The sequence below is a fragment of the Theropithecus gelada genome, chromosome 14, assembly GCF_003255815.1.
Source record: "Theropithecus gelada isolate Dixy chromosome 14, Tgel_1.0, whole genome shotgun sequence".
In the NCBI taxonomy this organism is placed as follows: domain Eukaryota; kingdom Metazoa; phylum Chordata; class Mammalia; order Primates; family Cercopithecidae; genus Theropithecus; species Theropithecus gelada.
The window spans coordinates 86,063,883-86,168,996 of NC_037682.1; the positions used below are offsets into that span (position 1 = coordinate 86,063,883).

The following is a 105,114-nucleotide window of genomic DNA, read 5'->3' on the forward strand; positions in this document are numbered from 1 at the left end:
TGATCCACCCGTCTCGGCCTCCCAAAGTGCTGGGATTACAGGCTTTAACCACCGCGCCCGGCTGATACTCCTGTCTTGAAGAAACTTACAACTTTGTGGGGGAAATAATACATGTCCACACTTGTAACTGTAATAGAGCTCTGAATCTGGTGAATTCTGTAGGAGTGGCAGACTAACTAAAGTACTATAGAAGGTTTTGGAAGCAGAGTCTAGGAAGAAAGAGCATTATGAGCACAGCTGAAAATAGGGAAGTAGAGGGAGTGTTTGGGACATGTTGAGAGTCCCATTTGGCTATCATAAGGGGTCCAGTAGTAAATCAAGAGGTAGCCTAAGCCAGACAAGTTCATTAGGGGAGCACATGGAGGGCTCACGGACCTGCAAGGATTTATATTTAATTCTGCAGGCCATGGAAAATCACTGAAGACTTCTAGATACGAGAGTATAAAGATTACTGTGATGGTGTTCAACAGGATGGTCTGGAGGTGGGGTGAATCACAGCCGAGAGAGGAATCAATTTCTAGTCCAGGGTGAGGTATTATGACCCTATACTAGAATGGTGGCAGGTGGAATGAAATATTATTAAATTACTTAATGGCTCTTTTAACTCGGTTTATTTTTCTTCCAGGATACGTATAGTGGTTTGATGGGTCCTCTGATTACATGCCGAAAAGGAGTATTGAATGAAAAGGGAAGAAGAAGTGACATTGATTATGAATTTGCTCTCTTGTTTTTGGTATTTAATGAGAATGAATCCTGGTATCTGGATGACAATATTAAGAAGTATCTCAACAAAGATCCACGAGATTTTAAGCGCACTGATGATTTTGAGGAAAGCAACAGAATGCATGGTATATCCAAAGTTTAAAGAGAAGAAGCCTATGTTGAGATAAGCTTATAGGATTTCTGTAAATGTAGGAGGCTCCCAGCATCCTTCTCTGAGCCTTTCCCCCTTCCCAGGGGCACCTGAACTGAAGAAAGTCCTCTAATGCTTTCGTTCAGACTGAACCAGCCTAGCCACTGATTGGCTGGCAGTGAAGTCATTGAGGCTTTGAACCAACTTGTAGGGACATGTATTTTTGAATGCTGGAATCTCTAAGCTCTAAGACTGTGAAGTAATCCTTTAAAAACAAATAATGGCTTATTGTCATATTTTTATAAGAATATACCATAACTTCCATTTGATTAAATTTAAGGGCCAGGTTTGTCTCTGGGATATGAAACACTATCATCAAATTTCTGTTTTAATGTATCTGTGTTACTTAATTCTGTATTATGTAAGGTAGTTTGTTGGTGGGAATAATGTGTTTGAATTGACACATCCAGTTTCTCACCAACAGCTATTTTTGACCAAAGTGCACAAAAAGATAGGCCTTGCCCAAGGTCACAAAGCTAGTATTAATATAGATTAGAATATAGTAGCCTGATTCCCATTCAGCTACTTTTTCCCCTACCAGTTTTGCTTTCTTCTCCTAAAGATTTTTTAGTATGGTCTCCATTTTTAATGAATGCAGGTCATTTGGTTGTGCCACAATGCACAGAATCAAAAGTCAGTAGACAGCGGAGGAGTGGAAGTCACCATCATGTAAACTCACTTTGCTTTGGTCATTGTTTGGTCACGAGCTCAGCCTGGGTGGAGTTCTCTTTTATTTTCGGAGATTCAACCAGGCTTAAACGATTCTCAACAAGTGAAGTATTAAGAAAATAGCTTCTAAGTCACTCAATTTTGATTTATATAAACTTGTTTATGCCTCAGTTTATTCTCTGTAGAGTGGTATAAATCTGGCTACCTCTCCAATGAGCCTGTAATTTCCTTCATAAAGAGATTATGCTGAAAAAACAAAACACTGCCACCAAGATATGGCTTTAAAACTGCTATTTCTTTGTTCTCGCTCTCTTTGTAGAAGGATTTCTCAGTAATCTGAATTTTGGGTCTAGAATGGTGGGACACTGCTAGGGGTGAGTGAGATTGTTACATGTTTACTAGACAGATGAAAATATCAGTGACCTAAAGATCTTCTGGAAACATTTAAAAAATCAGCTTATATTTTAATTAACCAAAGGTTATTTTCTTATCACCCTTTTAAAGCTATTAATGGAAAGATTTTTGGGAATCTCCATGGCCTCATAATGAACGAAGATACAATGACAAACTGGTATTTGTTAGGGTTAGGAAGTGAAGTGGACATACATACCATCCATTATCATGCTGAGAGCTTTCTCTTCAAAGTAAGTATAAGGAAAGTGCTTTGGGAAAGACTTTTTTGAACTAACAAATTCAATGTATTTCCAGTGGAAAATAAGAGTTACTTGGCAATAATGCTTGTGAGAGGAGGTGAAAATGGAACAGAATAATGTGATTGTACCCTTTTCTTGGTGTATATTTCCTTTTTTTTTTTTTTGAGACGGAGTCTCGCTCTGTCGCCCAGGCTGGAATGCAGTGGCGCNCAATAATGCTTGTGAGAGGAGGTGAAAATGGAACAGAATAATGTGATTGTACCCTTTCCCTGGTGTATATTTCCTTTTTTTTTTTGAGACGGAGTCTCGCTCTGTCGCCCAGGCTGGAATGCAGTGGCGCAATCTCCGCTCACTGCACCGCCTCCTGGGTTCATGCCATTCTCCTGCCTCAGCCTCCCAAGTAGCTGGGCCTACAGGTGCCTGCCACCACGCCAGCTAATTTTTTTGGTATTTTTTTAGTAGAGACGGGGTTTCACTGTGTTAGCCCAGGATGGTCTCGATCTCCTGACCTCGTGATCTGCCCGCCTTGGCCTCCCAAAGTGCTGGGATTACAGGTGTGAGCCACCCCGCCTGGCCTGGATATTTCTTAATATGTGTATGTATATTATTGTGCTTATAAATATCTCTCCAAGCCTCAGGTGAGAGTTTTTTCATTAGTGATCTGGGGATAACTCTGACCACCCTGGAATATACTGTTAATATTGTATATGAAAGTACTGACACTGACAGCATTTGTCTCTTTTCCTCACCCTTCTTTTTTTCTTTCCCTTTCCTTCTCCCTACCCTTTTCTTTTTCTGTGTGATTAGCTAACAGAATAGCTCTATCTAGTAAAGGAGCTGTTTTGAGCTCTGGCCTGAGCTCTCAAACTTTATCTTGACTTTTGCCCTAGTGAGCTGGGCTGGACGATGTGTGACCTTCTACCCTCTAGCATCAAGCTATACCATTTGGGTGGCGCTCCCTGTATGGCAGAACCATCTGGGGAACCATGTAAAAACCCTATTGCCAGGCCTTGCCCCAGACCTGCTGAATCAGAATCTCCATGGATAAGGTCCAAATAGTCTGTCATCTGAAGTTCTCAGTGCTGTCTACAAGGAGGTGGAATAGACAAGAACAATCACATCCAATGTGTGGAGAAAACTGGAATTGGTCTTTCCTAGTTAGACAGGAATAAATGGTAACTTTAATAAAACATTTAATATCCTTTCTCCTCTGTATATTTCAACATTGTTTATGACACCAAGTATTAGCCTGCTATCATTAGAGTTTCACATATTAAATGGCTATGCTGCATTTCAGAATTTGGCTTTTTTAAAGTTACATTTAAAAAATTATATTAAAAATTTATAAAATTCAATAACATATATAAAATGATAAAAGTTTACATATATGCTTTAAAAATGAGATATAATTTACATTGAATACAATTCACCCAATTTAGTGTGTAGTTCTCTTTTGATAAGCACATACAGTAGTGCAACCAACAGCAATCAAAATACAGAATACTTTTATTTCTCTGGCAAATTTCCCCATTGTAACCTCTAGTGTCGACTACTTCCCCATACTTAACACCTGGCAACCACCGTCTCTATAGATTTGCCTTTTTTGAAAGGTTATGTGGAAATCATAGTTTGCAGCATTTTGAATCTGGCTTGTTTGATTTAGCATAGGCATTCAAATTGCATCCATCTTGTTATGTGTATCAGTGGTTTATTTCTTGTGATTGTTGAGTAGTATTCCATTGTATGGATATAATGCAGTCTGTTCATCCATTCTCCTGTTGCGGAACATTTGAGTTATTTCCAAGGTTGTTTATTACAAATCAAGTCATTACAAACATTTGTGCACATGTTTCTGTGTGAACATATGTTTTCATTTTCCTTGAGAAAATACCTAGAAGTAGGATTGCTAAGCCATGTGATGTGTATGTTTGATTTCAATAAGAAACTGCCAAACTGTTTTCCAAAGAGACAGTATCATTTTGCATTTCCAAAGAAATATATGAGAGCTCCCTATGTTGCATATCCACATATGCAGTTGGTATTTTTAGTTTTTGTTTCCTTTTTTTCCCTTAGACATTCCCTCGTTGGGGAGGGGATATAGTGGTATCTCATTGCTTTTCATTTGCATTTTCCCAGTGGCTAATGATATTGAGCATTTTCAGTTTGCTTACCATCTGTCATCTGTAAATCTTTGGTGAAGTGTCCAAATTGCAAGGCCATTTAAAAAAATTGGGTTATTTGTTTCCTTATTGTAGAGTTTGAGGGCTTTACATATTCTGGATACAAATCCTTTTTCAGCGATGTGACTCACAAATATTTGCTTCCAGTTTGTGGTTTATCTTTTCGTTCTCTTCACAGTTTTCAAATAGAAGTTCTCAATTTTTGATGAAGTACAATGAAGTACAATTTTTCTTTTTTTTCTTTATAGATCATACTTTTGGTGTCATGTATAAAATTTTGGCCTTACTGAATGAAGGTCACAAAAAAGGTCTTTGTTTTCTTTTAGAAGTGTTATAGTTTTGGATTTTATATTTAGGGCTCTGATACATTTTAATTTTCTTACGTGGTTCAAGATATGAAATAGGGTTCATTTTTTTTCATATGTATGTCCAAATGTTCCATCACCACTCATTGAAAAGATTTTCTTTTTTTCCCACAGAATTGACTCTTCACTTTTGTCAAAATCATATTGAACACATATATGTGGGTCTATGTCTGGGCTGTCTCTTCCATTACACTGGTTTATAGTCTGCCCTTTCTTGAATGTCACAATGTTTTGACTACTTTAGTGTTACAGTAAGTCTCAAAATCAGATGGTGATTGTTTTAGCTATTCTAGATGTTTGCCTTCCCAGATAAATTTTAGAAATAACTTGTTGATTTTGATTTTTAAAATCCTGTTGGGATTTTGATTGGTATTGCACTAACTCTATACAATGGGTTGGACAGAACTGACATAACAACATTGAGGCTTCCAATCCATGAACATGGTATATCTATCATTTACCTCTTCTTTAATTTGTTTCATCAGCATTTTGTAGTTTTAAGTATAGAGATCTTGCATATATTTTCTTATATTTATTTATAACTAAGTATATAAAAGGCTTTGGTAATAGTGTAAATGATAGTGTTTTTATTTCAATTTATAGTTGTTTATTGCCAATATTTAGAAATATAATTGATTTTTGCATATTGACCTTGTATCCTGCATCTTTGCTAAACTCACTTTAGTTCCAATAGTTTTCTGGTAGATTTTAGGGGGATTTTCCAAGCTGACAATCATGTTGTCTGTGAATAGACATGGCTTCATTTATTTTCAATCTGTATGTCTCTCATTTCTTTTGTCTTATTGCACTGGCTAGGGCCTGTAGTGCAATTTTGAATATGAGTGATGAAAGTGGACATCCTCACTTTGTTCTTAATCTTACAAGGGGAGCATTTAGTCATTCACCTTTGAATACAAAGTTAGCTGCCGCTTTTTTGTGGATCCCATTAGCAGGTTGAGGAAGTTTCCTTCTAAATTTGCTCAGAGTTTTGATCATCAACAAAAGTTAAATTCTATCAAATGGTTTTTCTGCATCTATTGAGATGATCAGATGCTTTTTCTTTAATCCATTGCTGAATTAGATTTATTGATTTTGGAGTTTTAAAACACTTTTTCATTCCCAGGATAAACCTTGGTCATGATGTATTATTCTTTTTTGTGGAATTGATTTGCTAGTATTTTGTTATGAATGATGGTATCTATGTTCATGAGGAGTATTGATTGTAGCTTTTTTCCCTTGCAAAGCATTTGTTTAGTTTTGGTATCACAGTAATGCTGGCCTCATAAAATGAGTTGGAAATGTTCTTTCCTCTTCTATTTTCTAGAACAGTTTTTTTACAATTGGTATTATTTATCCTTTAAATGTTTGGTAGAATTTGCCAATAAAGCCATCTGGAGTTTAATTTGTTGGAATATTTTGAAGCAATTGTTTCCTTAATAAATATAGTGCTATTCAGGTTATCAATTTATTCTTGAGTAATCTTCAGGAGTTTGTGTCTTTTAAGGAATTTGTTCATACCATCTAAGTTGTAGAATTTATGGATAAGAGGTGTTTATCCAGTATTTCCTTTTTAATGTGTGTAAGATATTAATGATGTCCTCACTTTCATTCTTGGTATTTCTAATGTGTCTTTTCCCCTTTTCCCTTGGTTAGTCTGTCCAGAGATTTGTATTAGTTATCTATTGCTGCATAACAAATTACTCTAAACTTAGAGTAATTCTTGCATCAGGAATCTGGGAGCAGTTTAGCTAGTTGGTTGATTCAGAATCTTTCATGAGGAGGCAATCAAGATGTTGACTGGAGCTGCAGTTTTCAAAGGTTTGACTGGAGCTGGAGGATCTACTTCCAAACTTACTGATATGGTTGTTGACTAGAGGCTTCAACTCCTGATCATGTGGATAAGACATGAAAACTGGCTTCCTCCAGTGAGTTATCCAAGAGAAGAGGGCGAGAGAATATGTAAGACAGAAGTAATGATAACCTAATCTTGGAATTGGAATGCCAGCACTTCTTCCACATGCTATTGATTGCACATACCAACCCTTATACAATGTAGGTAGGAACTACAAAGGTTATGAATACCAGGAGGTGGGGATCATTGTGGGCCATCATGGAAGCTGGCTACTACAGAGTTTATTGATTTTATCGATCTGTTCAAAGAATCAGTTTTAGATTTCTTTGACTTTATTGTACTTCTATTCTTGATTCCTGCTCTTTCTTAGTCCTTCCTTTTGCTTACTGTGGGTTTTATTTGTTTTTGCTCTTCTTTCTCTTCTTGCTGTTCTGAGCAAAGAAGGCTACTAGCTGTTGTTTTTTAAAACGTTTTTGCAGATAGATAAATCTTACCGAGAAGATGTGTATGATCTCTTTCCTGGGACATTCCAAACCATTGAACTGTTTGCAGATCACCCAGGGACATGGCTGCTACACTGTCATGTGTCTGACCACATCCATGCTGGCATGGAGACAACCTACACGGTCCTTCGTAACATAGGTACTGTTATCTGTCAATGATGCCAGATGATGGCACCAAGCTTCCTGTAGACCCTGAAAACAGGAGGCATGATAAAAACCCAGATATAGCCCTCAACAAGCTCAGAGTCAAGTAAGAGAGACATATATGTAAATATGTAACTATAATCAAGTATGCTATGTGCCGTAGCAGAATGCAGAGTACAGGGCTTACTGGCAGCAGTAGGAGGGAATGGGTAACAGTTGGAGGATATGAGCCAAAGTTTCACAGAGGCCATGATGCTCCAGATAGACTCAGTGGGTGAGCAGAAGTGGGAAAGACAGACGGGGCAGGAAAGCATGTACATGGGAATGAAGTAGCACAGTAAGAATCCATAAATGATTGGCAGATGCTGACGGAATAAGTCCTCGCCGGTGAAATGAAATGACTCATGTCATGGAAAGAACCCCCTTCTGTTGTTAATAAAACAATCAACTTATTCTCTTTGTGCAGACAACAGGATTCCTTACTCCACCACATCTCCTGGAGGGGCATCTCACCCAGCCACGGTGCCATCTAACGGTAATGATACCCTCTCCCCATGTAAATGAGTCAACATTTCACTCCTCAAGAATGGCAGGGGCCTGACAACTTTATCTTTTTCACAGAACGACCTGGCAAGGAGCAGCTCTATTTCTTTGGCAAGAATCTGGGTCCAACGGGAGCTAAGGCAGCCTTGGTCATCCTTTTCATCATTGGACTCCTCCTTCTAATCGCCACGGTGATTCTCTCCCTTAGACTCCGCTCTGCAATTAAGCAGACAGATTACCAGCAAGTCCAGTCCTGTGCTCTCCCCACAGATGCTCTGTGAACCATCTGGTCTCCCTCAACAGGAAAGGGTGATGTCCCACAGCTGGCCAGATGGCAGCCAACAGGGAAACTGGACCAAGGCATCACTCACCAAGGAAGGTTGACACTGTATCCTGGATCAGCCTTCTGATCCTCTGAAACATCATCCAAAGCAATTTGCTTTTATTTATTTATTTTTAAATGGGCTGTGAATAATCCTCAGGTATAAAACACAGAAAAAGGAGAATGGGCATGGCTGAGAATGTCAACTCTTAGTCTGTTCTCTGGATGGATTCACTGAATGGGAGACCCTCAGAAAGATATCTTTATATTCCATCTTTTATAATTCCTAGATTAAACAGTGCTTTCTTAGCTAACCACCAGTTTCTAGATGAACAGCTTCTAGAAAAAGTTAGAGTGCCTCAGACATTTAACTTTTTCAACATTGTTGCATAACATGCATCCCTTTGTTGTTCTATGGAAAATATCTTTCTTAGGAGTTCTTGGAAATGTCTAAGTCAGTGTCTGCTGAGAATTAGACCAAATAAATTTTTTGGAGGCTTTAACCAGCTCTCCTGGCCTTTTCCTCTTTGATATAAATAGCCTGTGCACTGCTTGTTATAAAAAGCAAAGTTATAAGCTTTTTTTTTTTTTAATTGCTGCTGTTTTTATTCAAACCTGTAGAAATACTTGAATATCTACATGTTTTTACAATATGTTTTTATGGCAATGTTTGTACTTTCAAAAATCAAGTAGAGAAATTGTATTTCTACTTCAGACTGTGGGAGGGCTGAAAGTTGTAAATCAACATGTTAGGCTCTCCCTTTATGAAGCAGGGACTCCCTGAGAGTTTAGAGCAAGTTCTCTATAAGGGAGGGAAGCTTTGCAGGAGGCAAGTCCGGGCTCGAATTTGGAGTTTGATTTTTTCAATCAGTTAGAGGAAATCTTTACAAGTCTCCATCTTCTATGAAATAATAACATTCTCATTGTATGAGAAACATCAGGAGGAATTTATCAATGTAGGTGACTGGATAGGAGAAGGGACCTCTGAAGATCCTACATTCTGTGCTTTTTAAAGATATACCTCTTTATGGAAGGAGAAAAAAAGGAAAAGGAAAGGTGAGAAAAAGATAATCTTGGTGGCAGATTCTCTTAAACCATTAAACCAGCTTTGAAAATTAATAAATAATTTCCAAGGTTTGAATGCAAAAAAAATTATTGAACAACAAAACTCAACCCATTATGAGCAATCTACACGGTCCTATACTTAGACATTAGGTGTAAGATTGATAAAAGCAACATTGTTTATTACAAGACTGAGAAATTGCTTTTAGCTCTGGGTGAGATGCCCTGAGATGCCAATGCCAATGCTAGATGAGTGATACTGGTATGCCTGCCTTAGCAGTGGGTCATTTGAATGTCAAAGTGAATGACAAGGAGCTAAGAAATATTCTGGTGGAGGGGCCTTTCATACTGTCTCATCTTCATCTTGATGAGGGGAAATGGGTAATTGGATAGAAGCTATAGTCTTAACATAAAAGGATACAAATGCTAATAGTTCTGTTCATAGTTTGCTTGAATGTCATATTAAACACCATACACAAAAGCTTTTGAATTTCAGTCTGCTAACCGTGGACAATGTGATTTCATAGTACATGTTCTACAGTTTTCATACATGTGTAGGCTGCAATTTCATAATAATTATGGTAAATGCCTTATTTATTACCCACCTTAGTAAGACAAGTTGTTGTGTTTTTTTTCTTTTCAGTTTATTTTTTTAATGAAAACAAAACCACAAAGTAGTTTGATTGCATCATTTCTCGTTTTAATAAAGTTTCCTATAACGTGGCTATTTGCATGGTTATTTTCACTTAAAATTTTCTATCACTGAACTAGGGGAGGTGGTTAAAGGGGAATTAATTTTTAGATATTTAGGAGCTATGACTATGCCAATGATACTTGTTAGAGGAAAAGAAACAAAATAATGTATCTCCACAAATAATATGACTTCTCAAACATTGTTTCCTCAAACATAACTACACTCCTTGTTCTCAGCCTTACTCTTGAGAAAATCAATTTGGCCTTCACGCCTTCACTTACACACACCCTTCCCTCCTGTTAAAATACAAGTGTCCCTGCTCCTAGCAGGGCAGTCTCTTCATTTGACTTTGGGCCTCACTGCTTCTTGCTTCTTACCTTGGGTGTCCATTTTTCCTCCTCCTGCATCTTTCTATGAAATCATCAGCAATGTCCGCCACTAAAAACAGAAAACAATGAGCTGTCTTCTTTAACTCTATAACCCCCTCCGACCCAGTTTCTCTCTTTGATAGCAGAACATGGAGGTATTCACACTCGGTCCCTGTACCACCTCACCCCATGAATTCCTCAGCGCATTCTGATGACTTTCAATCCAGCGTGCCCAGCCCCCACGCCCCAATCTGCTGTGGTAGAGATCACCAACCATGATGCCATTTCCAGTGGCTTCTTCTCCATGTTTATCTTACTCAACCTCTCAGCAACAAGAAACAGCTCCTTCCTCCTGAACACTCAAGAGTCTCTAGTCCCTTGGCTCTGCAACATGACTCTCTGCCAGGCTTCCTTCTTCCTCAATGACTATTCCTTCTCAATCTGTTTTGCTAGTTCCTTCTCCTCTGTCTGACCTAAATGTTAGCATGCCTCAGAACTTGACACTGGGTTCTCTTTTCTCTTTTTTCCCTCTGTGGTAGGCTGAATAATGCCCCGAAGATGTCATGTCCTAATCCCTGAATCTGTGAATGTCACCTTATGTGGTAAAAGGGACTTTGCAGGTATGATTGCTTTAAGGACCTTGAAGATAGGAAATTTATACTGGATTATCCATATTGACCCTATATGTAATTACAAGTGTCCTTATAAAGACAGGCAGTGGGAGATTTGACTACAGAAGAAGAAGGCAATGTGACAACTGAGGCAAGATGCTATGCTGCTTAGAGATGGAGGAAGGGGTCATGGGCCAGGGAATGCAAGGAATGCAGCTCCAGAAGCTGGGAAAGGTAAGGGAATGGATTTTCCTGTAGAGCCTCCAGAGGGAGGTTGGCCTTGCAGATATCTTGAAACTGATTTTGGACTTCAGAGGTCCAGAACTGTAAGAGAAGAAATGTGTGCCACCAAGTTTGTGGTAATGTGTCACCAGCTACTCCATAGTTTATTTTATCCATCCTTATGATTGGAAAACCATTTTTCTGTGAATAAATTCAAAATGTGTTTCTCTAACCCTGACCTTGGGCTGCAGATTCACACAAATCTTGCTTGAGTAGGGTCATTGCAGTGGTCCCCAAACCAGCCTCTCCATCATCACTACTGCTCCTTTCAACCACTGTCCACACATTGCCTCGTGTTTTTCCAAATTTCATCCCTTCTCTGGTCGCTACCCTTTACTGTCTTCCCATTGCACTTTTAATAACATCCAAACTCTTTACCTTGGTCTTTAAGACCCAGCTTGACTTGGCCCATGCCCACTCCTCCAACTTCTTCAACTCTGCTCAAGCTTTCATCTGCTCCTATACCCTGCTAGTTCTTTCTTGCCTCAGGGTCTTTGCACATGCTGCTTTCTATGCCTGGAATGCTCTCTCTCTCTAGCTTCCTCATTCCCTCTCTGTATTAGTCAGGGTTCTACTAGAGGGACAGAATATATATATGTGTAAGAGGATAATAATATGGGTCTTGTGCTTTTAGATGCTTAATCTGCCAGTCATGTGTAGAATGGATGCAGGAATGGGGTACATGGGAACTCTCTGGGGGGTGTGTGTGTGTGTGCCTGTAGAAATAGAGTCTGGCTCTGTCACCCAAGCTGGATATATATCATCATATATATAATGATATATAATATATATTATATAAATATATATAAAACATATAAAAAATATATAATGATATATAAACTCATATATGTGTGTGTATGTATATATATAAGTTCATTAAGTATTAACTTACATGATCACAGGGTCCCACAATAGACTGTCTGCAAGCTGAGGAAAAAGGAGAGCCAGTCCAAGTCCCAAATCTGAAGAACTTGGAATTTGACTTTCAAGGGCAGGGAGTATCCAGCATGGGAGAAAGATGTAGGCTGAGAGGCTAGGCCCATCTCTCCTTTTCACATTTTTCTGCCTGCTTTATATTTGCTGGCAGCTGATTAAACTGTGGCCAATGGATTACGGGTGGATCTGCCTTCCTCGGTCCACTGACTCAAACGTTAATCTCTTTCGGCAACACCCACACAGACACACCCAAGATTAATACTTTGTATCCCTCAATCCAATCAAGTTGACACTCAGTATTCAATATCATACTCTCCTAGCTTTTCTAGTTCACATGTGCGTTCCCCTGACTTCCCTCTCTAAAGTGGGTCCTTCCCCCTGTTATTTACTATCTTCACTGTTTTCCTTTGCAGCACTTATTACAGGACATAATCATTTTATGTCTGTTGGCTTAAGTTTTGTCTGCCTCTTTGGCTGGAATGTAGCTCTGTGGAAGCAAGGACCCCTGACCTGTTTAGCTCACTGTTGCATCCCCAGCAGAGATCATAGTACAAATACACAATAGTTTATTAGCAAATATTTATTGAATGAATGAATGAATATATAAAGAGATTAGGCAGTCTACTGAACTTCACTATTTTGACTTAGACTGTTTTGGTTGCAAAAGCTCTCATATTCAAATGTCAAGGGTCTCCAACAAGTAAAACAGAGTTCTAAGAGACTGGCTATGAGGTTCACAACCTACCTTGGCTTCTTTTTTGTTTGTTTGGTTAAGACAGAGTCTTGCTCTGTTGCCCAGGCTGGAGTATAATGGTGCAATCTTGGCTCACTGCCATCTCCACCTCCTGGTTTCAAGCGATTCTCTTGCCTCAGCCTCCTGAGTAGCTGGGATTACAGGCATGTGCCACCATGCCTGGCTAACGCCCGGCTAGCTTTTGTATTTTTAGTAGAGACATGGTCAGCCAGGCTGGTCGTGTTGGCCAGGCTGGTCTCGAACTCGTGGCCTCAAGTCATCCACTGGCCTCGGCCTCTCAAAGTTTTGGAATTACAGGCGTGAGTTACCGCACCTGGCCTCCACCTTGGCTTCCTTCTAACAAATGATACTGGGACAAGGGGAGAGGCAGGGTGGACATGGGAGGAGGATGCGTGATTTAATCCCTAAGTGTATGTTCTAATTATAAAAAAGTGATTTCATCAAAAACAAAGCATGAGAAACAGCCAGGAGGAGCTAAGAAGACATGCTGATGAAAGAACCATACTATGGTATTCTAGATGGGCTCCTGGAACAAAGGATATTAGGGGGAACTAAGGAAATCTGAATAAACTATGGACTTTAATTAATGTATCGATATCTCATTTCTTGTAAGAAATATACCATGCTAATGTAAGACAACAATAATAGAGGTCTTGTGCTTTAAGATGATTAATCTGCCAGTCATGTGTAGAATGGATGCAGGAATGGGGTATATGGGAACTCTCTGGGGGGATTGTGTGTGTGTATGTGCGCGCACATACGCACGCGTGTGCAGAGAGAGAGTCTGGCTCTGTCACTCAAGCTGGAGTACAGTGGTACAATCATAGCTCACTGTGGCCTCAAACTCCTAGGCTCAAGCAATCTTCCTGCCTTATCCTCCAGATTAGCTAGGACTACAGGCACACACCACCACACCTGGCTATTTTTTAAATAAAACTTTTTGTAGAGATGGAGTCTTTCTATGTTGCCCACGCTTGTCTTGAACTTCTGGCCTCAAGTGATAAGTCTATGTTTTAAAAAAACAATGTTATCTACACTCTCATTTGACATGTTAAAGTCCTGTGGCTGGTAATAACAGCTATCAAATGCTAAATGCCACCAATGTGGCAGGTACTGTTACATATATTATCACATTTAATCCTTAGAACAACTCAAGAGGTAGGAAGCATTATCCCTATTTGGAGAATAGGGAAATTGAGGCTTACAGATTTCCAGGGACACAGCCGTAGTCACATATCAAGTAAGTGACAAACCCAGGAGTTGAACTCAGGGTCTTACCTTCTCATTACTCCCAAAGAATGGTGGCACATGTCAGATTGTCTGATTTGATTTTTACAGTAGGAAAAATGGCTCCCTTAGCTACCACACCCTTCTGTGCTACTCATTTCTATCCTCCAGACCACAGCACCAGTTTGGGCCCTTGTTACTTCTCCTTTGCAAAACTTTGACAGCCTCTTACCCAGCCTCTCCATCTCCACTCTCTGCATTACAGTCCATTGTACACATGGCTGGCAGATTAATCATCTTAAAGCACAACATCCTTTATATTCCTCCCCTCCAGAAACCCCCTAATGCCTACTGAAAAAAATCCGAACTACTTCCTCTGACCCAAGTTTTCATATTTGACTTGGCCCTACACCAGCGTCCGGTGGCTCCACATCCTATTTCCCAACAAGTTCTCCATCTGGCTTCTATTTTAAATTCATTGAAAGTAGAATGGCATCATACTGAAAGTAAAAAATTGCCAAAACTGAGGGCAATTTATGCAACTGCTGAGATTCAGCCCAGATCCTCAGAGGAAATTGATATGTAATGAAAAAAGAGATACGCAATCCACCATCCCATCACAGAAGGCAGAATGAACTAACTGCTAAGCCAGAGGATGAGAGCAACAAGGGAGGGAAGGATTCATTACAACTGGAGGATCCTGGAAGGCTTCCTAAAAAGGGGTCATTTGAGCCTATGGGATGAGTAGATTTTGGCAAGGAGAGAAGGGAAATGGCACTCATGATTTCCTCACTCCCAGAAATCCCCTGTTCCAGCTCTGAATGTCCCAACTGACACATTCTCCCAGGCCCTACTTATTCTCTGCACCTCCCTTGGTATACCCCACTTTTCACAATAATCACTCTTTCTACCTTGCATTATAGTTAATTGTGTACATGCCTTATTTCACTAAGCCATAAGTCTTTGAGGAAATGGAATGTATTCATTTCATTTCTGCTTCCCCATCCACTCAGCGTAGAACTGGCCCATCACCAGCCTCTAATATATGCCTGGAATGTATGGATAAGTGAGTGTGAATTGGGCCAGCTTTAAAAAGTGTTCAGATGCCTTCAGACATTTATTTAATACTATGAATTAAAACATCAACTTTGTGTGAGGCATTTGTGCTAAGTGTTGAGGATAAAAGTGCTACACATGGGCATGGACCTACCCTCAAGAAGTCGATCATATAAAGGCGTGGCAAACACTAAATAAATGAATAAATATTTGTTGAGTTGTAATTGTGACTATTTTTTAAGAAGGAAAAATAGAGAGCAACAATGACAGATGATATGTACCTAGATTCACAAGTTGCCAGGCACTGGCACTTGTTAACTCATTTGGTCATTACCACAGTCCTAAGAGGTACAACCTTTTTAAAGATGAGAAAACTGAGACACAGGAGAGTCAAAGAACTCCCCAAGACTCACAGCTAGTAATTAGTGTTGCTAGTAGTATGGGAGACTTTCACAAAGGGACCTAATCTAGTCTGTCTACTTAGGGAAGGTAAGTGACATCGAGCTGAGGCCAGGAGGGTGAATAAAGGTGGGCTAGGCAAAGAGGCCACTGTGGGGAGTGTTTTGGGTGGGAAAGCCTGGAGGAGGCCAGGGGCTTAGCTAACTTGAAGAACTGAAAGGAAAGCAGTGAAGCTGGTGGTGAGGTAGGCAGAGGCCATGCTAAGAAATTTGTATTTTATGCTAAAAACAATGTACACTTTAAGTAGAAAAGACGATCCGACTGGAGCTTTGAAAAGCTCATCCTGGCAGCTGTAGAGGAGAATGGATGGGGACCCTGTCGCACATATTTCCTATATGTGGTTAGGAGACAGGATGGTGAGTTGAATTGGGTATTGGGAGTGCAGGTGGAGGGGTGTCAGATTTGCTGTATTTAGGAGAGAGAAGTAAGAGAATTTGACACTTGGTTATGGCAGCTGTGAGAGATGGAGTGTTGAAGATGGACTCCAGGATTCCAACTTGGGTGCACGGGTGGCTGGCGGTACATTTAATAAGATGGGGAAGATGGAGTTCAGATTTAAGGGGAAGATGAAGACTGAAGTCCTGGTCATTGAGTTTGAAGCCCTATGAGCGATCTCTTGGATGTGTGTTCAGCGGCCAGGCTGGGGTGGAGAGGTACACGTGGAAGTTGAGGCTTGTATCTGTGGACCCACAGAGAAGAGAGCCAAGCCCTGCCCCAAGGTGCCCTCGTGCTTGCAGGTCCTGCCTGCTTCAGATGTTGCTGTTGATAACCTACATGCCACATTTGACAGGGCTTCCAAACTAAGCCATCTGAGAAAGGTCTTATGATTCATGGCTTAGATCCTGTCCCTGAGTAAAAAATCTGTGAGTCCTTGAAATCTTTTTGTCAGTTCCTCGAACTGTTGATGTACTGATTAATATGTAAAAACTGACATTGAAAAGAACACTTGTTTCTGAATCATATAAACTTTGATATTCTTGTGCACAAAACATTTTAGACTGTATGTTGTCACCCGAAGCCAGTGACTGTAACGTGTGTACCGCACCCTCCAGTGAAAAAAAACCCAACTCCGACATGAGGGGTCCTCCTCCCTTTTCCTAAACTTTCTTCTAAAACCCTTCCAACGTGTAACACATTTTGAAACATGCCCAACTTTGCTGGTAAGTCTTCTTGGGTGGATCCTCACATTTAGCTTCCGATAAATCGAATTATTTCTACCTCAACAGCCTTAATTTCCGTGGACACTTGTCAGAGTATTTCCTCCTGCCTTTCTATCATCCACTTCCTGTGAGCTGTTCAGAAGCAGCTCTCTGCAGCCTCAACACCCACCTACCTGCAGGCCGCCCCTCTGCTGGCTCCCAGAACAAGGCTCTGATTGGGATGGCAGAGGAAAGAGAAACGGGACCAGCAGCGCTACTCAGGCCTCAGACGGGTCATACTCCACACTCACCAGCGTTTCCACGCCACCATCTCACGCGGAGCTCCTGGAAGGGTCCAGCGCTCCCTCTGCAAGGGACCGTCTGTCTACACCGCTCGATTGGCCTTTTACGGCACTGACTCTTCTTTGAAGTTTTTACAGCTCCTTCTAACCCATTTCACTGTGTTGGAAATGTTGGGGGTGGGGCGTAAAGGAGGCCATCCCGTCCACAGAAAGAGTTGCTTGCAGAAATGATTTTAAAATTCCCGGGTGCCAGGACGTGAGGAGAATGCGGCCGGGAGGGACGGGAGAATTTTCAAGGTGCCGCTCGGTGGGAAAATCCCTTTGTCGGAGAGAGGGCCCGAGGGGCGCGGGATGCAGCCGCGCCCACCCCGCCTCGCGTCACCGCGTCTCCGGAAGCTCCACGCCCCTGGGTACTCGGTTTCCCCGGATGGTTCCGGAAGAGCGCGGCGCGGCTGGCTGAGAGCGCAGGGCAGGCCCGGAGGCCTCTTCGGCAGCCGGGGCGACGCGTAGGCGCAGGGCCAGAGGGAAGCGCTTTGTCTCGCGCGTGGTTCCCGCGCCTGCGGGCGCGCGGGAGAGGCGCGAATCCGAGTGCCGCGCGCGCCCCGGGGACTTACACCGGCTGAGCGCGCGAGGTGGGACCGCAGGAACCGGAGCGCCCGGGTCCCCGCCCCGCCCCGCCCCGCCGGCGGCGGAGGCAGCAAGCGCGAGAGCCCGGCGGGGTCGCTGGGAGCCGGAGGCACCGAGACACAAAGGCAGGCGGGATGCGGGAGCATCTGGGGAGCAGGCAAAGGGAAAGCGAAAGCCGCACGCCCGGCCAGTGACAGGGTGAAGGAGCCGCGCAGCTCTCCCGACGCCGGCAGTACCAAGTCCTGCCTGGCCGAGCCTGGTGCGCCGCAGCCATGGCCATCGCCCACCTGGCCACGGAGTACGTGTTCTCGGATTTCTTGCTGAAGGAGCCCACCGAGCCTAAGTTCAAGGGGCTGCGACTGGAGCTGGCCGTGGACAAGATGGTTACGTGCATTGCCGTGGGGCTGCCGCTGCTGCTCATCTCGCTGGCCTTCGCGCAGGAGATCTCGATTGGTAAGCCTCGCCCAGGACGGAGGGGAGTGGCCGCCCCGGTCTGGCCCGGTGAGCTGCGATTTTAGGGCTCACAGGCCCGAGCCTGGGCACGCCCAGCTGTGATGGTAGTGAGCGTCAGGAAGGACAGTGGTCCCGGTTTTATGGTCCAAAGCGTTCTTTGCCCAGGTGTTTGTTTCATTGGTACCCTGGTCTACTCTGCTCGCATCCCTACTCCTCAGTTCTTTTGTTCCTTATGCCCCACTGATCAGATTTTGGCTTACAGTTTATGTTCCACCCTTAGAATGGGCACCTTGCCACCAGATTTGCCAAAAATAGCAGTGTCCCTGTTTTTCACCCCTGTCTCCTACGTACTTGTGCAACCGCTTAAAATTTTGCACCAGAGAAGTTCCTGAGTGGCTACATGGAGAATGTGAAGACCGGTGCTCCATGAGAAGTGTGTTCTTTCACTATCTTACATATAATTGGTGTTTGCTGAGATCTTAGCTCTCTAGGGTTGTGCATGATGGGAAATATCTGCACTTGGCAGGCATTAGAGGGATCCTCCACTTGGACGGTCTTACGAATGTGAGATGAACAAGTCCCCTTCCTGTAAATTCTCATTTGAGCTTCATAACTGTTGTGTGAGATTGGAAAGTCTGGTGGTTTGGGCAGGATCATGTGGCTATGTGGCTTATCTTCCTCATCAGCTGTTCTGACTTTCCACACAGGAGAGAGTGTTTATGAACCAACAGGAAGGTAGTGCAGGAAGGTTAAATACAGTTCTGTGGCAGGGGGAAGAGAGAGGACCCATTGCGACTGGACTTTGGGAAAACTTTTGTCAGAGGGTGGGTGGGATTTGGATAAGCAGGAGTAAGACCTTTGTTAAAGTTTTGAGATGGCGGAGAATGTTATATGTTCCTGGAAAGAGAGACACAGTGACCGTCCTAGCCAAGGCAGGAAGATAAGTCAGAGTTCCTGGAGTCTGAGAGTGAATATGGTCCTGGGTCAGCCTGGAACAGATGAGTGTAGGCTGATGGTTTCAGAACTGTGAAGTTATTGTTTGAGCAGAGGACAGACCGGTTGAAAACAGCACTAAGTAAATACTAGCCTGATGGTGGCATTTAGGGTCTGGGAAGAAGGTGAGAGGATGGGGCCTGGAGGGCTGGGTGCCAGAGAGCAAGGCATCAGTTGAAGTCTTGTGCACAGGTGTGAAGAGTGGAAGAAAACAGGTGGGTGATTGCTGTGAGATCAAGGAGTAAATAAGCAGCACTTGAGTACCTAGGTTTTCATAGGCCATGAAGGGCAGTACTGGTTGAACGCGCTGTGGAGGTTGTATGTCTGGCTGATTGGAGTGTGGTGTTGGAGGGAATTGTGAAGTTGAGGGAAGAGTTGATTAGGAAAGAGTGACGGTGAGTGTGATTTTGCAGTCTGCAGCATTAAGTTGTTCAGTTTCGCAGGAAGTTGCCAAATTCATGGTGGAAAATAAGTTTTTCGTTTTCCTGCATTTGCATAGGCATAGTCATCGGGATTTTCTTTAACTTTCCATTTGACAGTGAATTGAGGCTTCCAGCTGAAAGGAAACCACCAAGTAGCATGAGTCATGGAGATAATCTCTCCCTTCAGTCAATTCCTCCTTCAGTACTGGCTGTGTGCTGTGTGCTGTGTGCTGAACTCGGTGCTGACCTCCAAGCACCCGGGAGTAAAAGAGGCATGGTCCCTGTCTTGGAGGTGCAAGTCTTGGGTACCTGGTTGGGACAGAAAGGCAGGAGGGAGGAGTTAGTCACCCTCTATGACTAATCTCCACCTCTAGCGCATGTACTAGAGGGACTCTAAGGCACCTGCACCTGTAATGCCTTAGATACATCTAAATTGGTGGGCTGAGAGGTATTTTGGGGGTATTGGGAGCGGTTTTACCTAGCAAGAGTCTGAGGTCGTGCTGTGTGCATAGCACTGTGTGCTGAGGGAGGTGGGAAAGGATTTTGAGACCTTGTTCTTGCCCTGCCTTCTCCCTGCCCTGTGGCAATTTACTATGCAGTTGGGCACTAACATATCTGTTAGCAGGTAACACCATTCAGCTGTGTGTAAGTCAGCACCCAGACAGTTGTTGAGCTATGAGCTCCAGGCTGGTGAAGGTTGGCAGGCACTTGGGTGAGGAGCTATCGAGCAGACTCCCATGTTTTCTAAAGTGTTTTCAGGAGTTCCAGGGGAGGACGGACATGTAGGATGAAGCTAACAGGACCAGGGAAGACCTATTAGATCAGGTATACATTTAGATAAAACCAGAAGAAGGGCTTTTGAGAAGAGGGGAGAGGTACATAGACTAATACATGGAGTTGGTACAGTGAGAGGGATCATGTTATGCAGCATTTAATTTTGTGTAGTTAGTAGTATGCACTCAGCCAAAAGAGATGAGAACAATAAAGGGAGAGTGAAGTAATTGAAATGGAGCTGGCACTTTGCCCACCGTATTGGTCAATGAACACAAGCCCCAGGAAGACACTGAGATAAGGCCTGCAGACTTAAAACATGGCTTCATCCTCCCTCTGCTGATAATTACTCCTTCCCTCTCTGGTGCTTGGAATACTGTTTTGTGGAACTTAATACAGAGCTTTATAACCTGTCTATGCATGTTTTGCATGGAGATTGAAACTACTCTATAAACATTTGTTGAGTGAATGAAAGGTGATAGCTTTTGGCATCATCAGACGTTGTTGATTGATTCTGGTGTGCATGATGCTGTACCTTGGCAACGGGGTGTCAGACACACGTAGGACTTAAGAATCTTTTCTCTGGAAGCACAGTCTAGTGGAGAAGTTGAACGCATAACCCTCCTAATACAGGATTCATGAAACCTGGGCAGTGTCCGAAGTGTATACTAAAGCCTAATGCTGTGGGAAGGCAGAAGTAAGGGTTTTTTTCTGACTCAGGAACGGTAAGAGTTTCAGGGCAGAGTTGGCCCCTGAGGCAGGATTCCAAGTGTATGGAGCAGTGTTGGCTGAAGCTGAGATGTGCGAGACAACATGTGGCCGCTGGAGCTTTAGCGGCATAGTCACATGGAGAGGTGGAAGCCAAAGTAAGGGTCCAGGGGCCCCACGTGAAAGAGGGCACAGCAAATCCCATTGTTTTCCTGTTTGTGTTGGGCTGTGTGTGTATATATATAAAATTAGAAACGAGAAAATCAACCGTAATTACATGTTTTTCCTTTTTCCACCTGTATGATAAACTGGTATATATAAGAATTCATCTCTGGTGATATAAAATCCCCTCAAGCGTAAAATAAATTATATTTTCCAGTGACTTCCCCAAAATTAAATTCTCTGTCAACTGGTGTTTGGTAAAATAGGATTCAGGTTGAAACTTTGTGGTGATTTTTCCTTTAAATAAATGATTTTTTACTTTAAAGGTAATCCATTAAATCAAAACTGTGCATGGATTGTGTTTTAGATTGAAGAGCAGGTCCTCTGTGGGGGTGGGAGTGTTGCAGGTTAGAGAGAGGGAATGTCCTCATATGATAAAATACTTGGCTTCATATTAAAGGCTTCCCTTTAGTCTTTGGCCCGTTCTCTTAGTAGTTCAGCCCACTGGGCTCCTCTCAGAAAAGAGGGACAGAGACCCATGGGCATGGCAGCGAGCTGACGTTTATCAAGCCCTGCCGGGTGGCAGCATGGTGGCTGCAGGTGAAGCGTCCACTCCTCGGAGGTTCTGGCCCCTCCCCTCCCACAGCAGTTCACACGGGTCCCACGTGATAGGCACTGGTGTGGGGCTGCCTGGGCTGGTGGGGACTGTGTTGGGGACAGAGAGCAGAAGGGACTCTGTCTTGCTCATTCACCAGATCTTGGTCTGTCTGCCCACAATCACAGGTTGAGGGTCACTGCAGAAGTAATGTGGTCTGGCGGGGGCATAGCAAGGTTGATGCCATGGTCAAGGTGGAGGGCAACTTCGGTAGTCTTTGCGGCAGCGTGTGGTCCGCAGCCACTCATTGGTCCAGATCTGCCCTGTGATAGTGAGAATTACAAGCAGAAACACTCCTGAGGGAGTGGCAAGGAGACTCTTCTGAGTTGTGCCTGGGAGCATTTTGAAGGCTTTTAGACAGTGAGATACTAAGGACTGAATGTAGGAACTAAAACGTGCACCTGTCTGGTTAGGCCTGATACTTCTACTCAGCCTTTCTAAAATACCGCAGGCCTGCTTCCCCTGAGATTCAGTTGGGTAGGGGGAAAATAAGTGATGCACAGCGAAAGACAGTTTAAATTTAATTGTGACTTTGGGCTAGAAAAGCTGTGTGGTGGGAGCCAGAGAAGGGAGAATCAGTGGTTTCACCAGCCCTCATTTTTCCTTCCTCTTGCCTTCCATCACGTCTTGCCCTCAACAAGTGCTCCATAGAAATTTAGTGAAGAAAGTGCCAGAGCACACTAGGGAACTCTCCCAGAGTGGCTGTGCTGAGGGAATGGACGGGGTGTTCTGGATAAGGGTCCCAGTTGCTTGGAAGTGCACCCTCTGAGTGCCATTTAATGATACAAGTGCTGCTCTGGGTCAGGCCTGTCCTGGCCACCTCCCAGACACCTGCCTCTGATGATAGCAGTCAAGGATGCATGTCACCATGATAGGTAAGTTGTCCCACTTGATTTATAAGCTCAGATTATATTGCATGTGCCTCAGATTCCTTTTTGTGTTATTTTTGTGATGAGGAAGAATCTGTGTTCAGAGTGCAGAATGGCTGTACTGTGGAAGAAGGATGAGTGTGATCTATGTGGCTTGGGTACCCTGTGGGTGTTGCCTTTTGCAAGCTGCTAGGAGGCTGTGCCTCGAGGCCCTTCATTTCTAATACATCTGCTCTCAGGAGCCTCTAGAGGTGCAGCACGTTTCATTGAGGGGGAGAGGTTTAGGAAATGACTGGGCGACACCTTGTGTAGAATATAAGCATGATTGCATGACGTGACCTTCAAGCCCTGAAATTCTAGAAGTATTTCTCTCAAGTTAATGAATTCCGTTAGTGTGCTGCAGTTGTGGACTGAATGTTTGTGTCTCCCAACCCCAAAATTCATATGTCAAAGCCCTGATCCCCAGTGTGATGCTAATTGGAGATCCCTTTGGGAGGTAATTAGGTTTGGATAAGGTCATGGGAGTGGGACCTTCATGATGGGATGCCCTTAGAGAAAGAGGAAATCCCTCTTTCTCTCTCCCCTCCCCCTTCCTCTCTCTCTCCCTCTTTCTCTCTCTCTCCCACTATTCCCCTTCCTCTCTTCTTCCCTCTTCCTCTCTCCACAAGTGTGGCCACAAGGAAAGGTGTATGAGCACACGGGAAGAAGGGGGCCATCTGCAAACCAGGAAAAGAGCTCTCATCAGACACCGAATCTGCTGGCACCTTGATCTTGAACTTCCCAGACTGTGAGAAAATAACTGTTGTTTAAGCCACCCAGTCTGTGGGGTTTTCTTACAGCAGCCTAGATTAAGACAAAACTGTCAACGACCAGACTCTAAATGGGATTCATGTTCAAGGGGTCTTTTGACAGGGCCTCCTGTGCCCTGTGCTTAGAGCTGTACAAGGCCCGAGGCCTCAGGGGCTGCTTTGATTCCCTGGTGCCTCACGTGGCACATATCCCCTGGGAAGGAGAGCCCCTGTCTCCTGCCAGCATGTTTCTTGCCCTGAGTCTGGCTGGCTGGACCAGGTGGGGAGCTGGGGCAGCCAGTAGTCTACTAGGGAAAGGGTGTCTGGTCAACCGGGGACCCTGCCTCCCTCCCCGACTGACCTCCCAGTGGGCAACCACCGTTCTGGGCAGAGAAGGACTTGGTCTTTCTGAGTAAGCGCTGCTCTTTTGCTATCATTACAGGGCAGGTGTTGGACCAGCCCCAGTGAGCCAAAGGACAGATATAACTGCAGCTGCTTCCAATATGGTTTACTTGGAGTTCCCCTTTCACTTCCTGCAACTGAGTCAGCAACTGGGTGGCTTAAGTTATCTACTCTGTTGTGGCTGAATTTAGACCTGTCTTTGGGAATATCTTCAGGCTGCTTTTTAGCATGTACCAGCTGGCAAAGCAGATCGATTCTTTTCAGGGTTGTCTATCAGAGTGGGCCAATATTTAGGGTCTCATGGCATAGGTCCTATAATAGAACATCTTCAACTCACACTTAACCAAAGAGCCAAGAGAGACTCCTAACCCCTCCAGAAGGATGCGTGCTGTCCAGAGACTCTACTGTTGGATACATGTTTTACTTTGTTAATGCTTTTCTTGTACAAGTAGTACCTAAATACATTATCATGGTAAAGGATTCATAAATCTCTTTCACCATGTGCTGAAGGTAGGTGGACACTTTGTGCAGCCTTATTGCTGTACTTTGTCTGTATTAACATAAAGTGTACAGCTTATTTTGTTTTTCTCACTTAGTATGTTTGGAGAGCGTTCCGAGCCAGTACGTAGGTGTCACCTCACTGTTTTATAATAGAAGAGTATTCCATAGCTTAGAATATACTTATAATTCATATAAGCAGTCCACTAATGATGGACATTTACATTCTCTCAAAAGTTCTACTCACACATAAAGCTTGTTTGCATGAAAATCTTCGTAAATATTTATCTCCTGCCAACATTAAAAGGAAAGGAGACTGCAGCACTATCAGTTTCCAGAAGGACGAAATCATTTTCCAGAATAGTTTTGCATTCCTGCGTTCCTATTTGAAATAAGTGGAAAAACAAAACAAAACAAAACAAAACACTGCCCTGTACACTATCCAGCTCTAACTCCCGCAAAATGTGACTGCATTAGAAGTTTGGAAGAAGCATTTTGATGTGCCCTTGGTTTTAAGAAAGAAAGGGCCTCCTTCAGGGGGTAGAATTGCAACTTTAAGTTGAACTTCATGATGCATGTTCTCATAACACTCTTAAGTTTCCTTTCTAACATTTACCACAACTTGAATTTAGGTAATTACTTGCATATTATTTGTTGAATACTGTAAGTTCATTTAGGGCAGGGACCATGTGTCCTTAAAACTTGATACATAGAAGTATTAGGTGGCTCCCACGTTGCTATGAAGAATACCAGAGACTGGGTTATTTATAAAGAAAGGTGTATGTGGCTCATGGTTTTGCAGGCTGTACAGGAAACCTAGTGGCTTCTGCCTGGCTTCTGGGGAGGCCTCAGAAAACAGTCATGGTGGAAGGCAAACAGGGAGCAGGCACGTCTTCTTATATGGCAAAAGCAGGAGCAAGAAAGAGTGAGGGGAGGTGTTACACATTTCTAGTGGCTCACACCTGTAATCCCAGTACTTTGGGAGGCTGAGGTGGGTGGATCATGAGGTCAAGAGATCAAGACAATCCTGGCCAACATGGTGAAACCGCGTCTCTACGAAAAATACAAAAAAATTAGCCGGGCATGGTGGCGCGTGCCTGTAGTCCCAGCTACTCGGGAGGCTGAGGCAGGAGAATCACTTGAACCCGGGAAGTGGAGGTTGCAGTGAGCTGAGATCGTGCCACTGCACTCCAGCCTGGCGACAGAGCGAGGCTCCGTCTCAAAAAATATAATAATAATAATAATAATAATAGACAAATAGATAAAACCTGAAAATAGGTCTTAGGACCTTCATGGACTCTAGGTTTGGATTAGCAACATCTCTTTAAAAAACCATGCAAACACCTTTTTTTTTTGCAGTGGTTGCTTCCTTGGATTGCATCCTTGTCAAACCCCTAACTGAGGCAGTGAGGGCTTGATCCGAAGTAGAGAAGGGGAGGCAGTTTGGGGGCATTTGCCCTGGCTGAGCTAGGATCTCTGGGTGAGGCAGGCCCAGCTTCATGCCATGGGGTTTCTGAGAGCAGCAGGGAGACATTAGTTGCTTGGGGAGAAGGGGGCCTAAAGAGAATCTGCCATCTGCTTGGTACCAGGTGCACCTGTAGGGGATGAAAAGGGTGGTGGGGAGGGGACTCTGTTTTTTTTTTTTTTTTTAATAAATTCTCTATATAGCTCACACTCCTTTTTAAAATATAAATATTTATATATGTATATTATATGATTATAAAGATAAAACTTACTCTAGAAAATACAGAAGAGAAAATAGCGGTAAATCTGTAATACCACCTGGGATAGCCACTATTCTATCTTGGTCTATTTTCCCCCAGGAATATATGTACAGGAGATATATATATATATATATATCTCCAGTAACTTTTAAAAAGTTTAAAAAAAAACAGACACCTAAGTCAAAGCCATGTTACCATGTTCTTAAATTGTCGTACACTTGATTTTTTTGTTGGCAGTCATGTAGAATGTTGTGCAAATGTGTCAAAATTTAACTGTTTCACAATTTTTGTAATATAAATAGCATTGTGAATAACACTCCTGTATATAATAAACCACCTCTCTAAAGATCTCAGTATTTCAATAGATTGTATAATTCTTATTTTTTTTTTTTTTTTTTTTTTGAGACAGAGTCTCGCTCTGTGGCCCAGGCTGGAGTGCAGTGGCGCGATCTCGGCTCACTGCAAGCTCCGCCTCCCGGGTTCACGCCATTCTCCTGCCTCAACCTCCCGAGTAGCTGGGACTACAGGCGCCCACAACCGCGCCCGGCTAATTTTTTGTATTTTTAGTAGAGACGGGGTTTCACCGTGGTCTCGATCTCCTGACCTTGTGATCCGCCCGCCTCGGCCTCCCAAAGTGCTGGGATTACAGGCGTGAGCCACCGCGCCCGGCCTAGATTGTATAATTCTAATTACAAGGTCAAAGTATACGCAGACATTTTTAAGACTTGGCCGGTGTGGTTGAGTTGCCCTCTGGATAGACCCCCAATGGACACTTCTCCCCGCAGCTGAGGGAGTGGCTTTCCTCACAGCTGGCAAAAGTTAGTGGATTATCGTCCACAGTTTAATAGGTGAACAAAGATGTGCCATTGTTTTAAGTCACATTTATTCAGTTACAGCACTGAATGTTTTTTCATATGTATTTTTTCCATTTATATGATTCTGTGAATTGTCTGTTCTTATCTTTTGCTTATTTTTCCAAGGGGATGTTGGTTTCTCAATGGGTTTTATTAACTGTTTCTATGTTTCAAATATTTTCTAGCTAGCCTTTATTGTATTTTCTTTTCCAGTTGTCAATCGCCTTTGAATTCTGTTTATGTTAAGCATTTTCGTTTTTTAATTTTTAATTTTCATGGGTATGTAAAGGTATATATTCATGGGGTATGGAGATATTTTGACACAGGCATACAATGTGTAGTCATCACATCAGGAGAAATTGGATATCATCACCTCAAGTATTTATCCTTTGTTACAAACAATCCAGTTATACTCTTTTAGTTATCTTAAAATGTAAAATTAAGTTATTATTGACTACAGTCACCCTGTTGTGCTATCAAATACTGGATCTTATTCATTCTTTCTATTTTTATGCCCATTAACCATCCCCATTTCCCCGATGCCATCCCTCAGTAACCTTTACAGTATAAGTTTTGATAAGCAGAAATTATTTTAAGTCATTAAAACTACCCATCTTTTAATCATTTCTTCAGTTCCATTATGATTAGACTGTCATAGCCCATCCTTAGATCTATCAACTTTTTAAAATGATCTTTAATGATTTTATATGAAATTACCTCTACAGTCTGTTTTGTTCTTTTGGTGCTATAAGTCAAGACTCTAGCTGATCATCCCCTCATTGTCATTTATTGAGGAACCTGTTCTTTATTCATTGATCTGTGGTGATTTCCCAATCATATAGTCAACTCAAGTAAGTGAGCCTATTTTTGGGCTTTTTATGTTGTTCCACTGGTCTGTTAATTTTCATGAAAATACCAGACCATCCATTTTGTCACTGCTTTCATACTGGCTTGTTTTTATATGTGAGTAGATACCTAGGTAAATTACAGTTATAAAATATTAGAACCATGAGCAGGGAAACTGAAGCTCAGCAATCTAAGTGAGTGACTTGCTTGACACCAATTGTCACATCTCCTTAGATTAATTTGTCATAATATATTAAATATTTAAAAGGCTCTTGAATTAATGGAAGAGCATCATTATCAGCAGGATCCTTACTGGAAACTTGTCAGGCTATCTAACTATTGGACTTTTTAAAATATTATAGTTATGAGGAACACTATTTTGATATATCATAAATATTTATTTGGTCTTTGGTTTCCCAGCACTCTGCTGATGAGGTCACTGATGGCAGTGGTCTCCTGGGTAGCCTTGTGAACCAGGCTTGTTGCCAAGGGAACCAACCATGTGATTAGAGGGTTGAGACTCTCAGCCCCAACCCCTGACCTCACGGGAGGGGAGAGGGGCTGAAGCTTGAGTTGATCACTGGTGGCTCATGATCTACAACCATGCCTCCATAGAAACCCAGGGAGAGGGTTCAGAGGGCATCCAGGTTACATCCACGCTGGGAGGGTTGTGCATCCCAACTCCATGGGGACAGAAGCTCCTTCACTCAGGACCCTTCTGAACCTCGCTCTGTGTATCTCTTCACCTGTCTGTTCATTTGTATCCTTTAAAAGATCCTTTTTCGTAAATTGACAGTAGTAAGTAAAGGGTTTGCCTTAGTTTGTGAGTCACTCTAGCAGAATGAACCCTAGGAAGCGATTGTGGGACTCCTCAATTTATAGCTGGTTGGTCAGAAGTTCTATTACTGCTGTTCTTATAATTTTGGGAAGCTGTAATAGATAATGGATGGGCTAAATAGAGTAGAAATGCTTTGAAAAAGATTACAACTTTGAGATCGGTTCAGAAGGTGGTGAATATTTTAGTATGAAGGATAAATAGGCTATACATGGACTCGGCGCTTCAGCTAATGAGACAGACCCATTCATGGGCACCCCATGGCTGTCCTGGGGTGCTCACTGCATCGGTCCCAGCAGGTCCCCCCACCTTACTGCTGGTATGGCAGTGGAGGGAATTTTCCAGATTAATTTTAATTTGCCAAATGTCTATATATGTCAAAGTTCAGACATTAAGAGGAAAAATTAAAGCCCTACCCTTTTTTGTGGACACACCTCAATCTCAGTTTCTTCCCCAGAGGTAACTACTGTTCCTGTTCAGTGCATATTCTTTTACAGTGCTCATTTTTTTGCAATTTGCTCATTTATCTTTAGTATGTCCCAGAGATATCTTCATGTTAGTGCATGCAGATCTGCCTCATATTTTTAAATGTGCCACAATTTTCCATCATGTGACTATACCTCAGTTCATTTAACCATCTGTGTATGGGCTAGTATGTTCCTTCCACTTTTTCCTACTACAAACAGTGGTTCAGTGAACATCCTTGCATGTACTTCTTCGTGCAGAATGTGTTTCTCTAGAGCCGTGGTTCTCAAACATTTTGGTGTTAGGACCCCTTTACACCCTTAAAATTTCCTGAGGATTCCAAAGAGCTTTTGTTGTCTATTGGTATTTATCATATTAGAAATTAAAACTGATAGATTTTAAAATATTTATTGATTGATTTGAAGTAAACCCATTACATGTTCAGGTGTAACATATTTTTATGAAAAATAATTATAAAACAAAAACTTAGCAGTAAGAGTAGCGTTGTTTTCTATCTTTGAAAATCTACTTAATGTTTCATTTCATAGTAGATGACTGGATTCTGGGTTCTCGTTCATTATGTTGTGATAACCCACCTCAATAGCCTCTAAAACTGCACTGCGTACAGTCATGAGAGAACGAGAGTAGAAAGGCAAGTAACATCGCAGTATCGTGAACGTAGGTTTAATGTCATGAACCTCCTGGAAAGGTCTCAGGTTCCAGGGTTTCCAGACCACATTTTGAGAACCATTGCTCTAGTGGAATTTGAAGTCAGAGGGACAAAAGTTGTGCACATTTTAAATTGAAAAGGCACTTTCAACTGCCTTCCAGAATACCAGTTTACACTCCCATAACCAACACGGGCCAGACCCTCCGCCCCGCTTCTTTACCAATGCTTAATAGTTTCAGAGTTTTAAATTTGCCGTTCTTAATGGTTAAAATGACATCTCATTGTTTTAGCTTGTAGTTCCGTATTTACACCAGAATTTCATGAGCCACACATTTCTGGGCTCGCTGTGACACCTGGCGATGTCTAGTGACTGCCGCCTCCCTCCCCAGTGCCCACTCTTTGGCCTGGGACGTTTGATCCTAGAGAGACTGACAGGTCTCAACTTATTTTCTTTGGCTTATGAAATACCCCTTCCTTCTGAAATCCATCTTAACTATTTTTTAATCAATTTTTTTAAGCTAAAGGGTTTTTTTTTAAAAAAAAAAAAAACAAAAAACCTTAGTTGTTTCACTTCTGAGCTCTCTGTTTCTTGTTTAGTCAACTAGCAAATATTATTTATTAGGAAATGTGAAATTGTCTGCCAGAAAAATCTTTCTTTTAAATGTTAACATCTGCTCTACATTTCATGATTTAATGTAAGGGTTCTTAAGTTTTTAAAAAGCATAGCCACTGCCGTGTGGGAAAGTTATTTTTTGGAGAGAGACATTCTTATTTGGCTGTACCCTTGGTTGGTGAGATTTACATTTCTTCCCTGACAACACCAGATGGGTCATTTGCAGAAACCCTTTTAATAAGATAATATGTAGAAAGAAGCCTGACACGTACTTGGTATTCAATAAATGTTGGTTGATGCTGAACTAGTGTAAATTAACCTTCTACAACATGAAGGTACTTTGCAAAATTGTGAGCCTCCAACAAAGCTGAGACAGAGGCCTCATGCTTCTCTCCAGCTGCCACTCAGATTCAGGTGCCATTTAGCGGGCTCTGGAGGCTCCGCTGGGATGACATTGGCTGATGCTAACTAGGACTTGCTGTCCCCAGTGTCCTTAGATAAGAGAGAGTCCAGAGGCCGATGATCTTGACATTCTTCTTAATAAGGCCTCATTCCTTTTCAATAAACATTCTAAGCCTTTATGTTCTCAGCGGATTTTCTTTGTTGCACACATTGACATGAATAATGGAACAGAAAAATGATGCCCTTTTAAGAACTGAAGGCACATTCTTAGGATACTTACTGCTTAACAGCAAGGAAGAGCTGCAAGGAGCATGTGTGGCCAGAAGGCAACTCGCCTTGGGATCAGTGTCCCCTGTAGCATTGGAGGGCATCGTTATCAGATGCACTCCAGTGCACTTCTGATGTGGGCACTAGAGCTCATGCCTGCCTGATGGTAATGATTCTTTTTCGTTTGTTGTCTACGTTCATTCATGTTCTCCTTCATCAGAAATACGTGCATTGAGCATTCTGCTGTACGCTAGGGTCCCATCGTGAAGAAGGCAGACTTGGTCCTGGGAGCTCGTGGCCTCGTGGGGGAGACAGCTCCTCAGTCATTTCGGAACTCTGGCTGTGATCAGAGCTTTGGAACAATTGCCATGGCGAGGAAGCCTCACCCAGATGGGGCCTTGGGGGTGGCTTGCTGAGGAAGCAGCACTCCAGCTGTGTCATCCCTAGCATTGTGAAGCCTCTTGGGGAAAAATGAAAATGCCTTCTTGGAGAATCTGAAAGAGAATCAGTGTTTCTGGAACCTCCTGAGTAGGGGGAAGAGTGAGTGGTATAAAGCGATTAGAGAGACGGTCAGGGGTCTGATCAAGGAGGGCTTTGTGGGATTTGGATTTTAGAGTTATCCAGCGAGCAGCTCTAGGGCTTCTAACTGTGAGTGACATGATCAAATACACATTTTAAAAATCTCACCCCAGATACTTCATGGAAGATGGATTAGACAGAACCAGAAGCGGATGTGGAAGATGAAAGAGGAGCTATTTCAGTAAGTTTGGGCTTACTGACTTGTGTGAGCTTGGAGGATCGGCACTGTCTTACACAGTCATGCATCTGTGATGGTTAATACTGAAAAAAGATTAACATTTGAATCAGTGGGCTGGGAAAGGCAGACCCACCCTTAATCTGGGTGGGTACAATCTAATCAACTACCAGCAAGGCTAGAATATAGGCAGGCAGAAAAATGTGAAGAGAGACTGGCCAACCCTCCCAGCCTACATCTTTCTCCTGTGCTGGCTGCTTCCTGCCCTCAAACATCAGACTCCAAGTTCTTCAGTTCTGGAACTCAGACTGACTCTTTCCTCCTCAGCCTGCAGGCAGCCTATTGTGGGACCTTGTGATCCTGTGAGTTAATAAACTTCCCTTTATACATGTATATCTATTCCATTAGTTCCGTCCCTTTAGAGATCCTTGACTAATAGAGCATTCTTTAACAATGGGATACATTCTGAGAAATGAGTCATCTCGCAATTTCATTGTTGTACAAACACCAGAGCAAACACACAAACCTAGATGGCATAGTTTTGTTTTTAGACTGCAGACTTGTGAATACTGTAGGCAGTTGTAACACAATGGTAAGTATTTGTGTATCTGAACATACCTAAACACAGAAAATATTTTTACTCTAGTAAAAATATGGCATTACAATCTTACAGGACCACCATTTTATACACAGTCCCTCATTGACTGAAACACTGTTGTATGGTGCATGACTTGGTATCTTGGAATCCATCGTGGTACTTTGTTTCCTAAAAATTTATCAGGAGCCTTTACTAGGAGCTCCATAGGCATGCCCGGTTCCTCCCTCCTGTCCCAGGGATGCTGGAGCTGATTTGGGAGGGACCTGAGTTGGTCACATCAGCGAGTCTGCTCTGAGGCTTCATGACAGCTTTCCAAGCCAGGTCAGCCCAGTGTACGGTAAGGAGGAGGGCTGTGCCTGGCAGCCGTGGGTCAGGTCTGGTGTGGGTGCCTAGTCCTGGATGGGTCCTAGCAGTTGGCTTTCAGTACCTGGCAGAACAGGAAGTCCTGTCTGCTGAGGGCCTGTGAGAAGTCCCTAGGGGCCTGGCCAGAGCCCTGGAGGTAGACAGCCAAAGCAGTAGGTGTCCCAAGGGGGAACACTACTGAGGCCCCACCGCACTCAGGCATTCACTCTTGGTGCCTTCCCCTGCTGTCCTTAGGACCAGCATTAACTAACAGCCACCGTATATTAGCCCCAGTCAATGAATGACCTTGTGGTGAGGTCCTTTAAGCATGATGTTTTTCCCAGCACCAATCCTTCAAAATCGATTTTCATTTTTGAGAGACTGTGTGGAATAGTGATTAAGGCATGAGTTATAAAGCCAGACTTCCTGGGTTCCAGTTCTGGCACAGCACACATTCACTGTGAGACCTTGGACAAATTCTGGAATTTCTCAGTGCCTAGCCTCCTTGTCAGTAAATGGGGCAGTGATAGAATTCTCACCTGTGTCACAGGGTGAGAATTAAATAAATTAGCACGTGAAGCACTGGAACGGTGTCTGGTACAGAGGAAGCACTCAGCTCAGGTTAGCTGCTAAACATCCCCTAATCCTGTTTTGACCCTTTGGCAGGTGAGGACCTGGGGCTGCTGGGGTTGGGGAAGGTGTCTGGGGCACACAGAGTGGGGCTGGAGTACATTGTTCTTTCCAGAGCCTGGGTTCTCAGGCACTGCTGTGTGCTCTCTGCCCCTTCCTGTCGTATATCTGAGGGAAACAGGACTGCATGGGGCAAGCTCACAGCCCAGCTCAGAAGCTGCTGGTTTGTCCTGGGTCTCCGGCTCTGCCGCCCTGGGATTATCTTCCCCATCCCTTGGATTCCTGCTGGGGAGGGTGCCTAGTCTGTTAAGCGCCACCACCAACCTCACCCTTGGTTCAGCATCGCAGCCTCAGCTGGTCATTAGGAACATGGGCGTATGGATTATAGCACCACTGGGGACTTGAAAACGTAAAACACGGCTCCCCACCCGCACCTGCCAAACCCTCCTTGCCTTTACTCTTAAATTTAAGTCTGGACTTACCAGCCTGCCACCCCAGGATGTCCTTTATCTGACCCCAGCTTGACTGTGTGCTCTGGGCACAGTGGTCTGCTTCCTGTCCTAAATGGGCTGTCAGCTTTAAAGACTCAGTATTTGCTTGTGCTGTTTTCCTAGCCTGGGTTCCCTCCTCTCCTCCTTTGAATATGAGCATTTGTCATGGTTCAACCATTACCCTTATGTGAGTTGTTTTCATCTACAATAATTGGTGGTTTATATCCTTGACTGCCTCCACCGGACTGGGACCATGTCTTCTTTATCTTTGAATCCCTTGCGTTGCATGTGGTATCATGTTCATAGTAGGTCCCCAGTGAATGCTTTTTGGGTTAAGCTCCACACTGTTGAGCTGAGTGCCTTGAGGAGAATACCTGTGCTCTGTTGCCCCATGTATAAATGGGAAGAATGGAGCCCTGGGGAAGGCGTGCTGCTGGCACGAAGGCCGTGTGGCATTAAATACCCAGCTCTGATGAAAAAGTGTGGGTGTCCCTTTTCTTTTTTGAGGTTCCTTGAAAAAGCATTTGCCATTCTAGCATCTGCATCTGTCATGTGTTTTTGTCATTTAGAATGCCCTTGTTTGCAAAGAGGTCTCATGACCAGTTGTCTACATAATACTAACAGTCATTGTAAGTCCTTTTCATGTTGCCAGAGTCACTAATCTTTGATTCAGTACTGAATTTAAACACTCAAGGCCTTGTCCTACACAAAAGGATTTCTTTGTTGCAAGAACTACAAAACCCAGCTTTTAAAAGGCATCTTTGAAGGAGAGATGATGCAGAAGGACTTAATGAAGTTGGATCTAGTTTCAGGCTGTGTCCCCTTTAAATCTAAGATCCCGGTTATCCAAGGAGGCCTGCTTTCATGATGTGTTTGCTCTAGTATTTTAGACGAAAAGACAGATGGGTAAACAAATAAATATGAAATTCATGATAAGTGCACGGAAGAAAATAATAGAGGATGCGACAAAGGAGCCCTCCATTCTTCTATCTCCAGTGCTTACTATGGTGCCTGACAAAGAAATAAAAATACTAGTTCCCATTTACTGAATTCTTACTGTGTACTGGTACTATAGCAGACATTTTATTTAACCCTCATAGGAATTCTATGAGGTTTTACTAATGAGAAAACCTCAGAGAGGTTAAGTTGCTGGGAAGTAAAAGAGAAAACCGAATGTCTGTTCAATATAGTAGAATCTTTTTTAAAGCAACATTCAGGAATAAAGACTCCAGAGAACCTCTGTTTATAGAAGACTTACCTAACTTTTCCCCTTTAAGCCAAAAGTCCCTTCTCCATATCTTTTTTTTTTTTTTTTTTTTGAGACCATGTCTAGTGTCTCTGTATATTGCCCAGACTGGAGTGTAGTGGTGTGAACACGGCTCGCCGCAGCCTTGACCTCTGGGGCTCAAGTGATCCTCCTGCCTCAGACTCCCAGGTAGCTGGGACCACAGGCACACACCACCACGCCTAGCTAATTTTTAAATTTTTTGTAGAGACGGGGTCTCACTTTATTGCCCAGACTGGTCTCAAACTCCTGGCCTCAAGCAATCCTCCCTAAGTGCTGGGATTATAGGGGTGGCCCATGGTGCCCAGTCCCCCTCACCCATATCTAACTGGATTTCCACTTGTTTCATGCACATTAGGCCTTTGTGTCAGTGAAGACCAGCTGAAGAGTAATTTTGTTCTAACCTTTCTTCTGCTTGAAGAAGTCTATTAAAGCTGCCCCTTGACCTTAAATAGTCTGTTCCTTTAACATTTTTCTGAAGTCAATCCCTCTTCCTCCCCCTGCCCCATTTTTTTCCATCATTCATTTCTTATAATGCAAAAACCAAGACCAAGCACATTTCCTCTAGGGAACATGTGACCAGTCTGGGATTGCTGCAAGGATTCACTTCCCAGCTCTCACATGTCACATTCCTGTTGTGACATTTTTGATGATGTCATTTTTTTGATCTGGCCCTTTCCTTCCATGGTTCCAGCTTCTGTCCCCACGAGGTGAACACCATGCTGCCAGTCCCCTCCAGCTTGCCAGCAGTCTTTCCAACTCCACACAGAGCAGCCTTAGGCGCTCTGGGTAGGGTTCTCACACTCCAGCCATTGACTGTAGGTGGCTAGTCTTGTCAGCTCTGTGGTTTTTAATGAACTTGGGCCTAGAGCTCAGGACCAGGCTTCTGGGGAGATTGGTGCTGGCCCTTTCTTGCTGCTGCTTGTGTTACGGGCTGGGCTTGCATTCCACAGTGCCCATCCTTCTCCACTCCACCCAGCCCCCATGGCCTGTCTGCACCTTCTCCCCCCACTTTCCCCTTGGCTTTGTTTGACCATGTGCTCCATCTTAGAAATGCTGTTATACAGTGCTCTCTGCTCTTTGTGCATTTAGTCCTTACGTGTGTAGCTCGGCAGCCTCAACCTTTCTTTATATACCCCTTGATTGTGCAAGCGTGTTTTTATCAGGATTCTAGTGCTCTTGGTTAAAAAAAAAAATTGCGTAGATTTTCCAGTGATCTGCCCCAAACTTATATGCTCCATAAGCACTATTACTTTCATGACTTTGCAGAACATGTTTGTGAACATATCAGTAGTTGTGTAGCAGAGATATTTGGTTTTCTTTTATGCCTTCCATCTAGCTTTTTGCATTCATCTTCATTTCATGGAACCAAAATCTTCAGCCTGTGCCAGGCTCGGACCTAGAGGTGATAGAAGAGATTCCTTGCAGACATGTGCTGTGACTGTGTCTTCATACCATCTCCTGAGTTATTGCAATAGATTCCTGTCTGGTCTCTGCTTCTGTTCTTGACCCCAGATAGTTATTGACATAGTGTCCAGACTAAACCTTTTAAAATGAAAAATCAGAAACTACCTTTGCTTTAAGAATTCTGAAATTATTTTGTGTACAGTTTGGGATTGAGTAAATGAATAACTATAGATACTGTTGGGAGCCAGGATTCTCACTGTGAAAGAAGAAAGAACAAACATGGGATGGGGGAAGATGAAGAACCCAGTGGTAGTGGATTAGAAGTAAAAGTTTCTGTTTCAATTTACAATTTTTTATAAGAGATTTCTTTTCTAGTTTCTGCTGAAGGGCCTAGGAACAATGACATCTTAGTAACAAGGAGCACGTTGAGCACCCAAATAATGGTTTTAAAATTTCTTTACCTACCAAAAGGAACCCAGAGCTTTTTGCGGAAGTGGTCAATTGTGGAGTGGAAACAGAAAGTACACGACAAGCCCAGAACATTTTGTACCAGGATGCATGGGACTGCTCAGGAACTGAGGGGAACATATCAAAGGACACAGGAGCTAGTTTGATAGGAACCATTTGAACATCATAGTGAATAACAGTAATGAATTATAAAATATTGAATAACAGAGGATTACATGAGTCCATATTGATAGTAAAAAATTAAGAGAAAGCTCCTCTTAATCCATTGCAACTAATACATGTAGAAGGAACGAATCAAGTTGGAAAAAGAATCTTTATTTTGCAACCACATTTAAAGTATTTGATTCACCACTGGGTGAAAGTGTGTTCTGGGATACAATGTTGACCCTGTCTCCGAGGGTCCCTCCACAGACCACTTATGATTGCACAGGGGGAAAGGCACTTTTACGGCAGAAGAGACCTAGCAGACAGCACATTGACTAAGTGCCCACCATAGCGGACATCACCTAGTTATGGGGGAAAGGTAATCCGATGCTTCTGGGGTGCTGTCCTGAGGTCCCACAGCCCTTCCTCGGGATTCCTGCCAGCAATGCAGAACCTGGATTGGAGTGTGGAGAAACAATCAGACAAACCCAAATTGAGGAGCATTGCATTAAACAGGTGATGCTCACCACACATGTTAGGGTCATAAATGACAGAGAAAGACTGTGGAACCATTCCAGGATAAGGTGACTACAGAGATAGGACAACTAATGCAGTGTGTAGGGCAGGACTGGATCCTGGTTGGATAAAAAACAGTTGCTATAAGGCTTGTTTGGGAGGTCTAACTATAGATAATCGCTTGTATCTGGTATTTTAAGAACTTTGGTAATTGCACTAGATTATTTAAAGAGAATATCCTTGTTTTAGAAGATACACACTTTTGAGAGTAAAGGGTCATGATCTCTGCAACTAACTCTCAAGTGGTTCAGAAAAGTAAAGGATATATTATATATGCATAGAGAGAGAGTGTGTGTGGCAGAGTGTTAACACTGGTTGAATTTAAGTGCTGGGTATATCAGATTTCATTGTAATAGTCTTGTAATCTTTTGGTAGGTCTGAAAAAATTTTCAAAATAAAATATTCAATTTTAAAAAGATGAGGTAAATAGAGCAAAATGTCAGTATTGATTTAAACTCTTAAGTGTCTGTTACATTATTTTCTGTATGTTTGAAAATCTGTATTTATCATCTGTAATCTGATGACAAAAGTAAAAAGTATATATTTAAATACATCCAGTACTTTCATCTTAATATACCATTGAGTTCTTCTGATGCCTTTTTTACTTGGTACCCAGGTCATGAACTTTTTTTTCCACTAGACAGTGGTGACATTTACATTGGAATTATATGGGGTTTTTGTGTGGTTTAGACCTTGTGGGTGTGCGAGGGACTGGACTTGCTAACACAGGGAGGAAACCCCTTAAACTGCTACTTGTCTTGTCTGTCGGTTCTTGTGGGTGTCATCCTGTCTTTGTGGTTGCTTGTGGCTGTCATCTGCAGCCCAGCCTCCTCATTTCTGTTCCTGCATGTAGCAGGTTGCGTTGCTCACACCATCATTCCCAATTAAATTAGATAAGCCTCGTAGGTTGCCTTCTGAGGCCCAGCAGCGTGGTCGTTTGTTCTCTTTGACTATGGGGTTGAGTGGTCACACCCTGGACCATGCGTTTGGCAGGTACAGACTATTAATTCTTCCCTCCGTCTGGTGAGGGCAGTGCTGTCTTGACAGTGCCATATCTGATTATTGGACTCACAGGGGCAAACCATTCATTCTAAAATGCCCCGGAGTTATTTGTTGCTCTATTCAACAGGAATGGGGAGGGAAGCATCTGGGGCTTCTTGTAACTCATTTAAAAGGAAACATTTGATGATGCCCAGCTTTAGCTAAGGAGCAGGTGTTAGCCCTGATGTGTTTTCTTTAAAAGCCAGGCTTAGCTGTGGGAAAGAAAGACCTGGTGAACCAACGTGGTTTAAAGGAAAAAAAAAAAAAAGAAGTATTTCAATTCCATTTTTTAGTTTGGGCTGCAGAGGGTACTTATATTTTCTCACTGGTTTAAAACATGCATGTGCTTCAAAGTCAGTTCCCGCAGAGGAAAAGTGAAGGTAGTAATGGACAATTTGGGACTTCCAGAATGTATTTAATTTCATGTGTTTGAAGCTAAAGATGGGTTTGGATTGAAGTCTGCTGGAAAGGTAAAAGGAGAGGAATTTGGCTTGTTTTTAGTAAGAGAAGTTATTCTGAGATTCTTGTAACATTACTGTATTTTATGATAGTTGGGAACTATAAGTATTGGGCCAGAATATCCTTCAGGGCAAACGTCATTTGGTCTTATTATGTTGGGGTTAGAGGTACTTTAAACAAATTCAGACCTGTTTCATCCTTCTGAGTGCTTGTTGCTTTTCTGTGTTTGTTTTCAGAGCTGACCACTGTCTATCTCTTCTCTACACCACACATTCAGGATCCTCTTTGTATGATTTTTCTCACTGAGAATTTATAATAGAGTAGTTTTCAGATCTTTTGGCAACGTTAAAACATAACCAGACCTTTCAAGTTTGGTGCTTTATGGGTTGTAATATAATCTACTTGGATCCCATATGTATGGGGTATGTGGGTCTACAATTTACATTAAGGTGAATTAAACCAATTTTTTGTTTTATAAAGTAACAACATTTTGCAGACTTTTAAAGTAGTGTGTATATGCTAATGATTGTACTTGATATAATCATTATCATATTCTCTGTTTTCCCTTTGTGCCTCCAGAACAGCAACCCCAGGATTTTCTCTCCTGGCTCCTTCCTTCTCATCCTTCCATCTCTGACCTGAATTTCTTTAATAATTTATGCTTTTCACCTCCTCTTCCTTGTGTTTAGAAGGTAGAGAAAGCTGAGTTGACATCCCAGCTTCACAACCCACTAGCCATGAGATCACAGTGCCTCACACCTCACTTTCCTCACCTGTAATATGGGGGTGAGAGGAGGTTCCAAGATGGCCAAATAGGAACAGCTCCAGTCTACATCTCCCAGCGTGAGCTATGCAGAAGACGGGTGACCACTGCATTTCCAACTGAAGTACTGGGTTCATCTCACTGGTGCTTGTTGGACAGTGGGTGCAGCCCAGGGAGTGTGAGCTGAAGCAGGGCAGGGCATCGCCTCACCTGGGAAGTGCGAGGGGTCGGGGAAATCCCTTTCCTAGCCAAGGGAAGCCATGACAGACGGCACCTGGAAAATTAGGTCACTCCCACCTTAATACATTTCCAACAGTCTTAGCAAACAGCACACCAGGAGATTATATCCCACGCCTGGCTCGGAGGGTCCCACGCCCACAGAGCCTCGCTCACTGCTAGCACAGCAGTCTGAGATTGAACTGCAAGGTGGCAGCAAGGCTGGGGGAGGGGCACTCACCATTGCTGAGGCTTGAGCAGGTAAATAAAGTGGCTGGGAAGCTCAAACTGAGTGGAGCCCACAGCAGCTCAAGGAGGCCTGCCTGCCTCTGTAGACTCCACCTCTAGGGGCAGGGCATAGCTGAACAAAAGGCAGCAGAAACTTCTACAAACTTAAATGTCCCTGCCTGACAGTTTTGAAGAGAGTAGTTGTTCTCCCAGCACGGAGTTTGAGATCTGAGAATGGACAGACTGCCTACTCATGTGGGTCCCTGACCCCCGAGTAGCCTAACTGGGAGGCACCTCCCAGTAGGGGCCGACTGACACCTCATACGGCCGGATGCCCCTCTGACACGAAGCTTCCAGAGGAACGATCAGGCAGCAACATCTGCCTTTCTGCAATATTTGCTGTTCTGCAGCTTCGGCTGGTGATACCCAGGCAAAAAGGGTCTGGAGTGGACCTCCAGCAAACTCCAACAGACTTACAGCTGAGGGTCCTGACTGTTAGAAGGAAAACTAACAAACAGAAAGGACATCCACACCAAAACCACATCTGTATGTCACCATCATCAAAGACCAAAGGTAGATAAAACCACAAAGATGGGGAGAAACCAGAGCAGAAAAGCTGAAAATTCTAAAAATCAGAGCGCCTCTTCTCCTCCAAAGGAACACAGCTCCTTGCCAGCAACAGAACAAAGCTGAACAGAGAATGACTTTGACAAGTTGAGAGAAGAAGGCTTCAGAAGATCGGTAATAACAAACTTCTCTGAGCTAAAGGAGGATGTTCAAACCCATCGCAAAGAAGCTAAAAACCTTGAAAAAAGATTGGACAAATGGCTAACTAGAATAAACAGCGTAGAGAAGACCTTAGATGACCTGATAGAGCTGAAAACCATGGCACGAGAACTACGTGATACATGCAAAAGCTTCAGTAGCTGATTCGATCAACTGGAAGAAAGGGTATCAGTGATTGAAGATCAAATGAATGAAATGAAGTGAGAAGAGAAGTTTAGAGAAGAAAGAGTAAAAAGAAATGAACAAAGCCTCCAAGAAATATGGGACTATGTGAAAAGACCAAATCTACGTCCGATTGGTGTACCTGAAAGGGACAGGGAGAATGGAACCAAGTTGGAAAACACTCTTCAGGATATTATCCAGGAGAACTTCCCCAACCTAGCAAGGCAGGCCAGCATTCAAATTCGGGAAATACAGAGAATGCCAAAAAGGTGTTCCTCGAGAAGAGCAACTCCAAGACACATAATTGTCAGATTCACCAAAGTTGAAATGAAGGAAAAAAGGTTAAGGGCAGCCAGAGAGAAAGGTCAGGTTACCCACAAAGGGAAGCCCATCAGACTAACCGCAGATCTCTCGGCAGAAACTCTACAAGCCAGAAGAGAGTGGGGGCCAATATTCAACATTCTTAAAGGAAAGAATTTTCAACCTAGAATTTCATATCCAGCCAAACTAAGCTTCGTAAGTGAAGGAGAAATAAAATCCTTTACAGACAAGCAAATGAGAGATTTTGTCACCACCAGGCGTGCCTTACAAGAGCTCCTGAAGGAAGCACTAAACATGGAAAGGAACAACTGGTACCAGCCACTGCAAAAACATGCCGAAATGTAAAGACCATTGATGCTGGGAAGAAACTGCATCAACTAACGAGCAAAATAACCAGCTAACATCATAATGACAGGATCAAATTCACACATAACAATATTAACTTCAAATGTAAATGGGCTAAATGCTCCAATTAAAAGACACAGACTGGCAAATTGGATAAAAAGTCAAGACCCATCAGTGTGCTGTATTCAGGAGACCCATCTCATGTGCAGAGACGCACATAGACTCAAAATAAAGGGATGGACGAAGATCTACCAAGCAAATGGAAAAAACAAAAGCAGGGGTTGCAATCTTAGTCTCTGTAAAACAGACTTTAAACCAACAAAGATTAGAAGAGACAAAGAAGGCCATTACATAATGGTAAAGGGATCAATTCAACAAGAAGAGCTAACTATCCTAAATATATATGCACCCAATACAAGACCACTCAGATTCATAAAGCAATGAATCCAGGAGCTGGTTTTTTGAAAAGATCAACAAAACAATAGACCACTAGCAAGACTAATAAAGAAGAAAAGAGAGAAAAATCAAATAGATGCAGTAAAAAATTATAAAGGGGATATTACCACCGATCCCACAGAGATACAAACTACCATCAGAGAATACTATAAACACCTCTATGCAAATAAACTAGAAAATCTAGAAGAAATGGATATATTCCTGGACACATACACCCTCCCAAGACTAAACCACGAAGAAGTTGAATCCTTGAATAGACCAGTAACAGTCTCTGAAATTGAGGCAATAATTAAGAGCCTACCAACCAAAAAAAGTCCGGGACCAGATAGATTCACAGCCGAATTCTACCAGAGTTACAAAGAGGAACTAGTACCATTCCTTCTGAAACTATTCCAATCAGTAGAAAAAGAGGGAATCCTCCTTAACTCATTTTATGAGGCCAACATCATCCTGATACCAAAGCCTGGCAGAGACACAACAAAAAAAGAGAATTTTAGACCAGTATCCCTGATGAATATCGATGCAAAAATCCTCAGTAAAACATTGGCAAACCGAATCCAGCAGCACATCAAAAAGCTTATCCACCAAGATCAAGTTGGCTTCATCCCTGGGATGCAAGGCTGGTTCAACATATGCAAATCAGTAAACATAATCCATCATATAAACAGAACCACAGACAAAAATCACATGATTATTTCAATAGATGCAGAAAAGGCCTTTGACAAAATTCAACAGCCCTTCATGCTAAAAACTCTCAATAAACTACATATTGATGGGATGTATCTCAAAATAATAAGAGCTATTTTTGACAAACCCACGGCCAATATCATACTGAACGGGCAAAAACTGGAAGCATTCCCTTCGAAAACTGATGCAAGACAGGGATGCCCTCTCTCACCACTCCTGTCCAACATAGTGTTGGAAGTTCTGGCCAGGGCAATCAGGCAGGAGAAAGAAATAAAGGGTATTCAGTTAGGAAAGGAGGAAGTCATATTGTCCCTGTTTGCAGATGACAAGATTGTATATTTAGAAAACCCCATTGTCTCAGCCCAAAATCTCCTTAAGCTGATAAGCAACTTCAGCAAAGTCTCAGGATACAAACTCAATGTGCAAAAATCACAAGCATTCTTATACACCGATAACAGAGAAACAGCCAAATCATGAATGAACTCCCATTCACAGTTGCTTCAAAGAGAATAAAATACCTGGGATTCCAACTTACAAGGGATGTAAAGGACCTTTTCAAGGAGAACTACAAACCACTGCTCAATGAAATAAAAGAGTACACAAACAAATGGAAGAACATTCCATGCTCATGGATAGGAAGAATCAATATCATGAAAATGGCCATACTGCCCTAGGTAATTTATAGATTCAATGCCATCCCCATCAAGCTACCAGTGACTTTCTTCACAGAATTGGAAAAAACTACTTTAAAATTCATGTGGAACCAAAAAAGAGCCCGCATTGCCAAGACAATCCTAAGCCAAAAGAACAAAGCTGGAGGCATCATGCTACCTGACTCAAACTATATTACAAGGGTACAGTAAGCAAAACAGCATGGTACTGGTATCAAAACAGAGATTTAGACCAATGGAACAGAACAGAGCCCTCAGAAATAATACCACACATCTAAAACCATCTGATCTTTGACAAACCTGACAAAAACAAGAAATGGGGAAAGGATTCCCTATTTAATAAATGGTGCTGGGAAAACTGGCTAGTCATATGTAGAAAGCTGAAGCTAGATCCCTTCCTTACGCCTTATACAAAAATTAATTCAAGATGGATTAAAGACTTAAATGTTAGACCTAAAACCATAAAAACCCTAGAAGAAAACCTAGCCAATACCGTTCAGGACATAGGCATGGGCAAGGACTTCATGTCTAAAACACCAAAAGCAATGGCAACAAAAGCCAAATTTGAGAAATGAGATCTAATTAAAGAGCTTCTGCACAGCAAAAGAAACTACCATCAGAGTGAACAGGCAACCTATGAAATGGGAGAAAATTTTTGCAATCTACTCGTCTGACAAAGGGCTAGTATCCAGAATCTACAAAGAACTTAAACAAATTGACAAGAAAAAATCAAACTACCCCATCAAAATGTGGGTGAAGAATATGAACAGACACTTCTCAAAAGAAGACATTCATATAGCCAACAGACACATGAAAAAATGCTCGACATCACTGGCCATCAGAGAAATGCAAATCAAAACCACAATGAGATACCATCTCACACCAGTTAGAATGGCGAGCATTAAAGAGTCAAAAAACAACAGGTGCTGGAGAGGATGTGGAGAAATAGGAACACTTTTATACTGTTGGTGGGACTGTAAGCTAGTTCAACCACTGTGGAAGACAGTGTGGTGATTCCTCAAGGATCTAGAACTAGAAATACCATTTGACCCAGCCATCTCATTACTGGGTATATACCCAAAGGATTATAAATCATGCTACTATAAAGACACATGCACACTTATGTTTATTGCGGCACTATTCACAATAACAAAGACTTGAAACCAACCCAAATGTCCATCGATTATAGACTGGATTAAGAAAATGTGGCACATATACACCATGGAATACTTACTATGCAGCCATAAAAAAGGGTGAGTTCATATCCTTTGTAGGGACATGGATGAAGCTGGAAACCATCATTCTGAGCAAACTATTGCAAGGATAGAAAACCAAACACCACATGTTCTCACTCATAGGTGGGAATTGAGCAATGAGAACACTTAGACACAGGGTGGGGAACACCACATACTGGAGCCTGTCGTGGGGTGGGGGTTGGGGGGAGGGATAGCATTAGGAGATATACCTAATGTAAATGATGCGTTAATGGGTACAGCACACCAACATGGTACATGTATACATATGTAACAAACCTGCATGTTGTGCACAGGTACCCTAGAACTTAAAGTATAATAAAAAATAAAACAAAACAAAATAAAATAAAATAAAATAAAATAAAATAGGGGTGAAAGTACACAGCAAGGGTTAGTTCTCTTCTCCTGCCTAGGTGCAGGACCTAACCCCACGTTAGTAATGCATGAGAATGAAAGAAAGCATATTAAAAGAGAGGAACCAAAAAAAAAAAAGGGGGCGTAGATCATAGCAAAAGTAAGCCAGAGGCCTCCGCTGAAGTGGAACAAGAATGGGGAAGCATCCTGCTGTGGTATCTTTGAGAAACCTCTGGCTTGCTTACCCCAGCCCCAGTCCTATTTCTCTTTAGGCTATGTTACTCTCTAATCAGCTATAGGTACAGGTCTATGCTACACCAAGAGCCACCTGCACTGCTGCTCAGGCAGAAGGTGTGACCAGCACCCTAGGCTCCAGGTGAAGGCACCTGGAGGAGGGTGGATGGGGAGATGTCTGTGGCATGGATTGTTTATTTAGTGGATGTTGTGGCTACTTCCTCTGGGCCTTGTGAGCACATGTTTTCTCCTGGTGATCTTTTATTATATTTGGCCAGACGCACATAAATGTAAAGCCCACAGCTGCCTCTGCACTCTCAGCCAAGTGGAAGTAGTATTCTTTGTTGTTCTTGGCATAAACCTGACACTCCTTTCTTTCCTGTACAGTAATAAAAGGCAGTGCATATCTTGCAAAGTCTGTTACCTAGAAATTGTAGCACACACTTGTTAAGCTGACACACTGTGGTAGACAGCATGGGGCTGTGGCTGGGAATCTCATGGGATTCTCTTTTCTCAGCTCTCAAGTTGGACAGTGGTATCTTTGGGGGATACTTTAACATTAATTGAGATAGTGTTTATGATAGTACTTTGAAACTTTCAAAGCATCAGACAGATGTTACTTGGTACACGATGGTGCATGACGTTCAGAGACAGAGTATGTCTTGCCTGTAAAACCTTGAGCTAGTACTAGAGGAGATGGGACATATGTGGGTGTCTATGCAGCATGGTTCAAAGTGATTATCTGCACATCTCTGATTTAAAGATGTGCAGAAAGGCACTGTGGAAAGTCAGTGGGGAGGAAGCTTTGTGAGGTGGGTGATGCCTGAACAGCGCTTTGAAAGATGAGCCATTGAGGAACGTGGTGTGTATGGGGCATTGACTTAACAAACAGGTACTGGCGACAGGGCCTCCGGGCAGAGGGGATCACGTCAGGCATAGATCTGAGTGCATATCAGGCCTGTACAAGCCACAGCCTTCATTGAGTTGGATTGGAGCATTGATTTGGATTTGTAACCCAGACAGTGGGGAACCACTGAAAAATGTTGAGCCCCAGGAGTGGCAAGATAGAACTGAGCTCTAGGGTGAATAACCTGGCAACAATTTAAACAGGTGGAGAAGGGAGAGACTGGAAGCCCTTCTGACTCAGAGACTACGTGGAAAACACACGAAGATCTAATGTGTTTACCTCCCAATATTATCTTGACGAGTAAATGAGATAGAGGATATGGAAGTACATTTGAAAAAATGCATCCCGATGGTCCCTGTCCCAAGCTTCCTGGCCCCCTGGCAGCAGCTGATCACCCTAACCTGCTGCCTTTAGGTGCCTTTAGGCAGCCTGGGTGAAGGTGTGGGCCCAGAGCCTGGCTGTGCCGGTCCCCTGTACCCTCCTGCTTTGCCCCCCTCTTCACTCCTGCTCTTTTCTCCCCATTTGTTGCCTGCCCCTCCCTGCCTGGCTCCTGACGTCCTTGACTTTGTTTCCCATTTCTGGCCTGGGAATACCCGATACCTGGGGATTGGTGTGTTTCTTTTTCTAGGTCTGCCCTTGACCCTTCCCAGGAAGCTCTCCCCTTCCCGGCCACCTGGAGGAACCACCTAGTTAGACCACCCCCATTCCAACAAAGCCCTGGTCCCCAGGAGCTCCTCCAGGGTGGCCTTGCAGTGGTGACTGGCTTAGAGAGGAGTGCTGAGAGAAACTGGGAGTTGGATACAGATTTAAATGAATGCTGCTACCATTCACTAGCTTGGGAAGGGGATTACTGAACTACTTGGAGCTTTGGTTTACCCCAGGGGAAAAGGAAGGTAATGATCTGTCTCTCCATTCGGTTGTGAGGCTTAAATGAGGTAATGATTTAAAGGACTGGTTGGTGTCTAGTGAATATGAGTTGCCCACTGCCTTTTCTTCTGACTTTCCATTCCAGATGAAGACCTTTTATTAAGAGCTTCACATGTTTCTGCCCTCCTCTCTCTCTTATATTTTCTCCTTCTTCCTCTTTTGCAAAAGCTTTGGTATAAAAAGTATAGTTATGGCCGGGCACGGTGGCTCACGCCTGTAATCCCAGCACTTTGGGAGGCTGAGGCGGGCGGATCACGAGGTCAGGAGATCAAGACCATCCTGGCTAATACGATGAAACCCCGTCTCTACTGAAAATACAAAAAAGTAGCTGGGCCTGGTGGCAGGCGCCTGTGGTCCCAGCTACTCGGGAGGCTGAGGCAGGAGAATGGTGTGAACCCGGGAGGCGGATCTTGCAGTGAGCCGGGATAGTGCCACTGCACTCTAGCCTGGGCAACACAGCAAGACTCCATCTCAAAAAAAAAAAAAAAAAGGGGGGTAGTTATTCTGCTCCAGGAGTTTCTGCCGCTGCCTTGAGAGGGGAGGTCCTCGAGATCCCAATATAGGACTTGAAGCACTCTTTCCTATAGAAAGAATGTTAATAAATGTTGGATACTTGCATTGTGAGGACTTTGCCTAAGGAACATTCTGGGCCAGGCAGGCTTTTGTGAAATCATAACAGCATTATTCATTTTCATGAGTAAGTACTCAGACAGATGTTCCCAAGCAAGCAGCTTATCAACAACCTTACCAGAAACCATCCAATTATAACCTGAGGACTGCCTGTCCCCTCGGGTATTTGCTGTTGCCCTCATAAGCCTTGGTAGGTGGTTGGCTTAGGAAGCGTTTCACACTGATGCAGGAGCTGTGTGAGCTTAGCCCCAAGTCCTGTGCTGTCTGGACTACCCCCTTTTTTTTTTTTTTAATAAAATCTAAGAACTTAAGTTTAATGGGATGAGAGAGTCAGAAGGGACCTTGAGATATCTTACCTGTCCACCACTCATATTTAAGCCGTTTGAATGGCAAGAACTACCCCTTTATAGAACACTTGCTGATGTTTGTGACTTTTCATGATGATTTCCTGCAAAGGCTTTTGCTGAGAAGTCCTTTCTTGATGTCTGTGGGTGCACAAGCCCCTGATGGGGAAGAAGTGCTCAGGGCCTTGCCACATACCACTCCTACCACAAGAATACACTCTCCTGACAACATCCCCACCACTTATGTCTTGTACCATAAGCATAAAGGCCACCCCCTTCCCAGGCAAAGATGAGTGTTGAGGCCTTTTATGTACCAGGGATTAGGGAAGTCCAGCTCGGTATCTTTCCACTGTCCCTATCCCTGCTCCATAGGGTGGGAAGGGAGAATGGTAGGCACATCCCAGTCTTTAAGGCAATATGAGAATCCGCTTGTTACTTCATCTAGAAAAATGTAACACTAATTCAGCAACTTCTGGGAACCAGACACCCTAGCAAGTGCTGCAGCAAGTTGTTTTTTTTTTTTTTTTTTGTAGTCACCACAACAAATCTGTAATGTGGATACACTATTAATGTCATTCCTATTTTAGAGATCCCAGGCTTTGGAAAGTTAATGACTTACCAGCTGTGACTCACCCTGCTGAGAGTGGCAGAGTCAAATTTAAATATGACTCACGTCAGAGCCCAGTCACTGAGCACACTCCCAGGCTCTGTTGGATGTGGAAGAGAGTGTGCCTGTCGTGGAGCCTTAGCTCTGACCCCTATGCCTGCGACACACACACCTTTGAATGTGCCAGGTGGGGACAGGGGATCAGGGCTGGGCCAGGCAAGGCTTAGCGCCAGCCCCTGTGCTACTACTGGTGGGACCGGGAGGACATGGCTCTGCCTGAGCCTTACTATCCTATTGGTCAGTTTCCCTCCATGGCCTGTGTGTGTCAGGAGCACAGAGAGTCTTCCAAATGGTAGGTTTTACAGATGTGACAGTAGCGTCTACAGAGAGATATAGTCTTCAGTTTGCAGAGGAGAAAACCAAGTCTCAGAGTCCCTTCCCAGAAGAGCGAGTAAACGGCAGAGCCCTGACAGGACCCAGGTCTTCCCATTCCCCATCTAGCGCCCATCTGCTGTTGGGAGGTTTGCGGTCTTGAGCATTTCCCTTCCTGATGTAAACCACTTGGGCTGCAGTTTAGGCCTGTTTCTTCTTTAGTGTTAGAGGAGGTAGAAAACCACTGATTTCCCATCCAGTGTTCTATTACCAAATGTTCCCTTCAGCTTTCTCTTCCTCAGGCTAATAGTTCTTTGCTTCTTTGTTCTAAAAGAACTTTTTTTTAGTCCAATTTTCTGCATTCAGGTGCCTCACTGGCCCTGCCACATAACCTTTCCTTTTTCTCAATCCTTACTCCAAACTAAACCGCCTCTCTGCACGCTTGCCTCATGCATCTTAGGTCTGGTTCTTTTCCTGCTTCCTTTTTCTTTGTATGGTAGTTCTACTTCTTTTAAGAATTTTTCCCCAACTGAGGCCAAGCTGCCATCATGACCAGTGTTGGCCAAAACCAGTCTGCGATCTTTAGTTTTAATAAGAACTTGGGTGTCTATTTTTAGTTCTGTCCTAATGTCTCCACCTCCTGTCCTGGTGCTCCCTAACTTAGACAAAACTAAAAAACTAAAAACACGTGACATGGGGACAAGGGTCCAGGTAACTGTGTCTTCATTCATTGGAAACTATCTGTTTTGCTTCTCAGGTACACAGATAAGCTGTTTCTCTCCAAGTTCTTTCTCCTGGCGTCAGGCTGCCTTTGTGGATTCATATTGCTGGGCTGCTGTTCAGCAGAAGAACTCACTGCAGAGCGATTCTGGAAACCTCCCACTGTGGCTGCATAAGGTAAAGGGAGACATTTCCAAATAGAAACCGTTTGCTTTATAGATAAGGAAACTAAGTCCCAGGGAGACTGCCAAAGACCACACAGATATTGTAGCCAACCAGGGCTGTATCTCGATGTAAAACTGTAGCACCTTATAGTCAAAAAGAACCTCTGAGATGACTTGGTGTAGGCACCGTCATTTAGCACAATGGGGCAATGGAAGTGTTCTTTGGGTTTTAGCTCTGTAACAGCAGGCACCTTCTGTGTCTTGTCACCTTTATGTCATAATGCCCAGCAGGATGTCTGGCCCATAGTAGGTTCTTAGTAGATTTTGAGTGGCAGAGCTAGGATTCATGCATAGCTTCTCAGCTAGCGCCTTTTATACCACACACAGGGTCTCTTGCAGAAAGTAAGGACTGACCTAGAGTTCAGTTGCTTCTAGGTGATATGTTACTGGAGCATCAAAAAGCCTAGTGATGAGGCCCTCTGGGGGTATTGGCTGTATCACTGCTTTTGGAATAGATCTGTTTGCTTTTGATAGATCCAGATACTGCAGGGAAAGGGAGATTACTACACAAGAGACACCAATGTCTGGGTTCCACTTCCCATAGAGAAGGGCAGTCAGACGCTCTGTCGTCAGGGAAGTGGTGGTTTGTGCTTGCAGGTGGCAGGGGATGCGGCGAGGACCTTAGGCAGCAGTTGACAAATTTGTGCAGAAGAATGTTCTCTGAGTTATGAAGTGACTGCATTAGGTCTTCTCTGTGCTTATGAAAGTAGGACTTTGTTTCAGCCTGTCATTCATTTCAACCAGTTTCTTTTGTCCATTGTGAAAACAAATAGAATGTGTATCTTCTGGTATTCTTTTCTGCTGAAGAAAATACAGAATTTTAGCTTTCGAAAACCCAAAAGCCAAAGTTTGACTCTCTTCTGCTTTGACCTGCTGCCAGACACGCCATCAGCATCCTTCTTCATAAAAGGAATGATTGAAGGGAGCTATGACTCAGACTTGTTCTCCCTCTCGTTTGTTTACAGTTGACCCTTGAACAACGTAGGGGTCAGGGGCACTGGCTCTCTGCAAAGTCACAAATTTGTGTGTAACATTTGACTCCCCCACAACTTAACTACTGATAGCCTACTGTTGACTGGAAGCCTTACTAATAACAGAAACAGTCAATTAATACATATTTAATATGTTATGTGTATTATATACTATATTCTTACAATAAAGTAAGCTAGAGAAAAGAAAATGTTATTAAGAATATTATAAGGAAAAGAAAATATATTTACAGTTGGTGCAAAAGTAATCATGGGTTTTGCTATTAAAAGTAATTGCAAGGTGGGCGAGGTGGGCGGATCACCTGAAGTCAAGAGTTTGAGACCAGCCTGGCCAACATGGTAAAACCTCGTCTCTACTAAAAATGCAAAAATTAGATAGGCATGGCTGGGCACGGTGGCTCATGCCTGTAATCCCAGCACTTTGGGAGACTGAGGCGAGCAGATCACTGGAGGTCAGGAGTTCGAGACCAGCCTGGCCAACATGGTGAAACCCTGTCTCTACTAAAAATACAAAAATTAGCTGGGCATGGTAGCAGGCACCTGTAATCCCAGCTACTCAGGAGGCTGAGGCAGGAGAATCACTTGAGCCCGAGAAGTGGAAGTTGCAGTGAGCCTGCATCGTGCTGTTGCACTCCAGCTTGGGCAACAAGAGTGAAACTCCCATCTCAGAAAAAAAAAAAAAAAAAAAAAATTAGCCAGGCATGGTGGTGCATGCCTGTAGTCCCAGTTACTCAGGAGGCCAAGGCAGGAGAATCACTTGAATGCGGGAGGTGGAGGTTGAAGAGAGAAGAGATCACACCACTATCACTCCAGCATGGGAGACAGGGTGAGACTCCAAAAAATAATAGTAATTAAATAAATATATAAAAGGAATAGCAAAACCCACAATTACTTTTGCTCCAACCTAATATTTATTAAGTGGAAGTAGAACATCATAAAGGTCTTCATCCTCATTGTCTTTATGTTGAGTAGCTGAGGAGGAGGAGGAGGAGGAGAGGTTGTTCATGCTGTATCAGGAGTGGTAGAGGCAGAAGAAAAGCCCCATAAAAGTGGGCCCATGTAGTTCAAATTTACGTTGTTCAAGCGTCAACTGTATTGCTTGCCATTTTGCATAGTGGTACCCTGTAGTGACTCTTTTCTTCATTTAGGTTGGGCTTTTCTCTTTATTTTCAGCCATAGGTGGGTTCTTGTCAGCTTTGCATAGTTTAGTAGCCAAGGCAACATATAATAGGACTTGTAGTGTGAATGGCCACAGTTCTAAAGTTTAACAGCTTGCTTTGTAAATCCAAATTTTTACTGTAGTTTCAGTTCGTTTGTTATAGTGTTCTCATGAAAATGAAGAGTTTTAATGAGTCACTGGGCTGGCTTTGATGGATCCACAGGAGAATTGTCTAATGTAAGAGTTGGCAGGCGTGTTAGTAATTATTTTAGAGCAAGAATAAACTAACAGATATTTTATCCAGATGCCTTTTACATTTAAGGGTAAGGGAACTTTGAGGGATCTAGCCTAAAGGTCATAGGACTTGTTGCTGACTAACACACCAGAGCTCAGATCTTCAGACATCTAGCCCATTGCTCTTCTAGTCAAGGAAGGGGAAATGTGGAAACAGTATGGGTAGCCAAATCTTAAGTTACCTGGTACTGATGAGAGATTAAGAAGCCCTCTTTCTGGCAGTGGAAGACTGCTTGTTTGAATGGAGGTTCATCTGAGTTTCTCAGCAGAGCTCTTGCCAGATTCACAAGGCTGGGGACCGAAATTGAAGTCAGGACCTGCCACGTTGGAAGGACCCTTATTAGCACTCCTTGGCATTTGCTTGGGACTCTGAAAGGCTGTTCTTTGAGAACAAGGGGCAATCCAGAATTAATCTAGCTCCCATAGGGACTAGAGTCCTGATTTAAATCATTGCAATAGCAGCTGAGTGACAGAGATCAGGGATTGCCAGTGTGTGGTCTACTTGCCTGCCAGAAGTAAAAATAAATCATTTCTGGAGGATTTTCTGGGTGTAATTATCATCCATCTTTTTTTTTCTTTTTTCAAATTGTTTTTCTCTTCTTTTTTTTTGAGACAGGGTCTCACTTTGTCACCCAGGCCGGAGTGCAGTGGCACAGACATGGCTCACTGCAGCCTCAACCTCCTGGTTGTAAGGCGATTCTTCTGCCGCAGCCCCCCACGTAGCTGGGACTACAAGCATGCACTACCACACCTGGCTAATTTTTGTATTTTTTGTAGAAATGGTCTCAAACTCCTGAGCTCAAGAGATCCACTCATCTTGGCCTTCCAGAGTGTTGGGATTACAGGTGTAAGCCACCACACCTGGCTTATTGTTATTTTTAATTTTTATGGTTACATAATAGTTGTATATATTTGTGGAATACGTGTGATATTTTGATATAAGCATACAATGTATAATGAGCAAATCGGGGTAATTGGGATACCCATCACCTTAAACATTTATCATTTCTATGTGTTAGCAACATTCTGATTCCATTCATATAGTTCTTTTGAAATATACAGTAAATTATTAACTATAGTCAGCTTGCTATCTAAACCTAGATCTTATTCCTTTTATCTAACTGTATACTTACACCCATTAACCATTCTCCCTTTCCACTACGCTTCCCAGCTTCTGGTAACCTTCACTCTATTCTTTATGAGATCAGTTTTTTTAAGCTCTCACGTAAATGTGAACATGGAGTACTTATCTGTGCCTGGCTTATTTCGCTTAACATGACATTGTCCAGATCCATTCATGTTGCTGAATTTAACAGGATATCATGTTTTTTTAATAGCTAAATAATATTCCATTGTGTATATGTACCACATTTTCTTCATTCATTGGATGATGGACACTTAGGTCAATTTCCGTGTCTTTGCTATTGTGAATAGCTCTGCAATAAACATGGGGGTGCAAATAACTTTGATATTCTATTTCCTTTCTTTTGGATGTATACCCAGCAGTGGGATTACTGTATCGTGTAGTAGCTCTGTTTTTAGTTTTTTGAGGACCTCCATACTTTTTCCGTAGTGGCTATACTAGTTTACATTCCTACCAAGAGTATAGAATGTCCCCCTTTCTACACATCCTCACCAGCATTCATTGTTTTTTGTCTTTTCGATAAAAGCCATTTTACCTGGAGTGAGGTGATATCTCATTGTGATTTTGATTTGCATTTCCCTGATCAATGATGTTGACCATTTTTTTCATATACCTGTTTGCCATTTGAATTTCATCTTCTGAAAAATGTCTATTCAGATTTTTTGCCCATTTTTAAGGTTTTTCTTTTTTTGATACTGAGTTGTTTGAGTTTCTTATATATTCTGGTTATTAATCCCTTGTCAGATGGATAGTTGGCAAATATTTTCTCCCATTCTGTGGATTGTCTCATCATGTTAATTGTTTCCTGTGCTGCACAGAAGTTTTTTAGCTTGAAGTGATCCTTCTTGTCTATTTTTGCTGTGGTTGCTTGTGTTCCTGAGGTCTTACACAAGAAATTGCTTATCCAGACTCACGTCCTGGAGTGTTTCTCCAGTGTTTTCTTCTAGTAGTTTCATGGTTTTAAGTCTTATATTTAAGTCTTTAATCTATTTTGGTTAGATTTTTGTATATGATGAGAAATAGGGATCTGAGTTCAGTCTTCTGCATATGGATACTCAGTTTTCCTAGCACCATTTATTTAAGAGACGGTCATTTCTGTATTGTATCTTTTTGGCACCTTTGTTAAAATGAATTGACTATAAATGAGTAGATTTATATCTGGGTTCTCTATTCTATTTCCTTGGTCTGTGTGTCTGTTTTTATGCCACTGCTGTGCTATTTTGGTTGCTATGGCTTTGTGGTATAACTTGATATTGTGATGCCCCAGCCTTGTTCTTTTCGCTCAGAATTGCTCAGACTACTGTGGGTCTTTTGTATTTCCATATACATTTTAGGATTGTTTTTTCTATGAAGAATGTCATTGATATCTTGATACATTTTGCATTGAATCAGTAACTTGCTTTGGGTAGTGTGAACATTTTAACAATATTAATCCTTCCAATTCATGAACATGGAATATCTTTTAATTCATTTATGTCCTCTTCAATTTCTTTGATTAGTGTTTTATAGTTTTTATTGTAGAGATCTTTCACTTCTCTGTTGAGGTTTATTCCTAGGTATTTTATTTATAGCTATTGTTAATGAACTTACTTTCTTGGTTTCTTTTTCAGATTGTTTGCTATTGGCATATAGAAATGCTTGTGATTTTTGTATGTTGGTTTTGTATCCTGAAACTTCAGTGATTCATTTATCAGTTCTAATAGTTTCTTGGTGAAGTCTAGATTTCTCTCTCTATAAGATCATATTATCAGCAAGCAAGGATAATTTGATTTCTTCCTTTCCAATTTGGATGCCCTTTCTTCTCTTGTTGAATTACTGTGACTAGGACTTCCACTACTATGTTGAATAAAAGTGTTAGAAGTGGGCATCCTTGTCTTCTTCCATATCTTAGAGGAAACGATTTCAGTTTTTCCCCATTCTTTGTGACACTAGCTGTGTTATAAATGGTCTTTATTATATTGAGGTGTGTTCCTTCTGTACTCAGTTTGTTGAGGGTTTTTATCATCAGGGAATGTTGACTGTTACTGAGTGCTTTTTTGGCATCAATGGAAATGATCATATGGTTTTTGACCTTCCTTCTGTTGATGTGATATATCAAATGTATTGATTTGCATATGTTGAACTATCCTTGCATCCCTAAGATAAATCCCACTTGGTTGTGATGAATGATCTTTTTAATGTGCTACTGAATCAGTTTGCTGAATCATTTTATTGAGGATTTTTATATCTATGTTCATCAGAGGTATTGGCTTATAATTTTCTTATGTCTTTGTCTGATTTTGGTATCATGGTAAGACTGGCTTTATAAAATTATTCCCTCCTCAAAGGACAGTTTGGAATTATTCCCTCCTGAGCGTCTTTGAATACTTTAAGTAGGATTGGTATTAGTTCTTTTTTAAAAGTTTGGTAGAATTTAGCAGTGAAGCCATCAGGTCCTGGGCTTTTCTTTGATGGGAGACTTATGATTACTGCCTCTCCCTTGTTACTTGCTATTGGTCTATTCCGGTTTTGTATTTCTTCATGGTCCAATCTTGGTAGGTTGTATGTGTCTAGAAATTTATCTATTTTTTTTTTTTTAGGTTTTGCAATTTATTGGCGTATAGTTGCTCGTAATAGTCTTTAGTGATCCTTTGAATTTCTGTGGTATGAATGATGTCTCCTTTTTTGTCTCTAATTTTATTTATTTGGTCTTTCTCTTTTTTTAGTCTGTCTAAAGGTTTGTTGATTTTGTTTATCTTTTCAAAAAACCAACTTTTAAATTTTATTGATTTTTGTATTGTTTTTAAGTTTCAATTTTATTTATTTCTGCTCTTTAATAGTCTACTGAATTTGGGTTTGGTTTGCTCTTGCTTTTCTAGTTCTTTAAGGTCTATCATTAAGCTGTTTATTTGAAGTCTTTCTACTTTTTTGATGTAGGTGTTTATTGCTTTAAACATCCCTGTTGGCTTATCTGTGAGAATGTGTCATTTGCTAAAGAGCAGAATGTTCTGCAGCTATTGGATGAAATGTTCTGTAAATGTCTGTTGGGTCTCTTTGGCCTACAATGTAGCTTAAGCCTGATATTTCTTTATTTTCTGTCTAGATGATCTGCTCAATACTGAAAGTCGGGTGTGAAGTTCCCAACTATTATTGTATTGGGGTTTATCCCTCTTTAGCTCTAATAATGTTTTCTTTATATATCTGAGTGCTCAGCATTGGGTGCTTATATATTTACAATTGTTATACCCTCTTACTGAATTGATCCCATTATCATTATATAATGACTTACTTTTTATCTTTTTACAGTTTCTGTCTTGAGATTTATTTTATCTGATATATGTATAGCTATTCCTGTTCTTTTTTGGTTTCTGTTTGCATGGAATGTATTTTTCAGCCCTTCATTTTCAGCCTATATGTGTCTTTATAGGTGAAGTGAGTTTCTTGTCAGCAGCATATGGTTGGGTTTTTAATCCAGTGAGCCATTCTTTCTCTTGATTGAAGAATTTAGTTCATTTACATTCAGTGTTATTATTGATAGATAAGGGCTTACTACTGCAATTTTGTTATTTGTTTTCTGGTTGTTTTGTAAGTTTCTCTTTTTTTTCTTTTTCTCTGTCTTCACTTGTGTATAAGAGATTTTTTGGTAGTATGTTTTAGTTTCTTGCTTTTTATTTTTTGTGTATCTATCATAGGCTTTTACTTTGTTTGCCATGAGGCTACACACGAGGCTGTGATTGGAATTAAGGTATCTTCATTTTAAAATAATTGGTTATGCGGTTGGGCATGGTGGCTCAAGCCTGTAATCCCAGCATTTTGCGAGGTCGAGTCGGGCAGATCACCTGAGGCCAAGAATTCAAGACTAGCCTGACCAACATGGAGAAACCTTGTCCCTACTAAAAATACAAAATTAGCTGGGCATGGTGGTGCATGCCTGTAATCCCAGCTATTCGGGAGGCTGAGGCAGAAGAATCGCTTGAACTTACCAGGAGGCAGAGGTTGCAGTGAGCTGAGATCGCACCATTGCCCTCCAGCCTGGGCAACAAGAGTGAAACTCCATTTCAAATAATATAATAATAACTATTATTATTATTGTTGTTGGTTATGTTATTAACCTTTTATTTTAAACTGAAGATAACTTAATCCAATTACAATGAAAATTAAAAAACAAGCAAAGAGAAAACTAAAAAATTCTGGACTTTAACTTCATTCCCCCCCTCCCTTTCAACTTCTTGTCTCTTTATATCTTTTTATATTGTCTATCTCCTAACAAATTGTTGTAATTACGATTATTTTTGATAGGTTTACTTTAGGGTCTTCATTTTAAGGTATGGGTGGTTTACACAATTACAGTGTTAGAGTATTCTGTATTTGTCTGCGTACTTACTTTTACCAGTGAGTCTGTAATTTTAGATGATTTCTTGTTGCTCATTAGCATCCTTTTCTTTCAGACTGAAGAACTCCCTTTACCATGTCTTGTAAGACAGGTCTAGTGTTGATGAAATACCTCAGCTTTTGTTTGTCTGGGAAAGTCTTTATTTCACCTTTATGTTTGAAGGATAACTTTGCTGGTCATGATATTCTAGGTCGGAAGCTTTTTTCCTTTGGTGCTTTGAATATGTCATCCCACTCCCTCCTGGTCTGTAAGGTTTCCACTGAAAAGTCTGCTGCCAGATGTCTTGGAACTCTTTTATATGTAATTTGTATCTTTTCACCTGGTGTTTTTGAGATCCTTTCTTTGTCCTTCACCTTTGAGAGTTGGATTATTATATTCCTGGAGGTAGTCTTATTTGGGTTGAGTCGTCTTTGTGTCCTTTAACCTTCTTGTACCTGCATATTATATCAGGCATCTGCCTGGTGCTTTATTTTACTATGACTGAGCCTGATATCTAAGTTGCAAGACAGTATCCTCTGTACTCTTTCCTGTCCTTTCACCAAGTTGAAAGATCTCTCCCCAAGCTGCACTGCTTGGAGTTGGGAGAGGAGTGATGCAGGTGTTCCCCTGGCTGGTACAGTTAGTGTCATATTGGGTCACATCCCAAGCCCACTGTTTCTAAGACCAGTGCAGCACCAGGGCTTGTCCAAGGCCTATAGTTACTATGTTCTGATTGGCACTCAGATTTATTTGGGGCCCTAGGTCACTTTAGTCAATTGGTGGTGAAGCCAGCAGGAGTCACGTTTCTCCCACTGGGGCAGAAGATTCCCCTCTGGCCCAGGCTGGTCTAAATGCTTCCTTTGTGGGACCTGGCAGAAGTCTGCCTGGTGTTGTGTGTGGCTATGACAAGGTAACACTGAGTTCCAATGCAAAGTCCCATACTCACTTTGCTCTCCCTCCTTCAAGCACGCAGATTCTTTCTCCAGACTGTACTGCCTGTTTTTAGGGAAGGGGTAGTGTAAGCAATGCAAGACCGTCCTTCCTACTCTCTTCAGTGCCACTTACCATGTTATGTTAAAACCAGGTACAGTGATTGCTCATCTGATTTTTTGGTTCTTAAGAAGGTACTTTCTTGCCTAGATACTTTATATCTTTTTATATTATCTATCTCCTAACAGGGGGGTCAATCATTGGAGGGTTCAATTCAGCCATCTTGCTCTGCCTCCTCTCATGTGCTCTCAAATTCTTGCTCACGTTTTTCATATATGATATTCAGCACTCACTAGGAAATAACTAGGTGTACAAGAAAACCAAGAGAAAAATCAGAAATGGAAACAAACCTGTTGGAGATTCAGATAGTAGATTGATCAACCATGCATTTTAACTAATCATTAATAATATATTCAAAGAATTATGATTATATGGAGATTTTTACAGGGCACTGACTGCAAATTGCACCAAAAGAATCAAATGGAAATTCTTGAGCTGAAAACATTTAGTCACAGTTGATTTCAGCTAACGTTGATTGATATGCTAGAATGTATGTACAGTGGCAGAGAGCCACAGATGACATGGTCCCTTCATCAAGGAGCTCGTTGTTAGTGGAAAAATAAACATGGAAGAAGGCAGCGAAAGGGAATAATCAGCTAAATGGTAAAAAGAGAGTGTTTCAGACAGCAGTGAACTCTGTTAAATGCTGCTGCAGAGAAGCCAATGCAGTCTGGGAGAAATAAAACTTACTGGATTTAATGAAAACATTGGGGATCCAGCAGGAATGATTTTAGTGGAGAAGTGGGAGGCAGATGGCTGTGGTGAAGAGTGAATGGGAGGTAAGGAAATGAAGATGATTAGACAATTTCGTCACAATTTTTTTTTTCCTTTTCATAAATTCTCTCTTCCTGATAACCAGAAGAGAGAGGAACAAGCTGGGTGACAACTGGAAGGAAAATACAGGCCCAACAAGCACAAAAAAAGCACTGCCTGGGAGGGTGGGAAGCACTTTCTGGGAGAGGCATGGCCTGCTTGGGAGCAGTGGGCCATTGATTAACTATGCAGGGTAGGTTAGGTTACAGGGGACTTTGAAAACTAACCAGATAGATGGGCTAAATGCTGGAGACAGCGGGAGCCATTGCAGGTACCTGAGCAGGGTGAACTTGGCAATTCCAAGAGTTAAGCCTCAGTGACGGTGTGCAGGAGGGAATAGAGGCAGGGAGAGCCACTTGGTAAGCACAGAGTGAGGGTTCTCATTAGGGAACAGAAAGGAAAAGAAGCAGTTATGTCTAAGAGGGCAAAGAGCAAACAAAAAGCAATACTCTGTGTCTTATTGCTGATTAGAAGATCACGCAAAAGGATAGTCAAAAGTGATGTCAAGGGCCTAGACCGGGGGTCAGCAAACTTTTCTGCAGAAGGCCAGATCATAAAGTTTTTTGTCATTGCAGATCACACGGTCACTGTCGCAGCTACTCAGTTCTGCAGAGTAGACATGATCGCTTGTGGCCAGATTTGGCTCAGGGGCAGCAGTTTGCTGATCCTTGGTCTAGAGTGACAGCAGTTGAGGTCTAGGGTGACAGCAGAGGAGGTGGGAAGCGCATCTTTTCTAAGGCTTGGGGCATCTTTTCTAAGATATGGAAGTAACAAGATGTGCCGATTTGACGTGGGAAGATGAGAGAAAGATCAGGATGAAGGACATGACCAAGGTTTCAGGCACTGGATGGAATGACACCTTCATGACACTTGAAGAAGCAGATTTTGGAGGAAAATCAGAGAGTTCTGCTTGAACGTGTTGAATCAGATGCTCCATGGTCCAGAGGATGTGTCAGGTGGGCAGTGAGATATGGTATCTGGAGATTGCAGGCTAGAGTAGAGCTATAGATATGGCAGATTGTCAGAAAATAGATAGTGTTTAAAGCTATAGGAGTGGATGGGATTTCTTAGGGGGTGATTTTATGTAGACAGGGGCAAGGTCTGAGGGCTGCTCCAACATGGAGAGAGGGTGGGGTAGGACCAGTCAACAGAGGAGACACAGAGAGGTGGGGTGATGAGGAAAGTGTTAACAGTGTGTGTATGCTTGAAACGCAGGGTATCCTGTAAAGAAAGATGGTGTCAATGTAATAACCTGTGTCAAATGCTGCCAAGAGGGTGAGTAAGGTGAGGACTGAGACTTCAGTTAACTCTACATTTGGGTGGCGTCATGGGTTGAATTGTGTCCCCTGAAAGATATGTTGAAGTTTTAACCCAGTGTGCCCTAAACTGTGACACCTTATTTGGAAATACAATTATTGCAGATGTAATTAGTTAAGATGGGGTCCTGTTGCAGTAGGATGGGCCCTTAACCCAGTATGACTGCGGTCCTCATACGAAGAGGGGAAGTTGGACACAGACGTGCTCAGAGGGAAGACAACATGAAGACACTCAGGGAGAAAACAGCCGCATGCCCACAGGGGACTGGATTGGAGTTACGCTGCCAAGCCAAGGAATGCTGGGGCGCCTGGAAGCTGGAAGAGGCTGGGAGAATCCTTCCCTGGAGACTCGGGAGGGAGCATGGCCCTGCTAGCACCTTGATTTTGAACTCCTCACCTCTAAAACCATGAAAGAACAAATTTCTGTGGTTTTCAGCCATCCAATTTGTGGGATTTGGTCGGTAATGCCGGGAGTTAGAGAGAAATGAAGTTTCAGCCTAATTGGAGAAATAAAACCTATACCAGATACGAATATTAGTGTGTGGCTTTCTGAGGCCAGATTCAGTAATCACACCTGCTTTATTTCTACGTTGATCTCTGTTTCAAGCTTTTCTTTTTCTTTTTTGATAAAATATATATAACATAAAATTTACCTTTCTTTTTGTAGGTGTATAGCCCAGTGGCATTAAGTACATTTACATTGTTGTGAAACCATTGCCATTATCCATCTCCTGAATTTTTCATCATCCCAAACTGAGACCTGCACCTATTAAGCAGTAATTTTCCGTTTCCCCGTCCCCGCAGCCCCTGGCAACCTCCATTCTGTTTTCTGTCTCTCTGCATTTGCCTATTCTAGATACCTTATATAAGTGAAACCATACAATATTTGACCTTTTGTGTCTGGCTTATCTCACTTAAGAAAATGTTTTCAGAGTTCATTCATGTGGTAGCATACATCAAAATTCCCTTCCTTTTTAAGACTGAATAACATCCCATTGTAAGTTTGTACGGGATTTTGTTTATCCATTTGTCAGCGGACACTTGGTTGCTTGCACTTCTTGCCTATTGTGACTATTGCTGCTGAGAACATCTGTTCGAGTCCTCACTTTGTTTCTTTTGGATACATACCCCAAAGTGGAATTGCTGGATTATCTTTCAAGGATAAAAAGGCTTTCTTGTGGCTTCTCCACACTGAGCAGACTTGGGACTGTTAAACTGTTAGGGTCCTCTCATTCAGACTCCGAAGGCCAGAGTGGTCAGTGCCTTTTCCGAGGTCCCACAGCCAGATGGCAGGTGAGCCCACAGCCTCCTTCAAATTTCAGGCATGTTTCCCATGTGGAAAGGTCCAGTTCTAACTTCTGTGGCTTCAGAACTCTGGACTGTAGCCTGTAGGTGATGGTTACCTGCTGATGAGCTGCAGTCAACACAAGGAGAGTCTTTCTGGCAGAAGAGCTGTCCAGCAGGGGAGCCCACTGTTGACCCAGGAGGTCCTCAGTTCACCATGCTCATGGACTTGCCTAATTTCTTCCCATGCCTGTATTCCTTACCTTGCTACTGTTTCTTCATAGAAAACTCAGTTCCTTAGCTGTTTTGGATACTGGCTATGCCTTCCTCATGCCCTCCTCCTTGCTGTCACCTTCTCCCAGTTACCCCTCATTCATTCAGGACTCAGTCATGCTCATCCTCCTTCACCACTCCAGGGTGACTTCTGTGTCCTCCTAGATGGCACATCTAGCCTCAGTCTCTGTCTCATCTGCAAGAACTTTTACCTCCTTTCCATTTCCATCATGAGTTCCTGTGGCCACCTCATTCTGAACTTGCTGTCACTTAAAACTAACTTCAGACATCCCACTCCCTATCTCTACCTCCTGCCCTCCAAGGCCTTCCCCAACCACTTTCAAATAAAATGGAAGCTTCACATGAAAATATCTTGCCATAATTCTGCTTAATTAATTCTTTATCTCTTCAGACTGTAAGCTTTATGCAGGCAGAGACCATGACCATGTCTTGTTTATCCCTGTACCCCTGAGACAATGCGTAGTCCATAGTGGGTGCTTGAAGAGTATATGTGGAAGGGAGGAGGGCAGTGAGGTAGCTGTGTGTCCTGTTCAGAACCAGACTTGGTTCTCCAGGAGCATCCTGACAAAGGATGGGGGATTAGAGGCACAGGGTTGATTCAGCACTTCTCAATTTAATTCTGATGCTGAAGTTAGGAGAGTTCAGTTCCTCCAAAGAAGTTATTTAGTGTAATGTTTAAGTCAGCACTGGTATGACACTATTATGATCAATGGTGTCATTTCTCCCTAACTGACTTTGATTTCTCCCTGTCTTCCTCCTTCCTTTCTCTCCCACTCCTTGCACTACTGATGGCCTCTAAGGACAGACTGTGAGGCCTTTGCTGGAGATGCAGGTACAGTCAGGGGGGCCGGTAGGTGGTGCTCTAAGACTGCTTGAGAACTGGCTTTTTTTTTTTTTTCTTTTGAGTGTTCTGTTCCCTTTGTTCAAGTTTCGAATGTAGGAGGCAACTATTAGTAAGATTTCTCTCTGAAACAGGAAAGTCAGTTTTTGACTGAAAAAAAAAAAATAAGAAAAACAAGAACAAAATTAAGAGAGTGGGCAAATCTTTATTTCTCTTAAGTAGACTCATAGAAACTTGGTTGGAGGAATCCTCTGAGGCTTCCGGACCAGAGGCTTCCAAACCTTAGCGTTGCCAGAGTGGCCTTGTGAAAATTCAGGATCCCGAGGCCATCCAGGCCATTCGGTTGGAGCTTCTATGGTTAAGGTCAGGAATGTGGTTTTTATCGGCTTCCCAGGAGATTCCGATGTGAGCCCTTCCTGCCTTACAATGTGGGCACCACCCATGTAGACCATTTCTCAAATTCTCTGTGCATGCAGATCACCTGCGGATTTTGTTGAACTTCAGGCTCTGATTCATCAGATCTGATGGGGACCTGCAATTCTGCACTTATAACAGACTCCCAGGTGATAACTGAGGTTTGTGGTCTACGGACCACACCACTCTTTGAGAAGTAAGAACGCAGAGCCAGGGTTGGCAAACTACGGCACACATGCTTGAGCCAAATCAGTCCATACCTGTTTTTGTAAATAAAATTTTATTGGAACATAACTGTGCCCCATTTGTTCACACATTATCTGTGGCTGCTTTTGCACCATAATGGCAGAGCTGAGCAGCTGCAACAGAGACCATGTGGCTCTCAAACCTGTCATATTTATTCTCTGATCCTTTACAAGAAGACTGTATGGATCCTTAATCTAGAATACTCACACTCTCCCAGATAATCACAAACTGCCTTGAAAGGGAGCTCCTTGCCTCATAGGACAATTCATTGCATTTCATAGATCCGTGGGAAGGCTGTTCCTTGTCACTTGGTTCTACTTATCTTGGTAGGCATCTTTTCCTTCTTCTGTGAACAGATACTTTGCTCACTGTCTTCTCCAGGGCTCTCTCCGTGATGGGTTCCCTCCAACTACACTTCAGAATGTCACCCAGTGCAAACCACAGCACCTGGGGTGCAGAATAGAAGCCATGCCATCTGTATTTTCTACCTTCTGTAAGCTTCTCAGGGTGTGCACATTAGCTTTTAGGGGTAGCCATTCACTCATGACTCCCGCTGTCTAGGATTGTCTGTAAGTGCGATATTACCTGAACAGCATATAGCCAGAACAGACATCCTTCATGCATCTTTTTACTCCACTTCCCCAGTGCAGGACGTTCTTGGTTCACCTACTTCCTACTTTCTGACCACTTTTGTCCATTTCTTCCAAGATTCTCTTTTTGCCCGACCCTTAAATGTTATAGGGTCTCAGGCCTGTCCATGGTCTTCTCCTTCTGCCCATTCTTCTTGGATTATCTTAACCATACAGTTGGCTTTGACCACATATGTGCCACCAAATCCTGAATTGTACAGCTAGATTATTTTTCTTTACTTTCAGTTATCTACTACACACCAGGGCGTTTTGACCGCAGGTGTCTCATGTTCAAAATCTCTCGTCTTCTCAGGTCTGCCTCCCACCTCACTCCCGTCTGCTCTGAATCTGGGACTCTTCATTTATTTCACCTGATGGTTCCAACCCCCATGGCCTTGCATGAGCTGCACACCCAGTGTGATCCTCAGTTCTTCTCCTTTTCCACCCCCCTCTTCTGTGTGGACACTGAACTGTCTTCCCCATCTGTTGCTCTCAGATCTGTCTTCTCTTTCTGCCTCTCTGCCACAGTGACCTCCTGCCTGGTCTCTCTCCTTCCCGTATGTTTCTTCTTTGCCTCTATAGTGGTTTTCTGGAATATATTTGATTATGCCCTCCACCAGTGGTACTCCATTGTGTATGGTGTGGGAATTTGTGGCCGCCTTAATTCAGTCTCTGCTTACTCTTTTTGTGAGTTTCCTTCATCTGCTGTAACAAATTACCACAACAGAAATGTATTTGCTCCTAGTTTTGGAGACCAGAACAATCAAGGTGTTGCCAGAGTTGACTCGACTCCTTTTGGTGCATCCAGGGAGAATCTGTGATGTGCTTTCTTCTAGTTCCTGGTGGCTGCTGGCAGTCCTGTGTTCCTAGGATGGTAGATGCATCGCTCCAGTCTCTACCTCTGTTATCACAGGGCTTCTTCCTGTTTGTCTCTGTGTCTTCATTTGGCCTTCTGATAAGGATACAAGTCACTGGACCGGGGCCCACCCTAATTTATCATGACCTTATCTTAATTTAACTAATTATATTTGCAAAGACCTATTTCCAAACAGTATCACACTCTGAGGTTCCCGGTGGTCATGAATTAGGGGAGGGGGGCGGTATTCAACCCAGCACACCCTTCTGGCCTCTGCTCTGGCCACTTCCTCACTCACAGGCTTGCTCATTTACCCTGGTGCTCTGGATGAGTGAGAATTCAACAGACAAGCAAGGAGGAAAGGATTCCAAGCAGAGGAAAGAGGATTCCAAAGGGCCACAGAGGTGACATTTGTGCTGAGTCTTAACAGAAGGCTTTGTTTTATTTTATTGCCGCACTGTACTTTAAGACATATTTCAGGTGTTACCTCTTTTATGAAGCTTCCCTGACCACCTCCCCGGAGACTTTTCTGTTGCCTCAGTACTTAGTACCTACATGTTTTGATGATTTAATGACCAGCTTGTGTTCCCACCTGTCCTGTGTGATCTTGGGGTAGACTCTGCGCCTAGTCTGCGGGGACCATGCATCCAGCCCACTGCCTGGCACATAGCAGGTCCCCAGAAGATGTTTTCGAGTGAATTTACCCATCTGCACTGAATCTCGTAAGATGAGGTTACATGCATTTTAGGGGAGGAGTTGTTCAGTCCGAACTGGATGGTTTTTTGCCGTCGATGAGGTAGAGAGGATTTGAATATGGAGGGAAGTTGTACTGGCTCACCCTCTAGGTTCCTTCCATCTGGAGGTTTCTGTTGTTCTAACTATCACCCCTTCCAGAAACAGCACACATTTTTAAGGCAGATAGATTGAAAATTGTAGTTGGACAGCTGCTTGGTTCCACAAGGATTTGAGAAGTTTCCCTATTCTTGGAAGAGCTCAATACTCACTCGAGCATCGCGCAAAATAGTGCCATCATGGCTTCAAGAGATGCTGAACATCCCAGGCCTAATGTGGAGTTGACACAGCTTAGGAACAAAGCTGTTTCCATCTGCAGATGCACCCTCAAAGCCCTGCAGCTTTTCCATATTTCTTACTTGGTCAAAAGGATTTCAAAGACTAATTTTATGGGTTTTTTTGGATTCTTATTTCCTGTTTTACTACATTTTTGTAGACTCACTGGAAGTTGCCTTTTTATTTTTGGTGGGAAAAAATAAATAAAAAGAGGTTTAAGTGTGGAGACAACCAAGATATGGGGCATTAAATGACGTTACTATAGTGGTGATCAAGGTACAAGGATATTTTAGGGAAATTTATACCTAATATGTAATTTGTTTTTCTAATTACAATGAGCTGTGCTGAGCTATTCATTATACCACTTATTGTACCAAATTATTGTGCCACTGGGCATGTTTTAAAATGCCACAGACTGTAAATAGTCACTTATTAATTCAAGGGAACAGTTTGAGGTGAAATGCCGTTATTCAAATAGCTTTGAAACAAAAGTGACCTATATAGATGTTTCACAAGCCCATTTTAGATACAGTTTTCTCCCTGTGGTTTCCAGATAGAATGCCTGGCTTTCATGGTTATAGAAGCAGCAGAAATTCTGTGTCATACAGTTATGTTTTTAAACTAATGGGCACCCTTCCGATTGGGCATGAATTAAACGAACATTCCTTCTCCCCACAGCCAGCTATGAATTATGCAGCCAAAATTCAGCTAATCACAACCTGCTGTGTGTGTCATTGTGTAGCAGCCCTTTGCAAGTTGGGTTAATACTTTTGAGACACCTCATCCCATGCCAGAATGCCAAAGTAAAGCAGCTGTCTTGGTAAGAGGGCTTTGCAAAGTTTTGGGGCCATTTGTGCTTATTTCTCTCTTGCGTCTGGGGCAGAGATTCCTTATGTGGGTCTGTGATAGTGACAGGAGGCCTGCAAACTAGGATAGGAAAATGTATGACAGCTTTATTTTTTATTCACTTCCAATAAAATTTAGCTTAAAAAAGTTTTTATGTAGGCAACAATCCATAGTGATATTAGCAGTACCTGTGAGTTTGTCACCCACAGAAAATCACAGATCTCCTGGAATATCGTTTGCTCTTCACAACTTCAAAGTGTCAGTAGCTGTTAGATCATCTGCTAGATCCTATTTTAAGTATGAATAAAGAAGTGGATTCAAAATATTAATATTTTGATAACTGTATATCAATATTCTATTTCCTTTGTGAACCTATATATATTATTTTATGCACTTAAAAACCAGGAAAGATTGAAGAACTGTCACAAAACCAAGGAGTCTAGGGAGACATGGCAGTTAAATGCAGTGGGTACCCTGGATTCGATCGTGGGACAGGAAGAGGACAATAGTGGAAAAACAACCAGTGTACTTTACAAATAGAAGTCTGAAGTTTAGTTTCTGATAATGGCACGTGCCAATGTTGGCTTCTTAGTCTTGATAAATGTATCACAGAAATATGAGTCATTAGCAATGGGGGAAACTGAGTGATGGGCTGATGGGAATGCCCTGTACCTCTGAAATTACAGTGAGGGTCATGTTGTGGGGTCTGCCATCCACTTCCAGAAATGTTTGCGCGGGAGGGTTTCATGTCAACTTAAGGCCATCATGACCTCTTCCGTTACAGCTCTGAGAAATGGTGGAGATAGACCCATCCAAAAGTAAGGAGAAGTTTTCCAGAGGAGGCAAGTACTTGAGAGTGTGTTCAATTGGAAAAAGATGTCTCTGGGTTCAGAGAGGTTGGCAACATAGTCTGATTCTCACTTACCAGCTTTGTGATCTGGGGCCAGAAATTGCTCCCGGCTTTCTCTTCCCATTTGCAGAATGGAGCCATATATAGAGTCCCTGTCAGGGTTGCTGTGAAGATTGAGTGTAACATGTCCACCTAGCTAACCTTTTTGTGGTTACCTGGAGTGTTTGAGTGCCTATTCCATGCCAGGCCCTTTGCTAAGCATTTTCCATCAATTATCTCCTTTAATCTTCATGACATCTCTATTCCATGACCTTTTCATAGATAAGGAAACTGAGGGTCAGAGACTCGGTAACCTCACTCCCCAAGGCCACAGTGCTGAGCTTCAGTTCAGATCTGTGCTGACTGCCATTTACAGTCTTCCTAAGTCTTCTGCTGAGGCTAAGCCATCTCTGACCAACTGGTGGTCTTGGTTACTGGGGTGCTCCTCACCCTCTCTGACGTGTGAATCCCATCTTGTTTGGTGTGTGTCTGCACCCTGATCTGGACGCTCTCCTCTTGATTCCCTTGCCCGTTGTGGATGGCCTTTCTGAGCCTCAGTTTATCCAACTATACAATGAGGGTGTTGGACTGCCTTCAAAGTCTGTTCCATGTTCATTCTGCATTCTGTTAATTCAACTGCTTATTTCAGCTGTCTTATTGGGATGATTACTGAATCACTGAAGTCAAAGCTTTTCTAATTTGTTTTGGGGGAAGTTATATGTTTCTTTGGCATTTTCCCAGGTTCCAGAGGAGGGCAAAAATGGAGCCGTATGCCTTAGTTGCTTCTTAAAACCACAAAAATTAAACAACAAAAACCCAGCAGAAGCCTTTGTGATAGTTATAGGTTTTTTAACTGGGATTTTGTTCAGGGAATGGGAGTAATTTTATTTTTTTGTTTTCCTTCTGTGATTAGAACGTGCACACCATGTGTCACCATGCAGTTGCTGATTACTTCAAATTAATACCTATGGAAGAAAAAAAAATAGGTAGTTACCAGTGTCAGATATTACCTGGACAGGGGAATTTAGCCATAAGAAGTAGTTATTAGGTAATGAGCCCAATTTCCACAATGCACATTGGTCTCAAGATATGAGAAAATGAGAGCATCACTTGGTGCCATTAGGTTACTGCATGGGGGTGTCTGTCAAGCCCATGATTTGTTCTCTTGTTTTTCAGTTTTTCCCCTACATCCTGTTGCTCTTTGCGATCCTCCTGTACCTGCCCCCACTGTTCTGGCGTTTCGCAGCTGCTCCTCATATTTGCTCAGACTTGAAGTTTATCATGGAAGAACTTGACAAAGTTTACAACCGTGCAATTAAGGCTGCAAAGAGTGCGTGTGACCTTGACATGAGAGATGGAGCCTGCTCAGTTCCAGGTGTTGCCGAGAACTTGGGGCAAAGGTAACTTAGCCCCAGCAGGCAGCTCATCGGGTTTTGTAGGACAAATTCTCTGCCCTTCTACTGCCAGTCTGGGCCCAGAGTTCTCACTGCTAGGAGGTGGGGCAGCAGCAGAGGCAGGGGGATGTCGTGCACCTAGTGACAGCCTGTAGTATCCAGGGATGTCCACTCTCCCCAAATCTCGCCCCGACCCATCCCACCCATTTGTTTGTCCTTCTGTCAAGACTCCTTCCCTTGATGAGTGAAACGTTACCATCTCATTTTAAAAATGCAGTTCTTGTAGGGGTAACAGATTTAGGTACTATATGAGGCTTGCTTGCTTTGATCTATTTAACTCCTTAATGGAGATGCACAGAGGATTTCAAGGCAGCTGAGCAAGCGATAAGAGAGAAATGGGGAAGGAGTAGGTTGTGCCCTGCCTTTTCACATTCTTCCTTTGGTTCTTATTATTGAATAATTGGAATAATAATATTAAGAACCATCATTTTTTGAATATTTAATATATCCCACACACCGTATTGCGTTATTTAAGTACATTATCTCCTTTAACCCTCAGAGCAACATTACTAAGTGCATTTGTTAACCTCCCCCTCCACTTTTATTCTGGATAAAAATACTCTTCTGTAGCTATAAGTAAGAGTGCTGGTAACTGAACCATGCCCTTTAGACCCCATAGTTTGTACCCACACCCCCTGAGCTGTCCCACCCCTCGCCTGTAAGAGCGAGGCATGTTACACATGATGCCAGGCATCATTCTAAAAATTTCCAAATATTAACTCATTTAATTAACTAGGCCTTCTATTAAATATTAAGGGGAAAAGTATTTTATTATTCCTTTTCTTCCTCTTAAACGGATTTTATTTTTGACCACTCTACTGAAGTTGTAGGTAAAGAAGTATGGGTGTTTGAAATTTTTAGTGTGACATTATTGAATGTGTATCTGCCTTTAATATTTGATGGTCTTGATGAGTGCCTACGTTATTTTTGTTTCCTTCATGTTTTAGTTTGTGGGAGATATCTGAAAGCCACTTCAAGTACCCAATTGTGGAGCAGTACTTGAAGACAAAGAAAAATTCTAATAATTTAATCATTAAGTACATTAGCTGCCGCCTGCTGACACTCATCATTATACTTTTAGCGTGTATCTACCTGGGCTATTACTTCAGTCTCTCCTCACTCTCAGACGAGTTTGTGTGCAGCATCAAATCAGGGATCCTGAGAAACGACAGCACCGTGCCCGATCAGTTTCAGTGCAAACTCATCGCCGTGGGCGTCTTCCAGTTGCTCAGTGTCATTAACCTTGTGGTTTATGTCCTGCTGGCTCCCGTGGTTGTCTACACGCTGTTTGTTCCATTCCGACAGAAGACAGATGTTCTCAAAGTGTACGAAATCCTCCCTACTTTTGATGTTCTGCATTTCAAATCTGAAGGGTACAACGATTTGAGCCTCTACAATCTCTTCTTGGAGGAAAATATAAGTGAGGTCAAGTCATACAAGTGTCTTAAGGTACTGGAGAATATTAAGAGCAGTGGTCAGGGGATCGACCCAATGCTACTCCTGACAAACCTTGGCATGATCAAGATGGATATTGTTGATGGCAAAACTCCCATGTCTGCAGAGACGAGAGAGGAGCAGGGGAACCAGACAGCAGAGCTCAAAGGTAGGGTTTGCTTTTGGCAGAGGCTACAGAAGCCCACCGAGAGCTTTTGTAGCAGCCTTGTGGAAATATTGACAGTGTTTACCCTGCCCATCATTTAAACCATTTCCAAGCATTAAAAACCTTAATACCAAGGTTGAGGGGAGGCGGTGGGAACCCCTCAGTATTGAGAGAGAGGAAAATAATTGGTGCTCCTCTACATTTCCAAAGAAGGATAACTTCTGTGCTTTTTCTGGTGTTTCCCTCTTCTCTCTCTGTCTCACACTCTGTCTTGCTCAGCACTCTTCCTTGTCTTTCTTGCTTATTTTTGTCTTATCTTACTGGTTTTCCTCTCTGTACCTCTGATCTCCTCTGTTACTCTCTGACTTTCTCTTTCAAAGGGGACTGAAAGTTTATTGATTCATTTTCTTGTCCTAACTTCACTGTGCTCTGAAGTTAGGCTAAGAAGCAAAACATGGTATAGACTGTGAGAGGAATTTTTGGCAGAAGAGAAATTGATTAGTATTGATAATTCCTGCTATATTTCTGTCATAAATATTTGTTTTCAATTTTGACAGATATGAACATAGACAGTGAAATTAAAGCAAATAATGGAAAGAAGAATGCCCGACAGAGACTTCTGGATTCTTCTTGCTGATGATTTTTTTCCTTGAGCTGAAAATCTGTGACATCTGTGACATAGGATTTAATTTGGCTAAAGCACCCCTGTTGTTTCACAGCTGATTTGCAATAAATGGTTCTTGGTGAAGATATTGAGCATGTCTTACTGAGTCCCTAATGGAAATGATGATCAACAAAAGGTTATGGAAGAATGGTTTATGATCTTCCCATAGGAAGCACCTGAGAGATAAGTAAACTGCAGCAAGTAACTATATGTAAGTCCTCATCAAATGAAAAGCAGAAAGACAAGAACGATTAGTCAAGAGCAGTAGCCCTGTCAGAGCCTCGGAGCAATACGTTTCTGTACCCGTGGTGAGACAAGACCCAGAGCTACTGGAAAACAAGCACGTTGGGAGATTTGTTTTGCTTTCATGGAATAATAACATGTCGGGATATAATTTAACATGAGTTTCTTATGTGCCCTTAAAGACCATTAGACAAGAAAAGCATTCACTGGCTAATGATCCATAGATCGACCTGTGTCCTAAGTTAGGTGTAAGGTCCGATGCCTTGGCCCACATTCGAACTCTCTTTACACTGTTAGTTGTCAACCTTATAAGGTTGATGGAAGTCCCGTCACCACTACTTGTTGCACTATGCCTTGAAGGGCAGCAGGCCCAAGCGCTGCTCTGACTGAAAACTGAGTTAACAAGATGAAATCTAAAGGATATTCACAGTGACTTCAATTCAGGAAGAATGCTTCCAAAAGAGCCCAGAGGGGAAATCTGACATCACAGAAGACATTAATTCAGTCACTTTCGGAGAGTTTGTCTACAGGATGTTTCTCTGTTATCAAAGGCATTTGAAACAGGATTTTACTTAAACAATAATGGAACACAGGAGTATTTAAAGTGAAGAACACTTGGTCTGAATGTGATCAGGGCACGTAAGTGACATTGGCGTGCTTCATATGGCGTGCTTGAAGCCAGAAAAACTTAGCAGTTTATTTTGTTTATATTTAAGCACAGCTTTAAAAAATTCATTTTTGTTTATTCAGTGTCCGAATTGAGGCCATTTGGGAAGAAAATTCTAGCACTGGTGGAGAATTATAGAATAAAGATTACAAATGGTTGGATAAGACAAATGTAAGCTTATTTCATAAACATTTAAAGCAGATTCAGAAAATGTTCAAAACTGTTCCCAATTCCAACTATGTAAATCCTATGTTCACATTTTACACATACACACAAAAAAATCTTTAACATCTGTGGAACTTCCCAGTTTTAGTCTTAGAAAGTTAGCACGTTGCATAAGTTGAGTAATCCTCAGGAACCTCCAAGTTTACTTTTGGCTCTTACAGACAGTTGTTTACATAATCTAATTACTGTTTTCTGAAGAACGGAAGTTATATAAGCTGCTGTCTGCCTTTCAGAATATTCAGAAAAGCAGATTTTATTTGTAGTTCTATGATGTTTTCTGAAATGGAAAGCTGATGATAAATATAAAAGCAGCAATCAGTGCTTTAAGTTATTCTGTTACATGATATTTATTACTGTTGAATTATGCTGTGACTTAGAAATGGCAGTAACCTAAATAATTGAATTTGCAAAATTATTATATTGTCATATCTGAGATGTTCCATCACAAATTTCTACACTGGTTTCTTTTGAAAATTTAAAAAGATTTATGAGATATATTTTCTAGGATATGATTTTTTTTTTACAAAAAGCTTCATCTTCTGTAGGCTATCCGTAATTTGTATTTTGAAATGGTAAAAATTGATATTTTAGGAGACCAGGAAGTCTCCAAGCCATTCCCACTCTCTGAGCTCTAGTAGGGTCTGTGATGTCCCAGTCACCAGTACCAGGTTGGATGTGCAGATACGCATAGGCAGGTCCCATCCTTGAGGACTTCAGAGTCCAGTAAAAGGCAGCAGAGACATGGGCTGGTGCCTAAGAGGAGAAAGTGTAGCCACAGTAAAGGCTATGCCAGAAAACTCCTAGCAAATGCCCTGTGTTCTTGGGAGAGGCCACATTATTTTTGTTTTCTCTCCTGTAGTTTCTGTACCTGCTGGTTTTGAGAATATAGTTATCATTTTTCCCAGAGGCAGATGACCACCTTAAGGTTCTTTAGCTGCAAATCCTCTAGGTTGAAATTTGTGCAAAATAGTCGCAGTGATTTTGAATAGTAAGGGATCCAGTTGCCTTTTGAACCTTCCCTCGCAGGGATGAGAGAACAAGCCTATGGAGGATGTGGAGCCACTGTTGAACAACTGTCAGGGCCCCAGAAGGCTGGTGTGGAGGCCTGGGGATACCTTTCAGCTTGGAAAAAAAAGTATTTTTAGGACAGGTAAACTCATCCATCTACTGTGAGCTACTGGCTTGGAGAACGACTTTTGAGGAGTCAGTTTCCTGAGGAGAAATGCTTTTATAAAAGCACTCATTGCTTTGTAAAAGGAGACAAACAGATCCTAAATGACCACTCCAGGGTTGCTGATTTTGTTTCTGGCTCACGTCTGCCTAGTAAACCACCAGCAAGCTGCTGAACCAGGCTGGAAACAAGTGTTGCAGCTGGGAGGGACACAGAGTACTCTGAAAGCAGCGTTCCAACACATCTTCACTTTTATGAAGGGATAGACAGATACTTCCATCATAGAGATTCTTAAACTTCGAGGGGTTACAACACCCTTGCAAATATTTTTATAGCTATGGACCCTCTCCTCAGATCTACAGCCAACATTTTCAGTGCACCTTAGGAGGTCATTGTAGTCCATGCCTCTGAAAAAGCTGTGCTCCAACGGCTGAGGAGCAAGCCACACAGCAGACAATGGGGCTCCCTTTGCCTTCATGAAAGCTACTTCCCCCAACACTAAGACTCAGCTGTACGTTTGCTTAGCTCAGTCACATTTACATTCTTCTGGGTGAACTGTACCTTTTGAGTACCTGCCTTCATTTTCTAGAGTCAGACCTAACAAGGTCAGTGGAAGCCTGGGCAGCAGCGGGCCTAGAAAGACCAGGCAGCCGGCATGAACTGCTGTTCTCTCCCTGACCACAAGGCGTTGTCTTCCTCCAGGGTCAAGTAATTGTTCCTGTTCCGCCTCACAGGAATGTGGGGAGGAAGGACATAACACTGTAACATGCTATGTCCTACTTTACAGTTGTACTGTGAGAAAGCTGGAAACTTCCACCTGTTCAGTGGGTCTGGTTTGCATGTTTATGTTTCGTTTGTGGGAACTGCTTGTCCAAGAGAGAGCTCAGGTCAGGGCAGTTTGTGCCTGTGAGAATTAGCTCAGCTATCAGAGGCAGATTTTTAGACACCTTTTTAAAATGTGCTCGTGTTTGGTTTGTTTTCCTTATTGTCAGTCTTGGGTCAATCAAAGGTTTGTAAGGGTGAGAATTTTTATGCACTGCTGTATCACAAGTGCTTAAAACAGAGACTGGCCCAGATGAGGCATTCTGTAAATGTTTGTTGAAATGAATGGACAAACTCTTAGGATAAATCCTAATTTGTTGGCAACTGTGATTTGATTTTAGAAGGCAAACGTGATTTTATTTTTAGAAAGGAGAAGGGAAGGGGAGGCTCATTAGCCTCTTGGTAGTGAGAGGAATATTTCTGCAAATGAATAGGTTTCCACCTTAAGTAGTGATGGTCCTTAACTTCTTATTATGGAGTGAGTCTTGACCACTTTCCAAATTCAATACAAGTTCAAGATTGCCTTTCAGTGATTAGGGAAATTGAAGCTTTAAAAGAATAAACCTCTTAAAAGGGGATGTTGATGGAAATGTACAATTACCAGTAATTGAGGTTTTATCTGAGGGGATGGAGATGATGAAATGGTTCCTTCTGAGAAGTTGTTGGCATTTTGGCTTTATTTTTCACAAATAAAGTGAAACCATTTAAAACGATTGACAACAATGATATTGTGTCATGTGGAATACAATAGATATTAATCTGTGGTTGGTTTTTCTGCCTGCTTTAAATGAAATGTGTTATGTTTCGGGTTTCCTCTTTTAGCTGTAAAAATACTTCATCACTAAAGCATGAAATTTAATCAGCAATTGTTCTTCAAGTTCCTGAAAGCTCTAAAAGTTTCTTATGACTTGAGTGGTTTTTTTTCCCTGCCCACCAGAGGAGAAAGCCCTTGTAGAATTCTGCAGTGTTACAAGTGTTCCCTATAAAAACTGAAACCATCAGCTACTCTGTAACAAGCTGGCTTTTTAAAAGCACGTAATTACAATTTAATGGTATTCTGTAAAATGGTGCTCTAGGCATAATTTAAATTCTTTTTAATGACTATATTTCTTCAAAACTTTGAAAGAAAAGTGTGTGTTCTTTTTGCTGCATCCTTTGTAAGAAGACTGCCAACAGATGAAGAAGGACTTTACAAATTAAGGCCATCTTGGTTTCATTTCCACAAAGATGAGAACAAATCATGGTGTTAAGAAAGGATCCTTAGAAGAACACAAGAATCTTGAAAGCCCTTGGTGGTTATCACTATTATATTTCATATTTCCACAGAAGTCACTTAGCCAAGCTCTGCATTTTGAGCCTGCTGACTTTCATTTAAAGAAGAATGAAAGGCTGAAAATCCAGGCTGCTGTGTCTGTACATAAAGGTCAAACCATGTTTGAGTTCTTCACTGTTGTGTCCACCTAAATAAAACTGAGTAAGTAATGAAAAATGTCTTAATATTTCTTGCCTTCCCTTTCGGGCGAGTCATTTCATGGAAGATGTAATGGGAGATGCATTCCAAAATGTCTTGAGGCTCATTCCTCTCTGCTGGAAACATAAAATTCAGTAGGCTTCATGCTACTTGCTAAAATCCAGCTGGTGGTAACTAAAGGAAGAAAATCCTTGATTATGGGCCCACAGATTCTGGAATTTCTAAAGCACAAATCACTTGCTTTCTGATTGAGGATTGTTTGCCTGGGCTTGGGAAAAAAAGATCAGCAACCATGTGCTGCTAAACATGGGTTCTCCTGCTCACCTCTCTCAAGAGGAGGACTCCTTTGTACAATGGTCAATTAGTGCAGCTTGCTATTGTGGGTAATCAGAGCCATGTGAAATTTTAGTGCCATTCCTGGCATATCACAAATATAGTAAATTCTCTCTAAATGCTAGCTTTGACTATCTTGCTCACCAGCTGTTCCCAGGGTGGCAACCCGGGACCCTTCGATGTTGTATTCGTTTTCTCTTGCTCCATAACAAATTACTGCAAACTTAGCAGCTTAAAGCAGTACACATTTATCATCTTGCAGTTTCCTGGGTCAGGAATCTGGACACAGCTCAGCTAGGTCCTGTGGTCAGGGATTCACAGTGCTGCAACCCAGTTGTGGAAGGTTGTGTTCTCATCTGAAGCTCAACTGGGGAAGGAGCTGCTTCAAAGCTGCCCCGGGTTGTTGGCAGGATTCATTTTACCTAACTCGGAATCAACTGATTTGGGACTTTAATCACATTTGCTGAAACCCTCCACCTTGGCTATATTATCTTGGCTAGAATCAAGTCACAGGTCCTGCCCACACTCTAAGTCAGAGTCATGGGGCCACCTTACACTCTGTCAGCACAGATAACCTAAATCCTACCTTGTCTGTCTCAGAGACTTGTAGCTTTACCCCCTTGACAGTCTTCTGAGGCCAGCCTCTGTTCCCAGTGGTGGATTGATAGTCTTACTGTATCTAACCCAGCTAACACATTTCATGTCTATGGTCTTTCTAGAATGCAGTTGTGATTAGGCAAACGTTTCCTACCATTTCACCATCACCAGTTTTAAATTCCTCAGGACTCTGTATGGATTTCAGGACAAAGAACAACCTTGTTTCTTAGACCATACAAGGCCCCACCTCTTCAAGATCATCACATACCCACTACTCTCCTTCTCATCTCTGACACAGCCTCCTGCACTGTTTCTTAAAAGTCTCTCTGCTTTCTCAGCTCTGTCTGTCCTCACTCGCCTCATACCTTCTATTCAGAAGTCAGCTCCAGCCTCCCCAGCAGGAAGTACTCTTGACCTGTCCCTCCCATTGTCCTGACTTAGATGCCCTCTGTGCTTGCCATTACTCTTTGCCTCAGTGCTTAGCATTCTGCACTACCTCGATGACTTTGTTTGTCTCCCCCTACCTTGGAGGCCCTTGAGGCAGGGTTATGCCTTCCACATCCCTGTGCTCCCAGCACCTGGCACACAGCCTGATGCCCATGTGCTGAGGGATTATTTAGACCCCTGTCTGCCCCCATGAATGCCTTCTGAACATGTCCAGAGTGGGTGACAGCATCAAGTTAGAAGTGAATTCTTCCCCCAAGCCTTATCCATCTCTATCACGACTCCTCCTACTTTGCCCAATTTGAAGTGGCCAAGTACAGCTCGTCCTGTATTTCCTTCTCCTATTTTGGTGATTGAGGGCTTAACTTGAAGGCTTTCTGAAGCACTTCTAAGAAACTTCTCTTGATGATGGTTTCTCGCATCTGCACCCATGCTAATTTACATCTGAGTAGCCTCACTTTTCTATGAGTTCTAACATTCACCACCTTATTTGAACTCCGCAGTTGGGGTGCGCTATTGATCTGAGATACTTAATGCCATTGTAGTAAGAATAGTGATGCCTTTTCTGTTTATAATTTGTGTCCACCCAAGGAAGATGTTTATGAAGTTTTCCCCAACCTTCATCCCCCTCCTACCACCACCCAGTGCTGAGAGCAGAGGAGGAAGGAGAGAAGCCGAGCTGGAGGCTACCGACCTGTGTCCCCCTTGATAAAAACCAAATTACAGTAACTAAACTGCAGACTTGAGGTAATTTGCTGATCAAATCCTACCTCATTTCCCCTCATATAATGCCAGTGTTCTGCATTCCCCTCTTTGAAAGGGGAGTGGAAAGAAAAGGCCCAAATGCTCCTCTGTGGTACACCAGAGGCTGTGGAGACCCCACAGCGGGAGGAGAAGCATGCCAAGCCCATGAATGAAGAAAAGTCAAAACAGATCTTCCCAAGAGCCCTGTTCCACTATTGCAATGTGCCTTTTCTCAGACACAAGGAAATGGAAACAACTAAAGTGTTACCAAAAAATCATTTCCAAATTCCCAGAAATGAAATTCACATTACCTCAGGAAGCGAAGAATCCAATAATAAAACCCAAGCTTTCATGGAAGATTCAGGAATGTAAAAGGAAATGTTCTCATGGTAATTTCAGAGGTAAAGAGACTCAAAGAGATTTGACTCATTTGTTCATTTTGAATATCGGAACTGTTAGAAAGGAAGCATTAAGTACAGAGGCCTTTGGAGTTCCTTATGATATTTCTAAGTAACCCATGAGATAAGGGAAGCTTCATTTGAAATGAATTACCCAAAACTATGGCTGTGGCAAAGAAAGCAGAAAGAAAAAAAAGAGTAAACATTAAAAAAAAGAATAAGGGGTCAGGTGTGGTGGCTCATGCCTGTAATCCCAGCACTTTGGGAGGCTGAGGTGGGTGGATCACGAGGTTAGGAGATTGAGACCATCCTGGCTAACATGGTGAAACCCCGTCTCTACTAAAAATACAAAAAAATTAACCAAGTGTGGTGGCACGCACCTGTAATCCCAGCTACCCGGGAGGCTGAGGCAGGAGAATCGCTTCAACCCAGGAGGCAGAGGTTGCAGTGAGCAGAGATCATGCCGCTGCACTCCAGCCTGGGAGACAAAGCAAGACTCTGTCTCAAAATAATAAAAATAAGAATAAAGGATGGTCTAGACAGTCTGTCCAGTTGAATATGAGAGACATGTATAAGTAACTTTAAATTTTCTAATAGCCACATAAGTGAGTGAAATTAATGGTTATTTTAACCTAATATATCTAAAAGACTCCAACTTGTAATCAATATAAAATTTTACTTTTTTTATTCTACATTTTAAAATTTCAGTGTCTATATTTTACTTAGAGCACATCTTATTTCACACTGGCCTCATTCAAACAGCTCAATAGTCGCATGTAGCTAGTGACTACCATATTGGACAGAATAGGCTGACCAGACTGTTTTATGCAAGTCTGTTCCCACCTAATGAAGTGTTCTTCACTGTCCATGTGTCCTTGTCAATGTCTTTCTTTTGACCTGGGATTCTCTTCCCTTGAGGTCTGTCTCCTTTCTGCAAGATTAAGTTGCCCTCTAAGCAGAATTGGTTAACTGGATGCATATTCTCACCTGCTCATAGTGATGCAAAACTACCTCCTCCCTTTGAAGCTTTTTAATCTGAAATAAACTAGTAAGAACTGGGCTGCTTCCCCAACAGTCACACTATCTTGCCTTAATTGTCATTATTGATGTTTATTTTTTTTGTTTTGTTTTGCTGCTTGTCCTTGTTCTCATAAAGGCTACAAGTCTGTTACATTCAAGCATCTTCGTGCCTTCTTAGTAGTCTTTGTTAAAGAAAAATTATTTGATGCACTTGTTAAAGCACAGGACAGCAAACTTTATTAAGGAGCATCACAATAGGTATCAGGACTTTCACTGTGGGAAATGGGATTTCACAGTGGGAGAGGTTGGGCTCAGCTTTGAATACAGCATGGGAAAGTGGAAATTTATAACCAAGAAGCAGGGTAGGGGTCAGTGGATGGAAAATTACTAAGAGGAACCATCAGAAGTTAAGGAGATTCTGGCCAATTCAACCTAACAGTAGGAGCAAATAATCTGTCAACCTCCCCACCCCAACCTCAGTCTAGCAACATGCTGAGCACACACAGCAAGCTAAGGGGAGATGGATGGAAGCTGAAAGTCAGTGTGTGGGTGATGCAGTGTTTCACCCTTCTGGGAACAAACTGCAGGTGCTCATTCTTTAAACATGGAGAAAGCAACGTAATAAGCGCACATGGTAGAATCCCTCCAAAAGTTTTCCCATCAGATGATCTTTCTAAGTCATTGACTCCCACTGCCTAAGTGGAGAAAAATTCATACCCTATTTGCTCCCAACCTAGTGCCCCCTTCACTGTACTATGCCTTCCTCCAAACCTGCAGTCTGTGCCAGGTGATCCATCTCCCACTTGGCCCAACGATGGTCTTTGTGCAGTACCTCAGCTGAGAAGCTGGGCTCCTATTCAAGCCAGTGAGTCATCCCTGAGTATTGATCAGGTTAGGGCAGGGAGCCAAGAGTTGTTGGCTTTTCCCTAGATAGGAAGCTCCCATGAGGAAATAGCCTTCATGACTTCAAACTCAGTTGCAGAGTGAAGTTGGTATTCATTTTCATTCATTCATTCATTCGTTCATTCAATAAAGGGGTTTTCAAACACCTACTATCTGGTGTTGGGCATATTAAGGTGAAAAATCCAGCAAGCCTCTGGGCTCATGGAGTTTTCTGGGAATGATGGTGGCAAAAGAGAGGAAGACCAAGAAAGCCTAAAGCTTTGTTTCCATCTATAATTCCACCTTTCTGAGCCATTTGCCCAGTGAGGGGCTCGAACTAAACAACCTCTAAAATCTATTGGTCTGTGTCTCTGGGGTTGTCTTCTTTCATCGTGTCCCACACTAGATCCCTGGGAATCCAGATGGCAAGAAGGAAGGAAATTAGTATTTGTTGAGTGCCTACATGCCAGGCATTAAACAATGCATATTAGCTCATTAAATCTTCACCATCCAGTGAGGATATTCCTTTAGTTTTGGGGTGAGGGACATTATGGGAATGGGTTCTCAAGACAAGCTGCCTGAGTTCTGGCCTAAGACTGCCCAGTGACCTGTGTGAGACCTGAGTTCTTGACTTCTCTGGGTCTTGGTTCCATCCTCTATGACAGAAAGTCATGTGTTTTGATGAGGGCTGAAGTTGATTAAACAAAGGCAGTAAACATAATGCCGGCACATAATAAACACTCAATCTCTCAATCTTTTTTAAGTCTAGCAGCATTTTCTTTATTCACATTGTAAGCCATGTTTGAAAAATGAGAAAATCCCAAACTATTGGAGCACTACAGAAAGGCGGTTTAGCATATTGAGAAAGCTCAATTTGGGTTTTGATATCAGAAAATCTGGTTTGGAGTCTTAGCTCTAATACTTCCAAGAGGTAACTCAGTGAGTCACTTAAAATGTTTTCTCTGTACCAGTGTCTACTCTCAGGGTTGTTGTGAGGATTCAATGAGAATAATGTACCTGGCACTCTACAGGAGCTCAACAAATAGTAGCTATTTATCTTACCTCGAATAGAAACTCATTTACAATAGTTAAGTGAAAAGGACGTCATTTTGAGCTGCTGCTCAGAACCCAATGGAGGCAAATTCAGCTGGGAAAGGATACTGGAAAGGCCATTGCTAAGAAAAAAAATCCCGACCTCATCCAAGAGCAGCGAGACACCCTATCTGCAACCCCTAGGTTTTGTTGCTGGGCCCCGCATGAGTGGCAGCAAAGATGGCAGAGTTGTGAAGGTACCTTGGGCATTTTCGGAATGACTCAAGAACATCTTTGACTCAGCACGGGCAGCAGCCAGATGGACCCTGTGGGTGTGAACCTCCTGAGCATTTGGAGCGGAGGCTGGAGAAGCTACCCGGGGAACCCCAGCCCCCAGGCCCATTGCGCAAACCCACGTGGGCATTGCCAGAGACACACGCTGTGCCTGCTTCAGCGCTCCTGTCCCCGGGCCAGGGCTGCCAGCTCATCCTGCCCTGCCTGGCTGGGGTGGCAGAAAGTGAATCCCAAAACAGACCACTGGCTCCTTTCATTTTCTACTCCTCCTCTCTCTCTTGTCATTTATTAGTTTTAGTTTTAATTTTTAAAGATGATGCAAGCTATTGATGAGTATATATTTGTTGCAAAAGAAAATCAGATAATATAGAAATATAGTCATGCATCACTTAACAATATAGATACAGTCTAAGAAATGCTTCTTTAGGCGATTTTGTCATGTGAATATCATGGAGAACTTAGCCAAACCTAGCTCCTATAACCTGGATAGTATAACCGTATGATGCAGCCTATTGCTCCTGGGCTACACACCTGTACGGCATGTTACTGTACTGAATTCTGTAGGCAATTGTAACACAGCGTTAAGTATGTGTGTATCTATCAACTCTAAACATAGAAAAGGTGCAGTAAAAATGAGGTATGTTGTATGTGCAGTCTGTCCTCAACCGAAATGTCATCGCTATGCAATACGTGACTGTCTATGGAGTGAGGGTCCTCCATGCATTGCTGCCTTTCACAAGTCCAGTCTGGGCTGCCCAGCAGAGTCACAGTTATCACCAGAGTGTCCACCTCCTCGCTTGTCTTGAGGTCTGATAATCTGCACCAAGCTGCCTTGCTCACCTGCTTAATGATTTTAGGACTGAATTGTTTCAGAAGGGAAAGAGCATCATAATTTTCTAACACATATCTAAGCATATTTTTCTATCAACATATAACATTTTGGTCAAGTGCCACTGATTTGAGGAATTCTTTTTCAGTGGATTTAAAGAGGCTCCGAAGGCCAGCAGATGCGATTTTGCAGCACAACTTAAAGAACTTCCTCGATCTTCTAACAACACAATATTCAACCAAGAAATAGTGATAATATCACTTACCTCAGAAGACTCTTGTGAGGGTTAAAAGAGGGAACAGATGTCAACAACTACAATGCCTGGCACAGGTGAAGCCTAATGTTAGTTCTGGTTATTTTATTAGAGTCTGTTGTTGGCCTTACAGTAGAACTCTCAGTAATTTTTTTACCCTATTTTCATGTTTGTATTTATTTATTTTATTTATTTATTTATTTATTTATGAGATGGAGTTTCACTCTTGTCGTCCAGGCTGAAGTGCCGTGGCGTGATCTTGGCTCACTGCAACCCCCGCCTCACAAGTTCAAGTGATTCTTCCGCCTCAGCCTCCCGAGATTACAGGCGTGTGCCACCATGCCAGGCTAATTTTTGTATTTTTAGTAGAGACGGGGTTTTACCATGTTGGCCAGGCTGGTCTCAAACTCCTGACATCAGGTGATCCACCAGCCTCAGCCTCCCAAAGTGCTGGGATTACAGGCGTGAGCCACCGTGCCTGGCCTATTTTCATGTTTTTAGTGGTCACCTTACAATAGGAGCCCATCCAGATGACAGTCTCTGAAATGAGCCTGTTGAACTTAGGGTTGTGATAATCCAGAATCCAAGTCTATAAGAGTCAGTTCCATTGCACAGGACTTAGCAACGGGTACGTGCATTTTCCTGGTTAGACTAGTAGTATGCACTCATAGGGGAGAATTTGGAGAGTACACACAAATAATAAAAATCGCCTGAAATCTGTATGGCTTGACCAAGCCATTTGACAGGAGTTACGGTGTTGGAATTTTGTTAATTGTAAGGCACTGTGCCAAATACTTTTGGACATGGACTTAATTGATATCCATAACCACTGTGTGAGATAGATACTGTCAACCCCAGTTGTACAAATGTGGAAAATGAAATTTATAGAGATTAATTCAGACCAAAGCAAGCAGCTTTTAAGGGAAGAGTAGAATTTGGATTCCAAAGCCTGTGCTCTTAACCGCCGTGCCAGGCTGATTCTCTTCTTTGGAATGTGAGGACTCTGAGGTTCTTGCAGCAGAATCAGCTTGGTAGCATCCATTCACTTAATTATTGAACAAACATGTTGTACTTTGCCTCTGTGGCCAGCACTGTAACAAACACTGGGGATGAATCAGACCCAGTTCCTGCCCTTGAGGGCCACGGGCACTCTGAACTCTGGCCTGGGAGTAAGGGGATAAAAAGGGAAATGCAATACAACTTGTTAAGTGCTCTTAAGAGGCATACAAAACATCACTGGAATACTACTTAGGGGCACAGAGGGGAAACTTCACAGAAGTGGTTACCTTTGGGTTTAGCCTGGAAACATGGCTTCTAATTTACCAGATTAAGAAGCCAAAACAATGGTGGCATTCTAGGCAGGGGGCAGCACAAGCTCAGGTGTGCAAGATGAGTGCATGTGGCCTGTGGGTCAGGGAAGAGTTAGAGGCCTCTTGGTGAAGAGCAGCAAGGGCCAAGGCTAGGCTAGGCCAGCTTTATATCTTCTTAGCTCACCTCCACCCTGGGGTCCCCTCTTTCTTCCTGCAGCCCCCAGAACAAGCCGGCAACCAACCTCACCTCAGATAACTCCCCATGATGTCATCAGAAGAGACATGCACCCAGGTGACGGTACACAGGCTTAGGGGACAGGCGGGAAGTCTCCTGGCCCTAGGAAAAGAGTTTCCTTCACTAAGCACCTGCTGCGGTAGGTGTTTTGCTAAAGCACACAGTCTAAATGAACTAGTTTACCCCTTACTACGTAATAATTAGTAGGTTGGCACCCTCCCTAGAGGAGTAAACAGAAGCCTGGGAGCCTCCGTGACCTGCCCAAACCACACTGCCGGGATCTAATCCTGGGCCAGCCTGACTCCAAAACCCAAGTCATGTCAGTGCTAACTGTGGCTGGAGGACTGCTCGCATCAGAACATGTGGACGTGCTTGTTAAAAAGGCAGATTCCGGGGCCTCTCCACAGACCCACTGAGTCAGGACCTCTGGGGCAGGGCCTGGGGATGTGCATTTATCACACCTTCCTGGTGACTCTGAAACATACCAACATCTGAGAATCCCTGCCCTGTGCTATACTGCCTGCCTGTGCACTGAACTGGGGGACCCAGCAAAAGACAGCTAGGAGAATGGGAAGTCGTTCCAGGAGAATCAGAATCTGCCAACACCTGTTTATTAGGAAGATCTAGTGGAGCTTTTGGGAACCAAAGGAACGATGAGGGTCCCTGAGGACACCCCCACTATAGGACATGCTAGAAGCCTGGTGCCCTGCACACATTTCTAGCTCCTTTCACCAGTTCCAAGAAAAGACAATGTTCTGAGAGGGCACATACATCCACAAAAGGAATGAGATAGCACCAGCTGTGGCCCACTGGACTATCTTGGCTGCCCACCCTGACTCAAGGGCTGGGCATCCCTGATGGCCCTGTGCACTCCAGCCCCATGAGTGTAGCCCACCCTGAACTGGGGCTAAGTGCTGCCAATGTGGTTGGCCCTCTGATAGGGTTTGGCTATGTCCCTACCCAAATCTGAATTTGAATTGTATCTTCCAGAATTCCCACGTGTTGTGAGAGGGACCCAGCAGAGGTAATTGAATCATGGGGGCAGTCTTTCCCGTGCTGTTCTCGTGATAGTGAGTAAGTCTCATGAGAACCGATGGGTTTATCAGGGGTTTTTGCTTTTGCTTCTTCCTTATCGTCTCTTGCCACTGCCATGTAAGAAGGGCCTTTTTGCCCTCTGCCATGATGGTGAGACCTCCCTAGCTATGTTGAACTGTAAGTAAAATTAAACCTCCTTTTCTTCTCAGTCTTGGGTATGTCTTTATCAGTAGCAGGAAAACGGACTAATATACCATCCTTAGTTGGGAGGGAGCCAGAGGGGTCAGAAACATCCTTTATGGTGGAGGGGGCACTTTATATTGGTTGTCTAAGACAGTTTGGGCTGCTAGAACATGAACACCGTAGACTGGGTGACTTAAATAACAGAAGTGTATTCCTCACAGTATGAAGACTGGGAAGTCTAAGATCAAAGTGCTGGCTGATTTGGTTCTTGGTGAGGGCTCACTTCCTGGTTTGCGGAGGGATGCCTTGTCACAGTATCCTCGCATGACTGAGGGAGAGCTAGCTTACTCCCTGGCTGCTGCTTAAAAGACACTCATCCCATTCATGAGGGCTCTACCCTCATGATCTAATTATCCCCCAAAGGTCCCACCTCTAAACACTATCTCATTGGGGATTACAGCTTCAAAATATAAATTTTGGTGAGACACGTACATTTGGTCCATAGCACTGACATCGTCTCGTTTTTGTACTCCGATAGCAGGAAAAAGAGGGTCAATTATCCCCACTTTACAGATGAGGAAGATGAGTTCTGAGACAGGGTAGAGAGGTAGAGTAGAGGGGGAAAGAAGCTAGATGAAGGGTGTCATGTCCCCTAATTTGTCCTGAGGTAGGGAGGGGGAGAGCTGGTAGCTGTCACATGAGTGGTCACTACATGGACACGTTGTGGGGCTCACTTCCAGGGCAGGACTCAGAAGCACTAGTGGAGGGTCCAGTCCAGAGAAGGGACTCCACAAGTGATGCCACTGTAATTATCGTCTGATCATCTATTCATGGCCCATTTTCTGAGGACATCCTCTGTGGCAAGCACTGCTCATATGTTCTTTATCATCCTCATGGACACGACACCCCACTTGGCCTACGGTGGCTGGAGATGTGGGGAGGAGTCATATCACAGCTTTTAGACCCACTCTGGCATTGAGGTTAAATGCAACTTTAGGGCCAGCAAGTACAAGCCTTATTCTGCCACTTACTAGCTGCACGGCTTGGTGTGGCACTTGGCCTCCCAAGGGAAGGTGCTCTTCTCCCCATTTTACAATTGAGAGGACAAGATATGACAGGTGAAAATACAGACTTCCCTGACTAGAATTCATTCTCCCGACCACCATGCACACTAGTGTTTCCCAGAGGTGGTCCTGCAGGCTTCAGAATCTTGTCGGGTGTTTGGAGAGTGATTCCTGACCCCTCCTCTTACTCAGTAAATCTTGGCAGTTAGCCCCCAAAATACGAATTCTTCACAAGCTCTGAAGGTGATTCCTATGTGTGTTGGGGCTTGAGAATTGGCTCTCCTGCCTCCTCATTTCCAGTCTTTAAGCAGGGATCTGCACAGCAGCAGGGAGCAGAAGTAGCTAGCACTCTGGAAATACGGTTGGCAAAGGCTCTGTCCCTTAAAACTAACAGGGAGAGAGTTACCTCCATGACTGGCATGACATCTGTGAACAAAGGAAGTGACAGGGCCACCAAGAAGTGCTGTGGGCCAGTGAGAGCAACAGAAGACCAGGTCCTAGCCTTCTCTGCTGAGAACTTTACCCATTGCCTAGTGAGAAGGAACTGGAGATGCCATCAGAGTTGCATCGTAGTTATGCTGGTAGATTTCAATATTTACAATTTATATTTGTTATGAATGTGCTAAATTCACCATTCCTTAGAGTATGTTTAATTATCCTCAGTCTTTGTTCTGCTTTTAAAATCCCCATTGAAAAGGCAAAATAACATGTGCTTAAGAGGTCTTTAAGAAATACTTTGGTCAAGAACAGGAAGGGGGTAGTTTAATTCCTCCTAATCAGACCCGCCCACCTCCCCCATGGGTGCTCCCACCCTCTTCCCTCTTCCTTGCCCCTCAGTTGCAACACTGAACTGAGTTGACTTTTAAATTTAAGTAAAAGTCAGTATGCTTTCTAAATAAATGCAGTTTCACAACAAAACCTTTAGCCCATGCTCAAGCAACTATATGGCTGCCCCTAATTCCTCCTCTATTGACATTCAGGAGCTGCCAGGGTTTCTGTAAAAGTACCTGAACGCAGTGGATCAACCAGCAGTGGCTCTGGGGTTTAGAGCTTTGAGCAGCAGCTCAGAATGATATCTGTCTGCCTTTCTGAATCACAGCCAACTTCTGGCCTCTCTGCACAGATTTGGTGCGGGAAACCAGCCATACCCACGCTCACACCCACAGCTTGCCCTGTGTCTCCTTCATCTTCGTAATTCTGCTCCCACCCTCTTCCCTCTTCCTTGCCCCTCAGTTGCAACACTGAACTGAGTTTATGGATGATGCTCAACAAGTTATTGTTGATTAACTGATTGATTGATTCTGTTGCTATGGAAGCCATCAGATTCTACTGCAACAGTGGGATTCCTTCCTGACTTTATGCTTGACAAAGTGCTGACTCTGGGCTTGCTTCTCCCAGCTTGCCACTTCCATCTGGGTCAGGAGGAGCAACTGGAAGCAGAAGCTCCAAGAGAAAGGTGGGAATGTTGATAAACCCAGGTGAAAAAAAGCAACAAGGAGGGTGAGTGGCCCTGAAATGTGGAAAATTCCATCAGATGCAGCCTACACAGTGATTGTAAGTGTCAGAGCTTTAAGATCAAGCTATACCTGGGTTCAAATCTCACTTCCTCCAATTATTATGCTTAAGCTTAATTAAGCCTTTCAGCCTCCATTTCCTCATTTGTTAAAATTGAGATAATGCTGTCCTTTAGGTTGCCTGGAGAAATTATGAAATGATACAAGGAAATTAGAAAGCAGAGTGCCTGGTACCTACGGGGGCCTTGCCCAGGCCAAGAGGGATGCAGGCCTCCCATTTTTTAAGGCTCTTAGATAGAAAATGAATAGCAACATATTACATAAATTGGTACAAAAATATAGTGCAAGATTATAGGAATTCTAGAAAATATTAATTCAGCGGTCCTCATGATTCTGTGTCTAGAAATTAGATACAAAGTGTGAATGATGAATATCTTCTCAGGAAATCTTTGTGATTTTATTTAGAAACTGTTTGAACATGACATCATAGTCGAAACTGGTGGTCCTTTGTGAATGAGCTGCCCAGCATTCTGCCTCAATAAACCTCCCTGGACACAGAGTAAGTGTTCATTTAGTGATGGCTCACACCTGTAATCTTAGCACTTTGTGGGGCTAAGGTGGGTGCATCACCTGACATCAGGAGTTCGAGACCAGCCTGGCCAACATGGTGAAACCCGTCTCTACTAAAAATACAAAAAAATTATCTGGGCGTGGTGGCGGGCACCTGTAATCCTAGCTACTTGGGAGGCTGAGGTAGGAGAATCACTTGAACCTGAGAGGCAGAGGTTGCAGTGAGCCAAGATCAAGCCATTGCACTCCAGCCTGGTCAACAAGAGCGAAACTCCATCTAAAAAAAAAAAAGAAAAAGAAGAAGAAGAAGAAAAAAGAAAAAACAGTAATTTTAAACATCATCATATTGTCTCCAGTGAAGCTGAAACCACCACATGTACTGCAGATGGAGTTTTGTCACTGCACACTGTACAATGATGGGGACCCCTGGGGCACCTCCAGACAGCATGAAGGTGACTGATCTCCCTGTGGATTGACCTCCTAGACCCTGTGCATCAGTGTGACTAGTGCATGCATTTCATGACTCAGTTCAAATGGCAGCTCCTCTTTGAACAGGACCCCAGTTGCTTACTCATAGTAATGCCCTTGTGTGTACTCCAAATGCAGTTTGTTTATACATCTGTTTAATAATCACCAGATGCTTCCGGTGTTCCCTTTGTCCCCTTGGAGTTAAATTCCTCCCAGCCCTTTCGGAGTTAAATATGGCCACAAGACTTTGATGAAGCAAACGTGAGTGAAAGTGATATGCTCCTTACGAGCTAATGCATAGCGTGCTAGGGTTCCTTTCCCTCTGCCACAGCAACCAGCAACAGCTGCTACGTCAGCCTGAGCCCTATTGTGAGAATTATCAGTGGAGGCCATGGACATGTAGCACAAGCTTTGTTGATTAAAAACACTGAAAGTTGTGGGTTGTTACCGTAGTATCAACTGACCTATACTGATTGATACATTCTGTTTTAGACTGACTATATTGTGAAAATTCTGTTTATATGTGTGTCTGTCCTCATAACCAAGAATTTTTTAAGGGTACAAGCTGTGTCTTACTCATTTCTGATTCTGGAGCTCCCAGCACAGTGCCAACATGCACTCATATATGCATAATGGATGCTTATTAATATGTGTTGGCTGAACAAATAAACTTTAAGTGTGGTCTGTTTGAGATGTTGCTACATTCATTGATGGCTTCATGCCATTGCCACATCTATGCTTTTATGGAATAAGGTCTTCATATTCCATTTCTTTATCACTTCTCATTGTCCTTTGGTATAAGAGGTCGTCTACCACCACATCATGGGTTATTCCCACATCTTCAGCAACTCTCCATCCATCCATCCATCCATCCATCCATCCATCCATCCATCCAGTCTTCCATCCATTCCTTTATTCATTTATACATATATTCATTTATTCATCAAATATTGTCTGAATGTCCGCTGTGCCAGGTACTGTGTAATAGGCTGGGAATATGGATATGCATAAAATGTATTTATCTCTCTCTTTCTCCTCTCCATCTTCCCTTCCTTGTGAAGGCACAGCAAGAAGCTCCAAAAGAAAGGTGGAAATGGTGGTAAATCTGGATGAAAAAAAGCAATGGGGGCAGGAGATGAGGGCACCTGTGATGTGGAAAATTCCATTAGAAGCAGCCTACGCAGTGATTATGGGTATTGGTACTTTAGGCTCAATCTAGCTGCGTTCAAATCTCAGTTATTTCACTTATTAGGCTTAACTTTAGTTAAGCCTTTTACTTTCTATGTCCTCAATTGTAAAATTGGAACAATACCTGTGCCTTTAGGTTGCTAGGAGAAATGAATGAAATGATGCGAGTAAGGTAAAAAGTAGAGTGCTTTCTACAAGCCAAGAAGTGGCCCCCCAACAGACACCAAGCTCTGGACCTCCTCGTGCCTTGATTTTGGACTTCCCAGCCTTTTTCAGAACTGTGAGAAAATAAGTTTGTTGTTTAAACCACCCAGTCTCTGGTATTTTCGTTATGGCAACATGAACAGACTAAGGGGGAAAAAAGACAAGCAAACAGATGTGAAAAATGCATTATATAACAAAAAATGTTTATGTCAATGCCAAGTCTAGGTTGTTTTTATGAACAAAACCTTTCAAGTTTGAAAAATACTTCCCTAGTCTAATCATCTTGTTTTTCAGACAAAGAAACTGAGGATTTGCTGGGCCAGGGAAGCAGCCTTTTACTTAGAACTCTGCTAGATGACCTAGGGTGCTTGAGAATCATGAGGGTCTGACCTAACCCAAGAAAGACAAGCAGTTAGGACTAGCTCTCAGCCTAACCTTGTCAGTCTGGCTTTCCAGATCCGCTTCCATGATACATCACTGAGGGTTTTTGTGGAAATTAAAAGTCAGGGGCAAAACTGGTACCATAGAATGTGCCTAGAGCAATATCTATTACAGACCACATGCATGTCTAATGAAACACTCCTGGGGGATTTGTGTTCTCTCTGTGTGTGTATCAGCTAATCAGAGCCCTGACTGTCATAGGGCCAGAAAGCATGTGGATGTACCAGCGGCACCTATGTGTGTTGCGGTGGGAGAGGTTGTTAGGGCTTGGTTAAGCTGCATAGGCCATGACCTTCTTCCTTGTGAGGAAGCCAGAGTGACCTAGTGGATAGAGTATGGCCCTTGTCCTGGACAGATTTGAGTCCAAATGCTGAGTCAGTCACTTAATATGAGCGTGCTGAATTTCCCCATCTGTTAAATGCGGATAACAACGTAAATTTGTGATAAGCTCCATTGAATAATTTACGTAAAGCACGGAGGCTAGCCTATGAAAATCCACACTATATGGCAAATTTTATTATTCCCAACATCATAGTTAAATAAGATAACATATAATCAGGCCAGAGGGTGCTCAAAACAAATTATTTATTATTTTTATTATCAATATTGTATACAAAGCATGACATTCTTAATAAACCAGCTTTGGGATGTCAGCAAGTTGGCAGAATAGAAGCTTTCTACTGTTATTCTTCTGCAGAGGCATCAGTTTGGACAAGTACTCATGAATAGTGGGAGTCTGGGAGTCCAGTGGAGAAGTTCCAGCACATTGTTGGAGGAAAAAATCTGAGAATAGATGCATGAAAAGAGTAAGAAGAACAGTTTTGGCCAGGTGCTGTGGCTCATGACTATAATCCCAGCACTTTGGAAGGCCGAGGTGGGAGGAGCACTTGAGGTCTCAGGAGCTTGAGACCAACCTGGGCAACACAGTGAAACTCTGTCTCTACAAAAAATGTTAAAAAACAAAAACAAACAAACAAAAAAACTTAGCCAGGAATGGTGGCATGTGCCTACAGTCCCAGCTACTCAGAAGGCTAGAGCAGGAGGATCACTTGAGCCCAGGAGTCCTAGGTTGCAGTGAGCTATGATCACACCACTGTACTCCGGCCTGGGAGACAGAGCAAGACCCTGTCTCTAAAACATAAAATATACAAAAAGAGTTTCACATCACTCATCGCCTCTCCTCTAAGGTGGCATGGCTCAGTGCCAAGAGACACCACCACCCAGACCAAATTCTCCCATAGGGGAAAGTAAGAGCATAGTGAGTGACCATCCAGCTCTCCCAGTCATGCAAGGTGCTGCCAAAGAGGCCCACCTCTTTATTACCTCACCCATATTACTGAGGTGATCAGCAAAGCTGACAGATTGGGAGAGTCTGGGAGAAAGGAAGAGATGTTGTGTACCCTACTACCCTACTAACTGCTCCATAAATTCCATCAGGAAGATTGTCCATGAGCTGTTTAGGACACGTCATCTATGGACCCCCTCCACACCCAATCCACCATCATCCCAAATTCTCTGTGCACCTCATCTTCCCTCCCCAGGCCAGCTCCTCCTCAAGCCTATCCCCGTGGATGGTAAGTGCATCCCATGCAGGTAGCTGACTTGACTCTGCAGGATTAGGAGAAGGCATACAAAGTTGAGCGTTTCAGGGCGCTACTCTGTGGAAAACAAATGGGAGGCTTTCAACACCTGGTTTTGTGGGATTGAGAGAGGCATACAATCTGAAGAATTCCCTGCCAAAAGGAAACAAGAAGTATGAAACAGGCACATTCATAAAAAAGTTTTGAGAGAGCCTCAGAATCCATAGCCAGGGTAACTGGTATAGGCATTTCTTTCCTGAAGTCAGTCAGTAAAGACTGAAGAAAGTAATCATTTTTTCAAGTGTGCAGACAGCAATACAAGACCTCGAGGAACATAAAAAATTAAGGAAACATGACACTTCCAAAATAACACAATAATATTTCAGTAACTGATGCCCAAAAATGGTAATCTACAAATTGCCTGACAAAGAATTCAAAGTAATTGTTTTAACCATTGTAGCTCAGAAAGCTACAAGATAACCCATATAAACAACTAAATGATATCAAGAAAACAATACATGAACTAAACTAAAAGTTCAAAAAGAGATAGGAGTCACTTAAAAAGAACCAAACAAAACTCCAGAGATACAGAACATAAGGAATAAAATTTTAAAATGCAGTAAAGAGAATTAACAGCATATTTAGTCAAACAAAAGAAAGAAACTATGAAATCAAAGACAGGTTACTTGAAAATGTTGAGTCAGAGGAGGAAAAGGGAAAAAAGAATAAAAAAGGAAGAAGAAAGCCTAGAAGATTTATGGGGTACCATCAAGAGAGAGCTAACATTCATGTTATGAAAGTATCGGAAGGAAAAGAGAGAGAAAAGGTTGCAGAAAATTTATTTGAAGAAATAGTGGCTGAAAATTTTCTCAACCTAGGGAGATATGTGGATATCCAGTACACAAGACTCAAAGGATCTCAAATAGGTTCAACTCAAAGAAGACTTCACAGACACATTATAACTGAACTATCAAAAATTAAAGAGAATTTTGATATCAGCAACAGAAAAGAGTCTTGTTACATACAAAGTAATCTCTATAACATTATAAGCAGACTTTTGGCAGAAACCTTACAGGCCAGGAGAGAGTGGGATGATACATTCAAAGTGCTGAAAGAAAAAAATTGTCAGCCAATAATACTTCCCCCATCAAAGCTGTCCTTCAGAAATGAAGAAGAAACAAAAGCTTTCCTAGACAAACAAAGGCTGATGGAGTCCATTCCCACTAGACCTATCTTACAAGAAATGATAAAGGGTGATATTTAAGCTGAAATGAAAAGATGATAGTAACATGGAAACGTTTGAAAGTCTGAAACTTACTGGTAAAGCTAAGTCAAATTCAGAATACTCTAATAGTGTAGTGGTTCTTTGTAAATCACTTATAAGTATAGTATAAAGGTTAAAAGATGAAAATATTAAAAATAGCAATAGCTGTAATAATTTGTATAGGATGCAGCAAAAGCAGTTCTATGGGAGAAGTTTATAGTGGTAAAATGTCAACAGGAAGTTAAAATAAGTCTCACATAAACAACCTAACTTTAAGCATCAAGGAACCAGAAAAATAGAGTTAATAGAAGAAAGAAAATAATGAAAATCAGAGCAGAAATAAATAAAAAGAGATTAGATAAACAAAAGAAAAGATAAACAAAACTAAGACTTGGATTTTTGAAATGATAAACAAAATCGATAACCTTTTAGCTGGACTAAGAAGAAAAGAGAGGGCTAGGCGCGGTGGCTTAGGCCTGTAATCCCAGCATTTTAGGAAGCCGAGGTGGGCAGATTATGAGGTCAGGAGATCAAGACCATCCTGGCTAACACAGTGAAACCCAGGCTCTACTAAAGAATACAAAAAATTAGCCGGGTGTAGTGGCGAGCGCCTATAGTCCCAGCTACTTGGGAGGCTGAGGCAGGAGAATGGCGTGAACTCAGGAGGCGGAGGTTGCAGTGAGCTGATATTGCGCCACTGTACTCCAGCCTGGGCGACAGAGCAAGACTCCGTCTCAAAAAAAAAAAAAAAAAAAAGAAAAGAGAGAGGACTCAAAATCAGAAAAAAAGAGGAGACATTACGACTGATACCACAGAAATACAAAGGAGCATAAGAGACTACTATTAACAATTGTATACCAAAAAATTAGATAACCTAGAAGAAATGAGTAAGTTCCTGAAACATACAATCTACCAGACTGAATCACGAAGAAAGACAAAATCTGAACAGACCAATAATGAGTAAGGATATTGAACAAGTAATAAAAAGTCTCCCATCAAAGAAAAGTTCAGCACCCGATGACTTCACTACAGAATTCTACCAAACATTTAAATAACTAATACAAATCACTCGCAAACTCTTCGAAAAAATTCAAGAAGAGGGAACACTTTCCAACTCATTTTGCAAAGGCAAACATTACCCTAATACCAAAACCAGACAAGAAAACATAATTATAGGCCAATATCTCTGATGAACATAGATTCAAAAGTTCTCAACAAAATACTAGCAAACCAAATTCAACCACACATTAAAAAGACCGTACACCATGATTAAGTGGAATTCATCCCAAGGGTGCAAGGATGATTAACATATGCAAATAATAAATGTGATATACCACATTAACAGAATAAGGAATTTAAACCATATAATCATCTCAATAGATACAGAGAAGGTCTTTGGCAAAATTCAATGTCCTTTTTTAATGCCCTTTGGTTTTATTTTTTTGAGATGGAGTTTCACTCCTGTCACCCAGGCTGGAGTGCAATGGCATGAACTTGGTTTATTGCAACCTCTGCCTCCCAGGTTCAAGTGATTCTCCTGCCTCAGCTTCCAGAGTAGCTGGGATTACAGGCACCCACCACGATACCCAGCTTATTTTTGTATTTTTAGTAGACATGGGGTTTCGCCATTTTGGCCAGGCTGGTGTCAAACTCCTGATGTCAGGTGATCCACCCGCCTCAGCCTCCCAAAGTGCTGGGATTATAGGCATGAGCCACTGCACCTGGCCCTTAATGTCCTTTTATGATTAAAAAAAAAAAAAAAAAAAAAAAAACTCAACAAATTAGATGTGGAAGAAATGCACTTCAACACAATAAAGGCCATAGATGACAATTCCACAGTTAACATACATCATACTCAATGGTGAAAAGCTGAAAGCTTTTCATCCAAGATCAGTAACAAAACAAGCATGCCCAATCTTGCCATTTCTATTTAGCATAGCACTGGAAGTCCTAGCCAGAGCAATTAGGCAAGACAAAGAAATAAAAGGCATCCAAAACATAAATTAAGAAGTAAAATTGTCTGTTTGCAGATGACATGATCATAAATAGAAACATTAAAGATTCTATAAAATCACAGAACTAATAAGCATATTCAGTATACTTGCAGGTTACAAGATTAACATACAAAAATTAATTATGTTTCTATATACTAACAACAAACTATTCAAAAAAGAAATTAAGAAAACAATTCTATTTTTAAAAGTATCAAAAAGAATGAAATACTTAGGAATATATTTAACCAAGGAAGTGCGAGACCTATAAACTACAAAACATTGATTAAAGAAATTGAAGATGACTCAAATAAATGGAAAAATACCCCATGTTCATGAATGAGAAGAATATTGTCAAGTGTCCTTACTACCCAAAGTAATTTATAGATTCAATATAATCCTTATCAAAAATTCCAATGACATTTTTCACAGAAATAGGAAACATACACCTAAAATTCATATGGAAATACAAAAGACCCTGAATAGCCAAGGTAAAAAGAACAAAGCTGGAGGCATTACACTATCTGACTTCAAAATATATTACAAAGTTATGGTGATCAGCATATGGTGATCAGCACAGCATGGTACTGGTGTGAAGACAGACACACAGACCAATGGAACAGAGTAGAAAGCCCAGAAATAAACCTATGCATTTATGGTCAGCTAATTTTTGCTAAAAGTGCAAGAACACACAATGGGGAAAAGACAGTCTCTTCAATAAATGGTGTTGGTAAAACTGGATATCCATATGCTGAAGAAGAAAATTAGACCCTCATCTCACACCACATAAAAAGTCAATAAGAATGGATTAAAGACTTAAACATAAGACTTGTAACTATAAAACTACTAGAGAAAAACATAAAGGAAAGTTCCATGACATTTGTCTTATTTTTCAGATATAACTCCAAAAGCATGGGCACAAAAGTGAAAATAGACAGGATGGTATTAAACTAGAAAGCTTCTGAACAGCAAAGGAAAAAAATCAACAGAATGAAGAGACAACATACAGAATGGGAAAAAATATTTGCAAACCATATATCTGACAAGGGGCTAATATCCAGAATATATAAGGAACTCAACTCAAGAGCAAGAAAACCAATAATCTGATTTTTAAAATGAGCCAACAACCTGAATGCACATTTCATGAAAGAAGACATGCAAATGACTGACAGGTATATGAAAAATGGGCATCACTAATCATCAGGGAAATGCAAATTAAAACCACAGTGAGATATTACCTCACACCGGTTAGAATGGCTATTATCAAAAAGACAAAAGATAACAAGTGTTGGTGAGGATGTGAAGAAAACAGTGTGAACACTTGCACACTGTTGGTGGTAATGTAAATTAATACTGCCATTATGGAAAACAGTCTGATAGTTTCTGAAAAAATTAAAAATAGAACTACTCTATGATTCAGCAATCCTACTACTGGGTATATATGAAAAAAATAAAATCAGTTTGTCAAAGAGATATTTGTACTCATGTTAAGTGCAATATTATTCACAATAGCCAAGGTATGGAATTAACAAATATGGAATCCATTGTCCCTTAATGGATCAATAAAGAAAATTATATATATATATATACACAATGGAATACTACTGAACCTTACAAAAATAAGGAAATCCTAACATTTGTTACAATATGGGTGAACCTGGAAGACATTTGCTAAGTGAAATAAGCTAGGTACAGAAATAAAAATACCATATGATCCCACTTATATGTATAATTTTTAAAAGACATACTTAGAGAAGCAGAAAATAGAATGGTGGGGCTAAGAGCAGGTGAGAGTTGGGGAGATGTTGATCAAAGGATGAAAAATTTCAGTTAGATAGGAGGAATAAGTTCCAGAAATCTATTGTAAAATATGGTGACTACAATTAATAACAATGTATTATATTCTTGAAAATTACTCAAGGAAATCAGAGAGGACACACACAAATGGAAAAGTGTTCCATGCTCATGGATAGGAAGAATCAATATTGTGAAAATGGCCATACTATCAAAAGTAATTTATAGATTCAATGCTATTCCCATTAAACTGCCTTTGACATTCTTCACAGAACTAGAAGAAACTACTTTAAAATTCGTACAGAACCAAGAAAGAGCCCATATAGCCAAGACAATCCTAAATAAAAAGAGCAAAACTGGAGGCATCATGGTGCCCAACTTCAAACTATACTACAGGCTACAGTAACAAAAACATTATGTAATGGTACAAAAACAAACACATAGACCAGTGGAATAGAATGGAGAACTCAGAAATAAGACTGCACACCTACAAACCATCTGATCTTCGACAAAACTGACAAAAACAAGCAATGGGGAAAAGATTCTCTATTTAATAAATGGTGCTGGGAGAACTGGCTAGCCATATGCAGAAAATCAGAACTGGACCCCTTCCTTATACCTTATACAAAAATTAACTCAAGATGGATTAAAGACTTAAATGTAAAACCCCAAACAATAAAAACCCTAGAAGAAAACGTAAGCAATACCATTCAGGACATAGGCGTGCATAAAGATTTTGTGATGAAATGCCAAAAGCAGCTAGAACAAAAGCTAAAATTGACAAATGGGATCTAATTAAACTGTAGAGGTTCTGCACAACAAAAGAAACTATCATCAGAGTGAACAGACAACATATAGAACGGGAGAACATTTTTGTAATCTACCCATCTGACGAAGATCTATACAGAGTCTATAAGGAACTTAAAACAAATTTATAAGAAAAAAACAAAAAACCCCATTAAAAAGTGGGCAAAGACATGAACAGACAGTTCTCAAAAGAAGACATTCATGCAGCCAACAAACATATGAAAAAGAGCTCAACATCACTGATCATTAGAGAAATGCAAATAAAAACCACAATGAGATATCATCTCATGCCAGTCGGAATGGTGATAATTAAAAAGTCCAGAAACAACAGATACTGGCGAGGCTGTGGAGAAAAAGGAATGCTTTTACACTGTTGGTGGGAGTGTAAATTAGTTATAAAAATACATGCATGTGTACGTTCATTGCAGCACTATTCACAATAGCAAAAACATGGAATCAACCCAAATGCCCATCAATGATAGACTGGATAAAGAAAATGTGGTACATATACACCATGGAATACTATGCAGCCATAATAAGGAATGAGATCATGTCCTTTGCAGGAACATGGATGGAGCTGGAAGCCATTATCCTCAGCAAACTAATGCAGGAACAGAAAACCAAACACCGCATGTTCTTACTTATAAGTGGGAGCTGAATGATGAGAACACATGGACACATGGCAGGGGAACAACACACATTGGGGCCTGTGCGAGGTAGGGGTGGGTAGGAGGAAGAGCGTCAGGAAGAATAGCTAAGGGCTGCTGGGCTTAATACCTATGTAATATGATGATCTGTGCAGTAAACCACCCTGGCACATGTTTACCTGTGTAACAAAACTACACATCTTGCACAAGTACCCCAGACCTTAAAATAAAAGTTGAAGGAAGAAAACCAGAAAATCACTAAGAGTAGATTTTTAATGTTCTTTCTCACCACAAAAATTATAAGTAGGTGAGGTAATGCATATGTTAATTAGCTCAATGTGGCCATTTCACAATGTATATATTTCAAAACATGTTGTTACATAACAAATGTATACTTTTTTGTTAGCTACACCTCAAAGCTGAGGAAAACAAGAAACCAACTTTGGATTTGAGTGTGCCCAAACCAGTGGCCAAAACCAGATTTTTGTGTGTGTGGTTAGCTCTATGTACAATTTTTTCTATCTATACAGTTGAAACCACTAGGAAGACAGAGTGTTTGCCTCGAAGCTCATTGCAGATTCCAGCAGTTTAATTTGGATGAACTGCTTGGCTTCAGAAAGAGACATGGATTGCAGCCAGGCACCCCATGTGCACAGTTAACAGAGCCCATTCAAATAGTGAAACATTAAAATCTAGTGCAAAGGTCCTCTGTGCTTCATCCAGAATTTTATAGGACTCTAAAGCCCAAACTGACCATAGGAATCACTTTTTGTGACCCAAATGTGATCCATCAAAAGGATGTGATGAAGAGAAAATTCAGTCTGTTCTGAACCAGAGCCAGAGAAGACTGTGTCGGAAGTTATGTCTCAACTTTGAAGATATATGTGGCCATAAAATGAACATAATATCCAGAAACATTCTTGCCAGAAGTTGGGAATTATTGGCAAAGGAAAATAACTGGGCATTGTTTGAACAAGCAAAGACATTTGAAATTTCCTGGTTCTCAAAATCACTGTGTCGCCCTAGGGCAGGTCCAAGGCTTCATCATGGCAGGAGCAGGGCAGGTGGAGACTGATGGTGGAGGGGAACTCTGTGTACTCTAGTGCCAACCTCAACCCAGAAGTGACTATCATTTGAAAGTTGAGGGAAAGCTGAGAATCTGCATGAGACATGTATAAGATAATCAGGAGGACCCAAGCTCTCCAAGGGCAATCAGAATCAAGCATCCACACAAGATGACACAGGCAACTTCTCACTTAGAGCCATTTTCCTAGAGCCGTTATCTTTCTCTCAGCTCACAAAAACGTGACTGCCCACTCAAAGTGTCCTGTTATGTATTGAGCACAGTGTCCATTTGTAGTATGAAAGGGCAAAGATCCAGTGGAGTTAATTCTCATGATCTGAAAACCATTGAGGGCATCGCATTTAAAGCCACTGGGTTTGCTCCACTCTAAATCTTTTCAATAGATTTTAATTTGACACTGTTAAATTATGCATTCATTCATCCATTCACTTCTTGACAAATATATATGGCCACTACATGCCTTCCATCTTGAAATGTCATAACCCCAGCTCCCATCCCATATGGGACAGCTTCCTCTTTCATTCTTTGTAATTCCTTCTCCTTTCTGCCCAGAAAATTTTCTTACGGTAAGCATTGTGGTACAATTTTTACAATGTCCATGATCTGTGTGATGTGCTATGTATTTTCCTTCACATCTATATTTTCTTCTATGTGATGTATATATAATAAGTATTATATGGAGAAAAAGCTAGAGATTTAAATTTGAAGGTTTGGTGATGCTGCATGCAGAATATAATCAATAGCCTATTCCCAGAGCCCAGACAATGGATCCTCATTACAACCTTTAAACAGATATTGGAAACATGCTGCTGCTTTGACTACCTCCTCCACCTCAGCCCTCTACCCCATGTCTTAATGGGCATCACCTTCCTTGACTGTATGTTATCTTCAAACCATTTTTCACCTGGAGTTCCTGGAGTAAGCCTAACTCTTAACATCTTTCTGGTGTCTTTCTGAGGGAAGAGGGGAGATGAATGCCTCCTGAATAATCTCTTAAATTTTAATTTAGGCCAAGTGACTCACTCTTTTAACATCATTCAGTAACTTCTTATTACTTTAGGGTAAATAAAGACTTTTTGCTTGACTTTCCAGGAAAACTGGATTCTCCTTATCTCTCCAGCATCCTCTACTGCCCTGAACACACTGTTCATATTCTGTTTTTCTCATTCTGAAAATAGAAAATAGGAAATGCAAACAATCAAACCAGTGGTTCTCAAAGTGTAGTCTATGGAACAGTGGCCACAACATTCCCTGGGAGCTTGTGAGAAGTGCAAACCCTTGGTCTTTATCCCACATCTACTGAATTAGAAACTCTGGGGGTGAGGCCACTATCTTAACCAACTATTTTAATCATCCAGATGATCCTGAAGCTTGAGAACAATGAAGTTTTATGTGTGATGGGGACAGGGGCAGGAGCTTGCTCTGTCTCCCAGGCTGGCATGCAATGGTCCGATCACAACTCACTGCAGCCTCAACTCCTGGGCTTAAGCAATCCTCCCACATAAGCCTCCCAAGTAGCTGGGACTACAGACATGCACCACTATGTCTTGCTAACTTTTCTTGTGAAGGTAGAGTCTCACTATTTTGCCCAGGCTGGTCTCAAACTCCTGGGCTCAAGCAATCCTCCTGCCTTAGCTTCCCGAAGTGCTGGGATTATAGGCATGAGCCACCACACTGCGCTAAGAACAATGGATTTAAACCATTTCCCGTGATGGAAGGCACCAATTAAACACATATAACATGTCTGTTTAGCCTAGTCTAAACTAACAAGGATTGGAAAACTCTAATTTCCTTGGGAGGTCTCCCAGCAGGTTACTGTGGCTTTTATCCTGCCTTCTCACTTTTTGGAAGCTCTCCAAAGAGTGAAGTCCTTCAGAGGAGAGAATATCGGTCTCCTTGTCCATGTTCTCATCCCTCCCATTTTCCCGTGCCTCTGATTGTGTGCCCTCTGTGCTACCTCCTCGTTGTTCCTACATCCGTGGGAAATAAAAAGTAGTTGCTTCCCATGAAAAGATGAGAATGTTCTTCAAAGTAAAAGTGAAGTCTTTTAAAAGGCTGATTTGAGGTATTGTGTGATCATCCCATGGTACATTAACTGAGGGGAATGGAGAGGAAAGAGGCACCTTCGTTCACAGAGTAAATTAATTGAAAACTTAATATACACCCAACTGTGTCTTTACAGGGTCCACCACATCTTGGAAGGAAATTTCAAAGCTCATTTGAAGTCAGCCCCTCACATAGCCCTGCTTGTCTAACTTTCTTCTGAATGTGATTTCAGAAGTAAAACCAGGTCAGGGGCCAGGACCCTGAGGTGAGTCTCACTGACCGTGACCTCTGGAGAGTCAACTGAAATGGTAAGCCAGGAAGTCATGGAAATCTTACCTCCCCTGCAGTAACAAAGTCTACTCTCAAAGAAATGCCAATGGCACAGAAACCATAGGGGTTGTTTATCTCTTTCTTTTTTCTTTAAAAACATTATAAAAATAACACAGCAATTTTTAAATGTCAAAAGAGAGAGAAATGAAGCTATCCATAATTTCAAAAGCCTATCCTAGTAACTACTGTAGATTTTTGCCTGAGCTTTTTAGGCTTGGGTCATTTGTGCTCTGTGCTGATGCATTTTTGTTTTGAAGTTTATTTTTTTTCTTAACCTTATCATTCATACATTTTCCCCAGATTGTTGTCAGGCAAACCATGCAGTCCAGAATTATGGACTATCAGAGCTTTAAAGGGTTTTGGAGATAATTTTCTGAAGCAATTCTTAATTGGCTCTTCAAAGACAAGCTTTTGACAGTTTGTGTCACCCTTGAAATTATTTGTGAAATTCTACACTGAGTATGTGAATCTTACTACAGATAGCATTACCCTTGTATTTCATTAGATCTTCAAAGTGGTTTACACACCCTAAAGGTTGTCTATCCTTCTTATGCAGTTATTCTATGTGCAGTCATTCAAGCTGTGTTTTACTCAACTTGTAGTTGGAGGGAAGGGGGAATAGCACATAGGCTATAACATCCTCTAGAGTTGTGCAGTACACAATTGCACAGCCATGGATGGTGGGTTGACATTCTAATCCATCCTTATTTTATGGTTGGCACCACAGAGCTGAGGAGTAATTTGCCCTGTTTCCATAGCTCTCTGCACACATTTCTTTGAACATACTTGCATTATATTGAAGTGATTTGAGAGCATCCATCTGTTTAATTCTAGTACTTAGTGTTAAGAAATCCACTGTTTTATACACTAATGCCATGTTTTCCAATAGCAGCTTTATTACTAACAAAATTTACATTTTATTTTCCCTCTGCTTAACTTCAATTTTTCAATTGATTCCAAACTTAGATAGAAAAGAGAGATGCAATTCTTTGTCCACGAAACCTTAAACATGTACAGGATGAGTCAATCAACAATTCATAAATAAAAGAACAAAAAATAGCTATATAAAACAGTGAGGACTAAGAACCAAATGAAAAATTAATCGCTTCTCTAGTCCTAACCTATAGAAATGTTTCCCCTGAGGGTATTTTTGTACTTTGTCATTTCTCTATTTAGAAACCTCAGCTCCCTCTTCTATTAAATTTTGCAAGGGCCTCTGGTAGTCTTTTTTTTTTTTTTTTTTTTTTTTTTTTTTTTTTTTTTTTTTTTTTTT

General features: G+C 42.2%; 2 protein-coding genes across 3 annotated transcripts in view; both read left to right on the forward strand.

Moving 5' to 3' along the window:
• HEPHL1 (hephaestin like 1) overlaps positions 1-9,929 on the forward strand; it is an 86,714-nt gene extending 76,785 nt beyond the window's left edge. Inside the window, exons 16-20 of the mRNA XM_025357404.1 lie at positions 626-848; positions 2,087-2,226; positions 7,112-7,274; positions 7,746-7,814; positions 7,901-9,929. Of these exons, the coding sequence (XP_025213189.1) occupies positions 626-848; positions 2,087-2,226; positions 7,112-7,274; positions 7,746-7,814; positions 7,901-8,103 (798 nt within the window). The 3' untranslated portion in view covers positions 8,104-9,929. The remainder of the gene's footprint in view (positions 1-625; positions 849-2,086; positions 2,227-7,111; positions 7,275-7,745; positions 7,815-7,900) is intronic.
• A 7,602-nt stretch (positions 9,930-17,531) lies between these two features.
• PANX1 (pannexin 1) lies at positions 17,532-77,278 on the forward strand. 2 transcript variants are annotated; one of them, XM_025357405.1, is made up of 5 exons: positions 17,532-18,114; positions 50,274-50,413; positions 70,120-70,343; positions 71,345-72,000; positions 72,555-73,741. In XM_025357405.1, the coding sequence occupies exons 1-5, from the start codon at positions 17,934-17,936 to the stop codon at positions 72,632-72,634; spliced, it is 1,281 nt and encodes a 426-aa protein (XP_025213190.1). In that variant the 5' UTR covers positions 17,532-17,933; the 3' UTR covers positions 72,635-73,741. The 2 variants fall into 2 exon arrangements, with proteins under 2 accessions (XP_025213190.1, XP_025213191.1); XM_025357406.1 differs by having other exon boundaries at positions 17,533-18,114; positions 72,567-77,278.
• Positions 77,279-105,114: the final 27,836 nt, after the last annotated feature.

Bases quoted from the DNA above. Each gene is read 5' to 3' on its own strand.
- PANX1 (XM_025357405.1), top strand. From the start codon at position 17,934: ATGGCCATCGCCCACCTGGCCACGGAGTACGTGTTCTCGGATTTCTTG. The intron at 50,414-70,119 runs GTAAAGGGAGAC...CTTGTTTTTCAG, and splicing joins TCCCACTGTGGCTGCATAAG to TTTTTCCCCTACATCCTGTT. The intron at 70,344-71,344 runs GTAACTTAGCCC...TTCATGTTTTAG, and splicing joins GCCGAGAACTTGGGGCAAAG to TTTGTGGGAGATATCTGAAA.